Source organism: Arachis ipaensis, chromosome B2 (assembly GCF_059453495.1).
Source record: "Arachis ipaensis isolate K30076 ecotype BB chromosome B2, ASM5945349v1, whole genome shotgun sequence".
NCBI classification, from domain to species: Eukaryota; Viridiplantae; Streptophyta; class Magnoliopsida; order Fabales; family Fabaceae; genus Arachis; species Arachis ipaensis.
The window spans coordinates 20,846,861-20,967,225 of NC_142437.1; the positions used below are offsets into that span (position 1 = coordinate 20,846,861).

The 120,365-nt window shown below is 35.8% G+C and overlaps 3 protein-coding genes, 2 long non-coding RNA genes, 1 other non-coding gene and 1 pseudogene across 8 annotated transcripts; 3 read left to right on the plus strand and 4 right to left on the minus strand.

Moving 5' to 3' along the window:
* Window positions 1-27,976: 27,976 nt before the first annotated feature.
* Window positions 27,977-35,173, plus strand: LOC107626920 (uncharacterized). The gene is made up of 11 exons (XM_088505718.1): window positions 27,977-28,105; window positions 28,214-28,750; window positions 29,334-30,368; window positions 30,789-31,116; window positions 31,318-31,573; window positions 31,672-31,888; window positions 32,048-32,400; window positions 32,508-33,014; window positions 33,289-34,405; window positions 34,533-34,904; window positions 35,062-35,173. Exons 1-11 carry the CDS (start codon window positions 27,977-27,979, stop codon window positions 35,164-35,166), a joined length of 4,956 nt encoding a protein of 1,651 aa, XP_088361844.1. The 3' UTR covers window positions 35,167-35,173.
* A 10,295-nt stretch (window positions 35,174-45,468) lies between these two features.
* LOC110268764 (uncharacterized) lies at window positions 45,469-47,244 on the plus strand. Its single transcript, XR_002357193.2, has 3 exons — window positions 45,469-46,538; window positions 46,666-46,993; window positions 47,152-47,244. It is a non-coding gene; the product is annotated as an uncharacterized LOC110268764 (long non-coding RNA).
* An 11,828-nt stretch (window positions 47,245-59,072) lies between these two features.
* On the plus strand, window positions 59,073-59,849 carry LOC148573224 (uncharacterized). The gene has a single exon (XM_088505719.1). It carries the CDS (start codon window positions 59,073-59,075, stop codon window positions 59,847-59,849), a length of 777 nt encoding a protein of 258 aa, XP_088361845.1.
* Window positions 59,850-67,093: 7,244 nt separating this feature from the next.
* On the minus strand, window positions 67,094-73,366 carry LOC107628207 (mitochondrial adenine nucleotide transporter ADNT1-like). 3 transcript variants are annotated; one of them, XM_088505104.1, is made up of 8 exons: window positions 70,330-73,366; window positions 69,550-69,704; window positions 69,393-69,444; window positions 68,837-68,947; window positions 68,606-68,693; window positions 67,646-68,366; window positions 67,443-67,529; window positions 67,094-67,296 (listed from the first exon to the last, which is right to left on the minus strand). In XM_088505104.1, the coding sequence occupies exons 2-6, from the start codon at window positions 69,657-69,659 to the stop codon at window positions 68,200-68,202; spliced, it is 528 nt and encodes a 175-aa protein (XP_088361230.1). In that variant the 5' UTR covers window positions 69,660-69,704; window positions 70,330-73,366; the 3' UTR covers window positions 67,094-67,296; window positions 67,443-67,529; window positions 67,646-68,199. The 3 variants fall into 3 exon arrangements, with proteins under 3 accessions (XP_088361230.1, XP_088361229.1, XP_088361231.1); XM_088505103.1 differs by having other exon boundaries at window positions 67,646-67,817; window positions 68,182-68,366; window positions 69,550-73,366; XM_088505105.1 differs by having other exon boundaries at window positions 69,550-73,366.
* Window positions 73,367-73,650: 284 nt separating this feature from the next.
* LOC107626919 (pentatricopeptide repeat-containing protein At5g15340, mitochondrial pseudogene) lies at window positions 73,651-74,358 on the minus strand (annotated as a pseudogene).
* Window positions 74,359-75,180: 822 nt separating this feature from the next.
* On the minus strand, window positions 75,181-76,922 carry LOC110267537 (uncharacterized). Its single transcript, XR_002355270.2, has 3 exons — window positions 76,807-76,922; window positions 75,965-76,146; window positions 75,181-75,863 (listed from the first exon to the last, which is right to left on the minus strand). It is a non-coding gene; the product is annotated as an uncharacterized LOC110267537 (long non-coding RNA).
* A 21,490-nt stretch (window positions 76,923-98,412) lies between these two features.
* On the minus strand, window positions 98,413-98,520 carry LOC148573225 (small nucleolar RNA R71). The gene has a single exon (XR_015906020.1). It is a non-coding gene; the product is annotated as a small nucleolar RNA R71 (small nucleolar RNA).
* Window positions 98,521-120,365: the final 21,845 nt, after the last annotated feature.

The window sequence follows — 120,365 nt, forward strand, 5'->3', positions numbered from 1 at the left end:
TAAATAATTAATTTAGGGCAAATTAAATAAAGCTAATCACACTAAATTCCATCGCACTAGTCAATAATGTTTCAAAACCATATAATCACAGGAAAATAATCAAGAAATCATATCTTTAACCACGCACACAACTTTTTTTCAAATTTAAGATTTAATTTATAAATAAATCATATTGTATTTAATTTTTAAAAATATTCACCGTGTCTGTACAAAAGATAACATATTATGCGATAGCGAGTTAAGATGACTTATGCCTCCTGTAGGCCACTTAGATAAAGATGTCTAAAACGTTTTTTTTTAAGATATTTTCATGTTGTGCTTTAATTGGTTTTTGTATAATTTATTTGGTGTTCCTCATCACATATTATTAAATTTCTCAAAAGATTTTCTTTTCAAAAACAATAAAAAATATTTAATTTGGACTAAAATAAAAAAGATAATAAATTAACTATTAGATTTTATTTAAAAGATTATTTACATAAAAAAATATATCACATTCATCAAAATATATATATATATATATATAACAAGCTCTTAAAATTTTTATAAATAAAAAAATAATTAATTTATATTCGTACAATATATAAAATAATTACTATATTATTATATATTATATATTAAGATTCATTAATTTAAATTTTCTTTTTATTTTTAATATAAGCATTAGAAATAAATAAAATTTTTATAACTAAATGTAATGTAACAAAATATATATAATATTAATTAGTTCTTAAAAAATTCTAAAAAAATAGTTTCTTTCATTTTAGTAAAATAACTATTTATTAAAGTAGACAAATTAATTATTTTCTTCTCATATACAGTTTTTTTTAAGACATAAAAGTAATTAATTAGGACATTGGTTAAGATAATTAAAGTCACTATTTCATTAAATTTTTAATTTAAAGAAAAATCCTAATTAATTTTGGTATAGAAATTTTGAATTTGAAAACATTGATAAAAATTATGTTGAATTTTGATTTATTTGATTCTCATTTAAATTAATCACTACATAAGTTAAAGTTCTGTTTTGAAGTTATATTCAGAGACCAATAAGTATTATCTCTTTGTTGACAATTAAGTTGTTTTAATGGTAATTAAGATCTAATAATGGTTTATAATAAAAGAAGTATTCTTTTGCAACAATGAACCTATAGTAGTAGTTAGGGGTGTTCATAGATTAGATTATATCCATATAAATCCACAGTATTTATCCATATCTGATCTGTAATTTGAGGATATGATCTGATCTGTAAGATAATCGGATTGGATCGAATCGGACCCACACTCTAATCAAATAGAAGTAAATATGTTTACAAAAGTAAAAAAAAAATTATTGACTTTTTTTATAAAAATAAAAATTTTTAATATTTTTTATTTTATGGATATATTTGATATCTGATCCAAACATAAAAAATGCGAATATCGAATTTGATCTAATAAGTTTAATGCGGATTGGATCGAAATTTCAGCCATATCCCATCTGTAAACACCCCTAGCAATAATAACTAAAAAATTATAATGATTATATTTTTAACTAAGAGGAAGTGCAAAAAAAAAAAAACTAAATACAAGAACATTTAATCAAATATTAAAAGAAAATTTTACTTTAAAACAGTTGGACTTTTTTTGCTCTCACACACACACACATATATATATATATATGTGTGTGTGATAATAATAATAATAATATGATAATTGTTTTATATATCACACAAATATAAACGTTTTTTTTTCTATGATCTTAAGAAAGGTTTTGTGAGTCCCTAACCTTGTTATCGATTTTTGTAGTGTTAACCCTCATATTATCAATTTGATTCATATATAATTCGGATGATAAATTATTTGGTGACGTGCTTCCTTTTTTACCGTGATATACTTGTTTTTATTATTATTATTATTATTATACAAAAAGTCTTAACGACAAGATAGTGACTTCTTTCAAAATGACGCAGTGAGGGGACGCAACAGCGAGCCAGAGGACAGAATAGTGGACGAGGTGGGAGACGCGGCAACAGAGAGAAAAATGGACACGACGATAGAGTTACGGAAAGGGACGCCGCAAATAGAGATACGACGCGATGAAGGTGATGACACCGTGAGGTGTGACGATGCAGTGAGAAGGAAGAGTAGCGACAGAGTGGCTGCAGAGAGGTTGGATGGAGTATGAATAGCGTTAGGGAACTCTGAATTGAAGAAGGGTTATGTAAATAAGGATTAAAAATTTTAAGTTTCTATATATATATATATATATGAAATGACTAAAAAATAAATATAAGAAATAAACTATTAAGGACAATTCAGTAAATTTATAAATTTTGGGGATTAGCGGGACGGGGTGGAGATGAAAAATTTTAGGGGGTCAACAACTTTGATAAATTCAGCATGTAACCAGCAAAGAAAAGTGAGCCATTAGATGAAATCTCACACCATTAAAACCATCATTGATGACTATTTGATGGCTACAAATTACAAAGTTACTGACCCTAGCATTCCTCGGACGGGGATTACTCGGATCCCCACGTCTGCCTTGGGAGAATTTTATCCCCCATTCCTATCTCCACAAAAAAATTTCTCCATAGTCGGATCCCATTCGAAGCAGTCCTCGCAAGGATCCCACGTCTTGGAGAGTTTGCCATCCTATGTGAACCCCATTTCACAAAAAAAAAAACATTAAAAGTATTTAGTAATATACATCTTTTGTTCTTACACGTCCTATCCTATTATAATAATCACCAAAATACTATTCAATTTCTTTTTACACTTTCCCCCTATGTTTATCCATTTATACAGTAGTATTGTTCAAGACTAATTTACTATTTTTTTTTTTTTGCCCCTAAAGCTAGACTACCAATTTGAGCTAACAATATTGGGTAGGAAGTTGGAAGCTAACAGACATATTCTAGTATTTACTATTTCTTGAGGTCCAAGGAAACAAGATGTAGATAAATCAAACGGTTGTGATGTGATGATGCAAAAAAATTTGACAGATTGGAACATTTTGGGAAAGGACATGAATTTCGAGGTGAAGCAGAAAAAAATAAAAAATAAAAAATCCAGAAATAATGCTACAGATACCTCCGTAAAGAACTATTGTTATAAAGGAAACAAAAAAAAAAGCTACAGAATGCTGGAAAAAACAAATTAACAAGAATTTGAAAAATTAAAATTCCTTGAAGAAATTAACTCTCCCTTTGCAGTATAATGATGGTGATGAGTCATAAGTCATCTTCACTCGCTAGTCGCATAATATGCTATCTTTTGTACAGACACGGTGAATATTTTTGAAAATTAAATAAAATATGATTTATTTATAAATCAAATCTTAAATTTAAAAAAAAGTTGTGTGCGTGGTTAAAGATATGATTTCTTGATTATTTTCATGTGATTATATGGTTTTGAAACATTATTTACTAGTGCGATGGGATTTAGTGTGATTAGCTTTATTTAATTTGCCCTAAATTAATTATTTAATTTTTAATTAGAATAATATATAATACTCTTAAGAGTTGAGAGATACATTTCAAGAAAATTATCAAAACGAAATCATATCTTTAACAAACTAATTTCCTAATTTGTTATTCTGTTACATTAGTAAATGTAATTAAAACACAGAATAATTAATGTTCCTATATCAATCTTGGTCATCATCACATATATATATATATAGGCAATGAGGGAAAGAACCTGAAGCAGTTCTTAATAACATCGATTCAGTTTCTTCGTCTCTTTCCATCGCTATGAGGACTGCCAACTATTCGACGGAACTCACCTACTCTGGAGAACCATCCAAAACGCCTATACTGGAGTATGAACAAACACTTCTTGATGATAACTTCCTCATCAGATTTCGATGTATCAATCAGTTTCTGCAACTTACAAAACCCTACAGAAACTCAACCTCTGAGCCACACCTTGCTGATGAAGACTTTTCTTGTTTATCATCCACCACTGATGACGTCACCTCCTTCTTGGTTCCTTGGCATAAGTTGTATCGTTATATGGAACTCAGCATGAATGACAGAGAGAGCTTGCGAGACATGTTTTCGGCGGCTCCAATTCCACCTGAGATATTAGATCGAATTCTTCCTGGCATATGCAAGTTCGCAAGGGAGATCATTGATGAGTCTGAGTTTGATATGGATAACTTGCGTGAGTGGCAGATTGGTGTCAACCTTTATATCACCATACTCAATACTGATGAAGATGATGACATGGATCAAGATTCTGAATCTTCTGGGGAGAACTAGACAAGAACAGTGAAGACGCTGATGCATGGGATATCAACTGTTTCTTGAAATTATTTTCTCAGTTAGTTATTATATTTTCCACTGTTTTCTTTTCTTTTCTTTTAACCTTTCCTAACATTAATTCTTAGGGGATATGATGCCCATTATTGTAGCATCAATTTTGTTGGTATATATGTCAATAAAAACTTATTTTTTTATTTACAATCTCAAAACCATGAATAATGGAGTATATTATCAATCGATTGTTTAGTAGGAAAAAAAAAGAAAGAAATTAAAGGAGAGCGATGATGCAAGAAAGAGAAGTTTTAAGTTAATAATAAGAATAATGAAACAAACAAACATGAGTTGGTGTTCGGTTTTCAAAAAGAATTGGCGAAGCAATAAGAAGAATAAGAAAATAAGAAACTGATGATTGATGAGGAGATGGAAGATATGTTCTTCAGAAGAGAAAGAAATAAGAAACTTGTATACGAAATTACGAACTGAGTATGAAGAAGAAAAAGATTTAAAAAGTAACAAATTTAATTATTTCAATCAATTTAAAGTATTCTAATTCTGTTGTCTCAGTTTATTAGTTTGTTTTGAGTTTTATTATTTTATAATCCGATTATTTTCGGTTTGAGTAATGTTACACATCCAACTATTTTTATAAATTAAATTTAATCAAGTTAAACAAATAAAATTAAACTAATGTTTGTGATAGGCTTTATTAACAAAAAAATTTGGATATGTAGTATTATTTTTTGAGTTTTTTATTCACACATAATTAATTTATTTATTTTTTATTTTGTGAGAAAATTTATTAGATTCTTTCTTTGACGGCCATATTGCAATCTTCTATTAATATTTTCTAATACTTCATCACCAACAATTAAAATGGTTAAAGTTTCACGGCATGTCTAACATAAAAATTGTAAGTATCACTTGCTCATAAACCAGTCAAATTCATAGCAGACAACTTAGATATGGTACTTATAGGCAACATAGAAGTGGCATATATATGGAAAACAGCACAACTGAAGATGATTGATTGTAATTCAGACTTAAATTTGATCATTTTAAATAATTTTCAAAAATAATAAATTAGAAAAAGTATATGGTGTAAATGACAAAAACATTTATCCATAAACAAACAGATATTGCTTTGACTGATTTGCTTCACATGAATAAAGATACATGTGTGACACATTACTACACCTCAAAGAATTTATTTCCTCTTATCTATGTTTAGCAATGGTGTGAAGAACTTAAGTTTTAATGACTAGTTATTTTTTCAAAAGAGTAAACTATTAAAATTTACTCTATTTTTTAAATATGCTGACAAAAATAACTCTAAATTTTGTATATAGTAAATTATTTATACATATAATCCAGAATTTTGTTAAAATATTTAAATAACTATTTAAATTAGATATACTAACATATAATGATATTTAAATTGATAAATATATCTAGCAAGTATTTTGTTCTAATTTTATCAGAGTTGCATATAAAAAACTAAAGATCCAAAATTGTGGTTAAAGTATAATTTTCTTTTTCTATGGTATTCTATGGGATATCAAATAATGTTGACTTTGATGATTAAATTTAAATTTATTTGGACCCAGAATTTTTTGAGTTAAACACCAAAGTGGTCCCTGAGATTCACAAAATGCACCGATTTAGTCCCTGACTTCCCAATTGCACTAGTTTAGTCCTCCAGATTGAAAAAAATGCATCAAGGTGGTCCCCCGCATATTTTTCGGCCAGATTCCTTACCGCCGGGAGTGACGTGGCGAATGAGTGCCACGCTGGAGTGTCCAACGGTTGGATGATGTGGCAAATGAAACTTGATGCACCAATTTTGTCCCTGATTCCTTTTTTAAACCCTAACTCAGAAATGGCGCAGCACATCTTCGTCTTCTTCTCTTCTTCGTCTTCTTCTTCCTCTTCTTCTTCTTCTTCTTCTTCTTCTTCTTCTTCTTCTTTCCTGTTCATTCTCGTACCCATTGCTTTGCTGGTTGGAGGATGGTTGGACGTGCAAATGAAGGAGAGGGAAGTTCTATGCGATCAAGCACAAGGAGGCCAAGTCAGAGTAGAGGCACGCGAGTACCAGAGCGGTGCGGGTGTGGGAAACGTCCTGTGCTCCGATGGTCTGGAACGGAAACCCACCCAAATAAGTCCTTCTTTGGATGCCCGAATTACAACGTGAGTGTTTCATGAAGATTTGTTGCTGACTAATTTGATGGTAACAGTTAAATTTCATGTTCACAGAGTAGTGGAAGAAAATAGTGTGGCTTCTTTCGATGGGCAGACATTGGAGAAGATGATAAAGGAAATTTGGAAGACACTGCTGCATACAACAATGAAGAAGTGAGCATCAGTCTTGCTTTGAGGATTGGCAATTTGGAGGCTGAGTTAAGGACCCAGAAATATATGATACAAATGTTAGGATTGTTGTTTTTTTTCTATGTTAGTTGTTGTTTTAGTTGTGATGTTAAAAATGTAAGAACTTGTTTTACCTGTGATGAGAAAAGTGTAAGAACTGTGTTTGAAAGCATCTGTTAATGAATGTATGGGAAATGTTTAACTTATTGGTGTGTTATTTGTAGATAGATTTTACAAAAATAGAAACCAAACTGAATGAACATAAGATGTAAATTGATAATAGTAGCTTTGTAGATTATAAACAAGACATTGTCAATGTAACATAGTTGTAGTTGTCCACATAAGGATAAACAGACTGAAACAGCTACCTTCAAGCATAAACTCTGTTAAATTATCTACTACCAGAAAATTAAAATAAACCATACAATCTACATAAGAGCCATTCCCTTAGAGAAATAACAAAAAATCCAAAATATCAACCAATGCCCAAATCCCATATATATTGTTAAAGCAGCTGCTACATCATCCCAATCAAGGGTTTTTCTTTCTTGGTGCCTTGAACTGTGGTGTTGGAACCATCTTCATGAACCTTGCCAACCTTGAAGATGTGGCTGCACTTGCTCCTTGCATAGGATCGACAGAAGTAGTTACTGGTTGTGGTGTGGTCTTCCATTTAGTTGGTAACATAGGTGGCCTTGTTGCTGGTGGTGGTGGTGCCTGCTTGAAGTGTAATAAGTTAAATGAGTTACTGTGAAAAGGGGAGTTAAATATAGGATTATAAACAACAAATCATTTGGGACCTTTTATACCTCATCTTGTGTTCTACCATAGCTTGGTTGGGATAATTCAACCTCTTCAGCTTGCGGTCCAGACACTGGGGGTGGAATGTCAGCTGCCGATGTTGCCGGATTGGTACTGTTGCTTGCTTCAGGTGCAGGTGTACTTCCAGTAGCAGCAACTTTGTCCTTTGAAGCTGCCACAGCTGCTGCTGCAGCCGCAAGAGCAGCAGCAAGCTCATCAGCTCTCTTCTATTTGCATCCCCTCTTGGTGTGGTCCTTTACACCACAATATGTGCATGTGAATGGCTTGAGCTGTCTCTTTAGGGTAACAGTCTGCTTAGCTTTCTTGTTTACACTAGGACCCTCATCAGCGTCCTTTCTTCTTTTGGTTGTGAGCTTTCCTGGTTTCCGTTTGATGTTAGGAGCCTGGGGCTTACTATATGCTGATTTTTCTCACATGGATTGACCCGGAAGAGGATTGATATAATGTTCGTAGGTCTTCGTGTATGAATCCATTGTGACCAAGGGGTGGCAGAAATCCTCTGGTCTTTTGTTCACCCGTGCAAGAGCAGCACAGGCATGGACACAGGGAATGCCTACAGCACACCAAACAGAACGCAAGGCAAGTCCAGATCATGTTAGTTAACAGTTCAGGTAAAAATTACACTAAAATGAATCTAATGATAATGCAAATGAAGATAAATAGAAAGAAACAGAATTAGATGTAAATGTAACAAAAATTACCTGTTAACATCCATAATTGGCAGGTGCAAAGTCTTTTGCCTAGATCGACAACCATGTTTGTTGGTTGTCCATGGACCTCAAACTTCTCATAGGCTTCATCCCCAGTCCATATAGGTACCCAGTTCTTTGACTCTTTCCTTACCTTTTCTAACCGGCTCTGAATAACTGGAGGAAGTTTTCCGATGTGGTTGTTCAACTTTATCTTGTTCTTTGCAATGGACCTCATAACGAACATCCTTACCTCTTCAAGCAGTGTGATGATTGGCTTGCTCCTAGCCTCTTTGATCCTTGCATTGAATACCTCACATGCGTTATTGCATATATTATCCAGCTTTGGCCTGTGGCTAAATTGAGACTTCGTCCATGAATGCCTAGGCCACTTGTTAAGGTATGTCCATGCTTCTTCACTGACTCTTTTGATCTTGTCCATGTTGCCAATAAAATCTTGAAAGGTGGTCGACCTTGCAGCATCCCAAAGGAGTCTCCGCAGCTCAAGATCCTTCCACTGTTTGTTAAAGTTACGCCACAGGTGCCATACACAGAAACGATGGTGGACCTGTGGCATGACCTCTTCCACAGCCGAAATCAACCCCTGCAATTGATGGAAAGATATATCAGACACCAAACAATAACCAATACCCAATCAGCCTAACTAATCAATAACCAACCACCCTAAATAATCAATAACCAATCAGCTTAAATAATCAATAAGCAATCACCCTAAATAATCAATAACCAATCAGCCTAACTAAGCAAACCACCTAACAAATCAAACTACTTAATTAACCAAATACCCTGAATATTCACACATACTACAAGTGATTTCAGCAACTTGCAATTATCCATACCAAATAAAACATAGAATCAAATAGTTTATACAATGAACTAATATACATTTTGCTTCCAATATAAACTGGCTAACCTTCTGCATATCAGAAATGAAACACCACCCGTTAGCCTTATAGTCTCCTAAGTCTTCGTGGAGTAACTCCAAAAACCATTTCCAGTTCTCCTTATTTTCAATGTTGACTATAGCCCAAGCAACCACATAAATGTGGTGATTTGCATCTTGTGCGACAGCTGATAATATCTGTCCCCCAATCTGCGTCTTCAGAAATGCACCATCGAGACCGATTAAAGGTCGACAACCAGCTTTAAACCCGTTCTTGCAACCACTCAGGCAGATATATATTTTATCAAACATTACTTGGCCGTCAGGCAGTGGAGTAACCCCAATCTTTACAGTGGATCCCGGATTGGTCTTTAGCAGCGTTTCAGCATAATCCCTTAACAAGGCATACTATGCCTTTTCATCCCTGTAGACAATATTTCTTGCATCAGCCAAGGCTCGGGCTAATGAATTTCTATGCAGTATGAGATCACACTTAGACCTAAAGTATGTTGCAGCCTCACATTGCTTGAAGTTGGGGTACTTTCTAACCTTCTTGACCAACTTACTTGCCAGCCAAGCTCTGTTTGCAGCCCTATTAGAATTCTCTCTCGGACATGTATGATCGTCATAAAAGGTCTTAATTTGCCAACAAGTGTCCTCATGATCCCTTGAGGCATAAACAACCCAGCAGCACTCTTCCACCTGGCACATTGCCCTACACCTCACATTGTCATTCTATACAAACTTAATCCTTCTACCCTCCTGAATGGTAAACTCTCGCACAGCATCCCTAAAGTCTTGTTTAGTATTAAACTTCATTCCCACTTGCAGTTGCAACTCACCAAATCTCTGTCCCTCCTGGAAGATTGGAAATTCATCCGATTCTCCATCAGATTCCAATTTATCTTCAGAATTAGGAGGAGTCTTCATCTCCTCCGAGTGCCAAGAGTTGGCACCATCAGACTCTGCACCCAGGTCAAGAGCATCATACATAAATCCCCCTCCTGGACTTCCTAAAAAACCAAGGTCCACCTCTACATCAGATAAGCCTGCCACAATTGCATCATCATCTTGCATAATAGTGTCTTTATACATCTTTTCCTTTCCTTTGGCCATGGCTGAGGCCTTCTGAACCTTCTTGACCTCTTTTCTAATTGGTTGTTTAACCAATTCATCATCACTACTAGAGCTGGCCTCCTGCACAGGGACATAAGAGTCATCCTCTGAACTCCTTTCATCACTACTGGATCTGTTTCCAGTTAAATCCACATGAAAAGTTTGCTTTCCTTTGTTAGTACTCCACTGTCCCCTTGCCTGAGATCTTGTGATTCTTTTAGGTGGGTTAAATTTGGGCTTGGTTTTGGAAGTAATCTTGGGCTTGGGCTTTGGTTGAGTTTTCTTGGGCTTCTGGTTCTGTTTGGGTTTTGGATTCTGCTTGACAGTTGGGGTTGTATTGGGCTTTGTAGTGGGTTTTGGGTTGGATATATGATGGAGTTTGGGGTTCTCATGATCAGCCATAGACTTGGTGTCATCATGCATAGGTTTTGTGATGGGAGTGTTAGCAGGAACTGGGATTGCAGTTGGACTATTTGGAATGGGGATTGGGGTAGGAGGAACTGGGTCAGGATCAGCTTTGTCATGTGGCATTTCATTTAAGGTATCCTCAGGGGTGTTCTTCTTGTTTAACTCACCACCAGGCTCCTCTTGTTGAATATAATCCAGACACAGCACATCTTCTTTCCCCTCCAACAGTTCAGGTGTCGAAACTCCATGTTCGAAATAAACATTGACTACGCCATCATTCATCTGTGCATGGAAGCACATCTCCCTTAATTCATCATCAGTGGTCAGAGCTCTCAATCCAACCTCCAAGCTCCTCTCCGGAACCAGCCACCAACACTCAACTACCTTGTCATATCCCAACTCCTTGAAATAGTTCCTGATGAAGAAGACATCAAGTGTATCCTCATCTAAATCACCTAAGCAAGCTTTATTGTCAGGTGAGTAAACCAACTTTTCATCAGCATTCTTCTTAAACGTTCCACCATGATGGAACATTATATCCAGCAACTTCTCCATCTGTATCGAAAAAAAAATATACAACATTTTTACTTAAATATAGAATCCACAATCAACAACAGATCATATTCCAAAATCCCTAACTAACAAATACTTCAGTCACCATGCCATTATAGAAATGCCCATATTTTCGGTTTGAAAACAGAGTATTCCGATTACCCCTACCCGCACCACCCAATTCAAAAACCCTATCCACTAACATAGCATCCATGGTTTCCCATCAATCTACACCAAATTCCCAAGTAAAATCCATAATGTACGATACCTTACCACTACGTAGAACAGAAAAATACTATGTAATATTCTGCATGCCTACCTCTATCACAGGAGATTCCACGCAGAATCTTTGCTCCTTCCTTCACCGATCTTCAGCCAACGATGAAGAGGTTCCACTGAACTCTAGATTGTTTCACTTCGAAAAGTCACGCCAGGAGTCTAGAATGCCAGGGTTTGATGCTTTCAGTTCGCAGGAGATGAAGAAGATGAAGTGATCTTTGAATATTGGGGGAGGGGGTTTGAAAGTTTTGTAGATGCTGAGTTGAAACGGTGTCGTCTATTAATGGGTTTAGCGCCAAAACCCAATACGACGTCGTTTTCGTTCATCCAGCGTGGCACTCATTCGCCACGTCACTCCCGGCGGTAAGGAATCTGGCCGAAAAATATGCGGGGGACCACCTTGATGCATTTTTTCAATCTGGAGGACTAAATTAGTGCAATTGGGAAGTCAGGGACTAAATCGGTGCATTTTGTGAATTTCAGGGACCACTTTGGTATTTAACTCGAATTTTTTTGAGGGAGATGCTTTTGAACTAACTAATCTTAGTACTCACTGGCTAAATATTAATAATTCAACAATAGTTATTATAAATATTTGAATTTAGTACCTTTATCTTATATATTAAAAAAATTAAACTATTAAATTATAATTATTTATGTATCAATTGTTTTAAAAAAATTAAACTATTAAATTATAATTATTAAAGTAAACAAAACTAGCATACTTTAAAATAAATTTTCAAATAAAATAAATTTTCAAATAAAATATATTTGAGGTGGGATGTAATAATTAGGGATTACTAAGAAAGGGAAAAAATGCAATAATTTGTTCCTCGTAATTAATCATTTCATTGTCACAAAAAAATTTTTTTAATTAAGAATTAAGGTTTTTTATTTAAATAAAATAAAAGATGATTAAATTTACGTGAATTTCTTAAATCAATTTATATATAAATCGTGTTAAAATAATATTTATTAAATATTGTATTATATATTACACCCTATTACAATTTATGTATAACTAGCATTTTGGAATAGAACATAAATGATATTAGAATATAGAGCATGTATATAAAAAGGAAAAATATAAGACATAAGATTTTATTTTTTTTTCGATCTAAAGTCTAAACTAGCATAGACTAGCACGATTTACGTGCTACTAATAAACCTATCCTAATATAGCACGATTTATGTGCAAATCTATAAATCTCAATATCCTAGGACTATTAATTAATACGTTGTAGTTTATTAGTATCAAGTATTTTTGCAACAATTAGTAGTGGAACAAAACATTTTATGTATCCAGAGCAATAAAGAGATGGTTTATTAATTTTTTTTTCAACATACCACTCTTTTATATATAATTAATAATTAAAAATAATTTAATTAATTATGTTAATATAAAATTATAAATAGTATTACATTTTAAAAAATTAATGTATTAATTAATTAATTAATATTATACTAATATTAAATGATGTATTTTTATCAAAATTAAATATTATGATAAAATATAATATAATAAAATATATAATCCGTTACAAAAATTTTATCATAAAATAAAGTATTTTTTATAAACAAATAATAAAAATTGTAATAAAATAAAAAATAATTACAATATGATATAAATTAAAAATAATTTTAATGTATTTAAATATATGATTACTTATTTAATAATTGGTTTATATATAATGTATACATATTATTTTTTAAAATAAATAAATCTATAGTATATAAATATTCACAAAATTTTACAAAATACTCTTTTGTCATTAAATTATTGTATTTCAATATTTTTTATTTTTGAATTTTTTGTCCATATTTTTTTGGGTAAACTTCTCTGTCTTTTTTTATGTTTATTATAAAATAGTACTTTTATTAATTATTTAATATTTATTATTATAAACATATTAAATATATAGTATTTCAAATAATTAATTATATAATATATATTTAATATAGTACTCCATATTAAATATTATGAACATATTAAAAAAAATTAGTATATCGTATATAAAAACTAATGAAATTATCATATTTTAATTTTTGTTTGACCTAACTTGTTGAAAGTACTATATAAAGAAAAAATTTATTGTTACTGAAAATTAAAAGTAAAGAAAAATAGGTGAATATTTTTTTAATTTAAATTAACTAATGTTCAAATTAAATTAAAATAGAAAGAGATAAGTTGTTGTTAGAAAAAAATGATTATAAAATAAAATTTATAAAAAAATTATTATGTAAGGTAAGTGATGAATATATATAAATCGTGTTAAGGAGAGCTGACCTAGGATATTAAACATAAATTGTGCTAGATTGGGATAGATTTGCTAATAACATATAAATCGTACTAATCTACGCTGGTTGAGGTTAAAAAAGATAAAATCTTATACTTTACTATATTTTATATATATCTTGAGACATCCTATACCTTAACACAATTTATGCTCTATTCCATAATATTATTTATGCATAAGTCATTTTTTTTTTTTTTGAACGAAAACTCAACACAACAAGTGGAGCATAGGGACCAGGAGCATAGTATGAAACTAAATATTAAAAATAAATAAACAGAACAAACATAGCTGTAGATACCTCTTTGTCATCTCCGGCATTGCCATTAATAACAGAAAGAGTCAACACCTAACCACTCTTTGTAGCTCAAAGCAGACATGTTGATAATCTCCTCAACCCCTTTTCCTTTGTTCTGAAAAATTCTACGGTTCCGTTCCAGCCATAAGTTCGAAATGATCGCGCAGAAGCACACCATCCATCTCTTGCGCTCCTGTTTTGTACTTGAGTTCTCAGTCCAACTCTGGAAGTGGTCTTTTATTGCACCTGGACAAGCCCACTACATTCCAACATATGATAACCAAGCACACCATACCTACCAAGCAAAGCTACAACCAAGAAATAGGTGGTGGCCATATTCAACGCTACCGTTACATAAAACACATAAAGTATCTTGTTGGTGAATGATCCCAAGCCGACTCAATCTCTCCTTCGTATTAACCCTGCTAACCAGGATAAACCAGACAAACAACTCTACTCTGGGTGGGACAAGGCCTTTCTAAATGGTCCTAGTAAAGCTATAGCTATGTATATCCTCCGGAGCCATTTTCACCTGCAACACCTGCATAAATGAGTTAGTAGAGAAAATTCCTTGTTTATCATACTTCCATACAACTCTATCCTCTCTCCCAAGATCAAGTTTGACCAGCCTCAAAGTGTGGTGAAGCTGGTTTACTAGATCCAACTCCCATTGGAACAATTCTCTCCTCCACTGAAAATTCCATATCCAATCTAGCCCATCCCAAAACCCACAATCCCCTATCATTGATCCTATTTGGTTTGAAACCGAGAATAGCCTTGGAAAGCGGTCTTTCAAAAAACCTCCATGAATCCAGACATCCTCCCAGAACCGAGTTCGTCTCCCATCACCCACCTCCATGGACAACCCGGTAAGCATCTTTTGTTTGACTTCTTAACTCTTGAATTGTAGCTGACAGATATCCTTCCACGGACCACCTCGGATAGGTAGTTCTTGAGAGGACAGGAGCTCATTTGGATTCAGGTTGTTACAGGAACATACTACCTTCTTCCACAGAGGACACTCCTCTTTAGAGAACCTACACCACCATTTAAATAGAAGAGCTGAATTTCTTATCATAGAATCCCCAATCCCTAACCCACCTAACTTTTTGGGGGCCTGAACCACTTCCCACTTAACCAGAGCCATACCACTCTTTCCATCCTCTCTACTCCATAGAAATCTTCTCTGCAACGAAATTAGTTTCTCTGCAATATCCTTTGGCATCTTATAGAGGCTCAGATAATAAACCGGTAGGCTATTTAACACTGATTTGATAAGTACTAGCTTACTGGCCTTATTGAGGATCTTGGCCTTCCAGAGACTAAGTTTCTCCTCCACTTTGTCTATTACTGGCTTCCACGTCTTCATCATCCTTGGGTTTTCTCCTAGCAAGATACCGAGATATTTAACAGGTAGATTGGCTTGCTTACAGCCCAACACACCGCGCATACGTTGTACCCACTGCTCATCACAGTTAATAGGAATCAAGCTAGATTTATCAAAGTTAATGTTTAAACCTGACATCAACTGAAAGCATCTAAGCAACCTCCTGTAGTTCTTGATTGTGTCTTCTTCCGGAGGGCAGAACAAAACAGTATCATCTGCGAACTGTAGATGTGACAACTCAATATGATCCCTCCCAACCATCAACGATGATATGTGACCGTTTCTCACAGCTTCTCCAATCATCCTATGTAGGACATCAACAACAAGTACAAAGAGAAATGGGGACAGAGGATCCCCTTGTCTCAGACCCCTTTCCATCTTGAACGGCTTGGATGGCGAACCATTTATCAACATTGACATAGAGCACGTGCTGATACACTCCATCACCCAACCCCTCCATCTTCGACCAAAACTCATCTTCTGCAATACAAGGTCTAAAAAACTCCACTTGACTCTATCGTATACTTTCTGGAAGTCCAACTTTATTATTGCCGCTTTCCTCTTTCTTTGTTTGATCCACTGAACCATTTCACATGCAATTAGAGCCCCGTCATAAATTTTCTGACCCTTCACAAAAGCACTCTGTGTCTCGCCTACTAACCCTGGCATAACCCCTCTCATTCTCCTAACCAGCATCTTCGAGATTACCTTATATACACACCCCACCATGCTAATCGGACGCAGATCTTTGATTTCCTTGGCACCAGTAAACTTGGGGGCCAGCGCCACCCATGTGACATTAGCATCAAGCGGCAACCTGGAAGATTGGAAGAAACCCAACACCGCTGCCGTGAAGTCTGAGCCTATATCATTCCAACACTTCTTTATGAAGTTCATGTTGTAACCGTCACATCCTAGGGCCTTGGACAATTCACAATCCCACACTGCCTCTTTAATCTCCTCAGGTGACGGTAGCACCTCTAAAGCAAGAGAATCCTCCTCGCTGATCCTTTCCACCAGACCATCTCTGAACCCCACCTCAGGGAACCTCTCTTGATGATATAATTCTTTGTAAAACTCCCTGATGGCAATTTTAATCCTTGCTTGATTCCTTATCAATCTTCCATTAATAGCTAGTGTATCAATCCTATTATTTCTCCATCTCGCCGAAGTTAAGTTATGGAAGTATCTCGTATTTTTATCCATGTCCCTTGCAAGCCTCGACCTTGACATCTGCTTCCAATGTAATTTTTTCCTCACATACCATTTCTCACAGTGCTTAAGTAACGCCTTCCTTCTTGCTTCCACTGTTTCATCATAACTCCCATTACCGACCATGTCATCAATCTTCTGAATCTCTTCCTCAAACTTCAAAATTTTCCTGTCTATATCACCAAATTTGTCTCTGTGCCATCTCCCCAAAGGAATCGTCAACGCTTTCAGTTTATCGGTGAATTGTATCTTTCCCAGCCCACTCCATTCCTCCTTAACCATCCTTAGAAACCCTTCATGAGTAAACCACGAATCCAGACTTCGGAACGGCCTCGGTCCATCTCTTAGTCTATTCTCTTCCATGATGATAGGGCAGTGATCTGACAACCCCCGTGAACCACCTCTCAAACGAGTCTCCAAAAATGCCTCAAGCCTAGGGCTGGCAATGGGTAGGGTAGGGTAGGGTTTGGACTCTACCCTAACCCTACCCGCGAGTTGAAAATTTTGTTAAAACTCTACCCTACCCTACCTGCGGGTTGAGAATCACTCAACCCTAACCCTACCCGCACCCTAAAGTTCTAAACCCTACCCTACCCTACCCTACCCGCAGAAATATCAAATTTTTTCAAAGTAAATATAAAATTCAATCATTTCAAATTTTATACATATTAATAACTTAAAAAAATAAAAAACTAATGCTCTAAATTACTAAATTAACTAACTAGTTTAGTAGTTGTTCACTTATTGTAAGTCATTACATAAGGGAGGTTGTAGGTTTAACTTTCACTTCCTTCCCTATATACCTAATTTTTATAAAATATGTATTATATATGAGGTGCGGGTATGGTAGGGTAAAGTATACCCTAAACCCGTACCCTACCCTACCCGCAGGCATACCCGGACCGTACCCTACCCTACCCTACCCGAACGGGTTGGACCGGATTGGGTACCCGCGGGTAGGGTATGAATTTCCAGCCCTACTCAAGCCATTCCAAACTAACCAAAGCTCTGTCAATACGGCTGCATGACTGTCCTCTGAACCATGTAAACTTACGGTTTGAAATTGGCAGGTCCACCAAACCCATGTCATGTACCCAATTCTTATAGTCCTGTGCCGACAAAGGTAAGCTTTCTAGACCTCGCCTTTCTTCCACTTGTCCAATCTCATTAAAGTCCCCCATAAAATAACAGGCACCTGGACATAAACCAGCCACGTAACTCAGCTCCTCCCACACAACACGTTTCTCATCTCTAGTGTGAGCACCATAAACCAAGAAGAAAGCACAGTTAATAGACTTCTCTGACAGTACCCGTTCAACATACAGCCATCGCTCACCCTTATAGCAATTTCTCATTTTAAAGAACCCATCATCCCACATTAATAACAAACCACCAGAGGCACCATCAGACTCCACATATTCCCATCCCACGCATCCGTTCCCCCAAATTTTTGATACATCAAACCTTGTCACTAACTGTCTTTTAGTCTCTACCAAACCTAACATATGCAGCCTATGTTTCTTCTTAAGTTCTTTCACCATTCTCAACTTTCCGTCACCCCTTAACCCCCTAATATTCCATGAACTAATAATCATTTTGAATTATAATTACACACCTTTTTTAGCTTTTTGGGTCTGCTTCATCTTGCTTTAGCCTTCTGTTTTGCCAATCTTCTCTTTTGAGCAATCTCTTCATTCTGTTCTTGGAGGATAGCCATAATGTCTTCTTCTTCATTAAGCAACATTGCTCCAGATTCTTTCGCTAGCTCCCGTGTCTTCCAGTTTTCCAGCATTTGTTCATCCAAACTTACATACTCATTACTACTGTCCTCATCATCATTGGCGTGTCTCTGTTCACCTTTATGGTTGCCTCTATCACCGTACCCCTCCTCTACATTATGAACCGGCATATTCCTGTCACTAGCCGTATCAATTCCCAAGCCTGGCTTCCCTGAATTTGCATTACCACCAACAACTACTTCAAGGTAGTCATCGTTACTATGTCCGTTCCCCTCATCGTCCCCTTGAACCTCCTCCGGACCCGTCATAGCCCCCTCCACCCTGACAGCGTTTTCTTCCAACCCATAAACCCCTGCCCGTAGCGGTTTATCTCCTCCTGCAACCTTCCTCTCACCAACGATGCCGCCCCTATCCGGCGCACAACCAGCAGGCAACCGGGCGACGTCTCCGTCAGTCAACCTCCGCCTCGAGGTTTTCCCCCCGACGGATCCAGCACAACCTTCTTCTTCCTCGCGCTCAGAGCCGTTCCACTCACCCAGGTCACCCTCTTCCAACCTTCTCGCATTACTCCGTGCCTCATCTCCTGCAACGTGCAAGATGCAGCCGCCTCCACCTTCTCGTTTTCCGAAGTCACTGCCATCAGTCTCCAGTGTGCGTGGTTTCCTTAGCGGTGCAGATGGATCAACATTCGCATACCCCACCCCTTGGAGCATCCTGGCCCGACCCACAGCCTCATGGCGCGTTCCTTGGAGCAGCCCGACCCGACCCACGGCATCCTGGTCTAGCCCAGTATAGCAAGTTCCTGTTCTCACCCTCCGGACTGTTGTAGATTTTGGGCCTCCTTGGCCCAACACAGTTTTTTTGTGTTTAATGGCATTGGTAGCCCTTCCCTTATCTCTCACACATGTTCCACTGGGCTTTCTTCTTTCCAGCCCATTCTGGTCGTAGGTGTAGCTCCACGGAATTGTGAGCTTCGAATCAGTTTCATTACTCTCTCCCAATCCCATAAAATCTGCCAAGCCATTAATATGACCATAAATTTGTTGATTCTTAACCGAATTTCTTTGATTGAGCTTTAAGTGGTCATAACTCCATTCGTTCAAAATTGACTCTGAAATTACTAATCTATCCTCATCTTCTTCTTCCCGTCGTACCCTTTCCGTAACCACTAGCGCTGCCTGATCTCCATAGCCTATCAACTTTGTAAGGTCAGGCGACATTGTAGCAACAACATCAAGAGCTCTATCTGTTTCGTTATTTTGAAGAACGCAAACTATATCTTTGTTCGCTCTTTTTTCCAAAGTACATTGCGAACTGTAGACTTCTTGTCCCACCTCTTTTACCAAGATGGTTGAGTCCACTGGTACCTAGAGTGATATGAACCCATTCACTGATCACATCCATAACACAAGTATCAATTAGTACACGTTCGACACTAAACGAGGCGCATGATTCCGTCCCTCTATCACACCCAACCACCTCTCCCCATTGGCCTCCGATCTTCTTGAAGGTATCCACTGTCCAAATATGTAATGGGACCCCGTAACACTCTAGCCAGACTCTTCAAGAATCACTTTTCTCTGATTCGTCCCACCTCCATACGTTATGAAATATTTGTAGCAGGCTATTCATTTTGAACGTGTACGTCTCTTCAGCAATCAACAGATTGCCAAACGTCAGCAAGGCTTTGTACGCTCCCAATTCTCGTACCTGAACAACTTGTGGAAAGTTCTTAGCAACCAAATCCTGTAACAACCCAAAGTCAATGACCTTTGTTGTTTCACCTATCAGTTTCTCTTTCGCCACAGCCACTTCCAGCTTCTTTGTCCATCCGTTCCCATGTGGGTCTCGCAACTTCTTATCTTTTCTCACATCCTTAGAACTACTAGCTGGGAGAGCCAGATCATCCTCACATTCCTTTTGCGGCTGACGACCACTTTCTCTTCGAGCGATCCCTCCTTCCTGTATCTTCTTTGTGCCATTAGCATCCGACAGTCTCCTGTATTTTGCTTCCCCAACAAACACAACCTTACCTCTTAGTCTCATACGATTCATCTCTGTTATGGCCTTCAAAGCTCCTCCCCTCGTGGTGTATCGTATGAACGCAAAGATGTACAAAGTACAAACTACCATTTTTTTGCTTCAGAGAAAGGTATATGTCGTTTATGCGTCCAGTCCAACGGAAGAGCTCAAACAGTTCTCTCTTTGAGATGTCCTCTGGAAGGTTATCTAAGAAGATCGAAAAGGACTCCGTCTCCAATCGCTGATACTGTTCTCGATTCCAAACTCTAAGATCTTTGATCAGATTTTTAAGACTATCCCCCACTATGTTTCCCACCAACATTCTCCCTCTCTCTCTCTCATTTTCTCTCTATATTTAGATATTATTCTTAGATGTGATGAATAATATAATATCTAACAAATATTAACCACGCACTATTTATATATAAATTGATTTAAGAAATTTACGTTTTCGATTTTTATTAAAGGAAATCAAATAAATTCGGTCTTCTTTTATTTTATTTAAATAAAAAAAACTAAGAATCAAAGCCTGGAGACTCCATGTCTTAGCGAAGAGGAAAAAAACACTCTCTTTCTCTCTCTTAGTACGCGATCTCTTTCACTGTCTTCCAATTTCCAAAGTCTTCACTCTCTATGTCCCATCGAATTTCTAAGACTATCCCCCACTATGTTTCCCACCGACATTCTCCCTCTCTCTCTCATTCTCTCTCTATATTTAGATATTATTCTTAGATGTGATGAATAATATAATATCTAACAAATATTAACCACGCACTATTTATATATAAATTGATTTAAGAAATTTACGTTTTCGATTTTTATTGAAGGGAATCAAATAAATTCGATCTTCTTTTATTTTATTTAAATAAAAAAACTAAGAATCAAAGCCTGGAGACTCCATATCTTAACAAAGAGAAAAAAAAACACTCTCTTTCTCTCTCTTAGTACGCCATTTCTTTCACTGTCTTCCAATTTCCAAAGTCTTCACTCTCTATGCTCCAAAGAATTGTAGTTCTTTTTTTTACTTTATTCCCTAACTTCAATTTCTTAGGGAATGTCCTTTATAGTATTACTTTTGTTGGTATGTTAATAATACAAACTGATTTTTTAGATTTACAATTATCAACCATGAATAGAGTATATCAAATGAATGTTTTGTAATGCCAATGAGCTATATTTTTATTGGTATAATTTTTCCATATTTACTTAGAGATTATAAATTTAAATTTCATTTCTAATTTTGACAAAAAAAAATAATAAATGTTTTGTAATAATAATAATAATAATAATAATGAAACTAGAAAACATGAGGAGCTGTTCCGTTTTGAAAGAATTGGCGAGGCAATTAGAGGAATAATGTTTAGAAAATAATAAACGGGTGATTGAGGAGATGGAAGATATGTTTTCTAGAGGAGAAGGAAATAAAAAATTTGTATAAAAACTACGAAGAGAAAAGGATTTGAAAAGCAACAAATTTAATTATTTCAATAAGAAGTATTTTAATTTTCTTGTCACTATAAGAAAAATGCTGAATACCGTTAAATTTATTGTTGAATTTATTAAATAAATTTGTCAGTAAAAATTTTACTATAAGATTTACCATCGTTTTAGAGTTGACGATATAAACATAGCCAGAAACTACTTATCGCTAGATTATTTTCTTCCGACACTAATTACTGGTGAATTTTCTGTCGGTATTGCCAATAAATTTGTCGAAACTGAGTTGATGATTATCGTCGGATAAATTTTGGCGGCATTTCACACGTTTAGGCACTAAATTATGGTCAGATTTACCGCGGTAGTATTTTTTATTTTTTTGGCATAGTTAAGCCACAATTAGTAGTCAAATTAAAACTCTTGTTAGAAAATTATTAGCAAAAATATAAAATTAGCAGAAATAAAAATATTTTCTTGATTTACCGTCGTCCTGGAGTTGATGGTATAAACATCGCCAAAAACTGGTTATTGCTGGATTATTTTCTTCCGAAGTTTGTTACTGGCAAATTTTCAGTCGATATTGCCAATGGATTTATCGAGAGTGAGTTGATGATTACCGTCGGATAAACTTTGGCGGCATTTTACGTGTTTAGGCACTAAATTACCATCGGATTTACAATCCTATGGTAGTATTTTTTATTTTTTTGGCACAGTTAAACTACAGTTATTAGTCAAATTAGAACTCTTGTTACTAAATTGTTAGCAAAAATATAAAATTAGTAGAAATAAAAAAATTATTTTATTAAAAATAAATGGTCTGAATACAATAAAATGTAGCAGAAGTAGAATACAATGAAGTAGACAAATAAGAAAATAAAACCCCTACAAATCTCGATAATTGTCGTCATCGTCGTGGTCCCCTGGCTGTACCCCACTAGCAGTATTGTCGGTGGAACCAATAGTGCCACTGCCTCCAACGCGCATTTGCTGGTTGATATATTAATTTGTAGTCTAAGTCGTTGGATCGTGAGGCGACACTGGCAGAGACCTTCAAGTATACTCATACTTTAAAGGCCAACAAGGAGAGATTTGCTGACGAGCGGTTAGCGGCCCATTATGAGAGTTTAAATTAATTCTAAGTTTCAAATTTATATATTTGGTTTAAAGGAAATTATTTAACTGTTATCCTAATCATGATGTGTGTGACACAAGAGAATTACACGTAGAGGTTGGAGGTCGCGACCTAGTAATCTCAGCCGCCTTACGCGAGATGGAAAAACAGAAGGAACTTCTCGCGTAACGTGTGCCGCCCCCGTACGCGAGCGTTCGAATTAACAGGTCCGCGTACGCAGGGACATGTCCGCATACACGAGATATCCAGGCAATGAGTGAATCTCGCGTCACATGTGCATGCTCGCATACGCAGCTCCTCCTTTTTCTCAAAAATATGCTAAATCATAAAAATCAATTTTCTATACTTAACTTTCGACGTTCATAACTTTCTCTGCAAAACTTTGATTTTCACAAACTATAAACCGTTTTAAAGCTCTTGAAATCATCTTTAATTTGAAATAAATTTCATTCAAATCTAAAAGCCGATGCTCAAGTTATGGACCACCGAAGTTCGTTTAAAATATATTTTTACCAAAAGAGTTCAAAGCCTCTATTTTCCAAATTCTCAATTTCAAAACCAAAATTTCATAACCCAAAACAATATTAAATACACAAACAATTCCATAACCATTTTTCTCCCTCCACAACACTTCAATACTCAATTTTTATCAATTTTCACCGAACAACTAATAGCCAACAACAACATAGTTCATCCATAATTCATGGTACAACTCATAATCATTCGTCAAACTTCATCAATCACCACCATCATCAATTATCATACATTTACATATTTATTTTAAACTCAATATTTTCACTAGAAATCACTAAGTCCCCACATATGCATATAGTTCAACTTATTCTATGGTCAACTAGACTAAGTTTTCACGTTACATTATACGTTATCTATGAGAAATCAAAATCATACATTGGCCGATTCTTCCCTAAACTCAAAACACCGAATGTCAAGCTTCCAAGACTCCAAATCAATTCCAACAAACTCCAATTTGCCAATGCAACACTAAATTCAACACAATTCAATCTATTTCCATGAAATTCGCCAAATTAATAACCAGGGTTCACATAATTGAGCAAACGACAAGGGTTTAGATATTTTCTCACCTTACCTACTATCATTTGAGACAAGACCCAGTGAGTCTCCAAGATTAATTCAGTCCTAAGACACCAAAATCATATAATCTCTCAAAATCAAACCCCTAATTTTCGAAATTACAAGGAAAAATGCTGAGTAAGAAATAGTGAGGTACTTACTAAATTGTTCGATGAATTTTGTAGAGTTCGATGCGGTAATTGCGTAACCCCAAATGATACGGTGATTGGAGCTCCGGATTGAAAGATATGTAAATTTGAAATTAGACAAGGGTTTAGGCTTTTCTTTTGTTTCCTTTATGCCAAGTTCAGCATGAAATGGCTATGGGAGGAAGAAAAAGGCTAAGTCCTTCTATTTATATGTTGGGCCAATAGGTTCGGTTTAAATTCGATCCGATTGGATTTGATTTGTTGGCTCAATTTTTGGCCAAAATTTTTAAAATTAATGTCAAAATTTATATTTTAATTAATTTCATCTCATTAAAATATAAAATTTAACTTTCTAATTTCTTTAAATAATAATCAATTTATTAATTAGTTATTTATAAATTATCCGAGATTTACAATTCATATAGCACTATACAAAAAAGAATATTAATATGATATTATAATATTGAGTATTGATTTTGGTACGTATTTGATGTTAATTGTTGTTGATATACTTGTTAAATACTACATAAGGAATGCTATTTATACTAGTTTTGAATCAAGATCAATGATTAAAATTGCAAAGATCTTATTTGATTTTATACGATGATTATATACGATAAAGTGAAAGCATATTCATAATATAATAGTAGATGTTTTGAAACCTTAACTATTATTATAGTCATTTTTCTTTAAAAAATTAATAATAGATGAAGCCTTAACTTTTATAATAATGAATGTCAAAAAAATATGATTGATTTTTTTATGATAAAAAATTGTCAAAAAATGTCTCATATAATATATTTCACAGTTAATAATTATAAAAAAAATTTTTTGAAAATTTTTTATGGTTAATAAGTATCAAAATAAATAGTATTTTTAAAGGTTAATTAATAAATATCATAAAAATATATTTTTTATTTTTTTAATAAATTATTTTTGACGGCCAATAATTATCAAAATAAGATTAAACTTTTCTTCACAATCACTTATGTTAAAAATACTATTTTTGACAAAATTTTTATTAACATATTTTGATAGTTAAACTAATGTCAAAAATTATTTTTTTGACTGTTTTTAATTTTTTTTGGCATATATAACCCTAAAAAATAAGCTATGTTGTTGTAGTGTTGTCCAAACTAATTAAATGAGTTAGTCATTTTGTAAATTGTAAAAATATAGAGTAAATTTTTTTATTTACTTCAAGAAAAATAAAGGTTATTATAATTACGCATTGTTAGAAATATGTAGAAATATTTTTAAAAGTTAAAATTTGTATTATAAAATTGTAAATATTTGGTAAATGCAATTACATTTTTCAAGAATTTTTTTTCCCTTACTTTAGGGGGTACAAGTTAAAATAGTGTATATAATAATAATAATAATAATAATAATAATAATAATAATAATAATAATAATAATAATAATAAATATTATTTATTATTATTATTTTGTTATTATTATTATTTTCACACAAAAAATAAGTAACGAATGAAAAATAAGATAATATATTTATGATTAGCAAGTAATTTTTAAACAAATGATACATATATAGAACAAGTGATAAATACCGAATAAACAATATTATGTAGTCAGTAAATATTATTATTTTTTGTTAGCACTTAATTAGCAATAATTTGTATCTATATTTATAAATGTTTTGCATATAAAAAGTATATAATTTGTTCTTATATTTATTAAAATTTTATACACATAAATTAATATAATTTGTATGCATGAATTAATATAATTTGCATCCATATTTTTCAGAATTTACGCACATAAATTAGTAAAATGATAATTTAGTATTTGTATATATTAACCAAATAATAACAAAAAATATTAAAAGTTGCTCATTCCAAAAATTTTTCATACCGAATTTATGTCCTACAGTAAAAGATTACCATAATAGAAATTAAAAAAATTAATAAGTTAGCAAAAATTATGATAAAATATTGATAATTATATAAATGGTGATATAAATAAAGTTTAAAGTAAAAATCAATGTCAAATTACAAAAATCTCATTTAATTTTCATATGCATTGCCTGTGAATGAGAAAATTTAAGGGATCAGTACTTGTATTTAAATCTAAATAATCTAGTAAGCAATTAATCAGTAAATCTAAATCTAGTAAGCACTTAATCAGTAAAAGAAAAATGAGTAATTCTATATCATTATATAAAATCTCATACCATTAAAAATATCAATAATAACTAATTAATTGCTACAAATTATAAAATTTGTTGGTCTCTAACATTTCTCCATGAAAAATACACTTGTCCAAATAGAAAGAGATGATGCGTTATGGAAATGGATCTTCTTAATTATTAAAAAAAATCGAGAATATAAAATGTGAACTCTAACTTTTCATTATTCTCTGATTTATATTTATTCTTGGTTTCACTTATAAAATTAATGATAAAAGATTACATTTACTCTCTCAAATGTGGAAAAAAAGTTGAAAGCATCTATTCTTGATGCTTCGTTGAGTTCGTTCAAATAAAAATATAAAATAAAATTTATTAAAAAAATTAATAAAGTAATAAATGATGAATGAAAAATTAATCACCATTAATTATTACTAGGTAGTTTTTGACATTGGAAGCCATCCGTTAATCCAATTAATTATTAACACATGTAGAAGAAGTTAAACAGTTCCCTGCGTTTCCCTTCAAAATTCTTCGAAGGAAGAGAAACAGAGAGACATCACTTAGAATATTGTTGGAAGAACCACAAATACTTAGACCATCTTTGGAAGGAAACTCATCTCAGTTCCTATTTATGGCACATCTGTCATAAAAAGTAACTACACATCAGTTTTTGCGTTATAAATGATAAATAAGAACTCAAAGCATCTCTCTTTTCTCTATTAGGAGGAACTAACTTTAGTCCCTGTTGTAGTCCCACTTAATTAATTAATTAAAATACTTAAAATTAATGTAATTAATTTTTTTAATAATATTATTTAAATTTATAAATTTAAAAATAATTCACTATTAAAAGATATTAATATTAAATAAATTCATATATAACAATAATACACAATATATAATTGTGGATTACACTAATTTATAATTTTATGTTTACAACTGCTAATTTTAATAATATCGTTAGCATTTTAAATTTTAAAAATAAAAATAACTAACTCAACTAAGAATTATTTTGTAAGGTGTAAAAATTAAATTTATTTTTTAATATAAGTAAATTTAATTAATTATAATTTAATATAATAATATAAATAATATTTAATATTAATTATGATATAAATAATTAATATAAATCATTAATTAAATAAAAATTTAATTATTTAATCTAATTAATTATTATTTAAATAATTAATATAAATTATTAATTAAATAAAAATATAATTATTTAATATAATTTTTATTATAATTATTACTAATTTAATTATTATTTCATTATTTAATATAATTATTTAATTATTTCAGATTTTATATTATTATTTTTTTAAAATAATTTGTCAAATGACAAATTATTATTGGTTAATTTGAGTCCCTGCTTAGAGGGACTCCCTCACTTTGAGACCTGTGCGGGAACTCATTCCTTATCTCCTCCAATGGTTAGAATTCCTATGTGTCAGGAAAGAGTGAAAGAGGAACTCACCATTGTAGGTGCTCTTACTGTGTTCTTTTGAGTTCTTCAAACTTAAGCTTTCTCTCTCTTGTTAGTGTAATCTAAAAAGCCTTTTTATTTCTTACTATGCTTCCATTTCTTACTACCAAGTTATTTAAAGATCACGTAGAATAATACTACACTACTGCTACTTCAGTACATTGGGTGTAATCTGATCTCTAGTGGTTACAAATTACAATGGAAGCTGAGACTAGTTCTAGCAGCAGCAAGAACAGAGTAAGAATAAACAATGACTATGGCTTCATGGATACGATTCTTTCGTGGTCCATTGATGATATTCTCAATGAAGAACTCTACAAAACTCAGGTTTGTGTTCTTTTGTACTATACAATTACTATCCCTCCATATTTAACTTAAGAATGTTAAATGACGCTTTATCTTATACCTCGATTTTGATGTGTGGTGTATATCCAGGTCGACAGGATTGAGCTCTCGTTTAAATCGGTAAATAATTACATTGGATCTTTCGTATATCCGTTATTAGAAGAAACACGAGCGCAGCTATGCTCGAGTATGGAGGTCTTGCAGAACGCTCCATTCGCAAAAGTGAACAGCATTGACAATGATAAGAAATTTGGAAGAAAATTCTACAATTTGAACATTGGGGAATGGAAAAACAGATTCACTCTTCGTACTAACGAGCCGTACAGAATTCTTCCAGGAGATGTTCTAATTTTGACAGATTATAAACCGGAAACCGTCAATGGTTTGCAGAGGTTTGCAAGGATGTGGACTTTTGTTTCAGTAGTCAAAACAAGTGAAGATGAAGATTTAAATCTTAAGGTTAAGGTGAAGGCATCAAGTGATATTGATCCCGAACTCAAGTATAATAAGTCTCTTTTTCTTGTCTTTTTGACAAATATAAGCTCGAATAGAAGAATTTGGAATGCACTTCACATGGATGGGAATTTGAATATAGTGAACCAAGTGTTAACCACAAGCGAAACGGCGGTGAGAAATAAAGCTTAATTTTATGTTTTGATGCATTATCAGATTATCTTAACAAAATGACTAAATTAGCTACTATTTATATCTATTGTTTTTATATATTTTTTTACAAAAATGGTATTTTTATACTAAAATTATTTACTAAAATTAACTCGTGTTGTTTAACTCATTTTTAATATGTATTTTATATTCTAATATGTATTTTATATTTTATATTCTAATATGTATTTTATATTAGTAACGGAGTTTAGTAACAGATTTTGATGTACAAGTAATTGATGTTTTTAATATAAATTTTATGTTTTAACATATATTTTATATTAGTAGTTAATATTGATGTTTTAATATATATTTTATATTCACGATTTGTGGAATATATATTACTCTGCATTAAAAATATTATGAACAATGTTCATATTCTCTACAAATATAATAAAAAAGTTTATTGTTATTATTTATCATGTAATAAGTTCTACCTTAATGTGTTGTGTTTTTTCTTTTGGAAAAAAAATTTTGCTTGCGGATTGTGTTAGAAAATTTGACTTAAGAGATTAGTGCCAAACTAAATTGATTGAATGATGTGAAGCAGGTTGCGGAGAGTTGTAACTGCTGCTCTGTGAGTGAAATGTCAAGGGATGACAGTTCTTTAGAAAGGTTATTATCGAATCTGAATGATTACCAAAAGAAAGCCATTCATGCATGTCTTTCGGGAATTCGGTGCAGCTGTACTAATAACAACTCAAAGATCAAGCTGATATGGGGTCCCCCGGGGACGGGGAAGACTAAAACTTTGGCCACACTCCTCTTTGCTCTGATGAAAATGAAATACAGAGTCCTTGTATGTGCCCCTACAAATGTTGCCATAAAAGAAATTGCTTCACGCGTTGTGAGTATTGTGAAGGATTCGGAATCTGGTGAAACGTTCTGTTCTTTAGGGAGCTTTCTCTTGTTTGGGAATAATGAAAGACTTAAAGTTGATGGGGAATTAGTTGAGGAAATATATTTGGATTATCGTGTGCAGGAGCTCACAGAATGTTTTGGATCTTATAAAGGTCTGAGTTCCTGCTTACGAGAAATGTTTCATTTTCTTGATGGTTACGAATTGAAAAGGAATTATACTGGAAAGTTTAGAGGAGAGTTTCTCTCTACAGCATTGCGGCTAAGGCGCTGCATTTCTATCTTATTTACACACGTAAACGTGGACATTGTTGTGTATGAAAAACTCTATCAGAACTTGGTCTTGTTGAAGAAGGCACTTGATTCCTTTGAAGATTTGCTGTTTCAAAATGGTGAATACCAATCATTGTGCAAAGAGAGAAATGAATGCCTAGAGGCTTTAAAAGTCGCAAGAGATTCACTTGTTAGATTTCCGTTTACAAAATCTTTTAAAGATAAGGCGATCCGGGAGTCATGTTTGCAAAATGCATCATTATTATTTTGCACTGTTTCTGGCTCGTACAATCTACATTCTGTTGCGATGAAGCCACTCGACATTTTGGTTATAGATGAAGCGGCGCAGTTAAAAGAATGCGAATCGCTCATAGCCATGAAAATTGAAGGAATAAGACATGCTATCCTTCTTGGGGATGAATGTCAACTACCTTCGGTGGTAGAAAGTACTGTAAGTAGCTGCAATAAAGTTTATATATACTAATACTAAAATTTATAGTAAATGTTATCGTTGCTATAAGATTTTCGTAACACTTTGTAGAATTGTAATTATAATTGAAGTCGTTTTTTATTATTTGATAACGTTTTAATTTAAAAAGATAAAAATAAAAAGTGTGATCAAATTAAAATATTGTCGAATAAAAAAAATATGACTTTAATTTTAGTTATATTTTTACAACAAAAATATTATTTATACACTAAAAATCAATCACTATGTGTATAGATTTTATAATTATTATCTAAGTTTTGTAACTATGTAACCATAGCAAACATATAATTCACCAAATTTATATATTTCTTTTAGTAAATTTATGTTTCCAAGCTATGATAATTGCGAATTTACATTTCCTTCTGTTTCTTTGTGTAAAAGGTCTCTCGTGAAGTTGGTTTTGGAAGAAGCTTATTTGAGAGACTTAGCATATCTGGTCATCCTAAACAGCTTCTAAGCATGCAGCACAGGATGCACCCTAAAATTAGCTCGTTTCCGAATTCATATTTCTATTTTAACAAAATTCTTGACGCTCCAAATGTCCAAAGAATTGAATACAACAAGAAATATCTCCCTGGGAAAATCTTTGGTCCCTATTCTTTTATAAATGTGGCTGGGGGAAGAGAAGAGTATGATGCGGCTGGTCGGAGCCGAAAAAATGTTGCCGAAGTCGCAGTTGTAACGACAATAGTGAAGAATCTGCATAAATGTTAGTTCACTATTCTCAACCTGAAGAAAATTTCATGTTATACTAAATTGTTGCACTTTTGCTTATGTACTTTCACAGTTTCACTAACATTACTATGAGATGTCTAAAAGATTATATCATAAGATTGTATATTTTGGCAAAAAACAAAATACATGTTTCCTGAGTTCTAAGTTCTAACAACAATGCTGGTATGAACTGCAGCATGGCTTGCCAAAAGGGAGAAACTATGCATTGGTATTGTGTCTCCTTATGTAGCTCAAGTCGCGGCAATCCAGGAAAAAATTGGAAAAATCTATGACAACGATGTTGAGTTTACTGTGAATGTTAAATCAATTGATGGATTTCAGGGTGGAGAACAGGACGTGATTATTCTGTCCACTGTTAGAACAAATAACAGGACGCCTCTCGATTTTGTTTCATCCCAGCAGAGGACAAATGTTGCTCTCACAAGGGCTAGGTAGTTAAATCTTGTCTCTATTATTATGGAATTTTATATTGTTTCAGTTTTGTTATTATGCTTTGTGAAAAGCTGCTTTATTTTTTTATATTTACTAGGCACTGTTTATGGATTTTGGGGAATGAGAGGGCCTTATCATACAATGAAAATGTATGGAAGCATATTATCTCTGATGTAAAGAAGCGTAACTGTTTCTTCAATGCTGAAGAGGATGAAGAATTCTCTAAAGCCATTTTGGATGCAAGAAAAGATATGGATCAATTTGATGATTTGCTTATGACAAATAGCATCTTATTCAGAAATTCAAGATGGAAGGTATGTGAGTCCTGGACTTAATTACTTTCTGTTTTTCTTCACTTGTTATACGTTGAATAAACTCCATTTTTATTGTGTTTAGCTCTTTCTTTCCTTCAAAAAGAAATAAAAAACTTCATATCAGTTCCGATCTCCATAATATAATGTGTGGATTTGCAGGTTAACTTCAGTGACAAGTTTCTCAGATCGTTTAAGAGCCTGCCGTCTGAGCACTCTAAGAAGTTAGTTATTAACCTTCTTGAGAGGCTTTCTAATGGATTGAGGCCGAACAAGACTCGAGTTCAATCATTGAGCAATGATTCATCTGAGATTCTGAAAAGTTTCAAAATTGAAAGCAGGTATCTGATCTTCTCAATAGAAATAGTCAGGTATTCGAGTTATATGCAGGTTTTGAAGATATGGGACATATTACCTCCCAACGATCTTCATAAATTGGCCAAGCGACTTGGAAATGTATTTGCAACATACACTGAAGATTATATCAGTCGGTGCAAAGAGAAAGGTTTTTACAGGTAAGTTTCAATTGTCTTAGGCGGTTAAGTTTTTGCAATGAGAAAAATGATAAGAAGCTTCCTCTCTCTCTCTCTCTCTCTCTCTCTCTCTCTCTTTCTCTCAACAGGCAAATTGAGATTCCTCTAACCTGGCCGCTCTCAAGGAACATTCAAAAATTAAAGAATGCCGATAACAATAAAGGAAACGAAGGAGAGAAATTAGTATCTGTATGTGAAGATAGAAATGAAGCTGAAATGTCAAAGTTTAAGGAGTGGCTTCTGTTAATGAAATACTGTTCCAACAGTGACCATGAAGCCATAGATTTGGATCTTCTTCCAATTTCATTAACAGAAGAACAGCGCAGAGTGATCTTCTATCCCCGGAGTACATTTCTACTTGGACGTTTCGGAACGGGGAAAACAACTGTGTTAACAACCAAGATGATTCGTAACCAAAAACTGCACCATTCGGCAGTTGAACTTGTATATGAAAGAAGCGCGAGTGCACTTGAGAATTGCGACAAGTCTCAAGAGATTTGTGCTGAGACAGAGAGGCCAGTTTTGAGGCAGTTATTTGTGACACTAAGTCCTGAACTGTGTCAGGAGGTGAAATGCCATGTCTCTCGGTTTGAAAGGTTTGTGGTTTTTCTTTCTACAAATTGAAGCCTGTAATTACTTGCAAGCTCGGAGTAGATATCTTTCTCTCTAAAAATAATTACAAATGTGAAGTTTAAATCTAAAATGTAACATAAATGTTCCTTTATGCATCCAATACATAGGAAGAACCAATGTTTTTAGAAAATATTTTAGCTAAATCTATTTTTTAATAGAATAAAATTTTGAAAAAAAAAAAAGGAAAGAAAAAGGAAACAGTACTAGCATCACTCATATTTATGCCAAATGGTACAGGTTGCTTTGGGAAGAGGGAACATCGGAAGCAAGTAGTTCTTCGGTAAAAGATATCCATTTGCCAGATTCATTCCTGAATGTTCAATTTAGTTCATATCCACTAGTGGTTACATTTCGCAAATTCTTGATGATGCTGGATCTGAGTTTGGGTAGATCATATTTCGAGAGGTTCAAGGTCGCTAAGAATTCTTCTCTTGGCCAAGGTTTAGTTCCATGGGAGGCTTTCTTAGCAACCAAGGAAGTGACTTATGAAAAGTTTGATTCCTCCTATTGGCCGCACTTCAATGCACAAAAGATCAAGAACCTTGGTTCTTATCAAGTGTTCACTGAAATAATGACGCATATCAAAGGCGGCATTGAAGCCACAAACACGGGTAAGATGAGCCGTAAGGACTATCTCACTCTTTCTGAAAGCAGAAGATCAAGTTTGAGCGGGCCGAAAAGGGACTTGATCTATGATACCTTTGAAAACTATGAGAACATGAAGATGAGCAAGGGAGAGTTTGATATGGCTGATTTTGTAAGCGACCTACATAGAAGGTTAAGATCTTCAAGATACCAAGGTGATCTAATGCACTTTGTATATATTGATGAGGTGCAGGATCTAACCATGTCTCAGATTGCTTTGTTCAAGCATATCTGCCCGAATGTAGAGGAAGGTTTCATTTTCTGTGGAGATACGGCTCAGACAATCGGACGAGGGATCGATTTCAGGTTCCAGGATGTAAGGGCCCTCTTTTACAACAAGTTTACGCTTGAATCAAATAAAGAGAAGGGCCTTATTTCAGATATGTTCATGTTAAGTGAAAACTTTCGTAGTAAAGCCGAGGTTCTTAAGTTGGCACAAAGTATCGTTGAACTTCTCTTCCATTTCTTCCCTTATTCGGTGGACATTTTGAAGGTGGAGACCAGTTTGATAACTGGGGAAGCCCCCTATATACTTTTAGGAAATTGGATTGAAACAATTTTTGGTGAAAATGGATATAAGAATGTTGAGTTTGGAGCGAATCAAGCCATCGTGGTGCGCGATAATGAAACTCGAGAGAAAATCTTGCCTCTGGTGGGAAAAAAAGCTCTTGTTTTAACAATTTTGGAGTGCAAAGGCCTTGAATTTGAGGTAACCATTAAAAGAACTTGATTTGCTTTGCTTTATATTACTTTTGATTATTTTTCTGTTTATTAATCTCTGAAAATATTTTCTCTTAAGTTTTTTCGTTTGGTTCCTTTTTGGCATTTCTTTTTAGGATGTATTACTATACAACTTTTTATCAACTTCACCCTTGAAGAGGCAATGGGGAGTCATATACCAATTCATGAAGGAAAAGCATGTATTTTGTGCAAGTTTTGATGAAACCAAGCACAATGTTTTGTGCTCTGAACTTAAGCAGTTATATGTTGCTGTAACGAGGAGTAAGAATAGATTGTGGATATGTGAAGATAAAGAAGAATTTTCGAGACCGATGATTGATTATTGGAAAAAGAAAAGTCTTGTCCAATTCATGAACCAACCTAATGAGGCTTATTACTCAATGCAGAGTGGAATTAAGGAATATTTTTTGGAGGCAATGAAGAATTACTCAACTAATTCACACGAATGGATGGAGCGTGGAATTAAGGTACTTATTTATGGTTAATTATATTACATTATGGCCATGCCTTCATTCTATTTTGTGATTTATTTCGTTAGCCTAATAAACAACAGCAAATTAACTTATTGTTTATGCATTGGTTTTTGACACAATATATGATGCATTTGTGATTGCTACTTTGCAGCTATATAATCAAAATAATTATAGCATGGCTACCATGTGTTTTGAAAGAGCCGGGGACGATTATTGGTTGAAAAAGTGTAAACATGCTGCTCTGATTGCAATGTAAATCAATATACTTTTTCAATGTAAATATTGTTTAATTTGCAACAAGAGATTATTAATGAAGAGTAGACTTTTGTTGTCAAGTGTTTCTTTTTTCCTTTTCCGTTTTGGGCGAACTTGAAAGAGCTACGTGTTTCGTCACAAAAGTGGTTACCGGCTAATTCTAAGGCATGGTTTGGCTTCCACCATGATCCACAACAAAGTGAGATACCATAAAATCCGACATTATATGAGTCCATCTATAAAATCAACTATTTATCGGTCAATGAGTTAACTTTTTTTAAAATTTTATTTTAACGTCAACATAACATTTGCAAGTGAAATAAAATATCAAGAATAAAAAAATATGTTGGATTCATTTATTTTAGGTATAGCGCCCAAAATTAAAAATAAATATATTTATACAAAAGGAAGTATTGAAAGTTGTTTGGGAGTTCGGAGGGTCGGCTGGTGCAGTGTACTTGGAGTGAAGTTGTGAGGCTAATTTTTTTTATATTGGAGGAGTGTGTGAGTTGTGCTTGGTTATAGTATATACAGGTGTTAAACACAGATGTAGGATAGGGAGAAATCGGACCGTTAGAGTTTTTTGTTAAAAAATTCGTTGATCACAAATCGGACCGTCCGATTAGTTTTGTTTTTTTGTTTTTTTTTTATTTAACATGAAATCGGACCCTCCATTTACACTTTTTGTTTTTTTTTTCCTTTAAAACAAAACGGACCCTCCGTTTTTTTTAAATCAAAACGGACCGTCCGAGTTTTATAAAAAAGTTATTTTTTTGTAGATCTCCTCTAATCGGACCGTCCGAGTTCCTTGCTCTAAATCGCTCGGTCCGATTTCAGCCTCCTAACACCACATGCAGGAAAAGCACTCATATTCTCTATAATGCTGTTACACCCCACACCTTCCTCCATATTAAAAATAAAACGTGAAGATGTGAACCTGAACGTGAACTTCTGATGGTGGGGCTGCGCTCACAATTCGTCACTTTTTATTTTTATTATTGAGATTGTGGTAGTGTTTTTGAATAATGTGAAGAGTTGGTGTGTTTTTTTTTTTTTTTGTATGGATAATCACAAATCTGACTCTCAGATTTGTGGTTTTAATTTTTTTTTTATAAAAATTTACAAATCTGACCTTTAGATTTGTGCTTTAACATTAAAATTTTTTTGAAACATGTAAATCGGACCCTCCGATTTGGGGAATTTTGTTTTTTTTTTGTTTTTTTACTCAACTTACCTTCGGTTTTCTATCCCTACGCAAAACTTAGGCTCAGTTTTTTACTCTACCCAAAATCTGACCCTCAGTTTTCTACTCTTACCCAAATCTGAGCTTCTGATTTGTAGTTTCTAATTAAAAAAAAATAATTATTTCCATATCCATAAAAAATACACCACCTCTCCATAACTATGTATAACACACCTCTCCAATTCATTACCAAAAAAATTAGCCACGATTCGTCGGTTAGTTGGTGGTAAGTTACCTCCAAAAATACTCTAGTATTAAAGTAAGTGTCTGTACAATATATTGAGTAATTTCGTATTTATAATTTAAAGTTTTAATAATCAAAAAACAATAAAAATTTATATTATAAATAATAAATTCATTTTTTTATTTATGGAAGTTATAGAACACAGTAAATCGAATACTTCGATTTAGTATATAGCTTCCCCAATATAAATCAAACTAAATTCATTTGATTTACCATACGTGTACTATATATAAGGATTCAAATTCAATTGCTACGATTTACAATTCAAAATTCTTCCACATGCGAGAGAAAAATTTTTATTAAACTACTCTTCCATTTTAGCCCATGACAATAATAAAAAAAACTTGTAGTCTACAAATTCAACCCAACAGAATACATAAATTTAGTTATAATTTTAGTTTTTATTATTTTATCTTATCTTATCTTTAGTTGTTCTTATCTTATCTTTATTTGATTTTATCTTTTTTAGGCCTGAAGGTTGTAGTAGGCTTAGAGAAGGGGAGGAGGGGTTGAATCTATGCCTTTCTTTTAATATGATAAACTTAACCCTTTAAAGCAAACTTTCAATTCTGATTCTGTTTGAACTCAGCAGCGAAAATTTATGAGATAATTTATTTTTGTCTCATGAATATTAGAAAACAGAACAGAGCAGATAGGAGAAAAACTAACACCATCATGTATCCTGGTTCGGTTGCCTTGTACTATGCAACCTACGTCCAGTCTCCACCACAACAGTGGTGGAATTTCTACTATAGTTAAAGTATTACATATACCAATTCCACAGGATTAACACAATCCTCTCACACTCAAGTTCTAACCTAACTTGACATTGGCTATGCTAATACCTAACTCTTCACTCTTAGTGCTCACCCAACTAAGAAAGAGGTACTTCACTGGTACTAGATACAAGACACAGACTTACCTAAAGAAATCTGAAATAACTCTAGACTTTTCTCTCAAGTGTATCACTCAGCCATTTTTCACTCATTAGCTTTTACTTGAGATCTCTCATTATGCCTTTTCACTCAAGAAATTATAGAAAGATAAACATAGAAAAGTAAATTACAATCTGTAAAACATGAAGGAGATTGAATCTTCAACAGCCTCTTTGTTATGTGATAAACCAGATTTGCATGTCTCTGATTCAGTTCTTCATTTTTGACGGAATGCTTCTTTGAAAGAAAGCACTGTCCAAGTAGAGGAACTTTTTCAGGGAACTCTTCTCAGAATACAACTCACCAAACTCTGGTTATCTCTCCTTGGTCTTCTGAATGAAGAAAAATTTTCTTTTATCTCATTGCATGTTGCTGGGTTGCTCTTCCTAGGTCAACTTCTTGAGCTTTGTGCTTCAACAACACACTAACTCACTTTTTTCCATTAATCCTCATAATAGAAACTTTGGCTCTAACATTCTCTAGTTGACCGAAAATCATAGGAAAGTAAAAAACAGATATCCTCAATGGTAAACCCAGATCTTGGCCATTGAGAAGCTACTTGGTCCCCAAGACACACTTGCGACCGTAGATGCACAGCAGAGAACAACACAAATCATCTTTCTCTTGTATCCTATTTCGGACTTGCAGAGTGTTGGGAAGAAGAGAGGAAAGTAGTATGTATGCAATAGGAAATGGTTTACCTTTAACCTTTGCCTAAGCTTGATTTGGTTTGAATTTGCTGATTTGATCTCAACCTTTCTTGTCTAACCTTTTCTTTCTTTCTTCTTCTGTGAACAACTTAAGGACTAAGCTGTTTCTCTTTCTTTTTCTGAGTTCTAATTGAGACAAGATAGCTGTACGATACTTTTGGTGAAGGCACATGGGAAGAGTTTGAATGAGAGAACTAATCGGGCTTGGATCGGGTTTGTATCAAGTTCAGCCTGTTGGTTCCTTGCCTAGTTTCCTTTTGGGCTTTGTTTGTATCATCAGTCCACCATCCTTGTTCTAATTTCATCCAATTGGGCTGTTGCATTGATTTGTGGCTTGCAATGCTTAATTACAAATAATTAACATTAGTTAGATAATTTTTTTCAAAAATAATGTTTGTCATCATTAATTAATTTAGTTAATTTCTTAATTCAACAAGGCCAATGCTCTATATATATATTTAGTTTTATTTTCATAATACAATTCAATTCAATCAATTAAGAAATACAAAGTATAATATTCTTCATCTCTTCTTTTTTTATTCTTTTACAATTTTATTAAATTTAAAACTCCAGAAATACAGAACGACCCAAATCGTATTTACTGATTGGATGGAGTTGTCCATATTGTTAATAGCATCAACGAAGTGAGTAAATAAAATTTATTTTCTCTAACTTTTATATTAAAAATGTTAGCAATATTTAGTTTTTAGTATTTAATTATAAATATTTGTTCGAGTAGTGATTATAACGGCTTTTTTATATAAATAAATATTTAAAAAACATTAATTCCCGAAATACTCACCGCATGCCACAAATACGCAGGGCCAAATCAATGCCATCGCCTGCGAAATGGAGTTCCCCGTCAACTCAGCTCCGGCGCCCGCGAAATGGGTCTGACAGCAGCAAGGGCCACCTCTGATGCGGCGCACACGAAATGGTGCAGCAGCCATTTAGTGGCTGGCGTCCGCGAATTGGTGAAATCAGGGGCGGCGGTCACAAATTGGTTCCAAGTCAGGGTTAGTACCCTTTGACTCATTCTACCACAGGAATCAATAACAATAACCCACACCCCATCTTTTCTTCAATCACATGCATTCATCAGAAACCGTACTCCATCTTCTTTTAACACACCCTCTCACTTTGCTCTTCCTTCACCCCTCTTTCTTCTTCTTCCATTGTCATACTAAACTAGCTACTACTCTGAACTTGGTCTCAGAAAGTGAGAATTTTTGTTTATAGACACAAAAAAGAAACCAACATAGATTGTTTCTTTTGTTCATAGAAACCAATAGTTGGCATGTCAAGGGTTTCCACGTTAAGGGTAGTAGTAAAGAAACCAACATAGATTTTTTGGCCATTTTCATGTTCATTCATGTTTTGGCTTCTACCATTGAACCTGTTGCATGCCACCTATATTATGGAGTAATTGTGACACAATCAGATTACCAGGCCTTAACGGCCATCAAGCATGAGTTCATTAACTTCAAAGGGGTTCTGAGGAGCTGGAATGACAGTGGTATTGGTGCTTGTTCTGGTGGTTGGGCAGGTATCAAGTGTGTCAATGGTGAAGTCATTGCAATTCAGCTTCCATGGAGGGGTTTAGGTGGAAGAATCTCAGAGAAAATTGGTCAGCTTCAAGCACTCAGGAAGCTGAGTCTCCATGACAATGTTCTTGCTGGTTCTATTCCTTTTTCTTTAGGATTCCTTCCAAATCTTAGAGGTGTTTATCTCTTCAATAACAAGCTTTCAGGTTCTATTCCTCCTTCTATTGGAAGTTGTCCAATGCTTTAGTCTTTTGATGTTAGCAATAACTCACTCACTGGTAACATCCCTGCTAGTTGTCCAATGCTTCCCCTAACATGCTCCACTTCGTGTGCGCCGGGCTTGGAATGCTGCATTTCGTTGATGGTAGCCACGAAATGGTGATATCTGCCAGTGTCAGCTCCATTTCGTTGGCTCCACCCTGAAGTTGAAGTGCAAACCCATTTCGCAGACGTCTCCCAAAAAGTGGCCCTGCGCATTTGTGGAAGAGATTCCTGTGGTGCGTATTTCCGGAAATAATATTTTCTTAATATTTATTTATATAAAAAAGCCGATTATAACTTTTGTTATAGTTTTTAAATTAGAAATGTTAGTGTTTGTATGTATTTAGATTTAGTTGAGAGTAGATTCGGTGTGAATTTGATTTCTTCGATTAAAGTTAGAACATGTATGATAAAAACATTTTGATTGAATTTTGTATGTATGCTATGATTGAGGGTTAATATTTTAGGATTACATTATCATCACTTTTGTTAGGGGCACGAATATAGTATGAAATTTTGGATATTGTTTAATTTTTTATTAAGGGCACGAATATTTTAAAATTTGTAATGAGTTTTTGATAATGTAAGGTTTATGTTTAGTGTATTTTTTATTGTTATGCAACCGATCTAATATGTTACTAATTGTAGAAGAATTGATAAAAATACTTAACGAATCTTTATCAATAAATTTTATTTTTTCTTATGTTTTTTTTTTTAATCGTCTCTCTGAAATGTATAAGAACAAAAAAAAAAATTTTATTAGTCATTGTGAGTCATACTTTGATAAGAATTTAACGTACGTTCTATTCTTATTTATATAAGTCATATATATAGATAAATCAAATTTATTGAATTCGATTTAAAGGTATATATATATATATATATATATATATATATATATATATTGAATCAATAAAATTTGATTTACGTGATCGGATACGATATCAAATAAATCGAAACTGCTTCGATTTACATGCAGTAACGCTCCTCTTTTGGTAATTGAAATTATTAAGCTCGATTTACACATACTCTAGCTAAATCAAATCAACTTAATTCGATTTACATAGAGCAAGACTAAATTTAACTTAATAACTTCAATTTCTATAGAAATGATAATTTGAGACATGCATTTAAGGTTTCTCCATTCAAGACATTCACGTAATATATTGTTTCATTTTATTTGTTTATGTGATTTATTCTTTTAATTATATTATAAATTTAGAAATAGAATGAAAGTAATTTGATTATGTTATATGATTTATTTGGAATATAATTTTTTTTGTTAAACTTATTTTCTACACATGATCAAAACAATATTTACATTATATAAATTTTGAATTGATTTAAAATAGCTTTAAAATATTTGAATAATGTATTCAAGTATAGATTTTAAAAATTTTGACATGTTCATTGGCACTCAGGAGGTACTAAATAATTTTGGGTCAGAAGAGAATAAGTTCAGAAATGTGTTTAAATTGTGTTTTTATTTGGAAAGGATTATGTATTTTGTTTTGATTTATTGACATTAATAAAATAGTTATAATTAAAGTGTGTTGGAAATTTAAAGTGTGTTATAATTAAGGTGTGTGCTGAGTGTGTTATAATTAAAGTGTGGTGGAAATTTAAATTTTGGAATCTATGAGATGGCTTATTAAAAAAAAATAGAATAAATATAAAGATTATTCCTGTTATAAAAATTTGAATAAAACAAATTATATATTAAATGTCATGTTTTTAAAATATTAATATTTAAAATTATATAATTATAATTTAAGTCTTATTAATACAAATTAAATATATGAATATAAATGTATTATTTGTTATCAATGTCATGAAACTAATTAATGTTTAAAATTATTATGAATTTGAATACAAGTAAAAACAAAAGTAAAAATAATAAAATTTTAAAAATAATAAAAAATTACAAAAACACGTTTTTTATGAAATGTTAATTACTGTATTTATACATTTTTCTCTACCAAATTCCATCTCAACAAATCAAAAATTCTAAGAGTTAAGTTTTAAAGTGATCCCTAAACTTGCACCCGAGCTTTAAAGTGATCATTGAAGTTAATAATTACTTAAATTCGTCTCTGAAATTGTTCTCCAAGACTCATAGTAGTCCCTAAAATAATTTTCGTCCGTCCTTGCCATTAGAAATGACGTCGTTTTATATTTAAAAAAAAACAACCCCCTTCCCCGGTTTCCTTTTTCCTTTCCTCTTCTTCCTTCTCTCTTTCCCTTTCATAATCCCTTACCCCTTTCCCAACCCTTTCTCAGTTTTCCTTCCCTTTCCCTAAATCCTTCCACGCTCCCCTTTCTCTTTCCCATTCCCAGTTCCCTTTTTCTTTTCTTTCCACGGTCTCTTTCTCCTTTTCCAATTTTTTTCCTTTTTCTTTTCCAATTTTTTTCTTCCTTTTCCTTCCATGCTCTCCTTTTCCTTTTCCAATTCATCCCCAATTCTTCTTTTCTTTTTTCTTTCAGCAGAAATAAAATAATAGCTTGTTAATTCACAGAGAGATAATGGAAGATGGAAAGAAGTACAGAAGGCAAACCTTTTGCGGACGTTACCTCTCTTGCCGCTGTCGCGCCCTTTCGTTAATTTGCTTTTGGGCCACCGTGGCGCCTCCTCTCATGCATATGCTTATGCTTTTCTCTGCTCTGACGGCCTGCTTCTTTCTTCTGCTCCGCCGGTATGCTCTGCCTCTTCTTTCCCATTTATCTTTGTTGCTTATGTTTTAATTTTTTGTTGTTGATCGATGTGATGTTGTTGCATATTTATTGTTGCCACTGCTATAATATTGGCTTGAGCATGATTATCGGATGTTTACATAAACTAATATGAATTTGATAGTTTAATTATTGTTTGCAATGATGATGATATTGTTGTTATTACTGTGAATTTGAAGAAGAAGAAGAAGAACAGGGTGAAGAAGAGAATTGGTGAAGGTAATTATGTTTTTTTTAAATAAATATAAAACAGCGTCGTGTTGGAGATTAGGATTTTTTTTTTTATAAATACAAAACGACGTCGTTTCAGTCCTTCTGATGGTAAGGATGGACGGAAATTATTTTAGGGACTACTATGAGTCCCAGAGAACAATTTTAGGGACGAATTTGAGTGATTATTAACTTCAGGGATCACCTTGAAACTCGAGTGCAAGTTCAGGGACCACTTTGAGACTTAGAGTTAAATTTCAAAGTGGTCCCTGAACTTGCATCCGAGCTTTAAAGTGATCCTTAAAGTTAATAATTACTCAAATTCGTCTCTGAAATTGTTCTTCGGGACTCCTAGTAGTCCCTAAAATAATTTTTTCGTCCTCGAAATTGTTCTCCGACACTCATAGTAGTCCCTAAAATAATCTCCGTCCATCCTTACCATTAGAAATGACTAAAACGACGTAGTTTTATATTAAAAAAAAAAATACAACCCCCTTCTCGGTTTCCTTTTTCCTTTCCTCTTATCCAACCCTTTTTCACTTCTTCTTTCCCTTCCTCTTCTACGCTCCCCTTTCCCATTCCCAGTTTCCTTCTCTCTTTTCCTTTCACACCCCCTTATCCCTTCCCCAACCCTTTCTCAGTTCTCCTTCCCCTTCCCCAAATCCTTCCACGCTCCTCTTTCTCTTTCCCATTCCCAGTACCCTTTTTCTTTTCTTTCCACGGTCTCTTTCTCCTTCTCCAAAGTTTTTCTTCCTTTTTCTTCCCCAATTATTTTTTCTTTTCCTTCCATGCTCTCCTTTTCCTTTCCCAATTCATCCCTAGTTCTTCTTTTCTTTTTTTCTTTCAGAAGAAATAAAATAATAATTTATTAATTCACAGAGAGATAATGGAAGATGAAAAGAAATACAGAAGGCAAACCTTTTGCGGACGTTACCTCTCTTGCCGCTGTCGCGCTCTTTCGTTAGTTTACTTTTTGGCCCACCGTGGCGCCTCCTCTCGTGCATGTGCTTCTGCTTTTCTCTGCTCCGGCGGCCTGCTTCTTTCTTCTGCTCCGCCAGTCTGCTCTGCCTCTTCTTCCCCCATTTATTCTTTTTGTTGCTTATGTTTTAATTTTTGTTGTTGATCGATGTGACGTTGTTGCATATTTATTGTTGCCACTGCTATAATATTGGCTTGAGCATGATTATCGAATGTTTACATAAACTAATATGAATTTGATAGTTTAATTATTGTTTGCAATGATGATGATGTTGTTGTTGTTACTGTGGATTTGAAGAAGAAGAAGAAGAAGAACAGGGTGAAGAAGAGAATTGGCGAAGGTAATTGGAGATGATGTTTTTTTTTAAATAAATATAAAACAACGTCGTGTTGGAGATTAGGATTTTTTTTGTATAAATACAAAACGACGTCGTTTCAGTCCTTTCTGATGGTAAGGATGGACGGAAATTATTTTAGGGACTACTATGAGTTCCAGAGAACAATTTCAGGGACGAATTTGAGTAATTATTAACTTCAGGGATCACTTTGAGACTCGAGTGCAAGTCACTGAACTTGCACCCGAGCTTTAAAGTGATTCTTAAAGTTAATAATTACTCAAATTCGTCTCTGAAATTGTTCTCCGGGACTCATAGTAGTCCCTAAAATAATTTTTTCGTCCTCGAAATTGTTCTCCGAAACTCATAGTAGTCCCTAAAATAATCTCCGTCCATCCTTGCCATTAGAAATGACTAAAACGACGTCGTTTTATATTTAAAAAAAAAATACGACCCCCTTCCCCGGTTTCCTTTTACCTTTCCTCTTATCCAACCCTTTTTCACTTCTTCTTTCCCTTCCTCTTCTACGCTCCCCTTTCCCATTCCCAGTTTCCTTCTCTCTTTTCCTTTCACACCCCCTTATCCCTTCCCCAACCCTTTCTCAGTTCTCCTTCCCCTTCCCCAAATCCTTCCACGCTCCTCTTTCTCTTTCCCATTCCCAGTTCCCTTTTTCTTTTCTTTCCACGGTCTCTTTCTCCTTCCCCAAAGTTTTTCTTCCTTTTTCTTCCCCAATTATTTTTCCTTTTCCTTCCATGCTCTCCTTTTCCTTTTCCAATTCATCCCTAGTTCTTCTTTTCTTTTTTTCTTTCAGAAGAAATAAAATAATAATTTATTAATTCACAGAGAGATAAGGGAAGATGAAAAGAAGTACAGAAGGCAAACCTTTTGCGGACGTTAACTCTCTTGCCGCTGTCGCGCTCTTTCGTTAATTTACTTTTTGGCCTACCGTGGCGCCTCCTCTCGTGCATGTGCTTCTACTTTTCTCTGCTTCGGCGCCCTACTTCTTTCTTCTTCTCAGCCGGTCTGCTCTGCCTCTTCTTCCCCCATTTATTCTTTTTGTTGCTTATGTTTTAATTTTTGTTGTTGATCGATGTGATGTTGTTGCATATTTATTGTTGCCACTGCTATGATATTGGCTTGAGCATGATTATCGGATGTTTACATAAATTAATATGAATTTGATAGTTTAATTATTGTTTGCAATGATGATGATGTTGTTGTTATTGTGAATTTGAAGAAGAAGAAGAACAGGGTGAAGAAGAGAATTGGTGAAGGTAATTGGAGATTATGTTTTTTTTAAATAAATATAAAACAACGTCGTGTTGGAGATTAGGATTTTTTTTGTATAAATACAAAGCGACGTCGTTTCAGTCCTTCCGATGGTAAGGATGAACGGAAATTATTTTAGGGACTACTATGAGTCCCGGAAAATCTCATAAAAAAAAATCAAGCACCTTGATTCTTATGAAGTGTTCACTGAAATAATGACGCATATCAAAGGTAGCGAAGCAACAAAGACAGGTAATATAAGCCGCAAGGACTATCTCAATCTGTCTAAAAACAGAAGATCAAGTTTGAGCGTGCGAAAAAGGGACTTGATCTATGATATCTTCGAAAACTATGAGAACATGAAGATGAGCAAGGGAGAGTTTGATATTACTGATTTTGTAAGCGACCTACAAAGAAGGTATCTGCCCGAATGTAGAGGAAGGTTTTGTTTTCTGTGGGGATACGGCGCAGACAATTGGACGAGGGATCAATTTTAGGTTCCAGGATGTAAGGGCCCTCTTCTACAACAAGTTTTTGTTAGAGTCAAAGAGTTGGAACGATGAGAAATATAAAGAGAAGGGTCATATTTCTTATATGTTCATGTTAATTGTTAAGTGAGAACTTTCACAGTAATGCCAAGGTTCTTAAGTTGTCACAAAGTATCATTGAGCTTCTCTACCATTTCTTCCCCCATTCTGTGGATATTTTGAAGGTTGAAAGCAGTTTGATAACTGGGGAATCCCCCTTTTTAGGAAATTGGATTGAACAATTTTTGGTAAAAATAGATATGATAAGAATTTGAATTCGAGGCGATTGTGGTCCGCGATGATGAAACTCGAAAGGAAATCTTGCCTCTTGTAGGGGAAAAAACTCTTGTTTTGACCATTTTGGAGTGCAAAGGGCTTCAATTCAAGGTAGCCATTAAAAGAACTTGATTTGATTTGCTTTATGTTAATTTGATTATGTTTCTGTTTTATTATTCTCTGAGAATATTTGCTCATAAGTTTTTTCATTTGGTTCCTTTTTGGCATTTCTTTTTAGGATGTATTACTGTACAACTTTTTATCAACTTCTCCTTTGAAAAGACAATGGAGAGTTGTATACCAATACACGAAGGAAAAGCATGTATTTTGTGCAAGTTTTGATGAAACTAAGCACAATGTTTTGTGCTCTGAACTTAAGCAATTACATGTTGCTATAACAAGGACAAAGAATAGATTGTGGATATGTGAGGATAAAGAAGAATTTTCAAGACCTATGATCGATTATTGGAAAAAGAAGAATCTTGTCCAATTAAAGGACCAACCTAAGGCTTATTATTATTGAGGCATTGAAGAATTACTCAACAAATTCACAAGCGTGGATTAAGGTACTTATTTATGGTTAATTATATTACATGTTGGCCATGCCTTCATTCTATTTTATGATTTATTTCATTAGCCTAATAAACAACAGCAAACTAACAACTTGTTTTATGAATTGGTTTTTGAAACAATATATGATGCATTTGTGATTGTTACTTTGCAGCTATATAATCAAAATAATTATAGCATGGCTACCGTGTGTGTGTTTTGTAAGAGCCGGGGACGATTATTGGTTGAAAAAGTGTAAAGATGCCGCTCTTAATGCAATGCAAATATTGTTTAATTTGCAACAAGAGATTATTAATGAAGAGTGGACTCTTGTTGTCAAGTGTTTCTTTTTTCCTTTTCTGTTTATGGCGAACTTGAAAGAGCTTGGTGTTTCATCACAAAAGACAAAAGTGGTTAACGGCTAATTCTAAGGCGTGGTTTGGCATCCACCATGATCCACAACAAAGTGTATGGTGGTGCCTCCTTTTTTTTTTCCCCTAAGAGGTACCATAAAATTCGACATTATATGAGTCCATCTATAAAATCAACTATTTATCGGTCAATGAGTTAACTTTTATGAAATCTTATTTTAACGTTAATATAACATTTGCAAGTGAAATAAAATATTAAGAACAAAAAATATGTCGAATTCATTTATTTTAGGTATAGCGCCCAAAATTAAAGATAAATATATTTACACAAAATGAAGTATTGATAGAGATATATAAATTACCCTATTTTCCATGCATTTTGTTAATGTTACAAGTGTAGATACAATGGATAGAGACTCAATACAATGTTTGAAGAAAAGCAAAATTAGCTTGAAATTGATACAATACATGATGAGAAAAAAACAAGCAAAATTAGCTTGAAATTGATACAATACATGATGAGAAAAAAACAAGGGTAATTTGTTTGACAAGTTTTGTATAAAACTAAAATTGGTTAAATGGTATATAAATAGTTTTGTAACTGACAAAGTGACAATAGTAAGACAAGTTTCATATTGTGTTGCCACTAAGGATTTTATCATAATTAAAAATATTGAGATAATAATAATAATAATAATAATAATAATAATAATAATAATAATAATAATAGAGTCATTTAAGGAAATATATTAAATTAAAAATATAAGTAAATAATTAAGTTTAATAATTATTTGATTAATCTAATAATATATATTTTTTAAAGAATAAGTGTTGGAGTATGTCATATTAGCATGAGAATAACAAATCCACTTTCTACTAACAATTCTACAACTAGTAACATTGTTTTAAGAGTAATGCTGTACATCTAATTTTTTTTTATGATCCAAATTTAATCAAATTACACAATAAGATTTAGAATAATGCTAGCTATAACTGATTTTTATTATATTAGACCAATTTAATTGAATTTGGTTAATAAAAAAAAACTTGGATGTGTAGCATTATTCATTATTTTAGTCTCTAAAACTTTAATAATAATAACGTATGTGCAGCTTGTGGGGTTGTAAGGAAGGTATCCTCCCAGTTAGATACCTTGGAGTTCCCTTGGGTGCTAATCCAAAGTTGGTCAAGACCTGGAAGCCTATAATTGACAAAGTGAAAGAGAAACTAAGCCTCTGGAAACCTAAGGTGCTAAACAAAGCCGGAAAGTTGGTGCTTATTAAATCAGTGTTGAATAGCTTGCCGGTGTATTACTTGAGTTTGTATAAGATGCCGAAGGCGGTTGCGGAGAAATTAATTTCCTTGCAGAGAAGGTTTCTATGGAGCAAGGAGGATGGCAGGAATGGTATGGCGTTGGTTCGATGGGAGTTGGTGCAGCCCCAAAGAAGTTAGGTGGTTTGGGAGTTGGAGATGCTATGGTTCAAAACACCGCACTCTTGTTTAAGTGGTGGTGGCGGTTTGCGAAGGAAGAGTGCCCATTGTGGAAAAAGGTGGTCTGTTCCTGTAATAATCTGAAGCCGGATGAGTTACTGGCCACTCAAGTGTTACCTACCAGAGGAGGTCCTTGGAAGGATATATGCCAGGTACAGATAACAGACCAACTTTTAAGGGAGAAGATGATTACAGGTCTGTCCATGGAGGTTGGTGATGGTCGTCGGACTTGGTTTTGGGAGGATGTTTGGCTACATTGTGGTTCCTTGAAAGATCGGTTCTCCCGTCTCTTCTCTGTTTCAAACCAGTGTGGTTCATTTATTGGGGATTGTGGGTTTTGAGATGGGTTAGAGTGGGTGTGAAACTTTCTATGGAGGTGAGAGCTCTTCCAGTGGGAGTTGGGCCTTTTGGGTCAGTTGCACAAGACTTTGCGACCTGTGAGGCTAGTAAGTAATAAAGAGGATAGAGTGGTGTGAAAATATGATAGACTTGGTATTTTTTTGACTAACTCTTTTGTGCAGGTGTTACAAGAGGGAATGCTTGGCTCGGCCCTCCCGTATGCTTCCGCTTGCCTGCACGCGCCTAGGCGTGCGGGGCGCGGTTCATCCGGTTGTGCTGTGTTTGCGGACCGTGGTGGCGGATGAGCGGTGTGTGGGTTGTGCGTGTGGCTTTATCTAGACGGTGCAGCTGTTCGGTTATCGTCCGAAGCACCTTACGCTTCGGGCTGTCCCTCGAGTCTCTTTTGTCCCTTCCCTTGAAACCTGCCCAGCGGCGTTGGCTCGGCCCTCCCGTATGCTTCCGCTTGCCTGCACGCGTCTTGGCGTGCGGGGCGCGGTTCATCTGGGAGTGCTGGGTTTGCGGACCGTGTTGGCGGATGAGTGGTGTGTGGGTCTTGAGTGCTGTCTGGCTCCTTGCCTCGCGCAACGAACGGGCGCACCGGATCCTCTCCATGTGTGGGCTCGAGCTACCGTGCTCGTTCCACTGTTGTGCGGCTCCTGTGTTTCCTACCCCGTGGTGTGGTATCCTTGCCTTGCCCCAACCTTTCCTCTCCGGAGTCCCCTAGTGGGATTGCCGGGGGAGTTCCAAGACACGCCCGTGGTCCTAACTCCATTTGGAAAGGTTTAGTTCCACCAAAAGTAGAGCTGTTTACCTGGTTTGTATTGATAGGCAGGGTGAATGATAAACCACTATTTTATGGTTTATATTGTGTTTAATTGTGTGGTTTTATCATGATCCTTACCCACTTATTCATTAAATTAGCATGCATTTAGATTTCCTTCCTGAATTTATTACATGTTTGAAAACTGCTTCCTAGAGACTTTAATTATTTATTTTTAATTCTCCTTTATTCCATTCGATGCCGTGATCTGTGTGTTGAGTGTTTCAGACTATACAGGGCATAAACGAGTTAGAGATTGGAAAGGAAGCTAGCAAAAATGAAAGGAACACAAGAATTTGAGGAGATAACCAGCGAGAAGTGACGCGGTCGCATGGCTCACGCGACCGTGCGAAGGAGAGCAAATCACAGCGACGCAGCCGCGTGGCTCACGCGGCCGCGCGGATTGGAAAAGTTCTGGCGACGCGGTAGCGTGGACGACGCGAACGCGTGGCGAGGAAAAGCGCGAATGACGCGTCCGCATGGATGACGCGATCGCGTGACATGTGCAATCTGCATAATCTGCAGAATTCGTTGGGGGTGATTTTGGACCCTATTTCGGCCCAGTTTTTGGCCCGGAACAGCAGACTAGAGTCAGAGAACATGCAAAAACAAATAACACATTCATTCAGTCAACAGTTGGGAGATCTAGTTTTACTCTCTTAGTTTTTTCTCTCTAGGTTTTTAGAAATTTAATTTTCAATTGATCTTAGCATTGGAACATTGAGAAGAGTTACTTCCTTATCAAGACTTCGTCATTCTAGTTCGTTTTCTCAACTTGGTTTTATTCTTCCATGTTCTTTGCTTTGTTCAATTTTGTCATTTAGATACTTTTATGATTATTTAATGCAAGGATTATTTCTTTTTAATTCAATTTCAATTCCAATAATCATGTCTTCTTTTAATCCCCTTCCATGTGCTATGGATTCTTTATTTACAATGCGTGAGTAGTTTCCTTACTTGATGGGGAGTTGATTAAAAGGAATTCTTGAGTTGGAAGGATTGAAAGAAAAATTTGTAATTGGGTTAAATGTCGGATTGCTGTCCTGTCACCAACGCCAATCCCTTTGAACTAAGTGGGTTGCAACTTGTGAACAGATCTGGCATTCTAGCTTGTTTGACTTTCCCTTACTTAGTAAAGGATAACCACACAGAACAACCATTAATTATAAATTAATCTTACAATCACTCCACCAATAATAGAAATTCCAACCAATCAACTCCCAGTCAAGGCTTTTATTCATATTATTTAACTTTCCTCAATTTACATTCCAATTCACTTAGCTCAACTTCTTGGAACATCTGATTAATAAGATAGCACACTTTTCTGCAACTCATTGGGAGACGACCTGGGACTTAAAACTCCCAGTAATTTTTAATTTAATTCTCTGTGACATATTTCTAAATTGATAGGCAGATTTTCGGTGAGTTAAGAACTATACTTGCAACGTAACCATTTTAATAATTTTTAATTCACCAGCTTCTGCGTCTCATCAATTTTTGGCGCCGTTGCCGGGGAGTTGCAATAGAGTGCTAATTTTATTAATTAGAATTTATTTATTTGCATTTTATTTTACTTTGCTACTATGAGCTGCATGTTTCTTCCGTCAAATGACGCGTTCACTTCCTGATCCGCGCTTGCTAATATTCGATCCTGAAATTGAAAGGACAATTTCACGAATAAGGCGAGAACAGCGTCGGTTAGCCCACTCTGAGGGTGGATCTGAAAGTGAATCTGAGGAAGAAATCAGCCCTCGTTCTACTGATTCGGTTGTTTTACGTGCAGAAAACATGACAGCTAGGAGAGTTACCATCCAGGAGGAAGGAGCCCCTGATTTTACAATGCAACCGTTTCAAGCGCATCATCCAGCGGTAGCTACAGATTTTGAAATAAAGTCCGCACTACTAAATTTGATGCCCAGGTTTCATGGCCTACCTGCTCAAGAGCCTATCAAGCACTTGAGAGATTTCCAGGCAGCCTGTTCTACTGTCAGGCGTGATGGCACTGATGAAACTTCAATTCTGCTGAAAGCTTTTCCGTTTTCTCTTGAGGGAAAAGCAAGAGAGTGGTACTACACTCAACCTCTAGCAAATGTATCCAACTGGGATACACTCAGAAAGGAGTTTCTGGAGAAATTCTTTCCATCTGAAGTTACTGATAAGCTAAGGAAGGATATCTCCACAATTGTTCAGGATGACAATGAGACTCTCTTTGAATACTGGGAGCGCTTCAATAATCTTCTGGAAGCATGTCCCCACCACATGATTAACAAGATCGTGCTACTCAGCTATATTACACAGGGTATGAGGCCCCAAGATAAGACCATACTGGAAAGTGCCAGCAATGGGTCTATGAAGAAGTACAAGACCACTGATGAAGCTTGGCAATTGATCAGTGATTTAGCTGAATCCACTAGGAACCACAGACAAAAGCAAGGCCGTTCAAAAGCTGTTGCAGAAGTATCTTCCAGCAGAGAGACTGCTGCTCTAACTCAAGGCATCTATGAAATGACCAACTTGCTGAAACAAATGCAGTTGAATCAACAAGCTCAGCAAGCTCAACCTCCTCCACCACAGCAAAACCAACAACTAGTCCCACAAAGAATTTACGAAATCTGTGTTGATTATAGCCACTACACCGATGAATGCTCGCAGCTCCAACAAGAAGACAACATGGTGGCATCCACTCACAACTTCTATGACCACCCCAACCAAGGGTACAATCAAAGTGGAAATAATAACCATGGATGGCAGGACAATTCAAACCAAAATTGGAGGGGCAACAATAACAGAGGAGGCAGAGATAATCAGGGAAATCAGAGGTGGAACAATAACAACAACAGACAGCAAAATCAACCTTACAGAGCACCTCACCTGAGGCAGAACCAAGGACCACAAAATAATCAGCAGCAGACCTCTCAATTTACTCATTCTTCGTTATCTTCTAATGAAGATCTACTACAATCTCTTGAGAAAAGACAACAGACCATGGAAAACAACATCATGAATAGTATTAACGCTGGTCTGAATGGTCTCACCTCTACTCTGCAAGCTTTTATGACACAGCTTGGATCAGCACAAAATTCCAGTAACCAACCTTCAAGCACCACTGGAATCCCCTCTCAACCATTACCCAATCCAAAGGGAGGCATTAATGCTATCACCCTGAGGTCCGGAACCACACTGCAGGAGAGGATTCAGGAGGAATCAAGCTCACCAGAATACGCCTCAGCTGAAGAGGTGGTAGAAATCGAAGATGTTGAAGAGGAAGAGGATATACAGGACATAGCTGAAGAAGAGACAACTCAACCACAGAAGGAAGCACCAAAAGGCGCAGACACCACAGACAACACTGCTCCTATTCCATTTCCACAACTTGCAAGGAAGCCCAGGAAGCAGCTGGAACCCGATCCTAAAATGGTAGAGATATTCAAAAAGGTTGAGGTAACTGTTCCCCTTTTTGATGTTATTCAGTAGGTACCTAAATATGCAAAGTTTCTAAAAGACTTATGTATCCATAAAGACAAAATTAATGAATTAGAAATTATTCCTTTAGGTAGTTCTATATCTGCTTTAATGGGAGAATTACCTGAAAAATGTAGTGATCCAGGTCCTTGCATAGTTAGTTGCACTATTGGTGGTGTAGTAATTTATGATTGCATGTGTGATTTAGGAGCATGTGTCAGTATAATGCCTTTGTCTATATATGATGTTTTGAGGCTCCCTCCCTTAAAAAGGTCGGCAGCTCGTTTTGTGTTAGCAGATAAAAGCATTATTACAGTGGCTGGAGTTGCTGAAGATGTTTTGGTGAACATTAAAGGGCTCACATTTCCCACTGATTTTTATATCTTGGAGATGCCCCACAATGATTCAGATAAGCCATCATCAATCCTACTTGGAAGACCATTCCTGAAGACATCAAAATTCAAATTGGATGCTTTTTCAGGAACATACTCCTTTGAAATAGATGGCTGCATAGTAATCTTCAATCTGAATGGAGTCATTGACAACCCCCCAGAAGATCGTTCTATCTTCCAGTGTGATGTCATAGACGAAAGTGTAGCTGAAGTTCAAAAGGAAGAGTTTGAAGAGAGGCACACTGGACAAGGTCCAAGTGTGGAGACCCTCTTAACTGACAATGGGAGCACTTCGCCATTTTCACAAGCCCCAGATAATCCAGAGCCCGCCCATGATCAAAAGTTAGAATTGAAACCTCTCCCTCCACATCTCAAATATGCTTATCTTGAGGATAAGCAGAAGTTTCCGGTTATTATTGCGAGGGAACTAACTTCTCAACAAGAAGAGCAGTTACTTGATGTACTGAGGAAGCATAAGAAGGCAATTGGGTGGAGTTTGGCAGACATAGTGGGAATCAACCCTCAAGTATGCGAGCACAGAATATTTCTAGAAGAGGAAGCAAGACCTGTCCGTCAACCCCAAAGAAGATTGAATCCCACCATCTTGGAAGTTGTCAAAAAGGAAGTGAACAGACTATTGGAAGCAGGTATCATATATCCCATTTCAGATAGTGAATGTGTAAGCCCAGTACAAGTGGTGCCCAAGAAATCTAGAGTCACTACAGTGAAGAGTGAGCATGGAGAGCTCATAGCAACTAGAGTTCAGAATGCTTGGAGAGTCTGCATTGATTACAGGCGTCTCAACCAAGCTACCCGTAAGGATCACTACCCACTTCCATTCATTGATCAAATGCTGGATCGCCTGTCAGGTAAATCACATTATTGCTTTTTAGATGGTTACACAGGTTATTTCCAGATTCATATAGCTCCTGAGGATCAGGAAAAGACTACTTTTACATGTCCTTTTGGGACTTATGCTTATAAGAGAATGCCCTTTGGCTTGTGCAATGCATCAGCCACCTTCCATAGGTGCATGATGAGTCTTTTTCTGACCCTATTGAGGACTGTATGGAAGTTTTTATGGACGATTTTAGCGTTTATGGTGATTCTTTTAGCCTTTGCTTAGATGGATTATCTCGAGTGTTAGATAGATGTGTTAACACAAACCTTGTATTGAATTTCGAAAAATGCCACTTTATGGTAAAACAAGGGATTGTATTAGGACATGTGGTATCTAATAATGATATTTCTGTAGACCCAGCAAAGGTGAATGTTATTTCTAGTTTACCTTACCCCTCTTCTGTGAGGGAAGTCCGTTCGTTCCTTGGCCATGCAGGTTTCTACCGGAGATTTATTAAGGACTTTAGTAAGGTGGCGCTTCCCTTATCCAGATTACTGCAGAAGGATATTGAGTTCGAGTTCAGTGAGGATTGCAAACAAGCGTTTGATAAGATGAAGACTGCTCTAACTCAAGCCCCAATTGTGAGAGGACCAGACTGGAGTCAGCCGTTTGAAATCATGTGCGATGCTTCCAACCATGCAGTAGGAGCAGCGCTGGCTCAGCGTGAAGGTAAGGATCCTTTTGTTATTGCCTATGCGTCTAAGACTTTAGACACTGCCCAGTCCAATTATACTACTACTGAGAAGGAGCTTCTTGCTATTGTTTTTGCTCTGGATAAATTTCGAGCTTATTTACTCGGTACTAGAGTAGTAGTGTATTCAGACCATGCAGCTCTAAAGTATCTATTAGCTAAAAAGGAATCCAAACCAAGACTTATACGTTGGATACTGCTATTACAAGAATTTGATTTAGAAATAAAGGATAGGAGTGGTAATCAGAATTTAGTAGCAGACCACTTGAGTCGCCTTGAACATATTAAGGATGACCCTACTCCTATAGATGATAATTTTCCTTTTGACAACCTGCAAGTAGTATCCGAGGTAGTTCCTTGGTATGCACCTGTTGCTAATTATTTAGTTAGCCGCACATTTCCTCCACATTTTTCTAAACATCAAAGGGACAAGCTGAAAAGCGAGTCTAAATATTATATATGGGATGACCCATATTTATGGAGATGTGGCGCTGACCAGATAATTAGACGTTGTGTGCCTCAATCAGAATTCCAGTCCATTTTAGAGGCCTGTCACTCATCTGAGAGTGGAGGACATTTTAGCCCTCAAAGAACAGCTAGAAAGATCTTAGACTGCGGATTCTGGTGGCCTACTCTTTTTAAAGACGCTGCTGAGTTTTGTAAATCTTGCCCCCCATGCCAGAAATTTGGTAATATATCCAGGAGGGATGAGATGCCTCAACAATATATGCTCTTTTGTGAAATTTTTGATGTTTGGGGCATTGACTTCATGGGTCCATTTCCAAATTCTAATGGATATTTTTATATATTGTTAGCTGTAGATTATGTTTCCAAATGGGTAGAAGCAATTCCTACCCGCACTGATGATGCTAACACTGTTGTTTTCTTTGTGAGAAACCATATTTTATGTCGCTTTGGATCACCACGAGCGATCATGAGCGATCAAGGCACCCATTTTTGTAACAGGAGACTAACAGGATTGATGAAGAAGCATGGGATAATCCATAAAGTTGCAACCGCTTACCATCCCCAAACTAATGGGCAAGCCGAGGTGTCGAACAGAGAAATTAAGCGTATCTTGCAAAAGATAGTAAAGCCTCATAGAAAAGACTGGAGCACCAGGCTACAAGATGCACTGTGGGCATATAGAACAGCATACAAGACACCCATTGGGATGAGTTCCTTCCGCTTGATTTATGGAAAAGCTTGTCACCTCCCAGTTGAAATAGAACACAGAGCCTTCTGGGCAGTTAAGGAGTGCAACATGGGAATTGAGAATGCTGGAGCTGAAAGGAAGTTGCAACTGCAGGAACTGGAGAACCTTCGCCTAGAAGCTTATGAGAACTCCAGAATTTACAAGGAAAAGATGAAAGCTGTGCATGATCAAAACATCAAGAAGAAAGAGTTCCAACCTGGAGATTTTGTCCTCCTTTACAAATCTCGACTAAGGCTCATGCCTGGTAAGTTGAGATCAAAATGGGAAGGTCCATACAGAGTAGAGAAGGCTGAACCGTACGGAGTTTATCACCTAAGCCATCCTTCAAGCTCTGAACTTATTAAGGTTAATGGACAACGCCTGAAGCTGTACCATGGTGAGAAGGTGCAGAGAAATAAGGAGCTTGAGATCTTCCGCCTGGAAGATCCCCACATAGCAGCCGATTGAGCTAGTGGAGCGTCCAACTTACGGACGTTAAAGCAAAGTGCTTGGTGGGAGACAACCCACCGTGGTATGATCGTTCTTTTCTTTGTTTTTCCTATTCAATAACTCTTCTCTTTATTAGTACTTTCGTGCATTTGCATTTCATGTCTTCATATTTCAAAAAAAAAATTTCGCCACGCGACGCGATCGTATCAGCGACGCGTCCGCGTTGCAAAGGGGGTGGAGAAAACAAATAAACGAACAGAGAGTTCGGCTGGAGCGTGGCTGGAGGCGTGCCAATGGCACAAATCAGCCCATGCGACCGCGTCCTTGACGCGTTCGCGTCGCATGGGAATCATGGCCTCCCACGCGACCGCATGCCCCACGCGGCCGCGTGCCCTGAGTTTTCGGTAAAAGGGTGCACATCAACATTTTGTGCGAGAGTGATGCTGGATTGGTGCTGGAAGCACAATCCTTGTCACGCGACCGCGTCACCCATTTTACAACGCACACTCATGCGATCGCGTGACCCACGCGATCGCGTCACCCCAATTTGGAAATTCAATTAAAATGAACAGAGAGTTGTGCTGGAGCGAGGCTGCACTCGCACCAGCAGTGTAACATGGGTCACGCGACCGCGTGACCAACGCGATCGCGTCCCCCTACCTGACGCGCACCCACGCGAATGCGTGCCCCACGCGGCCGCGTCGCATGCGCCGCACAGCTTAACCTAAATTGCCAAATTATCTTATCTTTCTCTCCCCCAAATCCTAATTTTTCTTTCCCCTCCTTTATCTTCCTTCCCCCCTCCCCCTTCTATTTCACCTTTCACTCTCTATCTCTCTCACCACCGTTAACAAGGTTTTACCTTCTTCTTCCTTCTTTTCTTTTCCATCATTCTTATTATTTTATATACATTTTTATTTTCTTTTTCTTTTCTTTTTCTTTTCAATTTTTTTTATTTTTCATCTTCTTCCTTCCCTTTTTACACGATGCTAGAAATTTTTTTTGAGTCATTATCCCTCATTATATGCTTGTGACTTGTTATAATTTATTTGACAATTATTATTATTTTTAAGGGGATTGCTTGCATGTTCAATTTCATACTTTTTATATCTTATTTACCATGCATGCCATGTGTTTGTGAAAAAGCCTATATAGCCCTATGCACTTTTCTACATTACTTTACTCTATTACTCAATGCTTGCTTTTCACAAATTTCCCTTATTATTTTATTAATTGAATTCAATTGTCAATACAAACGTGATGGTTTGTTACGAAGTAATGCTTGGTCTATGCTACTCATGCCCTTTTCTGGCACGCCAATAAACACCTTGCATTCACTTGACTTTGTATGCACTAGCTATTTTCCATTGATGGCTTTTCATATGTACTCGAGAGCATGTGTTAATGTCATCTACATTTTGCTGTGCATCATTCACCCTCTTTTCTGTTTCCTTCCTTGCTGTATATCTCTTTAAATTTAATTTTCTTTCTCTTCCCTTCTTTCAGGATGGCCACCAAGAAAGGAAAGGAGAAAGCAACTTCCAAACCACCAGCAAGAAGAGGAACTAAAAGAGCATTAGTGGCAGAGCCTTCTTCAACCGCCGTCAAGCCCTCAACAAAAAGAGTTAAGCGGATAATAAAGGTTGACGAAAAGGAGAAAGCCTTTCTAGCAAAGGACACTGCGCGATTTCCCAATCGCTACTGTGAGCAGATGTTCCCTATCATGGCAGAAAAGAATTATAATAATGAATACCTTCTTATCCTCCTGTCCAATATTGCCACCTTTGTTGAGCCACAAATTGAGCGAAGACAATGGGGTTTCCTACGGAGACAACCAAGACAGGTCAATCTTTCTTGGGTAGTTGAGTTCTACTCCAACTTCTACATGCCGACCCTGCAGTCTGTTTATGTCCGGCAGAAGTAAGTCCCCATTACAGAAGAGGCCATTCAGCAAGCTCTGAGTCTTCCCCCTATTCCAGTAGGAATGGACGCTTTTCAAGAAGCCACCCTTCAGCACCAGAGATACCAATTCAACTGGGACTCTGTTCTCAGAGTCATAGCCTTACCTGGCAGCCGTTGGATCTACGGATACCACCGTACCCGCCCTAAGGGAATCTTAGCTTCAGCACTTACCTTGGAGGCTCACGTATGGGCGCAGATAATGTCCCATTATGTCTTTCCGAGCACTCATGAGTCCTCCTTCACTGCGGACATGGCTGTTCTACTATGGTGCATCCTTACAGACCAACCTCTGTATCTCTCAAGACATATCCGGAATGCTATGGAACACGTACAAATTGCGGGCAACTTACCTTTCCCCGCCTTGGTCTCAGATCTTGTCTCAGCAGCCGGAGTCTCCTACAGAGCTGGGGACACAAAAGCCATGCTTCCACGGGATGATCAGTATGTCCCTAACGGAAAATACCTCAGACTCTCAGCAGCTACTACAAGCCTTCCTACTGCTCCAGTTGAAGATAATCCTTCTTCAACACCACAAGCATCTACAACTGAGAAATTGCTCCAGCAGATAATCGAACGGTTGGATCGGCAAGAACAGAAAGCAAAGATGAGAGAGCGCCGTAACGAGCGCCGATTCAAACACCTCAAGGAGCTACTCAAGGGACATTTCATAGACTCAGACACCCCGGACTCCACTTCCTTTACCAGCACAGGGAGCCATGACGGCCCCGACTGTGGAGATACTGCTACCAGCCCACCCCTGTTTCTGACAGATGGCACCGAGGACGGTGCAAAGTCTTAAGTGTGGGGAGGTCGGTCAGTACCTGACTTCCGGAGGTAATTTCTCTTCTCTGGCACCAATAATTAGGATATTTTAGTTAGATTTTCTTTCCTTTATAGAATAGAATAAATTGCATAGGTTAGGATAGTTGCATGCATGTTCTACTTGATTGAAAAGACAATAAGTTTCTTTTAAAAATCTATCTTTGGAACAAAATTTCACTAATTTTTCAAAATTTTTATGATAAATTTGCTTGAGTTGTATTTGGAACATGATATTTGAGTTAAAGAACACACAACCTGTGAAAGATTTGAGCCTTTATGAATGGTTACATTATTTAACCATAATTATTTCATTCTTGTGTGTTTACTTCTCTATGATTGTAATCTATATTTTGTTTTATCTTATATGTTCAATAGTTATTGTATTTGCATGCTTGCACATGATTGAGGCCATTATTTGTTTAAACTCACTCATCCAAATTAAGCCTACCCGTTTCAATTACCTTTGTTAACCACTTTGAGCCTTTAATTCCCATTTGTTCGATATTTTACCACATTACTAACCTTAAGCCGAAAAACAATTGTATATCCCAATTTGAATCTTTGGTTAGCTTAAGATAGAATTGTGTGTGCTAGTTAAGTATGGGAAATTGTGGGAACAAAAGTTGTTAAGGGAATGTGTCATAAAAATTTAAGGGAAATTTGGATACCTACTCATGTGAAAATATAAGAATGAAAAATCTATGTGCATTGATAAGCTTTATTTATTTATTTAAAAAAAAATGAAAAAAATCAGTAAATAAGGGGACAAAATTACCCCAATGTTAAATTCAGAATTCAAAGATCAGTGCACATACAATAGAACCAAAATATAAGTTGATGCATGAGTATGGATTGAAAAAGGGAATTCTAGGTAGCTAGGTATGAACTTTAAAGATGACATTAAGTGTATACAAGTTATGTTAGAGCTTGGGTTAATTAAAGATTCAATTTATTAGCTCACTTGACCAAATATACACCCCTACCTATACCTTAGCCCTATTACAACCTTGGAAAGACCTCATGATGTTTGCATTGGTATATTAACTATTGTTGATTGGTTAGGAGAAGAACAAAAGTTAGAAAGCATGATTAGAGAAGGATAGAGTGACCACCCTATACACTAGAGATTAGAGCATACATACATTATCAGTGAGGGTTCAATACTTGAATTTTCAAGTTTCCTGCTTTCATGAGCTATCTTCTTGCACTTTTATCCATTTTATTATGTAATGATAAAATTAGTGGAATTTGATTTGTAATTGTTTTGAAGAGCCTATTTACTTTTGATCAAGTGGACAAGAATCATATAGTTGCATTTATTTATATATATATAGGTTTGCATTGCATTTCATGAGTTTCTACATGTTCATACTTATTTCCTTATCTCCTTCAATTAAGCATGAGGACATGCTAATGTTTAAGTGTGGGGAGGTTGATAAACTACTATTTTATGGTTTATATTGTGTTTAATTGTGTGGTTTTATCATGATCCTTACCCACTTATTCATTAAATTAGCATGCATTTAGATTTCCTTCCTGAATTTATTACATGTTTGAAAACTGCTTCCTAGAGACTTTAATTATTTATTTTTAATTCTCCTTATTCCATTCGATGCCGTGATCTGTGTGTTGAGTGTTTCAGACTTTACAGGGCATAAACGAGTTAGAGATTGGAAAGGAAGCTAGAAAAAATGGAAGGAACACAAGAATTTGAGGAGATAACCAGCGAGAAGTGACGCGGTCGCATGGCTCACGCGACCGCGCGAAGGAGAGCAAATCGCAGCGACGCGGCCGCATGGCTCACGCGGCCGCGCGGATTGGAAAAGTTCTGGCGACGCGGTAGCGTGGACGACGCGAACGCGTGGCGAGGAAAAGCGCGAATGATGTGTCTGCATGGATGACGCGATCGCGTGACATGTGCGATCTGCATAATCTGCAGAATTCGTTGGGGGCGATTTTGGAGCCTATTTCGGCCCAGTTTTTGGACCGGAACAGCAGACTAGAGTCAGAGAACATGCAGAAACAAATAACACATTTATTCAGTCAACAGTTGGGAGATCTAGTTTTACTCTCTTAGGTTTTTCTCTCTAGGTTTTTAGAAATTTAATTTTCAATTGATCTTAGCATTGGAACATTGAGAAGAGTTACTTCCTTATCAAGACTTCGTCATTCTAGTTCGTTTTCTCAACTTGGTTTTATTCTTCCATGTTCTTTGCTTTGTTCAATTTTGTCATTCAGATACTTTTATGATTATTTAATGCAAGGATTATTTCTTTTTAATTCAATTTCAATTCCAATAATCATGTCTTCTTTTAATCCCCTTCCATGTGCTATGGATTCTTTATTTACAATGCGTGAGTAGTTTCCTTACTTGATGGGGAGTTGATTAAAAGGAATTCTTGAGTTGGAAAGATTGAAAGAAAAATTTGTAATTGGGTTAAATGTCGGATTGCTATCCTATCACCAACGCCAATCCCTTTGAACTAAGTGGGTTGCAACTTGTGAACAGATCTGGCATTCCAGCTTGTTTGACTTTCCCTTACTTAGTAAAGGATAACCAAACAAAACAACCATTAATTATAAATTAATCTTACAATCACTCTACCAATAATAGAAATTCCAACCAATCAACTCCAGTCAAGGCTTTTATTCATATTATTTAACTTTCCTCAATTTACATTCCAATTCACTTAGCTCAACTTCTTGAAACATCTGATTAATAAGATAGCACACTTTTCTGCAACTCGTTGGGAGACGACTTGGGACTTAAAACTCCCAGTAATTTTTAATTTAATTTTCTGTGACATATTTCTAAATTGATAGGCAGATTTTCGGTGAGTTAAGAACTATACTTGCAACGTAACCATTTTAATAATTTTTAATTCACCAGCTTCTGCGTCTCATCAGTGAACACGAAGGAAAGGCTAAGTTGGTTTGGGATTATCAATCAGGATGATACGAAGTGTATCTTATGCAACAGGGATGTGGAGCACGTCCATCACTTGTTTCTTGGATGTGAATTTGCCTGGCAGGTGTGGAATGCTTGGATGTCTGTGTTTGGCCGACTGTGGTCTCTTCCGGAATTGATGAAGGACCACTTTCTAAATTGGACAGAAGAGCCGCGTAGGAAGGAGGATCGCAAGCAGCGATTGAGATGCTTCTGTGCGATCATCTGGAACATTTGGATGGAAAGAAATAGGAGGATATTTCAGAATGAAAGCAAAGGTGTTGAAGAAACCATCAATATGTCCTTGCTTAGCGTTAAAGAGTGGGAAGGTGTGCGCTCTTCTTGTTGTTGATGTCTATGCTGGAGATGACATGGAGAGTTTCTTTATGTTGTGTTTGTTCTAGGTGTTGTTCGTCTGCTTGTTTTTAAGTTTGCTCCACTCTATTGTGTTGAGCTCTTTTATTTCAAAAAAAAAACTTTAATTAAGTCTTTGTTTTATTATTAACATTTAAAATGTCATATTTTTATCTCAAACGTTTTATTTTGTTCTATTTTTATCCTTTGTTTAAAACTAAAACTTTTTTTCAAAAAAATCATTTTTCCTTTATTATTATTATTATCTTCTTCTTTCTCTTGTTTTTTTTTTATCACTTTTACTCTCAAATCACTATAACCACTATTATAATTACTATAATTACAATTTTTATCGCTATTTAAAAAAAATACAATATAAAAAAGATAATTTTGGAAGGGAAAAAAAATTAATTTTGACCAAAAGATTAAAATTGGACAAAATAATAAGATGTTTGATATATATGAAGCCAAATCTAAAATCCTTAAAAAATAACATAAGGATTTAGTTAATTAGCTTATTAAGTAGGAGTGGCAGATTGGGTTGAACTTGTCAGACTAAACTGCTAAAATAGCTAAAAATTGTGGGTCGGGTAAGATTTTACATTCGCCAATTTTTAAAAACCCGCAGACTTTGACAGGATGAAAAGGGTTGGCAATATTTTTTTTAAAGAATATTGTGGTCATTTTATAATATCATATAAATATGAATTAAGAGCATTTATGGTGACATGGTTATTACTATGGATTATTTGGTATATTTTGATTTAAGTGTAGTTTGATCATTTGATATGGATTTATGGAATATGGATTATGTTGTTGTATTTGAGACTTAATATGGTTAATATTATGATTTAAGTGTGTTTGATATAGTAATTGTTATGGATTGCATACTTATTATTTAGAGCTTAAAAAAATATAGTTATTGTCATGAATTTATTGAACTGTACTTATTATAATATTACTTAGAGCTATAAAAAAAAGTGAGAAGGTGGGCTGGTCTGCCAACTCGCCAATCTGCTTTTTAGCAAGACGGGATAGCAAATTTAGCTTATATTAATTTGGTGGCCTGCCTTGATTTGTGGCGAACTTTGGTGAGACGAGACGCGTAACCCACTTTGTCATCCCTATTAAGAATCATAACTTAAGTAGGTGCGATGTATAGTGGCCATAAATATACTGTCTATGTTCTTTCCACCAATTAGTGCAGTATACGTAAATAAGAAAAAGTTGTTTGACTTTGACTTTCATGTTGTTAATGACAGGAACATTTTTAACCAGATACAATAAATACGTTAATGTGATTAGATTTGAAATCATAAAAACTTTTTAAAAATAATTAAAAAAATAGAAATATGAATAAATAATTCATGAGGAAAAATCAATTAGGATTTTATGGTGGTCTTGGATGGTCTATTAGAGCAGGGGTGGCTCATTTAGTGCAGAGCATGATAACCAAATGGAAGATGAGGATGCTATAAAATTTTGCAGTAGAAACCATGGACAGCATAGGTGGTGGTAACCGTCGGTGGCAGTTCGTGTACGATTAATATGTCTAGCTTTTATCAATTTATCGCATTTTGACAACAAAGAGTGTACGAGAGTGTACCCCATGTGCAGAGGCGGATTTAGGAGGGACCAGTGTGGCCTTGGCCATCCTAAATTTTTTAAACTTAAAATATATATTATATAATGTCTAAAACTTTAATATATGAATCCCGCTAGGGAACCAATAGAGTATCTGTACAATATGTATAATGGGTTGTTTATTTGGCTCAATATGAGTTAAAAAATGAATATTCAGGGTAAAATACTACTAATTTCTCAAATACAATACACCCATACTATCCAAAATAACCATTCGGGTACCAAGGATAATAAACATCTGATATCCTACTGAATCGAACATCCCTACACCCCTATTGTATATATTGTACTCTATTGGCTCCCTATACTTCCTCTTAATATATTTACTAGTATAGTGGTTGAAAGGAGGCATATTATACCCCAAAACATGGGTTCAAATTCCATTTCATGCATTTTAAATTTATTTTATTCAATGAATTGTTTTTGTTGTTCTTTCTAAGATTTTATTATTTTTAATTTTAATTTAAACTTAGTTTATTATTTTCTATTTTATTAATATGTATAAAATTAAAAATGATTGAATTTTATATTTACTTAAAAAAATTATTTTTTTATGAGTAGGGTTGGGTAAGGTAGGGTTTAGAACTTTAGGATACGAATAGGGTTAGGGTTGAGATATTCTCAACCCGCAGGTAGAATAGGATTGAGTTTTAAGAAAATTTTCAACTCGCGAGTAGAATTAGGGTAGAATCTAAACCCTACCCTACCTATTGCTAGCATAGTAACAAACACTAATAAGAAATGTTCAAAAATAAAAAATATGAACTACTCTTCTTCAACCTCTCCCTGCCACACCTTCAAGCCTTTATTTATGGTCACCTGCAACACTTAGCTCCTTCTGCTTCGGATTCTCAAACAAACCAGAATAACTCCAACATTCGAGTACTACAACGCACAACGCATACATTTCCCTTCACCACATGCACAAATGTCACCATCTTTTCCTACTTCACTAATAACTAACTATTGACCTCACAATTGGCTTCCAACTTCGGCCATATGTAACTGAAATAAGTTGACAACAATCGACACATAACCAACCTACTTCGAGTAGATTTTCTCTAACGACATCATATACATAGTTCATCCCTTTCCAGCACCGGCCAGCAACCCTTTCGATAGATAAAATCCATTCCACAGCTTCACATTCTTAACTTTGGAACATCACTTATTGCTATTTGCATTCAAGTTTTTGTACTAAAAGAACCAAAATTAACTGTGCTTAATGTCTTAAGAATATGTCAATGCCACTAACTAAGAAGCCATTTGTGAGCATCTCATTAGATAGTCAACTCATTGTATTATGTATTAAAAACATTCTTAAAAGTATAAATTTTCATAACTGTGTTAGAAACCTTTTTATAATCAGAGGTTATCCGTTCGTAAAACTTGGACTAACCCCTAAAGGAATAAACTGACAACAATACTTATTTCCACTATTATAAATTGGTTACAGAAAAAAATAAAACGGGTGAACACATGATAAAGCAACACAACTATGAGACAAGGAAAAAAAATAGGGACACAATGTATGTTTTTTGAGTCCCTTTCTAATATTGTAAATAATGTTCTAAATACATATGGATTTAGGCGTCAAAATGCTTTTTGCAGATGTCCACATCACTTTGTAAGAGAAGTCAAGCATGGGAATTAGTTGCTCAGAGAAAGGAGGTTGAAATCATACTATTTCAGCATATCCTCAGAATACTAAAATAATTTTGGCGCCCATTGTAGAGCAAGAGAAAGAACATTCTGGTTACCCACAAAAATAATAAAAGGAGGATACTACATTCGTTTTGTCTGAAGATCCTCTACCTTAACCTAAGTCGACTTATTAGCAGTAATAACAGAATTGCAAACTAATAACAAGCAAATGAAAACTCACACTACAAGAAAACACGTCTATTGAAAGCGTGGCGAAAAGCTAAAAAAAGCGTGGCGGTTGCTCTATCGCCACACTTTTGGTGACCTATTGCCACGCTTTTTACAACTGGCCACCTGTTAAAGCGTGGCGATAGGTAGAGATACGGCCACGCTTTTAAAGCGTGGCGATAGGGAGATATACGGCCACGCTTTAAAAGCGTGGCGAAAGCCTTGTTAAATTAAAAAAAAATTCTTTTCCTTATTTGAACTTAATTACTACACAATATAAATTTTCAATCCTTTTTTATTACCAAACCTATAAATATAGTATGCAATTTTTATTGCAAGACAAATCAAACAGTAATTAGTGACATAATTTTGCTATAATTATTTTATACATTAATAAACTAATATTCAAATACAAAATAAATCTCGAGTTTAAATTCCAAAACTAAAAATGGTAGAAAAATACAGAAACAATACAACTTAAACACTAAGTCCTTTGTTGTTCTTTCTTCCTCTAGCCCTCTCAAACTTCCTTCCCTTAGATCGTACATAAGGCTTGGTATGGCTATGAGGAACACCAGGACCAGGACCAAAATGTTTCACAGCTTCCCTGAAATAGCAAAATCAACAAGGGAACAAAAAACATGTTTAAGTTACAAAAGATAAAGTAAGACATAACACAAGAAGAAGCAAGAGTGTAATACTCCAGAATCCCCAATTTTTGGCTGAATTAGGACATAGCAAAGCCAAACTTACAATCTGACTGAGCAGAACAAGTCCTTTTCCATCAACACATCATTTCTGATTATAGTAATCCATTGACTCCTCAGCAATTGGAAAGAACTGCAGCACATTTAACTTACCAAATATAAATAAAACTGAGCAGCATAAAAAGAAAGATGGAGTAAATGCAAAGCAGGTTCATTAAATTTAGAAGAAAATATTTAGATACTACTCACCTTCAAGAATAATAGAAGACTAGAAATCATCAACCTTGTTCATTCCAGCCTTACAGTGGACAACCACAACATTCTCAATATCTAACTTCAACCACGAGTATGCACTATGACAGAAAGAGATAACTAGTTGAAGTGGTGGGCAATTATGATCATCAAATGGAAAGCTAGCCACCTGAAGAGAGAATTTGATATTGTAGATGAAAGCAGCAGTTGGTTTGTAAAACAAATCTAAGTGCTGAAAAAACCTAAAACCCAAGTGAAACAGAAAGCTGACACATGTAGTCTAGGTGTTGGAAATTAATCAAGACATCTGCATGAACACTCTATTTCCTTGGAACATTTATGATCACATTAAAAGAGATAATGTTGTTAAGTAGAGTAATATTATATGGTCTAGTAATCAATAATTATTCCACGATTTCCCAGGCTGAGAAACCACGTTAACAATATGGGCTATGATATGTAACACCTAAAAAAATAATAAATAAAATTCTAACAACATGCATGGATTGGCTTCTCTAAAATGATACTCACACCTTCAATCTAAAGGTGCTTCAAAGGGAATAAGCAACAGTTTCCCCAATAGTTCCAGGTGCAACACCACATGCCAGGCGAGTTGTCACACTCAACTCAGAATCTTGCACTAGACCAAATGGATTGGATTTAACTAACCAATCTTTCAAAGACTCATAAACAGCAAAGTTTAGATCTACAATGGAACCTGGGAAACAAGAAAAACAATTAAAAATAAGAAAGCATTAATTCTAATAACAGCACTACAGCAGGAGAGGTGGGGGTGGAGAACTGTAGGGAGTTAATTATATCAGTTGCATGAATTGCCTAAGCACAATATTATAATTTGTCATATTTGCCATTATGATCATGACTGTAATCATCAACTTTATAAAGAATTAAAAATGAAAAGATTATTCACAACTCTAATGACTGAAGGAAGCCAACCCTTATATAAAGCACGTGGGCCTTCTTCTCTAAGCACAGTTGTCAAAGCATGGAACATCCCTCTGTACTGGTAAGGAAACTTCTCTGTCTGCAAATACAACAAAAAGCATACTATAAATATTAAGAGCAGTAGAGCACAAAGAACACGAAGAAAACCAATGTTATATCTTCTCTCTATGTGATTTGCAAACCAAGCAATTGGTAAACAGAAAAATGAAGGTAAAGATGTACCTGTACAGTTATCCTGCCTCGAACCATATCCATTGGATAAGTTGCGGACATGGCAATTATTCCAGCACGTGCTCCAGCTCCAAGATGTAAACAGGAGTCAGCTGAGATCCTCTACCAAAATCATAAGAAAAACAGTTAGACAAACAGGGTTTTATAACTGAACCCACTCCCAGCCCCTTTCCTTTCTTTGATTGAGAAAAGTGCTACTTCTTATTAATTTTCATCGTTAAGTTTTTATAGGTACATCTGTGAAAATATCAGTTAATGAGAAAGCAGTAACTGGAGACCAAAACCTGCAATCCCTCTTGCCCAACACCAAAAAACTAGATGGGGAAAGAAAACAATAAATACGGTCATATCATTTCCAGTTTTTTGCTGATACAGCTGCAGTATAGATCTGAGAGAAAACAATAGTCAATGAAACAGGACAGGGACACTTAAAAATATGTCAGATGCAATGAACAAAAAACTGAAACTTGTTAAATGAAACTGCTCCCTATATTCTGCAGTTCAAATCAGACACTACAAGAAACTTGGTGTATTACTAATTACTTACAGTCTTTATTTGGATATACGTGAATAACCCCATCTTGTATTTCAAAGTAGTGCTGCATTACAAAACAAATTAACATTCATTTAATCACAGAAGATAAAATTGGGATATCTACCTCTTCGATGATGGAAAAGTATAAAATAAATTCATAAAAACTCACATCAGACTTTCCTTCAGGTGCATAAAAGAATGGTTGTGGGTTAGGCTTTGGAGTACTGGGGTCAGATATAACTTCTTTGTCCCATGGAGCAACCGCTTCTTTAAAAACATATCTTTTTCTCATTTCAAGACACTCTTGAAGAACTACATAGACTTCTACAAATTAAAATAATTACAGTTCATATAACAGTCCATATTCTCTAATTAACCACCTAATTCAACTAAACTAAATTAGTTGAACTAAACAAGCTAAACAGAATGAGCTAAACCAGATTAATCAAACAAAAATATTGGTGAGAGCATGATCAATCAATTATTGGTGGGAGCATGGAAATAATAGAGTGCAGTATTACAGTTAAACATAGCACAATTTCTGGATCTACTATGTCTCTTCATAGCAATAAGTGCTAAATACAAAAAGAGAAGTTGAAATCAAATGAGAAAACATAATACATATAGTAGTAGTGGTAAGAGTTGCCTATAGACTATAGGGTTCCCTCCAATCTATATTTCCTTATTTAATTGCCATGTTACTACTATAAAATTGTACACATACAAATGAAAATAATCCATATAGGTAGCAGGTCCCCTATTCTGAATGCTTGTTCTTTATAAACTAACAAATATTTAATTTAACCTTACCATCCTTTACACTGAGTAAAACCAAACAGAATGCTGATATCAATATCATGGTCCAATCCAAAAAAGAAAAAGAAAAAGGAACAAATATATGTTATGTAAGGATAAGAAACACTTAAAAATATAAAATTGAAGGTGCTACCTTATTCATGGCTGCCATTGCCTTACTAGCTCCTTGCATACTAGCAGCAACATTCAGAGGAAAGACAAATTCATTCTAAACAGCAGCAGTAAAACAGGGTGGATGCTGGGGTAGCGGCAGTGGCGGAGGGTGGGTGCACAGTAAAACAGGGATTGTAAAAATTAGCTAATGAAGCTACCGAATTCATATATACAAAAAATTTTCTTAGGGCAAGAAAAAAAAAGTAGGCTACAGTTTAGGAATTGTAAAAATATAACAGCTAAAATATCAAAATTCAAAAGCTAAGATCACACAAAACAACATTCAAAATTAGGTATCCATTTTCAATTAACCAGGAAGGAACATGCGTGTTGAGCATGCGATTGACAGAGAGAACGAATCAGGGATTGAGATTCAATGGATCAAGACAGAGAGAAAGCGAACAATTATTGCAAAAATGAAATGAGAAGCGAGCATTTGAAAGCGATTTAGAGGAAAATGAAAATGGAAAGGGAAAGCCCTAAAATAAAAAAAATCGAGAAAATAAAAAAAAAATAGAAGCGTTGGAGGCGGAAAATCGATCATACCTTTGGAATCGGAGGACTTGGAGGAGAAGAGATCGTCGGGGAGATTCACCTTGCCGTCGCCCATGTTTGGTGTAGCTTGAAATTTAATTTGTGGACTTCGAACGTATGCACAAAGAGATCCAGAAGAAAGAACGGAAGAAGAACGAGAAAGAGAAGAAGAGTATGAAGTGAAGATTAAGAAGATGAAGAAGATTGTGACACGATTAGGGTATGGAAGTGGTTTCGAAGGCGAAGGGAATGGGAAGAGCTCTTCCAGGGGTAGCCAGGGTGAAAGAGCGCGATGAGGAGGGTAGCTAGCTAGGGTGAAAGAGCATCGTCAATGGGTTGGGGACCGGGTCATGGGCCGAGTCATTAGGGTTTTTTTAAAAAACCTTTTGGCCACGTTTTGTAAGCGTGGCTGTAATGAAAACCTCTCACCACGCTTTTAAAACGTCCCTGTCTCTCTCTATAGCCACGCTTTTGAAGCGTGGCAGAAAAAACCTTTTGGCCACGCTTTTAAAGCGTGCCATAATAGTATCAGGATATGGCCACGTTTTAAAAGCGTGGCCATAATGAAACCCTGTCGGCACGCTTTTAAAACGTCCTGCTTTCTCTCTATGGCCACGCTTTTGAAGCGTGGCAGAAAAAAAACGTGGCCGTTTCTCTAATAAATGGCCACCCTTTCAAAAGCGTGGCCGTTGACCCTTTTTGCCACGTTTTTGAAGCGTAGCAAGAAAAAACGTGGCCAAATCTCTATTCAATTGCTACCCTCACAAAAGTATGGCCATTGACCACTTCTGGTCATGCTTTTAAAGCGTAGCAAAAAAAAAAAGCGTAGCCATAGGCCATTTTTCTTGTAGTGTCAGCTTAATTTGTCGACCTAAGGCAAGAATGTGAAGGACATTGTAACAAAGAAGATGTTCATAATGAACATGACACGTATCTCAACTACACCTAAAGAAAAACAAATCTTTCTGCATCCACCACATGACCCCCTTACGGTTGGTATCGGTCCATACATTTAGTGGATATCATGGCTATTCCTCTTCCATTAAATTTGAGAAAGTACTGGAACTAATACTAATGGTACAATATGTACAATAGATTAAAAAAAGAAAAGATAAAATTATAATTAAAAATTAGATCATTAATTAATTATTTAATTTCAAATTTTAAAATTTGAAAAATTAGGATTAGTATTTAAACTCATTCACATCACGTACGGTTATTTCTAATTTTACCGTAACTTTTAATACACGTTCAAAATTTACCATTATCTTCTCCGGTCCTCACCTCGCGTCACTGAATTTCTCGCCAGCCATACCGATGTCGCCGCATCTTCCCACCGACACCGTCCTCACCTTCGCCGGTCAGCCCGACGCGCCTCGCTCTCCGGCGCTCAGCCTAACATTGCTGTCGCTTTTTTGCGCGCCTTTCTTCCGAACTGGCTTCGCTTTTTCCTATTTCTTCAAGCTTCTTCTCATCGATGATTCCACCATGCTTTTGTTCTTCTTCGGATCGCATGGTTAGCTTCTTTTAGATTTGAGCCCTATGCTTCACAACAGTGCCGCTTTTGTCATGCCTAGTCCTTCAAAACTATGTTTCACCCCAATAGTTGTTTCTTCTGTTTATTCATCATCTTCTTCTTCTATTTTAATGGTCAATTTAGGATGGTCATTTTAGTAGGTATGCGGATGGTTATTTTAATTTTTATATAGATAATTATTTTGATTGGATTAAATTTAGTTATATATAATTAAAATATGTTAGATGTTCAATTCATTAGATATGCGAATGATTATTTTTATAAGTGGATGGTTATTTTTACTAAGGGTGAGTGGCGTGTGGCAAGCCAAGTAACGACGGTGAAATGAGATGATTATTGATGAAGGTGGAGTGGCCGTCGGTTGAAAAAGAAGAGAGTATTTAAATGAAATGCTTTAATAAATTAGGATTTCAGATGGTTATTTTTTTAAAATAAATTTTTTAAAAATTTAAAATTTAAAATTTGATTTATTTTTATTAAACTAAATAACCAACATATTGTACACATTGTCAAAATTTCTTATTGGCTTCTTAACTAAATTCATCAAATTTTAGTTTGCCCACGACTTTAAAACCCTATGATGGTTTTGGAGATCCAACGGCACATATCACCAAATTTTATTATATGATAGATGGTTCTTAATGGTGCCTCCGGTTCAATTTTTGCCAAAATTTTCCTACGACATTATTTTAGAAGGTGTTGCTTTACTCTGTTTTTTTTTTTTACCTACAGGTTTCATCAATAGTTTTTACGAATTGGCCAATTTTTTATCAATAACTTTTTCATCCTTGTGCATCTTAGTTCATAGCTCTAATTATCAGAATGTCAAGCAAGGTCCTCTAATTATCTGAATGTTAAGCAAGGTCCATACAAGACGTTACAAAATTTTCTTACTCAATTTGACAAAGTTGCTTTGGAACTACCTTATATTTTTATTTATATGTCATCAATTATAAATTTTAGGTAAATACCCTTTCCGACCCCTGAGCATTTTAAATTGGGACATGTCGCACCTTTATCATCCAGAAACCTCAACAAGGTCCTCAACCATCAACATTAGTGGACATATCGACCCCTGTGACCGGTTGCCAACAGGTTGCCTGGATGACGTGTCAGGTGGAGGCTGAGTTGTCCAAATGCAAGTGCCACGTGTCACTAGAAGTTGTTGCATGGACTAAAAACTCCTTCCCTGCCCAAACTATTCTCAGCCCCACCAGCAACACCCTCTACTCACCACCCCTCCCCAGCACTCCTCCACCACATCCTTTCCCTTCCCAAACTATTTGCATCAGGGCTCACTCCTTCTCCGATCATGGAATCAAACATATCCACCACATCCTTTCCCTTCCCATGCATGGCCAACCCACCAATCATGGCATTCCACGCCACTACATTTCTCCTTGGCATGTTCCTGAACACAACCAAGGCAGCGCCAATCCTCCCACACTTTGCATACATGTCAACCAACCCAGTCCCCACCATGACACCCACATCCCACCCAATTTCCTTCACAGCATACCCATGAACCCACCTCCCCAAGCTCACATCCCCAGACTGCGAACAAGCCGAAAGAATCGAACAAAGGCTCACATCATTCAACACAAACCCACACTCAAAAATCATTTCCCTCAAAAGCTCAAAAGCCTCCCTAGTCATCCCATTCTCAACATACCCCACAATCATCATAGTCCAAGCAACCTCATTCCTCTCTGGCATTTCATCGAACACCTTCCGCCCATTCTCCAAACCCTCCCCTTTCACCACACCTTCCAAGACCACAGTCCAAGACACCACAGTCTTCAACCCCATATCCTCAAAAACTCTTCTAACCCCACCCACAAGCTCACACTTCACATAAACATCCATCAAAGCATTGCAGACTCTAACACACCCAGAAACCCCAAGCTTCACCACAAGTGCATGAAGCTGCGAGCCCATTTTGACACAGCCGAGATGGGAGCACTTAGTGAGGACGCAGAGTACGGAGACGGGGTCAAGGGGGAGGGGGAGGGAGCGCATTTCGGAGAAAAGGCGAAGGGCATGGTTGGGGTTAGTGGCAGAGATGAGGGCAGTGTAATTGTGGAGGAGTGTTGGGGAGGGGTGGTGAGTGGAGGGTGTTGCCGGTGGGGCTGAGAACAGTTTGGGCAGGGAGGGGGTTTTTAGTCCGTGCAACAACTTCTAATGACACGTGGCACCTGCATTTGGATAACTCAGCCTCCACCTGACATGTCATCCAGGCAACCTGTTGGCAACTGGTTACAGGGGTCGATATGTCCACTAATGTTGATGGTTGAGGACCTGGTTGAGGTTTCTGGATGATAAAGGTGCGACATGTCCCAATTTAAAATGCTCAGGGGCCGGAAAGGGTATTTACCCTAAATTTTAAATTTTATGTCGTAAATTGGTTTTACTTTCAAATGTTCTTATTACTTGAATTTCAAATATTTTTATTATTTTTAATTTTGGAGCTTTTTATGTTCATTTATTTTTAATTATTATCTAATTTTCAGATTAATTAGCTAAACTAATGTTAACTCCCAAAAATTTTTCTAATCAAATACCATATGTCTGTATCATTTTGATTCATCCTTAGACTAATTCGAAAATCTTTAATAGAAAAAAAGCTAACGTTAGAAAGACAATAACTCATAAGGAAAAGTATATGAACCAACTTCAAATTAGCCAAAAATAAAACAACTTAATTAATTATAAATATAGTAATTAGTTTTATTTATTTATGATTTAAAATATTGGTTATTAAATATTTCACCATATTCAAATTAGGAGAAGATACGTTCAGTATCATTGCAACGTGAATCACGGAAACTGATTCAATTAGCTTCCGTCTCTTCACCCTCATTTTCTCTCCAAATGCCTAAAACATGATAAATCAGAAAACAGATTCAGAACTATCCAATTTATAAAGAAAAGAAACATCCTAATGCCTAGCATAAGCACCATCCACGTAAAAGTTTTAGATTCACCCAGAGATATTTAGCTAATTTTTGGTTGAAACCATCTTAGTTCCCTAGCATTATTGTAACTCATAATTACACACTCACCAAATAATTTACTAATAAAATAGTTGATAGCCAATATATATTATATTTTTATTAAAATAATTGAATATATATATAGTTAAGAATATAATTTGAATCACTTATGAGAAGAAGCTTTATTGTTTGGAGAGATCTATATCTCAAATTTTCAATCTTCTTTTGAAAGTAGTTATTATTGATGAAATTATTTACAAAACTAAGATGTCGATGCAACTTTTTTCTTATTCTTTTTTTTTTTTTTAATATATTTTTGGCAGATTGCATTGAAAGAAAACAAAGAAAGAGGCTATATCTCATAGTAGTGTAGCATGGAGGTCTCCTAGCTCCAGCCAATGAGCATGTGACATTTCAACCTGCATGGCCACCTTATTAGCTATTGAATACCTACATTCAAAGAGCGATGGACAAGAGAACATTTTTATTAGTCTATATAACTCAGTTGACCAACAACTTTGAATTATAGAATTAACTTATAAGTTATTCACCTTAATGCCACTAGAGGTAAGCTAATTAACCTTGATAGTCTTGGATTATTTCTTCATTGAAGGCAGCACTGGCCTAATCACTGGTTCTCACTCCCGAAACGTAATCCAATATTATCTCATTATTGTCACCACAAAGTTGATGCGCTCATTGATCAAGAGAAATTTTGGGGGTACATCTCTTTCTGAGTTTTTGTGTATATTTTATACATAAATGAGTCTAGAATAATCAATATTTTTTGTTGAATTTCAGTATTTGAACAAACATTAATCAACACGTATTAGTTTTCTAGCATTTTCTTTAATATGTATGAGTTAGAAAAAACCTTTTAAGTTTAATTAAAAAATATAAAATAGACATACATTCACTATCCAAAGAAATTAATATTTTTATATATAAATCCTACATACATATTTATTTCTCTTTTAATATATATCTCAATCGTGTTACATAGACACAATATATCACCAATCAATTACTGTATAACAATGTATATTTGGCGTTTACAAAAAAGTTTGATTATTTTGCTACGTTTGATAATTCTGTCGTAAAATGTTTGATTATTTGACGAATAAATATTGGGAGACTATTTTTTGTGTTTATAAAATATTTTTTCAAACATTTTTAGTAATGAAATAGTTTTAAAGGTATATACAGAAAGAAATGTATATGAAACAATGCTCATTATTGATCAACGGAACTGTAGAGTTAAAGAAACACTATCACCAAACAAACATTATTATTTATGTCACAAAGTGAAAAATAATAATATATAAAGTAACACAAAAAATTAATTGACTAATAAATGGAACTAAGAAGATAATAGATTCGCAATTCCTCATACCTGTCTCAGAATACTTCCGACAGATAAATGAAATGCATTTCAAGAGTGAGATCCAGTCATTAGGCCACCAGCCATGTTATGCATACATATCAAGAAAACTGAAGTCCTAATAATAATGTGATAATAATGTGGAAGATTGAGCAAGGTAAGAGAGTATTTATATATGCATAGAAAGTAGTTTGGTTGGTGAATTGAAAGTAAGATATCAACAATAATTGTTTGAATTAGGAGAAGAGTTTGTATCAAACAGTGGGTTGAGAAGTCATGGTGTGGTTTAATTTCAGTCTAAGATGTAGTCCATCCATTGGTGAGTCAGATTAAAATAACTCAAATTTGAATGTTATATATTTACAGAAGAGTTTAATTTGAATGTAATGTATAAAATTATTATCTAATCACATTCTGTTTTTTTTAGGAGATAATTAATAATGTATAATTAGATGTATGTATAAAACTTATTTATATTATCGGTGGATTAAATTATATTTATTTTTATTTTTACCAAATTTTGTAAAAGTTGAATATCAGTAAGACTATATACTAACAATACATATTTTATACATTTAAAATGTTTATATTACCATCAATTTTGATCTATTAAAAAAATATATTAAATGATTTTGGATTGATATAAAACTTTATAAACAATTAAACATGATCTACAATAATATAAACACATAATCCAATAATAAGTTTATAAAAAAATAAAAAAATAAAATTAAGAATTTAATTTTAATATATTAATAATATAAAATATTTTACATACTTATATAATTATAATTATTTTTATTAACATAATATTATGTAATTAAATGCACGTATAAAATAGTTTTATTCTAATAATACATTAAATTAAATTCTAAAATCAATGCCCATAAAAAGTTATTCAATGATACAACGCTAAATTAAGCTTACGCTAGTATCATTTGATCCAACTTATATAATTTATTGTAGTTGAACTTGTAAAATATATATAATCTTTTCCTACACTTATAACATACACGTTAGAATTTCTCATATATATTTATGAAATGGTCTTGTATGTTTTTCCGATTGCTTGGATTCAAAGGCTTTAATTCTTTTCTATTTTCTATTATATGTAAACAAAATTAAGTACTTGTTCGGTAGTTCATTCAGTCGGTTGGGATAATGTGTTGAATGATCGACAGATCAGGACTTTGAGATGCTGATTATAAACGGGGAGACTGATACACCACTATTTTATGATACATTTTATGCTGAATTGAGTGGATTTTATTCATTATTTTCACACTTATTTATAAAATTCACATGTTTTACATTTTTCTTATTAATTTTGTACTATAATTGAAAACATACTTCTTTAGTCTTAAATTTGTTAATTTTAATCTTTTCTTATTACCTTTCGATGCCGTGATATGTGTGTTAAGTGATTTCAGGTTTTCCAGGACAGGAATGGCTTAGAGGATGAAAAATAAGCATGCATAAGTAAAAGGAACACAAGAAGTTGAAGTTTTTAGAATCTGGTAGCGACGTGCACGCAAGGGCGACGCGTACGCGTGACCAGTGCAGCAGACATACGATGCGCACGCGTGGATGACGCATACGCGTGACCAGGAATTTGTTCAAGCGACGCGTACACATGGCCGACGCGTACGCGTGACAGAGCATCACGTGCTGCAATTTACAGAAAACGCTGGAGGCGATTTCTGGGCTGCTTTGGACCCAGTTTCAGGCCTGAAAATGCTGAATAGAGGCTGCAGAGTGGAGCTAGAAAGGGAATCAATCACTCATACTTTCATTCATATAATCTTAGGTTTTAGATGTAGTTTTCTAGAAAGAGATGCTCTCTCCTCTCTCTCTAGGTTTAGGGTTTCTTCTTTTGATTTCTCCTTAGGTTCAGGTTCAATCTTCGTTTAATTTAGTCTTCTTTTACTTTTATTTGTTCTAGCACATTAATTATTTACTTCTCTCATTGATTCCTTTGTTTTGCTAATTTAGTTTATGAGTTCATGTGTTACTCTCAATTTTTATTAATGCAATTTATGTTTCACATTTCTTATTGTTCAATTGCTTTGGTTAGTTTTAGATTTCACTATGTCTTGTTAGTTTTCTAAGTTTTTATTTTATACCTTCCAAGTATTTGATAAAATGGTTGGTTGGATTTTAAATTAGATTTTTTTGTTCTTAACTTGGATTGATCAATTAGAGACTCTTGAGTTATCGAAATTCTTTTGTTGATTGGTGATTGAGACTTGCTAGTTGGCTTAAACTTCACTAAATCTAGTATTTGATTAGGACTTGTGAACTTAAGTTGATTTTACTCACTTGACTTTTCTTCATTGTTAGAGGTTAACTAAGTGATTCTTTTGTTGATTGGTGATTGAGACTTGCTAGTTGGCTTAGCCTTCACTAAATCTAGTCTTTGATTAGGACTTGTGAACTTAAGTTGATTTTGCTCACTTGACTTTCCTTAATTGTTAGAGGTTAACTAAGTGAAAGCAAAAGATAATTACCATCACAATTGATGATGATAATGAGGATAGGAATTCCAATTCTCAATCCTTGTTAGGAGTTTTCTTAGTTGATATTTTATTTCCTTGTTATTTACATTACTTGTTCCTTATTTCAAAACCCAAAAATATACTTTCCCATAACCAATAATAACTACAATTCCCTGTAATTCCTTGAGAGACGACCCAAGGTTTAAATACTTCGGTTAATTTTATTGGGTTTGCTTAAGTGACAAATAATTTAAACATTGACTGAGGATAAATTGTTGGTTTAGAACTATACTTGCAATGCGATATTTTTGTGAAAAATCTTTACCGACATTTTTCCTCCGTCAGAGGCTCAGCCAGCAAGTCGTTGGTTGGTCGGCAGATAGAGCCACCTGTAAAGATACTCCAATGCCTAAGTCAGTGTCTTACGATGAGGCGACTAAATTAAGGTAATAGTGACATACCTTGGGAGAGGGGTAGGTCCCTCTCCTTTATCCTATTTTATTCGGGTGGGCTCTCCTTCTACTAAGACCCAGCCCCTCAGAAGCTTCCATCAGTTGGCAGGACCTCTTCAGGAGATCGGTGCATGTGAGGTGCATCTCGTTGTATGAACGGGCGCGGGTCCGTTTGGTGGGCCTCCAACTCTTGTCGGGTTGGGCCAGAAGAGTGTCCCCAATACGACAAAGTATGAGATTCACGTCTAGCATATTCACTTACTCGTGTCTTTGTCGGAGGTAATCTGCGCCCAACACGGCTTCATTAGTAAGGGCCTAGGCTTCTAGTGCGTTCCGCGCGCATGGAGTTTTCCTTTAACCCCTGTTCGAGGGCGTCGCTTCGATTATCCCACCGGGGACATTAAGTGCGTTTAATTGTGATTTGAAAGCACGTGGAAAGGTCGATTTAGCCTTTGACCTTTCGAACTTCTTCTTCCTCAGTTACAATTACCGCTCCCTTTTCATTCCATCATTTTCATTTTTCTCTTCTTTTCCCATGACTGCCACCACCATTCTCCTTCTTCTCTCCATTTTTCATCCTTCCTTCCGTGACTGCTACCCTTGTTTCGACCTGCGGATTTTGCTCTGCCACTGTAGAGGACTTGCTATTTTCTGCTTCTAGCATTTTCTTATGCCAGATAATCAACGATAAGTGTGACCATTTACTTGCACCATTTTTCTTGTTTTCTGCCATGGCTGTCCTGGTTCCTTTTACTGTTGCTTTTTTCGAATCAAACTGGTATTTACTCGATAAATTGGTATTTGCTAGATAGCTTTTAGGGGGTGCCATAGGTGTCCTTCTTGTGGTTTAGGCTAGGGTGGTTTAGTATAGGTGGTGCAGAATTTACAACCACAAACTAACCGGCAAGTGCACCGGGTCGTACTAAGTAATACCTCAGGTGAATGAGAGTCGATCCCATGAGAATTGATGGATTAAGCAATAACGGTTAAGTGATTTACTTAGTTAGACAAGCAGAAAATAGTGTTTGAAAGTTCAAAAGCATTAAACAATAATCCAGAATACCAGAAGACAGGCAAGTAAATAAGTTGGGAATAAAATATGGAGAAGGCAGTTAAGGCTTCAGAGTTATCTATTTTCCAGATTGACTTTCTTATTAGTTTATTTTAATCATGCAAGATTTAATTCATGGCAAACCATATGTGACTAACCCCTAATTGCTTAGACCTTTCTAGTCTCCTCTAACTTTCATCAACCGCCAATTCCTTGGTCAATTAATTCCAATTAGGGGGTAAAGTTTAATTCTAGTTGTTATGCCACAAAAATCCTAATTATCCAAATATAAGAGGATTATATGTCACGTATCCCGTTTAGTCCAGATAATTAGAATTTAGGAGAAATTGTTTTCAAGCTGTTGTTCAAGTAAAGAGATTTTCCAAGTTATACAAGAACTCAATTAGAAAGAGGGTCATACTTCCGTTCCACCCAAATTCAAAAGATAACGAACAAAAACAATTCTTAAATTATAAATCAGTACATGAATTAAAATAGAAAAATAATAGAATCAATCCATACAATAGACAGAGCTCCTAACCTTAACAGTGGAGGTTTAGTTGCTCATAAAAAAGAGTGAAAAAAAACTAGGATTATGGTAAACTGTAAATTCGGCTGAGGTGGAATGAAAAGTGGAATAATGTTCCTCTCTCAGAAGAGAAGTTTTTTTTTCTCTTTTATATCTAATCCTAATTAATTTAAATTCTATTTTCTAAAACTAAAATAATATCTTTTCCTATTTTAAAATAAAAATAAAGTTTAAATCAAAATTAATTAAATAATCAGCGTTTTCTGCACGTGGCGCATGTCACGCGTACGCGTCAGTCAAGCGTACGCGTCGATGGTCTTCTTCGCGTGTCACGCGTACGCGTTAGGTACGCGCACGCGTCGTTGTGCAAATCTCCAAATCACGCGCACGCGTCAGGTACGCGCACGCGTCGCTCCTTGCTGGTCATCTCCTTTAATTCTTGTGCTGATTCCGTTTGTGCAAGCTTCCTCTCCATCCTCTAAGCCATTCCTGCCCTATATAGCCTTCTTCTCTTTTTCTGCGGAAGCTCCACCAAATCCAACCGAATACTACCTAAAATAAATAGAATTGCACAAGACTCAAAGTAGCATCCATAGTGGCTAAATGATAATTAATTATTGATTAAACTCAACAAATTAAATGCAAATTCACTAGGAAAAGATAGGAAAGATGCTCACGCATCACAATACCAAACTTGAATTGTTGCTTGTCCTCAAGCAACCAAAACTAATACAAGACTAAGATGTGAATTTGCATGAGAATGTGAGTTCGATTAAGCTCATGTCTCTTCTTATAGTGGGGTTTATAACTGTAATCCTGAATAGTTTTGGCATCCCATTCTCCTTTGAATTAGAAGGATGTCATTGTCATTCGGAATTTGAATCCAGATAATATTATGAATTCTCTGATCTTTTGTAACTCAATTTAATCCTTGAATACATCAGTTTTTCTTTGTTTTGTCTCAAGCTTCACTTGACACGGAAATACCACAAGCACTTAACTGGGGAACTCTTTTGAAGTTTTGATTTTTTCTTCAGCTACTCCCAGACAGTGGTGCTCAAAGCCTTTGGCATACTCTGCTAATTACAATTGATCTCAACTCCAAATGTTTTGTCTCAAGGATTACTTGACACAAGAACACCACAAGCATATGACTAGGGGAACAACTTTTTGAGCTTTTAATCATGTCTGACCTCCCTAGTCATTGATGCTCAGAGCCTTGGACCTTGCTTTTATATCCTTTTTTTTTAATTTTTTTTTTTGCTGTTTCTTTTGCTTCAAGGATTAAATTTTTGTTTATTTCAGAGAAGTCATAATAATTCTCTAAATCCCTGTTCCTTGTACATCAATATTCTTTGATTGAAATTTAAATATGCACTGTTCATATCATGCATTCAGAGTCGCAGAAAATACAACCACAATTGAATAAATGAGACTACTCTAAAATTAAACTCAATTTCTCATGCACTACATCTATTCTTTTTTCTTTTTGATTTCAAGCTCAGTGGGTAATACATGAGGCACCTTTCAACATTAAAGCAAATAATAGAAAATTTTAAAACAGTAGAACTAAACTAGAACCTAGGAATTTATCTAATAAAGGATCATGCAATAAACGAGACAAAATAGCAGAAAACCAGAATATAACATAGTAAGAACGGGAAGGAATATAGAACGAAAGGAATTCAACCACCTCAGTTATCCTGGTGGCCGTTTTATTCTTCATGCTGTGCTCCTCCGTGAAGATGACTCGCCTCCCTTTGGTACCATAAAAATAAACAGAAAAAAAACATCAGCGAAGCGACAACACCAAACTTAAAGGTTTGCTTGTCCTCAAGCGAAGAAGAACTGAAAACAAAAACAAATAGTATGATGAAAGAAGAATAAAAGGATAAAAGAACAAGAGAGAATAAAAATCAAAACTAGGCGGCGCACTAGTGGAGTTGTGCGGCGCATGCGACGCGTACGCGTACAGCACGCGTACGCGTGGGTTGCCCGATTTTGAAAGTGACTCGTAAGCGTCTGGCACGCGTACACGTGCCCTTGGTTTGTGCGAATCGCGCGAAGGCCACCGCGTGCACGCACCACTCTCTGTTCGCATGGCCTGGGAACCAAAATTCTCATATGACGCGTACGCGTTAGGGACGCGTACGCGTGGATGGCCATTGTGGGAAAACGACGCGTTCGCGTCCCTGGGCTTGTGCTCCCAACACAATTCCAACCCCACACCATCATGACTCTCTGGCTATACACCCATTTACGCAGATTTGCAGGGTCACGCGTACGCGTGGGGGACGCGCACGCATGGGTGGCTAAAAGCGCAAACGACACGCACGTGTGAGGTACGCGTACGCGTGGGCTTGTTTGTGCTCAAAACATAGTTCCAGCGCCACTCCTGCTCAACTTTCTATGTCGAACACCCCTTTTTTTTGCATAATCCTTCTCGAAGTGTTCGGTTCCTGTTCTAAAATAGCTGCATGATCAGAATAAATAAGAAGAACAGTAAAATCTCAATAAAAATCAAATAAATAAGAAAATCACTACTACGAAAAGTAACTAAGGATACGAAATTATCGGGTTGCCTCCCGACAAGCGCTTCTTTAACGTCACTAGCTTGACGGTCAGTTCTGCTAATTCAACAGATGAGCAGACCTCTGGCGATCGATCTCGCCTCTAAGATAGTGCTTCAACCTCTGGCCATTCACTATAAATTTTCTGTCAGAATTCTCTTCCTGTATTTCCACATGACCATATGGTGAAGCTCTAGTAACCACAAACGGTCCTGACCACCGGGATTTCAGCTTCCCGAAAAAGAGTTTGAGCCTTGAATTATGCAGAAGCACTCTCTGTCCTAGCTCAAAGACTCTGATGGCAATCTTCTTGTCCTGTAATAACTTGGTTCTCTCCTTATAGAACTTGGCATTCTCATAGGTTGAATATCTGAATTTATCAAGCTCATTCAACTGAAGCATTCGCTTAATTCCTGCAGCTTCTGAATCAAGATTCAGATACCTGATTGCCCAGTAAGCTTTATGCCCCAGCTCGACTGGCAAGTGACAGGCTTTGCCATAGACCAACTGATAAGGGGACATGCCAATGGGAGTCTTGTACGCTGTCCGGTATGACCAGAGAGCATCATCAAGCTTCCTAGACCAGTCCTTTCTTGAAACACTGACGGTCTTCTCTAGAATCCTCTTGAGTTCCCTGTTTGAAACTTCAACCTGTCCACTTGTCTGAGGGTGATAGGGGGTTGCCACTTTATGACAGACTCTATATCTATGCAGAAGAGAGTCCAGCTGTCTGTTATAGAAGTGACTTCCTCCATAACTAATGAGTGTCCTTGGGACACCAAACCGGCTAAAGATATATCTCTGAAGAAAGCTCATTACCACCTTGGCGTCATTGGTGGGTAAAGCCACAGCTTCTACCCACTTGGACACATAGTCAACTGTCACTAGAATATAGTTGTTTGAATGTGAGGGTGGGAAAGGTCTCATGAAATCAATACCCCACACATCAAACAAATCAACCTCAAGAATCCCCTGCTGTGGCATTTCATGATTGGCAAGGAGATTCGTGGCTTTTTCACATCTGTCGGCCAGTAAAACCCGCTCTGAAGGACCTTTGTAGCTGTCCTTTCACCACCAAAGTGACCTCCATAATCAGAACCATGACAGTGCCAAAGAATCTGCTGTGTTTCTTCATCTGGGACACGTCTCCGGATGATACCATCTGAACACCTTTTAAAAAGGTATGGTTCCTCCCAAATGTATTAATTTGCATCAGTCAATAGCTTCTTTACTTGTTTCCTACTATACTTCTTTGGAATAAAATTCATGGATTTGTAATTCGCAATGTCTACAAACCATGGAGCCTGCTTAATAAGGAACAATTGCTCATCCAAAAATGTCTCAGTCACAGATGTGGGTAGTTGTACTCCTGCTTCAGGCTCAATTCGGGAGAGATGGTCAGCTACTTGATTTTTTGACCCTTTTCTGTCTTTTATCTCAATATCAAACTCCTGAAGGAGTAACACCCATCTAATTAATCTTGGTTTAGAATCCTGTTTGGTTAGAAGGTACCTCAAAGCAGCATGATCAGTATAAATAATAATCTTAGAACCAATTAAATAAGACCTAAACTTATCAACAGCATACACAATAGCTAATAATTCTTTTTCTGTAGTTGTGTAATTCTTTTGGGCATCATTTAACACACGGCTAGCATAGTAAATGACATGTATAAGCTTGCCATGCCTCTATCCTAAAATAGCTCCTATAGCAAAATCACTAGCATCACACATTAACTCAAATGGTAAATCCCAGTTAGGGGGAGCTATAATGGGGGCAGAGGTAAGGTTTGCTTTCAGAGTTTCAAAAGCATGCAGACATTCAGCATTAAAAACAAAGGAAACATCAACAACCAACAAGTTGCTTAATGGTTTAGCAATTTTAGAAAAATCCTTTATAAATCTTCTATAAAATCCTGTATGACCCAAGAAACTCCTGACTGCCTTAACATTAGCTGGTGGTGGTAATTTTTTAATTACCTCCACCTTTGCTCTATCAACCTCAATTCCCTTACTTGAAATCCAGTGTCCAAGAACAATACCTCCTGTAACCATAAAATGACATTTTTCCCAATTTAGAACAAGGTTTGATTCTTGACACCGTTTCAAGACAAGAGATAAATGCTTAAGGCAGGATTCAAAAAAATTACCAAAAACAGAAAAATCATCCATAAATACCTCAATGAACTTTTCAACCATATCAGAAAAAATTGAAAGCATACACCTCTGAAAAGTTGCTAGAGCATTACAAAGTCCAAAAGGCATTCTCCTATAGACAAATACTCCAAAAGGGCATGTGAATGCTGTCTTCTCTTGATCTTGAGGGTCCACTGCAATTTGATTATATCCAGAATATCCATCTAGAAAACAATAGAAGGCATGACCGGCTAACCTCTCAAGCATCTTATCAATGAAAGACAGGGGGAAGTGATCCTTCCTTGTAGTAGTGTTGAGCCTCCTGTAGTCTATACACATTCTCCATCCTGTGACTGTCCTTGTAGGAATAAGCTCATTCTTTTCATTCTTGATCACTGTCATCCCTCTTTTCTTGGGAACTACCTGCACAGGACTTACCCAAGAACTATCAGAAATAGGGTAAATAATACCTGCTTTCCATAATTTCATTACCTCTTTTTGGACCACCTCTTTCATGGTTGGATTGAGTCTCCTTTGTGGTTGCACAATTGGTTTAGCATCATCTTCAAGGAGGATCTTGTGCATACACTTGGTTGGACTAATCTCCTTCAAGTCACTAATGGTCCATCCAAGAGCTGTTTTATGGCTTCTGAGCATTGAAATAAGCGCCTCTTCCTCTTCAGGCTTCAGGGAAGAGCTAATAATCATTGGATAGGAATCATTTTCACCTAAAAGCACATATTTCAGAGAAGGAAGTAAAGGTTTAAGCTCAAGCTTGGAGGCTTCCTCCTCTACTTTAGGCGTGTGAACCATAGCCTTCTGGGGTGGTGAATCATCAACTTCAACTAATTCATACTCAGAAATATGATCCAGAATGTCATCAAGCACCTCAGCTTTCAGTACCTCTTTAACAAGTGGTTCAATAACATCTATTTTCATACACTCTTCAGAATCATTAGGGTGCTTGAGAGCTTCAAAAACATTAAGGACCACCTGTTCTTCATTGACCCTCAGGGTTAATTCACCCTTTTGCACATCAATCAGAGCTCTACCTGTAGCTAAAAAGGGTCTACCAAGTATAATAGAGGATTTTACCTCCTCTTCCATGTCTAATATAACAAAATCAACAGGAAAATGAATGGTCATACTTTCACAAGTAAATCCTCAACAACACCCACGGGTAATTTAATAGAAAGATTAGCAAGTTGAAGAAAAATACGAGTGGATTTTACCTCCTCAATTTGAAGCTTTTTCATCACTGAAACTGGCATGAGATTGATGCTAGCTCCAAGATCACATAAAGCCCTCTGAATGGTGACATCTCCAATGGTGCAAGGAATTACAAAGCTCTCTGGATCTGGCATCTTCTCAGGAAGGTTATGTTGGATAATGGTCAGGGACGCGTACGCGTGGATGGCCATTGTGGGAAAACGACGCGCACGCGTCAGGGACGCGTACGCGTGGTGGGGCTTGTGCTCCCAGCACAATTCCAGCCCCACACCATCATGATTCTCTGGCCATACACCCATTTACACTCGGGAGCGATATGTGGAGGTGGTCCCGAGGAGGTGAACTACGAGCTTTTGGTTTTGGGCCCTAGGGAACGTATTTGTCTTCTCAACCTTGATGCTTTTCGTGTCCCTGACTGGATGCAGGTATATAAGCCTATCTTCACCGTCCTGGGCATCCGGTTTTCCTTTTCACCATTCATCCTGACTCTCTTAAATAGATGTGACGTTGCCCCTCTCAGCTTCACCCCAACAGCTGGGGCTGCCATCCGGTGCTTCGAGATGGTTTGCGAGTACTTAGAGCTCCTGGCTACTATAGAAGTTTTTCTTTATTTTTTCCTTCTTACAAATCCTTTCTGGGAGGGTAAGCATAAGAAAGGGTACCTCTCCTTCCGAGTTGTGCAAAACTGAAGGACCTTCAGCTTCTTCGAAGATTCCTTCCATGGCTTTAAAGAAACCTTTTTTAAAGTGAGGCCGCTTGAGGTCATCACCCTTTCTGGCTTACCCACGAGGGGAAGAGGCACATCTCGACCTACTATAGCTTTGGCGCTAGCTCCAACTATTTGATCAAGGTGACTTATAAGGGTGTAGGTCGGCAAAATCAGCAGATTATCGATGTCTTATTGGCCGTGTTTGTCCCTAATACCCTTAACCCCCATCTTCTGATGGGTGATTGGGACGCCATCCGAGATTGTGTTGGTAAGTGTAAGACGCTTTATCCGTTACTATTCTTCCATTTTCCTGACTTCTATGCTGTAACTTATTTATGAATTCGTAACTTGACTTTTGATTTTTCCTTACAATTGAGATGGCCGCTGAGAATACCATCCTTAGTCGCTTGATGAGCCACTTTATCCCCAAAGAAGATGACGACGCCTCCAACTCCCCCAATCCTCAAGCAGAGATCCCCCATCCTGAAGAACTGGAGGTCTAACCCTAACCTCAACCCGATCCCCAACCTAGGCATAGTACGATGGGTGAGGTCGACTAGGGCAAGGCTGCTATGGTTGAGCACTCTTCGGGTGCTCGGGTGGAGGAAGATGAGGTACTCGTGATCCCCAATCCTAAGAAGAGGAAGTCTAGGTCTTCTAATTCGGGGCAAGCTCTAATAGTTATGAAAAAGCACTTTGATGCGGGCACTTTCATCGATTCCCAACTACTGCCGGGCACCAAAACTTTCTTCTGCGATGAAGACCTGACGATTCAGGCTAAGTGGATATACCGAAGCCATCTCCGAGCTCTCGCTATTGCGAGGAAGGTTGAGCCAATCTTGGCCCAATGCCAGACTCTGGATGAAAAGTATATGATGGCTCAGTATAAAATTTCTAAGCTGAAGGCTGAGGGAGAAAACATGAGGAACTAACTGATAGGCACCAAGAAGTAGCAGAAAGAGGATAGCGAGGAGATTCAGCGACTGACTGATCAATATACCGGCCTCCTAAAGCAAATCAATGAAGCTCAAGGTCGGGCCATGACGGCAAAAGATTGGGTGAAGGAGCTGGAAAAAGAGCTGGCTGAGGCCGTAAAATCGGCAGATGCTACTCATCTTGAGGCCACCAACATGCAAAAAAAGAATAAGGAAATTATAAAGGATGCCCAAGATGCTATTTCTACTACCTAAGAGGCAATGAAGGCTCAAGTGCTTCTGCCCGCTCCTGGCTTCGACACTTCTTCTATCGGTGCTTTCAAAATGATCCAGGATGGCAAGATTGTGGATATGCTGAGAAAATAACTACTTTCATTCTTGTAATCAAACTCTTTTGTTGTAATTTGAAGTTTTTAGTTGCTTTTGTGTTGTCGGGCCGATTTGTTGCCCTATCAGTAAACTTGGAACTGGTGGTTTGTAAACTTTAAAATTTTGAACTTGTAGATTTGGTTTGTATACTTAAGCCGTAGTGGCCGATTAATCGTGTGATTATTATGCTATTGACCGTTTAGTTGTATTTCGATAAATATCCATTTATTCCTGCAGGGTTTCCCAGGTTGATCAGTCTTTGAAAGCTGTAGTTATAACTTTTTATAAACTATATTTCGACGATAGACCATGCTCAACAAAAAAGAATTAACAAATGGGCCTCGTCAAAACCCTTGCCACCGTTCCGAGTTGACAGTAAGGGAAAAGAGTACCCCTTCTTTTTATAAACTATACTTCAACAAGAAAATGTGCAACAAAAGTGAAACTAAAACAAAGACATAGGTTAATAAAATGAATAAGGAAAGTAACAAGGTATAACCAAATCATCTTTGGAGACCGTGAAAGTGTAGACCTTTACGAGTAAAACCTCCTCAGGGTTGTCGCGTTCCATGTTCTCGAGAGTTCCTTCTCATCTAGTCGCTCCAGCTTATACGCCTTTCCCTGCACCTCTTTCACCCTGTAAGGCCCTTTCCAATTGGGGACAGCTTTCCTTCCCCTAGTGTCAATTTCAGTAACCGTCCACATTCTCACTATGATCCTCATCGTTTCTCTCTCTTCTCTTCGTCTCTCTTCTCTCCCACCCACGTGAAGTATTCCAAAAGTAAAATAAGAAAAAAGAACTCTGCTTAGTATTCAAATCAAAGATGAAAAAGGTAGGTTACTAAAATCAAGCAAGAAGAAAGTCAAACAAGCTAGGGATCTAAGCAAATATCACATCCAAAGGCTACATTAGAGAAAGTTTTTCTTCTTTATGCTTCATTGAACATTGTTGAAGAAACATTCTCTCTACATGTACCGAACTGGAAAGATCAAGAAGTTAAAGATTATGGAGCTTTGCTACAGATCAACGGTCAAGAAAGAAACTTGGAGTCAAAGCACAAATGAATGGCCAAGATTCTTCAAGAAAATTGAAAAAGAATGAAAGAGAAGATGGTAGGTACGGATGCATGTAAAGTTCACTCACTGCTGCTATTCTATCTCTCTTCTACGCCGCTGCTGCTGATATTGGGAAAAAAAAGTCAAATGTGCTGAAGCCAAGTATTAAGCTTTGGAAGCTTTACTTCTCTATTAAAAGGGTAAACGGCCAGGGGTTGGTTCAAGGAGTGAGAATACAAAGGTTGGGTTTCCATAGCTTACAAAGCTATACCTATCTTCTCCTTTATGGTTCTTTATTGAATATTCAGCTTTTTCAGTTTTATCTTTCTTATGGAAAAAAGTATTAATGTGAGAAATTAAGAAAAAGCCATTGAGAGAAAAGGTAAAGAGAGTTAGACTTGGAGAAAAGTCAAATGTTTATTTCAGAAATTTTTTGTACATTTTTTTATTTAGTTTTCATGATCTTGAGGGGATTCCCTTGTTAAGTTAGGTGTGTACTTAGTGGTTGAAAATTTAGGGAGTGAACATAGTCAATCTAGCTTGGGTAGAAGCTGGGTTTGTCCCAGATAGGATTGGGTTAAATCCTAGAGAAATTGGTGTTTGTAATCTTTAAAAGATAGTAAAAATTCTACTACAATTGTGGAGAGACTGGATGTAGGTCACGTTGCACATGGTGGCTGAACTAAGATATATGGTTATGTCACTCTTCTTTCTCTGATCTAATTCTGGTTTTATTTTCTAATAGACAAAATAAAATTGTCTCTTATTTATTTTATCCAGCAAGATGTCACAGCAACTCTGATCCCATACAACTCTATTTTGACTCCTCTATCGACAAGAGACAAAATAAAAGTGTCTCTTGCATTTTCAACAAAATTAGACTTAACAGATTCTCTAAGTTCTATCCAGTTTGAAGTAAAATCCAGCAAAGTAAAAAGATACCTAGATTCAACCCCTCTTCTCTAAGCCACTGATAACCATCAAAGCTAAAATCGTTGGTGGTGGTAGTGGTGGCTATGGACAATGAAGATGATGGTGGTGGTAGCAGTTGTGGTGGCGAAAGAACTTGTGGTAGTAATGATAAAAGTGGAGGAAGTGGTGGTGTATTCTTCTCCTCCATTGAATTTTATTTTCTTTTTTCTAACTACTAATGTGGATTTGACCTTTGTATGGTGCTACTATTTATCATGAGAAACATACACTACTCACATTTCTCACCCGCATAATTATTATTGGAAGATCCACCACTAAAATGCCTCCATGATTATTATTACAACGATGAACATTCATCGACAATGACGGGTAATGGACGGCTATGATTATTAAAAGTCATAGGAGTAACATTACTCAAGGGAGCCTGTGGAACACTTAAATTGAAGCTTTATAACATTGCTGGTATAATTGCTTGTTGCAGATTCTACATCTGTTTATTATAATTAAACTCATTTGGGGGCAGCTACAATGTGCTGTGAGCTACCATCATTAAAACCACAACTACTACCACTATTGTTGCTACTATCAATTCTAACATTAACGCTAATAATAGTATTATTAGCATGATTTTCTGCCCTTGCACTTACACCTGTAATTGCACCTTTACGTCTACTTCTATTTCTACTAGGTTTAGGGCTTGTGATAGAATTGTTGTAGAGATTAAAGAAACTCGATAGAAGAGGGAGAACTGACGGAGGATAAATGTCGGTAAGAAATTTCTCAATAAAATCATGTTGCAAGTATAATTCTAAACTGACAAATAATCATCGGTCAACGTTTAATTTGTTTGTAACAATGCAAACTAATAAAAATAACCGAAATATTTAAACCTTGGGTCGTCTCTCAAGGAATTACAGCAAATTATGCAATTATTGACTATGAAAAGGTACCTTTTGGGGTTTTTGTAATAAGAGATAAATAATGTAAATAACAAGAAAATAAACTAACAACTAAGAAAGGTCTTAGCAAGGATTGAGAATCGAAATTCCTATCCCCATTATCATCGTCAATTGTGATGGTAATTGTCTTTTTCTCTTACTTAGTTAACCTCTAACAATTGAAAGAAAGTCAAGTGAGCAAAATCAACTTAAGTTCGCAAGTCCTAATCAAAGACTAGATTTAGTGAAGTTCAAGCCAACTAGCAACTTTCAATCACCAATCAACAAGAGACTTTGACAATTCAAGAGTCTCCAAATTACTCAATCTAAGCCAAGAACACAAAAATCTATTTTAAAATTCAACCAAGCATTTTATCAAACACTTGGAAGGTACAAAAGGAAATCAAGGTAAATTGACTAGAAATTTAAAATCTAACAACTACTAAATGAAAGATAACAATGATAACAACTAGATTAAGCAAAAATAAACAAAGAAACATCAAATTACATTAATGGAAATTAAATTCAACAAGGAGTTCATAAACGTGAAAGTGACATGAAGGGAAAATTAACAAGAAGACTAAGAAGATTAAAGCAATGGAACAAGGAAAAGTAGAGGAAACTAAATCAAAACAAGCAATTAAACCTAAATCTAAGAGGAATCTACCCTAATCTAACCTAACTCTAGAGAAAAGAGAGAGCTTCTCTCTCTAGAATATGACTTAAAGCATGTTCCTAAACTATTCCTCTGTCCTCCCCTTGTTCCTTCATGAATTTTGCATCAAATGGCTTTAGAAATGAGTGGATTTGGGCTTCAGCCAGTCCAGAAATCACCCCAGCGTGTTGCCTTTAATGAGGTTACGTGACGCTTGTCACGTGTACGCGTCACTGGCAACTTTCTTCATCACGCGTACGCGTCGCCTTGACAAATTTCTTCTTCACGCGCACGCGTTGAGCACGCGTACGCGTCGCCTTGAATGTTCCAAATCCTCATTTTCCATGAATTATCCATCTTGCATGCTTTTCTCTTCATTCCTTTGATTCATTCCTTGCCCCAATTCAATCCTGAAATAACTAACGAACATATCAAGGTTTCGAATGGAATCAAAGTGAATTAAATTTAACTAATTGAAGGTCTAAAAAGCATGTTTTTAACTATTAAGCACAATTAGGAGAAATTCATGAAACCATGCTATTTTGTTGAATAAATGGGAGAAAAGTTAAAAAAATCCACCAAATACAATACAAAATAACCCATAAAATTGTGGTTTATCAACCTCCCTACACTTAAACATTAGCATGTCCTCATGCTAAATTCAAGAAAGACAAAAAAGGGTAATCAGTTTATTCAAATGCAAACTATCTAAATGCAAGCTACCTACATGCATCTAGCTATTCTAATTACTATATATATATATATATATATATATATATATATATATATATATATATATATATATATATATATATATATATATATATATATATATATTGTGGTCAAAATGAGTCAAATTTCTAAGAAATCATATATGCACAATCAAGGGCTAAATCAATCATATCAAAACACATTCATAATTGAATTGAGTTATTCAAAAGAGTTCACAACTTGCAAGATAAGCAATGATCAAAGATGGACATATGGAATTGAGAAATTGAACCCTTACCGAATGTGTATATGCACTCTAATCGCTCAAGTGTTTAGGGTTAATCCACTCAATTCTCCTCTAATCATGCTTTCTAAAGTTTGTTCTTCATCTAACTAATCAACAAATATTTAGTGTACATATGCAAATATCATAAGGGCTTTTCAAGGTTGTAACGGGGCTAAGGTAAGGGTGAGGATATATGTATGGCCAAGTGAACTATCATTTGAATCTTTGACTAACCTAAGTTCTCACCTAACACATACATCCACTCTATACAATTCTAAAATCAAGCTTAGCCACCCAAAATCTCACTTTTACATATATTCACACACTCATGTATCAATTCTAATTCCATCACATATGTATTAATTTTCTTATTGAAATTCACATTGGGGTAATTTTGTTCCCTATTTATTTATTTCTCTTTTTTATTTTGTTTTTTTATATGAAAGCATAATATATATGATGAGCGGATAATTTATACGCTTTTTGGCATTGTTTTTAGTATATTTTTAGTAGAATCTAGTTACTTTTAGGGATGTTTTCATTAGTTTTTATGTTAAATTCACATTTCTGGACTTTACTATAAGTTTGTGTGTTTTTCTGTGATTTCAGGTATTTTCTGGCTGAAATTGAGGGACTTGAGCAAAAATCAGATTCAGAGGTTGAAGAAGGACTGCTGATGTTGTTGGATTCTGACCTCCCTGCACTCAAAGTAGATTTTCTGGAGCTACAGAACTCAAAATGGCGCGCTTCTAATTGCGTTGGAAAGTAGACATCCAGGGCTTTCCAGCAATATATAATAGTCCATACTTTGGCCGAGTTTAAACAACGTAAAAGGGCGTTGAACGCCAATTCTACGCTTCTGTCTGGAGTTAAACGCCAGAAACACGTTACAAGCCAGAGTTGAACGCCAGAAATACGTTACAAACTGGCGTTCAACTCCAAGAATGACCTCTCCACGTGGAAACTTCAAGCTCAGCCCAAGCACACACCAAGTGGGCCACGGAAGTGGATTTATGCATCAATTACTTACTTCTGTAAACCATAGTAACTAGTTTAGTATAAATAGGACTTTTTACTATTGTATTAGACATCTTGGGACGTCTGGTTCTTAGATCAGAGGGGCTGGCCATTCGGCCATGCCTGGACCTTTCACTTATGTATTTTCAACGGTAGAGTTTCTACACCCCATAGATTAAGGTGTGGAGCTCTGCTGTTCCTCAAAGATTAATGCAAAGTACTACTGTTTTTCTATTCAATTCAACTTATTCCGATTCTAAGATATTCATTCGCACTTCAATATGAATGTGATGAACGTGACAATCATCATCATTCCCCCACGAACGCGTGCCTGACAACCACTTCCGTTCCACCTTAGATTGGATGATTATCTCTTGGATCTCTTAATCAGAATCTTCGTGGCATAAGCCAGATTGATGGCGGCATTCATGAGAGTTCGGAAAGTCTAAACCTTGTCTGTGGTATTCCGAGTAGGACTCTGGAATTGAATGACTGTGACGTACTTCAAACTCGCGAGTGCTGGGCGTAGTGACAGACGCAAAAGGAGGATGAATCCTATTCCAGTATGATCGAGAACCTCAGATGATTAGTCGTGCTATGACAGAGCATTTGGACCATTTTCACAAGAGGATAGGATGCAACCATTGACCACGGTGATGCCTCCAGACGATTAGCCATGCAGTGACAGCGCATCGGACCATTTTCCAGAGAGGATGAAAAGTAGCCATTGACAATGGTGATGTCCTTACATAAAGCCAGCCATGGAAAGGAGTAAGACTGATTGGATGAAGACAGCAGGTAAGCAGAAGTTCAGAGGAATGAACGCATCTCCATACGCTTATCTGAAATTCTCACCAATGATATACATAAGTATTTCTATCTTATTTTCTATTTATTTATTATAATTTTCGAAAACTCCATAACTATTTGATATCCGCCTGACTGAGATTTACAAGATGACCATAGCTTGCTTCATACCAACAATCTCCGTGGGATCGACTCTTACTCACGTAAGGTTTATTACTTGGACGACCCAGTGCACTTGCTGGTTAGTTGTATCGAAGTTGTGAATGAAAAACGATTTATTAAGACGTGCGTACAGAGTTTCTAGCGCCGTTGCCTGAGATCACAATTTCGTGCACCAAGTTTTTGGCGCCGTTGCCAGGGATTGTTCGAGTTTGGACAACTGACAGTTCATCTTGTTGCTCAGATTAGGTAATTTTCTTTTTGTTTTAATTTCAAAAATTTTTCAAAAAAAAAAATCTTTCAAAAATTTCTCATCTGTTTTCGAAAATTATTCTAAAATTTTTAAGAATGAATTCTAGAGTTTCATGAAGCATGTTGAAGCCTGGCTGGCTGTAAAGCCATGTCTAATTCTTTTGGATAGGGGCTTCCAACCATCAGCATAGAGGCAAGTTAATTGGAATGTCAGCTGTGGCATGTCTGAGTTACATACTAAAGCTTGGCTGGCTATTAAGCCATGCCTAACCCTCAGATTGGAGCTTTAGACTAAGAGTACAAGATTCCTGGAATTCATATTAAAAAATTTTGAAATCCTTATTTTTTCTATATGTTTTTCGAAAATAATATACAAAAATCCAAAAAAATTTATAAAATCATAAAAATAAAAAATATTTTGTGTTTCTTGTTTGAGTCTTGAGTCAGATTTTAAGTTTGGTGTCAATTGCATGTGCATCTTGCATTTTTCAAAAAAAATCATGCATTCATGGTGTTCTTCATGATCTTCAAGTTGTTCTTGGTAAATCTTCTTGTTTGATCTTGATGTTTTCTTGTTTTGTGTCTTTTCTTGTTTTTCATATGCATTCTTGAATTCTTAGTGTCTAAGCATTAAAGATTTCTAAGTTTGGTGTCTTGCATGTTTTCTTTGCATAAAAAAATTTTTCAAAAATAAGTTCTTGGTGTTCATCTTGATCTTCAAAGTGTTCTTGGTGTTCATCTTGATATTCATAGCATTCTTGCATGCATTCATTGTTTTGATCCAAAATTTTCATGCATTGAGTCTTTTTCATGTTTTTCTCTCTCATCATTTAAAAATTCAAAAATAAAAAAAAATATCTTTCCTTTTTTTCTCTCTCATAAATTTCGAAAATTTGGATTGACTTTGTCAAAAAATTTTAAAATTCAATTTTTCTTATGAGTCAAATCAAATTTTCAATTTAAAAATCTTATCTTTTTCAAAAATCATATCTTTTTCATTTTTTCTTATTTATTTTCGAAAATTTTAAAAATATTTTTCAAAAATATTTTTCTTATCTTTATCACATAATTTTCGAAAATAACATCATCAATTAATGTTTCGATTCAAAAATTTCAAGTTTGTTACTTACTTGTTAAGAAAGATTCAAACTTTAAGTTTTAGAATCATATCTTGTGATTTCTTGTGAATCAAGTCATTAATTGTGATTTTAAAAATCAAATCTTTTTCAAAACTAATTTCAACCATATCTTTTCAAAAATATCTTTTTATCTTATCTTTTTCAAAATCATATCTTTTTCAAAAATTTGATTTTAAAATATCTTTTCTAACTTCTTATCCTCTTATCTTTTCAAAAATTGATTTTCAAAATTTGTTTCAACTAACTAACTAACATTTTGTTTGTTTCTTATCTTTTTCAAAACTACCTAACTAACTCTCTCTCTAATTTTCGAAAATATCTCCCTCTTTTTTCAAAATTTCTTTTTAATTAACTAATTGTTTTAATTTTTTATTTTTATTTTCGAAAATTACTAACCTTTTTCAAAAACTATTTTTGAAAATCACTAACTCTTTTTCAAAAATTATTTTCGAAAATCCTCTTTCTCTCTCATCTCATTCTATTTATTTATTTATTTACTAACATCTCTTCCTCACTCACCAAAAATCCGAACCCCCTCTCTTTCTCTCTGAGTTCAGATTTTCTCTTCTTCTTTTCTTCTACTCACATAAGGGAACCTCTATACTTGGGCAAAAAGGATCTCTATTATTATTATTTTTCTGTTCCCTCTTTTTCATATGAGTAGGAGCAAGGACAAGAATATTCTTGTTGAAGCAGATCCAGAACCTGAAAGGACTCTGAAGAGGAAACTAAGAGAAGCTAAATTACAACAATCCAGTAAGCACCTTTCAGAAATTTTTGAACAGGAAGAGGAGATGACAGCCGAAAATAATAATAATGCAAGGAGGATGCTTGGTGACTTTACTGCACCTAATTCCAATTTACATGGAAGAAGCATCTCAATCCCAGCCATTGGAGCAAACAATTTTGAGCTTAAACCTCAACTAGTTTCTCTGATGCAACAAAACTGCAAGTTTCATGGACTTCCATCTGAAGATCCTTTTCAGTTCTTAACTGAATTCTTGCAGATCTGTGATACTGTTAAGACTAATGGAGTAAATCCTGAAGTCTATAGGCTCATGCTTTTCCCTTTTGCTGTAAGAGACAGAGCTAGAATATGGTTGGACTCTCAACCTAAAGACAGTCTGAACTCTTGGGATAAGCTGGTCAAGGCTTTCTTAGCCAAGTTCTTTCCTCCTCAAAAGCTGAGCAAGCTTAGAGTGGATGTCCAAACCTTCAGACAGAAAGAAGGTGAATCCCTCTATGAAGCTTGGGAGAGATACAAGCAACTGACCAAAAAGTGACCTTCTGACATGCTTTCAGAATGGACCATCCTGGATATATTCTATGATGGTCTGTCTGAATCAGTTAAGATGTCATTGGATACTTCTGCAGGTGGATCCATTCACCTAAAGAAAATGCCTGCAGAAGCTCAAGAACTCATTGACATGGTTGCTAATAACCAGTTCATGTACACTTCTGAGAGGAATCCCGTGAGTAATGGGACGCCTCAGAAGAAGGGAGTTCTTGAAATTGATACTCTGAATGCCATATTGGCTCAGAACAAAATATTGACTCAGCAAGTCAATATGATTTCTCAGAGTCTGAATGGAATGCAAGCTGCTTCCAACAGTACTCAAGAGGCGTCTTCTGAAGAAGAAGCTTATGATCCTGAGAACCCTGCAATAGCAGAGGTAAATTACATGGGTGAACCTTATGAAAACACCTATAATTCATCATGGAGAAATCATCCAAATTTCTCATGGAAGGATCAACAAAAGCCTCAACAAGGCTTTAATAATGGTGGAAGAAATAGGTTTAACAATAGTAAACCTTTCCCATCATCCACTCAACAACAGATAGAGAACTCTGAACAAAATACTTCTAATTTAGCAAACTTAGTCTCTGATCTATCTAAGGCCACTGTAAGTTTCATGAATGAAACAAGGTCCTCAATTAGAAATTTGGAGGCACAAGTGGGCCAGCTGAGTAAAAGGATCACTGAAATCCCTCCTAGTACTCTCCCAAGCAATACAGAAGAAAATCCAAAAGAAGAGTGCAAGGCCATTGAAATAGTCAACACGGCCGAACCTAGAGAGGAAGGGGAGGACGTGAATCCCAAGGAGGAAGACCCCCTGGGACGTCCAGTGATCAATAAGGAGCTTTTCTCTGAGGAACCAAAGGAATCTGAGACTCATCTAGAGACCATAGAGATTTCATTGAACCTCCTTATGCCATTCATGAGCTCTGATGAGTATTCTTCTTCTAAAGAGAATGAGGATGTTACTGAAGAGCAAGTTGCCAAGTACCCTGGTGCAATCATGAAGCTGAATGCAAGTTTATTTGGTAATGAGACCTGGGAAGATGAATCTCCCTTGTTCACCAATGAACTGAGTGATCTGGAGCAACTGAGATTGCCTCAGAAGAAACAGGATCCTGGAAAGTTCCTAATACCTTGTACCATAGGCACCATGATCTTTAAGGCTCTGTGTGACCTTGGTTCAGGGATAAACCTCATGCCCCTCTCTGTAATAGAGAAACTGGGAATCTTTGGGGTGCAAGCTGCTAAAATCTCATTGGAGATGGCAGACAATTCAAGAAAACAAGCTTATGGACAAGTAGAGGATGTGTTAGTAAAGGTTGAAGGCCTTTACATCCCTGCTGATTTCATAATCCTAGATACTGGGAAGGATGAGGATGAATCCATCATCCTTGGAAGACCCTTCCTAGCCACAGCAAGAGCTGTGATTGATGTTGTCAGAGGTGAACTAGTCCTTCAATTGAATGAGGACTCCCTTGAGTTTAAAACTCAAGGACATCCTTCTGTAAACATGGAAAAGAGGCACAGTAAGCTTCTCTCAAAACAGAGTCAACCAGAACCTCCACAGTCAAACTCTAAGTTTGGTGTTGGGAGGCCACAACTAAACTCTAAGTTTGGTGTTGAACTCCCATATCCAAACTCTGAGTTTGGTGTTGGGGAGTCTCAACAATGCTCTGAACATCTGTGAGGCTCCATGAGAGCCCACTGCAAGCTATTGACATTAAAGAAGCGCTTGTTGAGAGGCAACCTAATTTTTATTTATCTAATTTTAATTTATTTTTATTGTTATTTCATGTTTTATTAGGTTCATGATCATGTGGAGTCACAAAATAAATATAAAAACTGAAAACGGAATCAAAAACAGCAGAAGAAAAATCACACCCTGGAGGAGGATCTCACTGGCGTTTAAACGCCAGTAAGGAGCATCTGTCTGGCGTTCAACGCCAGAACAGAGCATGTTTCTGGTGTTGAACGCCAGAAACAAGCAGCATCCTGGCGTCCAGACGCCAGAAATGCGCAGTTAAGAAGAGCTGGCGCTGAACGCTAGAAACAAGCATAGAACTGGCGTTCAACGCCAGAAATATGCTGCATCTGGGCGTTGAATGCCCAGAACAAGCATCAGTTCGGCGTTTAAACGCCACAATTGCATGCAAAGGCATTTTACATGCCTAATTGGTGCAGGGATGCAATTCCTTGACACCTCAGGATCTGTGGACCCCACAGGATCATCTCAGCATCTGTGGACCCCACAAGATCCCCACCTACCACCACTCACTCTCTTCCCTCTTCTCCATGTTCATCATCTCTTCCCAATAAACACTCTTCCCCAAAACTCTTCACCAATCACCTCAATCTCCCTTCCCTATCCCCACCTACCACCACTCACATCCATCCACTCTTCCCCATAAACCTACCTCATAAACTCCACCTACCTTCAAAATTCAAAATCAATTTCCCACCCAAAACCCACCCTTATGGCCGAACCTTACCCCCCCCACCCTTCCCTATATATAGCCCTCCATTCTTCCTCATTTTCACACAACACAACCCTCTCCTCCTCTTCTTGGCCGAAACACATCTCTCTTTCCCTCTCCCCCATTTTCTTCTTCTTCTTCTACTATTCTTTCTTCTCTTGCTCGAGGGCGAGCAATATTCTAAGTTTGGTGTGGTAAAAGCATAAGCTTTTTGTTTTTCCATTACCATTGATGGCACCCAAGACCGGAGAATTCTCTAGAAAAGGGAAAGGGAAGACAAAAGCTTCCACCTCCGAGTCATGGGAGATGGAAAGATTCATCTCCAAAGCTCATCAAGACCACTTCTATGATGTTGTGGCCAAGAAGAAGGTGATCCCCGAGGTCCCTTTCAAGCTCAAGAGAAATGAGTATCCGGAGATCCGACATGAAATCCAAAGAAGAGGTTGGGAAGCTCTAACAAACCCCATCCAACAAGTCGGCATCCTAATGGTTCAAGAGTTCTATGCCAATGCATGGATCACCAAGAACCATGATCAAAGTAAAAACCCGAATCCAAAGAATTATATTACAATGGTTCGGGGGAAATACTTAGATTTTAGTCCGGAAAACGTGAGGTTGGCGTTTAACTTGCCCATGATGCAAGGAGATGCACGCCCCTACACTAGAAGGGTCAACTTTAATCAAAGGTTGGACCAAGTCCTCATGGACATATGTGTGGAAGGAGCTCAATGGAAGATTGACTCCAAAGGCAAGCCGGTTCAACTAAGAAGACTGGACCTCAAGCCTGTGGCTAGAGGATGGTTAGAGTTCATCCAATGCTCCATCATCCCCACTAGCAACCGATCTGAAGTTACTGTGGATCGGGCCATCATGATTCATAGCATCATGACTGGTGAGGAAGTAGAAGTTTATGAAGTCATCTCCCTTAAACTCTACAAAATAGCCGAAAAGTCCTCCCCCATGGCAAGGCTAGCTTTTCCTCATCTTATTTGCCATCTATGTTACTCAGTTGGAGCTTTCATAGAAGGAGACATTCCCATTGAGGAAGAGAAGCCCATCACTAAGAAAAGGATGGAGCAAGCAAGAGAGTCCATTCATGGATCTCAAGAGACGCATGAAGCTCATCACCATGAGATCCCGGAGATGCCTCAAATGCATCTTCCTCCACAAAACTATTGGGAGCAAATCAACACCTCCCTAGGAGAATTAAGTTCCAACATGGGACAACTAAGGGTGGAACATCAAGAGCACTCCATCATCCTTCATGAAATAAGAGAAGATCAAAAAGCAATGAGGGAGGAGCAACAAAGACAAGGAAGAGACATAGAAGAGCTCAAGGACATCATTGGTTCCTCAAGAAGGAAACGCCACCATCACTAAGGTGGATTCATTCCTTGTTTTTACATTCTCTGTTTTTCGTTTTCTTTATGTTAAGTGCTTATCTATGTTTGTGTCTTATTACATGATCATTAGTATTTAGTAACTATGTCTTAAAGTTATGAATGTCCTATGAATCCATCACCTCTCTTAAATAAAACTTTTTTAATTCAAAAGAACAAGAAGTACATGAGTTTCGAATTTATCCTTGAACTTAGTTTAATTATATTGATGTGGTGATAATACTTTTTGTTTTCTGAATGAATGCTTGAACAGTGCATATATATTTTGAAGTTGTTGTTTAAGAATGTTAAATATGTTGGCTCTTGAAAGAATGATGACAAGGAGACATGTTATTTGATAATCTAAAAAAATCATAAAAATGATTCTTGAAGCAAGAAAAAGCAGCAAAGAACAAGCTTGCAGAAAAAAAATTAGAAAAAAAAATTAGAAAAAAAGAAAAAAAAAAAAGAGAAAAAGCAAGCAGAAAAAGCCAAAAGCTCTTAAAACCAAGAGGCAAGAGCAAAAAGCCAGTAACCCTTAAAACCAAAAGGCAAGGGTAAATAAAAAAGATCCCAAGGCTTTGAGCATCAGTGGATAGGATGGCCTAAAGAAATAAAATCCTGGCCTAAGCGGCTAAACCAAGCTGTCCATAACCATGTGCTTGTGGCGTGAAGGTGTCAAGTGAGAACTTGAGACTGAGCGGTTAAAGTCAAGGTCCAAAGCAAAAAAAGAGTGTGCTTAAGAACCCTGTACACCTCTAATTGGGGACTTTAGCAAAGCTGAGTCACAATCTGAAAAGGTTCACCCAACTATGTGTCTGTGGCATTTATGTATCCGGTGGTAATACTGGAAAACAAAGTGCTTAGGGCCACGGCCAAGACTCATAAAGTAGCTGTGTTCAAGAATCAACATAGTAAACTAGGAGAAACAATAACACTATCTGAACTCTGAGTTCCTATAGATGCCAATCATTCTGAACTTTAATGGATGAAGTGAGATGCCAAAACTATTCAATAGGCAAAAAGCTACAAGTCCCGCTCATCTGATTGGAGCTATCTTTCATTGATAGTTTAGAATTTATAGTATATTCTCTTCTTTTTATCCTATTTGATTTTCAGTTGCTTGGGGACAAGCAACAATTTAAGTTTGGTGTTGTGATGAGCGGATAATTTATACGCTTTTTGACATTGTTTTTAGTATATTTTTAGTAGAATCTAGTTACTTTTAGGGATGTTTTCATTAGTTTTTATGTTAAATTCACATTTCTGGACTTTACTATGAGTTTGTATATTTTTCTGTGATTTCAGGTATTTTCTGGCTGAAATTGAGGGACTTGAGCAAAAATCAGATTCAGAAGTTGAAGAATGACTGCTGATGCTGTTGGATTCTGACCTTTCTGCACTCAAAGTGAATTTTCTGGAGCTACAAAACTCAAAATGGTGCGCTTCCAATTGTGTTGGAAAGTAGACATCCAGGGATTTCCAGAAATATATAATAGTCCATACTTTGGCTGAGTTTAGACGACATAAAAGGGCGTTGAACGCCAGTTCTACGCTACTGTCTGGAGTTAAACGCCAGAATCACGTTACAAGCCAGAATTGAACGCCAGAAATACGTTACAAACTGGCGTTCAACTCCAAGAATGACCTCTCCATGTGGAAACTTCAAGCTCAGCCCAAGCACACACCAAGTGGGCCCCGGAAGTGGATTTATGCATCAATTACTTACTTCTGTAAACCCTAGTAACTAGTTTGGTATAAATAGGACTTTTTACTATTGTATTAGACATCTTGGGATGTCTGGTTCTTAGATCAGAGGGGCTGGCCATTTGGCCATGCCTGGACCTTTCACTTATGTATTTTCAACGGTAGAGTTTCTACACCCCCATAGATTAAGGTGTGGAGCTCTGCTGTTCCTCAAAGATTAATGCAAAGTACTACTATTTTTCTATTCAATTCAACTTATTCCGCTTCTAAGATATTCATTCGCACTTCAATATGAATGTGATGAACGTGACAATCATCATCATTCCCCCACGAACGCGTGCCTGACAACCACTTCCGTTCCACCTTAGATTGGATGATTATCTCTTGGATCTCTTAATCAGAATCTTCGTGGCATAAGCCAGATTGATGGCGGCATTCATGAGAGTCCGGAAAGTCTAAACCTTGTCTGTGGTATTCCGAGTAGGACTCTGGGATTGAATGACTGTGATGTACTTCAAACTCGCGAGTGCTGGGCGTAGTGACAAACGCAAAAGGAGGGTGAATCCTATTCCAGTATGATCGATAACCTCAGATGATTAGCCGTGCTGTGATAGAGCATTTGGACCATTTTCACAAGAGGATAGGACGCAACCATTGACCACGGTGATGCCTCCAGACGATTAGCCATGCAGTGATAGCGCATCGGACCATTTTCCAGAGAGGATGAAAAGTAGCCATTGACAATGGTGATGTCCTTACATAAAGCCAGCCATGGAAATGAGTAAGACTGATTGGATGAAGACAGCAGGAAAGTAGAAGTTCAGAGGAATGAACGCATCTCCATACGCTTATCTGAAATTCTCACCAATGATATACATAAGTATTTCTATCTTATTTTCTATTTATTTATTATAATTTTTGAAAACTCCATAACTATTTGATATCCGCCTGACTGAGATTTACAAGATGACCATAGCTTGCTTCATACCAACAATCTCCGTGGGATCGACCCTTACTCACGTAAGGTTTATTACTTGGACGACCTAGTGCACTTGCTGGTTAGTTGTATCGAAGTTGTGAATGAAAAACGATTTATTAAGACGTGCGTACAGAGTTTCTAGCGCCGTTGCCTGAGATCACAATTTCGTGCACCAATATACAAAGGATATCAATGCATATGGTTTCTATACTTTCACATGGGTATACACCCAAATTCTCAATATTTCTCAATAAAAATAAAACACATTCTCATCAACCAAAGTTCCCACATTTTCCCACACTTAGTTGACACACACTCACTATCTTAAGCTAACTAAAGATTCAAATAGGACAATTAATTATTTTTTTGCTTAAGGCTAGTGATGTGGTAATATAAAGAACAAAAGGGGGTTAAAAAGGCTCAAAGTGGCAAACAAAGATAAATGAAATGGTAGGATATTTGGGTCAAGTGAGCTATAATCAAATGATGGCCTCAATCACATAAATGCATGAATATACACTAAATAATGGACATATAGAATGGAGCAAACCAAAGATTACAATCATAGAGAAGAAAACACACAATAATTAAAATCATGGTTAAATAATGTAACCATGCAATTAGGCTCAAAAACTCACGGGTTGTGTGTTCTTAGCTCAAAAACCATATTCCAAGCTATATATATATATATATATATATACATGATGCAAGTTTCAAAAAGTTACAACTCAAATCAATTTGAATCTTCATGCCCTTTTTAAGAAAAAGAAACATTCCTTGAAAATTTCATCAAATTGACCAATATTTATTATATATATACTAAATGATATGATGTGATTGTGAAAAGTTAAAAATTCCTAGTTTAATCCTATTTTCAACCAAATCAATTTCTCATATGCAACGGAATAAACTAAGCTCAATTATGCGCATTTTTCCAATCACAACTAATAAACTAAAGTACTATACATACATACATACATACATACATACATACATACATACATACATACATACATACATACATATATATATATATATATATATATATACTATCAAACTAAAAAGTGCAAATCAAACTAGAAATCTAAGGTATATACAAGTAAAAGTGCAAAATACAACAAACTAAAAAGTATTCAAAATAACTAATATATACAAGAATCCAAAAGTGTAGTAAAGTAAAAATGCAAATACTGAAAAGTTAAACAAAATAAAAGCAGGAATGTCTGGAATGGTTCAGCAAAATATAACTCTGTCGATAACAGTGACCTCCCCACACTTAAATGATAGCATCATCCTCGATGCTCTTCAGATCAAGTCGGGTGAGAGGGGTCAACGCCTGCATCTCTACCGTCGCTGTGGGTGGATGTGCCTCCGGCTCTGTCTACTGCTCGGTAGGAGCCTGTGTCTGTACAAGGGCCTCGTGATGGGTCTCCTTTGACTAAGCCTCCTCCTCGTCTGGCCGATTGGATGGGGTGTCAGGCTTAGAGGGGATATCAGCGCCGCCAGAAGTCACAACCCGCCTCAAGTGCTGATAACGTCGCTTGTTGCGACATTTTCAAAGAGACGCTGCACTAGACGGTACATCGGCTGAGATGTGGATGATGGTGCTGCTCTAGAAGGTGATGATGGTGCTGATGCAGCTGAAGAAGTAGCCGGTTCAGTAGCTGCGGCTATGGCAGCTCGGTGTCGGCGCCGAGCCATTGGACGATCATCGAACCAGTTTCCCCAAGGAATAACTTTCTCGTTCTTGCTGTGGACTCCAGGTGTCTCATCCCTTGCTCCCAGGGTACCTCAGCCTGGTGAGCTAACTGTGTGATCAAACATGGGAATGCCAGGATGCCTCGGATGTAGGCCTGGGCCATGTATCTCTTGATGAGTCTTGGAAGGAAGAGTTCCTTCCCCTCCAAGACACACCATATCAATGCAATCATGTCGGCCGAAACCTCAGTCGCATGAATGCTAGGCATGACATAAGTAGTCAGGATCTGCTGCCATACCTTAGCCTCCTGCGTCAGATACTCAAACTTGATGCCTTTGGGACCTAGTTTAGAATGACCATACTCCAAAGGAACATCAAGACTAATAGCAACAACCTGGCGCACTGCATCCCAATCAAAAGTCATACAATGCATCGCTTCCTCGACCTTATCGAAGTCGTCTTTATCACTGATCTTCGGCCAAAAATGGAGGATCGCCTCAATAGCTTCCTCTGTCACCAGAATCTGTCTATCTCTGAGAAGAACTGCATTAAGGGTCGCCCGGTAATAATTACTGTAAAACTCCCGGACCCAAGATTCATTCACTCGCACTAAGTCTCTATCCAGAAATACCCAACCGTGTTCCTCAATCCGACGCTCAGTAAACGACATCATATCGGAGGGTATAACTAATTTATTCTCCAAAACGAGTTTCCGCTACAGAAACTGCGGAAATCTGAGCTCACAGTACAGGTTGGCGAACTTAACTGAATTGGAGGATGGCGTAGCTTGGTCAGCCTTCTCCTTGTCAGAAAGCCGCCGCTCAGATAAAGCCACTTTCGCTGACTCAGCGGATGGTTGTGATCTCTTCCTCTTACTGGAGGTGGCCTTCGCTTTGCCTTTTCCTCTGTCAGACATCCTGAAAAACAGAATTCACAGAATACCGAATATCAATTAAAAGCAGAGGAATTAAAAGACAAACAGTATACAATCAAGCAGACAGAACAGAAATTAAGAGTATAAAAGATGTTCAGAATCACTTGGTCAATCAAGGTTCTATTCGACACAGAAATCCGTCAAATAGTTCCTTGATTGCGCCAATGATGTAATACAACATACGGGAATTAAAAGAGCGGGAATGATAGCTAATCAAATTATGAATGGGACTTGGTAATAACCAAATGAAACCAAAGTCAAAATGTACCAACTTCAATTCACAAATTGAAAATTAATAGCACAAAAAAAATTCGGAAAATTTTGGCAGCATTCTGGCAGTAAATTGAACATTCCCAAAATACAGACAAGCAGGAGATTCAATCCATATGAATTCAAGATAAATCAAACAAAAGCCGTAACTATAATTTCATATGAACTAAAGTAAATAATCAAACATAAGCAGCAATCAAAAGCATCAACACAATGTGTATATTGGTAAGAGAAAAGCAACAACATCATCACATTCATGAAGCAATTAAGCATTTAGCCATTCAAACTACATAAAAAGCAAAAATAATAAACCATCCACTACCAATTCAACTAAAACTACCTAACCACATGCAATTCTAAACTAACTAATTAAACATAAATTAAACAAACTACTAAAATCAAAATCAAACTTAATTAACAAAAATTGAAAATGGCAGAGGGACTGAACCTGGATGAAGACAAAAATGGAAATGGAAAGGATGGGGGAGCTACTGGCCCAGAGGCGGCGGAAGCGGCGGTCCGATGGTGGCGGGAACATAACCGGCGGTTGAGACAGGGAAGCAGGGTTTGGTTCGCAGAAGCAGAGGTGATTAGGGGAAATAGATAGAGAAGAAAGGGAAAAGAAGGTGGTTGGTTGTAGTTAGAGGGTGGAGGTCACCGGCGGCAATGGGCGGCTGTGGCGGTGCATGGTGGCAGGAGAGAATGTGAACGGTGGAGAGGGAGAGAGAAGGAAGAAAAGAAAGAAGAGAAATTAGAAGAAGGAGGGGTGGGTCGGCGGTTTGGGGTCGTTGAAGCGGTGGTGGTGTGTGGTTGATGGTGGTTGTTATGGAGGTAGGAGGAGAAAAGTGAAGACAGAGAGATGTTGGAGGGAGAGAGGGGGGGTTCACGTGAATGAGCTAGGGCTCCTCGCGTCAGGGGTTATCAATTTTAAACCCACGCGTCGGCGTGGCTACTACGTGAGCATCGCAGGAGCAATCGGGGCCTCGACGCGTACGCATGATCATGCGTGGGCGTGATAGGGGAAAAGAGGGTATGACGCGTGCGCGTGGACTACACGCACGCGTAGGACGAAATTGTGCTAAACGCACAGTTTCGGCACACTTGTCGCACAACTCTCTGTTTTTAGTACTGCAGCATTAAGATACAACGCATGCGCGTCGGCCATGCGCACGCATGAGATGCACTTTTTTTTTAACAAAGAAGCATAAAAACAGAATTAAATACTCTCCTAACCTATAAGCACTCTAGACCAACCAAAACTTAAACTTAACCAAAAAATTTTTTAAGTTTTCGAAAAAAATATTTTTCTAAAGATTATTCAAACAACACTTTCAATTCAACCAAAATGCAATTCAAAATAACTATCCCAACTCAAACATAAATCTAACAAGCAATCAAAGCAAGATATATAAGAGTATGGAAAGAAGAAAACTATCTAACAATGGCAACTCAATTCATTCATTGATTATATCTACGAGAGAAATAGAAAGAGATTAGCATGGTGGGGTGTCTCCCACCTAGCACTTTTATTTATTGTCCGTAAGTTGGACATTTTGGTGAGCTCCTTGTCATGGTGGCTTATGCTTGTACTCATCCTTGAACTTCCAAGGATGCTTGCTCCTCAAACGGTTGTCAGAATTTCCAACCAACTTCACCAAGCCTTGGTGAGGTTCTCCACAAGATATGAGCTCCCAAAGTTGGCATTCATGTTGTAATCCGGGATTCCATATCTTATTTTCGCACCTGTCTTCAAAGCGATTCTTGTGATTCCACTCGGGTGGTAAGCAAGCCGAATTCTCAATAAAGTACCAAACTCTTCTCTTAGATCCAACCAATTGAGCACTACTCCAACCCTTGCATCTAGCTCTTGAAATCCCAACCTTGATGAGTCTTGATTTGTAATGCCAATCATTAAATGTTCTTCTCTTACACTTCATTCCACAAAGCCTCCTAAGTTGGCCATCCGTTTCAAGCATACCATACTCAAGTGGGACAATAAAGCTAAGAGAGATAAGTTTTACTTACTCAAATGAAGGAGTAGATGACAACCTAGGTAGAGAAGTCTCCAACGATCTTGATAAAGAATATTTAACTCCCGTCCAACCTTTCCAGAGGACTTCCACCTTTTGAAAAGATTCTTCACCTTCAAGCTCTTCCTCACCGAATTCATCCAACTCTTCTCCGTCACTCAATTCATAAATAGGAGGTTGAGAGAAATCCACCTCAATGTTGCTTTCAATTTCATCGGGAGAAGGTTCTTCAAACTCAAAGAGTTCACTTGTGGATGCAAATTCATTACTAGGAGGGCTTGATTCATTATCATCATCACTAAGGGAACTTGCCTCTTAATCTATTCCATCCAATTTTTCATAGAGAACATGCCTTGTAGGTTGTGCACTATCCTCTTCAACATCAACTTCAAGCTTCTTGGAGGAATACTCTACAACTCTAGATTTCCATAGAGGTTCAGCATCTCCTAAGTCTTCAACCACTTCTTTCTCTTTAACAATTACGGCTTCCTCCAATTGCTCCAATACAAAGTCACATTCCTTATTTTCCACTGGAGTTTCTAATCTCTCCTTCATGCTACGCTCCTCATTAGATTCTCCACATGCGGCCATGAGAGTGCTTTGAGTGTCGAAGCATAGGGAGGCTAAGTTATCTACTACCTCAGTCAAAGTAGCCATGAACTCTAATACCGTCCTTTGCATCTCTCTTTGCCCTTGAAGAACAAGATCAAGGGTGTCATCCATTGGAGATTGGAGTGGATATAAGGGTTCATTTCTTGGGAGGAAGGGTTCATGATAGGGAGGTGGTTCATCTTGATAAGGATATGGAGGTGGTGTATATTGAGGTAGTTCTAGGGAGTATTGATGTTAGAATTGTTATGGTTCTAAATATGGCTCATATGGTTTGTCTGGTGGTTGGTATGGTGGATAAGAATTAGGGTCATATGAAGGTGTTTGGTGGTATGAGGCTTGTGAGTATGGTTGAGGGCTATGTTGTGGAGGAGGTTCATAGGCATATGGTGGTTATGATTGATAATCACAAGGAGGTCCACCATAGCCATCGGATTGGTATGCATCTTTGAATGGCTTTTGCTCATAGTAAGTTGGAGGAGGTTGTTGCCAAAAAGGTTGATCATATGCTCGATGCTCCTCCCACCTTTGATTGTCCCATCCTTGATGCATGTTCTCATTGTAGTTCTAATTTCCTACAACATAGTTGTAACCACACTCATAGCCAAAGGGATGAGAATTCATAGTAGCAAGAGAAAATAAAAACAAACACTAATAAGAACTAATGAAAATAAACTCCTAAAACTAACAAAAACTAACAAAGAAGCAAAAGGAGAACATATTCACAATATATACAATAACCAATAATAAGGCACACATTTGCAAATCCCCGGTAACGGCGCCAAAATATGACGGAGGATAAATGTCGGTAAAAATTTCTCAATAAAATCACCTGCAACTATAGTTCTAAACTAACAAATAATCCTCGGTCAACGTTTAATTTGTTTGTCACAATGCAAACCAATAAAAATAACCGAATTATTTAAACCTCGGGTCGTCTCTTAAGGAATTACAGGGAAGTGTCCAATTATTGGCTATGAAAATGTATCTTTTGGGGTTTTTGTAATAAGAGACAAGTAATGTAAATAATAAGAAAATAAACTAACAACTAAGAAAAGTCCTAGCAAGGGTTGAGAATCGGAATTCCTATCCCATCATCATCGTCAATTGTGATGGTAATTGTCTTTTGCTCTCACTTAGTTAACCTCTAATAATTGAAGGAAAGTCAAGTGAGCAAAATCAACTTAAGTTCGCAAGTCCTAATCAAAGACTAGGTTTAGTAAAGCTCAAGCCAAGTAGCAACTTTCAATCACCAATCAACAAGAGACTTTGATAATTCAAGAGTCTCCAAATTACTCCATCCAAGCAGAGAACACAAAAATCTATTTTAAAATCTAACCAAGCATTTTATCAAACACTTGGAAGGTACAAAAAGAAAGCAAGGTAAATTGACTAGAAATATAAAATCTAACAACTACTAAATGCAAGATAACAATGATAACAACTAGATTAAGCAACATTAAACAAAGAAACATTAAATTGTATTAATGGAAATAAAATTCAACAAGGAGTTCATAAACGTGAAAGTGACATGAAAGGAAAATTAACAAGAAGACTAAGAAGATTAAAGCAATGGAACAAGGAAAAGTAGAGAAAACTAAATCAAAACAAGCAATTAAACATAAATCTAAGAGGAATCTACCCTAATCTAACCTAACTCTAGAGAGAAGAGAGAGCTTCTCTCTCTAGAATATGACCTAAAGCATGTTTCTAAACTATTCCTTCGTCCTCCCCTTTGTTTCTTCATGAATTTTGCATCAAATAGCTTCAGAAATGAGTGGATTTTGACTTTAGCCAGTCCAAAAATCGCCCCCAACGTGTTACCTTTAATGAGGCCACGTGATGCTTGTCACGCATACGCGTGGGTAACGCGTACGCGTCGCTGGCAACTTTCTTCATCACGCATACGCATTGCCTTGACAAATTTCTTCTTCGCGCGCACGCGTCGAGCACGCGTACGCGTCGCGTTGAATTTCCAAATCCTCATTTTCCATGAATTCTCCATCTTGCATGCTTTTCTCTTCACTCTTTTGATCCATTCCTTGCCCCATTTAATCCTGAAATCACTAACAAACATATCAAGGTATCGAGTAGAATCAAAGTAAATTAAATTTAACTAATTAAAAATCTAAAAAGCATGTTTTTAACCATTAAACACAATTAGGAGAAATTCATGAAACTATGCTATTTTGTTGAGTAAATGAAAAAAAATTAACAAAATTCACCAAATACAATACAAAATAACCCATAAAATTGTGGTTTATCAAAAATCGGTGACAAATCGTGAAGATACAAGCTCTCATAAATGGTTACCACTTACCACATGGATAAAATCATCGAGATATTGCTCCACTCTCTTTTTCACATTACAACCAGTTGTAGTACAATGATAGTAGAAGCTATTATATTTATCTGTCTTTAATTAATATTTTAAACTATCCTCCTATATTTTGTGTATATTATGATTATATGAAAAATTTACAAATTCTTAAATACAAGAAGAAAAATATATTACTCTTTTAGATATATGTAAAAAAAAAATACTAAAACTCACTAAAGTCACTTTTCTCTTTCTTGTGTCGCTCACATACGCGCATGCGCACGTAAGACTTTCTTTTATGCTTCTATCACTTACTTCACCCTTCATGCACATTACATACTAAGGCACATATATATATTTATGGAAAAATTTCAAGTATATTGGAACATCAGTATTCCAGTTATTTTAACCGTTGATTTTAATTAATATATATTTTTTATAATTCAAATCAACGGTTAAAATAATTAGAACACCGATATTTTAGATACACTAGAAACTCTTCCTATATTTATATGCGCTAATGGCAGGGATGATTATAGAATATCATATATACTATTTTACTATTCTTTCTTTTATAATAAAAATCCTCCATCAAGGACCATGCTTACAACTCTCCTTTAGGAAAAAAAATTGTCGTCCAAACTATATCTCCCAAGAATTTTGAATCAGACACTTTAGTCTCTAACTAAAATTAATTATTCGATTGGTCTTTAACAATTAACTTCGTCAGTCACTTAGATCCTTTGCTCAATCAATTCTAACAGAAGATAAAATGGTCACTGACAATTCTAACAAGAGACAAAATAATTCCTGATTCCCTTTGTTCAGAAATGACACCGTTTTCCCCCAATTTCCATCATATCTCGCATAACTCTAACATTTATATTATCCTTCTTCACCTTCAGAGTCTTTTTCTCCATCTTTTCCTCCCTCCTCTTTAACTCCAAGATCAAGACATGGTGTAACAGCCACTTGTGTCACTCCTACCTCAACATGTCATAAACCACACACTTCCCAAATTTCTGTGACTGGTACATCCACCTCCTCCGCATCTCATCCACCAGAAGCATCTACCTCCACATCCTCGATAACAGTATCACCTCCAACCCTGACAATATCCACCACATCCTCAAGACCAAGTTCTATAACTACCCTAAGGGCATACCTTTCTCCACTCTCCGGCAAGTAATATGGATTGTTGGACATTAGGATATCATGAGAAGATTCTCTTTCGACATCATATGAAAATTCTCATTTGGAATGGACCCTGAGTACTTCATTCCTTCTCTCCCGAAGTTCAAGCTAGCAGATAGTTTCGACCTCGCATCCAAACTATCAGTACAGCGAGGCTCATATGGAAACTGAAGCGATTACTGAATATTGGTTTGGAGAAGAAGTTGAAGGAAGCGATCGGAGTGGTAGACAATGTGGTCATGGAGATGATAAGGCAGAGGAGGAGGGAGTAGTGACAACGACGATGGGTTTTAACAAATTGGACTTGCTGTCTAGATTCATGGGATCCAACAAAGACGACAAGTACTTGAAAGACATAGTCCATTAGTTTTCTGAGTATGAATTAGTTGAGAACAAGTTGAGAATTTTTTTTCTTGTGAACATTGAAGTTGTAGAGTGTGCATTGTATAGCTTAAAGTTGCAGTGTTAGACTATTAGAGTTATGCAAGATATGATGAAAATTGGAGGATATTAGTGTTGTTTTCGAACAGAGGAAGTCAGGAATCATTTTGTTTTCTGTTAGAATTGTCAGAGATTATTTTATTCTCTCTTAGAGTTGACGGAACAAAAAATTTAAATAACTGATAAAATTAATTGTTAAAAATCAATCGAGTAATTAATTTTAATTAAGGACTAAAATATCTGGTACAAAATTTGTTAGAGACCAAAAAATAAATACTCATAATATTATGTAATGATTTTGTTTTTAGTATCTTCTCCTTTTGATTATAATAATAATTTTGTATCTTTACGGTTCATTCCATTTTGGCAACGTACTTCTCGTTGTTACTGAGACGAGGTTCGTGGGAGATTAAAATAAACTTAAGAGAAGGAAAGTGTATCCATTTAACTACAATTTATTTTCATTTAGTCACATTTAGCAGTTATGGATAAAATCAATTCATGATCTATAATTAATGAGCTCAAAATGTACATTAAAAATGTTAATTTCAATAAAATAGTTGCACATAAAAGTAATTAAATTTTTCTATAGCAAAATAATCAAGCCTAACATAACAAATAATCAAAATTTTTTTTATAATAATATATTCACACTTTCGTTACCAATTTTTTGGGACTAACTTTATAACTTAATCACAACTTCATTAATGGCTTAATTGTTGGGTTTTTTTTTGGATATATTTAAAACGAACACGATAATTTTGTAAGTATTAGATATGCCATATTTATATAAATGATCATATTTTATTAAATAAAAATAAAAAATTAATATAAAAAAAAGTATTGATAAATTTAGAGACGGATTCAAAAATTTAGTAGATGAGGAATCGAAAATTAAAATATTATATAATCAAATATAATATTATATATTCATTAATATATAATTATAACTAATATTTTTTTATTAAAAAAATACTAATAAGTGTTTGTTATATAAAAAATTTATTTTAGTTCTTATAATTTTTTTATTAGCTTACTTTATTATATTAAATATTATTGTGATAGTAAATTATATTTTTATGTTTTATATCATAAAAAAATATATTATAAAATAATATAAATAAATTATTTTAATAACTTTGTTATATGCATTTAATTAAAATATATTTATGAATAAAATATATAAAATATAATTATTTTAATGAATTTATTTAATATGTTATTAATATAATATCATTAGAAAAACAAATAAATTTTAAAATAATTTTCTTTCATGTAGGTACTATAATATATAAAGATTTTTTTAGTTATTATAAATATTAAAGTATTTTTATATGATAATAGATGTGAAAATTAAAAAAAAAAATATTTAAAAAGAGAAAAAAAGTTTAAATGATTAAAAATTTAGAAATTTATTTAATCGAAAAGTGATTGGCAATAATATTTTTTTCAATTTAAGGATTGTTATTTATTTTTGAGTTTAATAATTTAATTATTTATCTAAGATAATTATTTATTTTATTTTTTAAATAAAATTATATAATATATAATAATTTTATATACTTAAAATTATAAACTTTGTTAAAAAAAGTGGAGGGCCAAGGCTATATTTGCCTGTTTCTGAATAGACTTTAATTAATATAGAATATTTTAGTCTATAAATAAATATTTTTTAATATATAATATTTTAAATGATAATATAATTTTTTTATTTTTAAATAAATAAATATAAAACATATTAAGAAAAAAATAAGTATTTTTTATTCATTAAATTAATTATTATGCAATAAAATTTTTATAATATTAAAAAATTATATTAAATGATATTTTAAATTCTAATATAAAATATAAAATAGTTAAATTTTATTTTATATTACTCAATAAATAATTAGATTATTATGTTTAAAATTTATTAACTAATTATTTTTGTTAAAAATATTATTATATAATATAATTTTTTTTTCAAAATATTTGTGAAATTTAATTTTTCGACTTTATTTAATATGTATAGCGTAGGTTTCACACAGTAAGTTTATTTTTATAAATTTGTTTTATTTGTTGACTTTTCTATATATTAGTTACCGTAAAAAAAATCTTTATACATAAATAATGCTATAGTCTGACAGCTAATGTAATTATAGAAACTGATATTTGTATTGAAAAAGATTTCGAGATCTAACATTGTTTCAGTCAATAAATTAACTAAAAATAATTAAACACAAAAAAAAATTTAAAATTAAAAATAATAAAATATCCAAAATTCAAGTAAAAAAATTTGAAAATAAAATAAAATAAAATCAATTTAAGGTATAAAATTTAAGATTTAAAATTTAAAATTTAGAATAACAAATTTAGGGTTAGAATTTTAAATTTAAAGTTCGAATTTAGAATTTAAAATTTAAAATTTAAAACTTAGGATTGTCGAAGCAATGGATGCATGGTCGGTGTGGACAGCCAACATTAATTGGTAATTGGTTGAAATTATAGTGTTTAAGAAAGAAAAAGAAGTACAAAAGAATAAACAAGTAATTTTTATAAAAAATTGTGAATATTTTAAATTTCACAAATATTTTAATAAAAAGTAAGATTATATAATAATATTTTTAACAAAAATAGTTAGTTAATAAATTTTGAATATAATAATCTAATTATTTGTTGAGTAATATAAAATAAAATTTAATTATTTTATATTTTTATGTTGCTGTTTAAAATATTATTTGAATATAATTTTTTAATATTATAAAAATTTTATTGCATAATAATTAATTTTAAAGAATAAAAAATACTTATATTTTTTTGTATTTATGTGTTTTATATTTATTTATTTAAAAATAAAATATTATGTTATCATTTAAAATATTGTATTCTAAAAAATATTTATTTATGTAGTAGAATATTTTGTATTTATTAAGATCCATCAATGTTCTTCTTTTATATTAATTTTTTATTTTTATTTAATTTTATCTGATAATTTATATAAATATGATACATCTAATATACACAAAGTTGTTGTGCTCATTTTAGACATACTTTTTGTTTTTCTTTTGAGTTTATTAAGAAAAATGATTGTTTTCCTTGATATTGTTTCGGTTTTTTGACTTTTTCCCCCTTAAAAAAGATGATATTTCCACCATTATTAAACTAATAATTCAAATGGAAGAATGAACTTTCATAAAATCCATTAGACTTTATTTAAGCAAGTGAAAGAAAAATTCCCTGCTAGTAATGCATGCACACAACAATGTGAAAGCCTTAACAAAGGATACCTTCGTTTGGTCCCCCAATGTGAAAGCCTTACCAAAGGTATATTATATAGAATTCTACCATGAACTACAATAATATGCCGTTTATTAATTCAACGAATAATTGTTAACAGATTATGTATTACCATATTCGTTAATGAAAAATTATTTTTCATATAATACTGTGATATCATTATTAATAACTACATGCCGGATTAGCAATATATATAGGTAAAATAAGCACTCACATATAACTATTAATTTTAATTTAAACTGAAGGCAATTATAGAGATACTATAAAAGTATATAGTTTTAGCAAAATTAATTTATTTTCAATTTCTGCTCACATTCCTTTTAAGGAATCTAATTATTTTCATTTGTTGGTAGAACGTATATGAAAGTATTACAAGCATAATTTCCCAAATTTTTTACTATCATGACTCTTCTTCTTCTTATTGTTATTATTGATCTCTTAGTATGGAATTGGGGTTAGAATGGAGAAAAAGAAAACTTGTTTTAATGAATTTGATTGTATATAGTATATACAAGTGTGTATTATAATTATTTTCAAAAAGTGCAGCGTGAAATCTTCAGTTTTTTCTTTTTCTATTTGATTCATCTTTAAATGTTCGTTATTAAATAAAGAGTACTATACTTTTTACTAATTAAATAAATCTCAAATTTTTATTTATTATATTTTATATCAATAATTCATATTTATAATTTAAAATTTAAAATTTAAAATTTATATTTTATAATTCAAAAAGTATTATACTTTTTATTTTTTACGGACCATATTAGCATTTGTCTTTTCTACTCCTATTTTTTAAGTATAGCGTTTGAATTAATAATTTTTTTTTATATTTATATGAATCAATATTATTACATTCTAATTTTTATTTTTGACACCTCAAAACAAAAAAAAATCCCAAAACTATTCATGGAATCTGAGAAGTGATATGCTTTCCAAAGAAATCAACAAATTTCTTAAAAATCCTACAAGAGCCAATTTTCTTGTTTTCTACTATGATTGAAGTATCTTCTCTTGAAAATAAATTCTCTCAATTTTTTTAACAATTGAGGAAATAAAATATGATATTTCACCATCAATTTTATAAGTGGGATTAAAAATAAATATGAGAGAGAATAATGAAGGATTAGAAATCCGTTTTATACTCTAAATTTTTTTAAGGGGTAAGTACGATTTTGGTCCTAAAGTTTAGCCCCATAATCGATTTCGTCCCTCTTCTAATTTTGGGTTAAAAATCGTCCTTAACGTTTTTTTTTTTATTAAATTCGTCCTTTTTATTTTTTTTGGACAAAAATACCCTCCCCCTTTCCCCTCTCCCTCTATCCCCACCTCCACCACCATCCCCACCACCATCCTGCGTCCCCTTCCCCCCACTTCCAACCCCACTCCGCCGTCCCCTTTCCCCCAGCACCACCACCACACTGCGTCCTCCCCTTCCCCCCCACCCCCACCCCCAGTCACCCCTTCCCCCCACTTCCAACCCCAGCCCGCCTCCCCTTCCCCCCACCACCACCACCACACCGCGTCCTCCCCTTCCCTCCACTTCCACCCCCACCCCCAGTCACCCCTTCACCCCCACCCCCACCCCCACCCCCAGTCACCCCTTCCCTCCACTTCCAACCCCACCCCGCCTCCCCTTCCCCCTACCACCACCACCACACCGCGTCCTCCCCTTCCCCCCACCTCCACCCCCACCTCGCCTCCCCTTCCCCCACCTCCACCCCCAGTCACCCCTTTCCTCCACCCCCACCACCAGCCTGCGTCTCCACCCCTTCCCCCCAACACAACCACCACCACCACCATTACCAACACAACAACAAATAATAAACAGAGATCAATGAAAACCAACAACTCAAAACCAACAATGATTCAACAAATCAAATATTCAACAGAGGAGGAGGAGTATAGGAGGAGGAGGTCACGGCGGTAAGGGCGAGGAGGAGCAGAGGAGGAGCAGATGCGGCGAGGAGGGCGAGGCGGGAGGGCACGGCGGCGGTTCACGGACGCGGCGAAGATGAGAGGAGGAGAAGGAGGCAGAGGCGGGGAGGCGGGCGAGGCGGCGGCGGTCACCCTCCCCCCTTTCCCCTTCCCCCTCCCCCTCTCCTGCGTCCTTTCCCCCTCTCCCACCCCACGCGTGTTTTATTTTATTATTTAAAAAAAAATTTTTATTAAAATAGGGGTAGTTTAGGAATTAAATTAAAAATTTTATTAAAAAGGACGAATTTAATACCAAAAAAACCGTTAAGGACGATTTTAAACTCAAAACTAGAAGAGGGACGAAATCGATTTTGGGGCTAAACTTTAAGGACCAAAATCGTACTTATCCCTTTTTTTTAACAATTAAGAAGATCCATTCCCTCTTCTCTTTCACCTCAAAAAATTTTTTGGATAAAAGAAATTCCTATTATTCCAACCGACAAAATAAATAATACTAATATAAACATAAAAAAATATTAAAATGAAAAATTTAATTTGAGACACTAATTATATAAAATGTTAAATTATTTTATTTATTTTTATAGTTTTATCAAATT

Excerpts from the sequence above, each read along its gene's own strand:
- LOC148573224 (XM_088505719.1), top strand. The coding sequence starts at position 59,073 with ATGGACGCTTTTCAAGAAGCCACCCTTCAGCACCAGAGATACCAATTC.
- LOC107628207 (XM_088505104.1), bottom strand. The coding sequence starts at position 69,659 with ATGTTTTTAAAGAAGCGGTTGCTCCATGGGACAAAGAAGTTATATCTG. Across the intron at positions 69,445-69,549 it reads CACCTGAAGGAAAGTCTGAT|CACTACTTTGAAATACAAGA; the intron begins GTGAGTTTTTAT and ends TTTGTAATGCAG. Across the intron at positions 68,694-68,836 it reads GAGGCAGGATAACTGTACAG|ACAGAGAAGTTTCCTTACCA; the intron begins GTACATCTTTAC and ends TTGTATTTGCAG.
- LOC107626920 (XM_088505718.1), top strand. The coding sequence starts at position 27,977 with ATGGAAGCTGAGACTAGTTCTAGCAGCAGCAAGAACAGAGTAAGAATA. Across the intron at positions 28,106-28,213 it reads AAGAACTCTACAAAACTCAG|GTCGACAGGATTGAGCTCTC; the intron begins GTTTGTGTTCTT and ends GTGTATATCCAG. Across the intron at positions 32,401-32,507 it reads AAAGAGAAAGGTTTTTACAG|GCAAATTGAGATTCCTCTAA; the intron begins GTAAGTTTCAAT and ends TTCTCTCAACAG.